This window comes from Alligator mississippiensis, chromosome 1 (assembly GCF_030867095.1).
Source record: "Alligator mississippiensis isolate rAllMis1 chromosome 1, rAllMis1, whole genome shotgun sequence".
In the NCBI taxonomy this organism is placed as follows: domain Eukaryota; kingdom Metazoa; phylum Chordata; order Crocodylia; family Alligatoridae; genus Alligator; species Alligator mississippiensis.
In genome coordinates this window covers 73441155-73585333 of record NC_081824.1, presented here as the reverse complement: position 1 = coordinate 73585333, position 144179 = coordinate 73441155, and the positions used below count along the sequence as shown (strand labels likewise).

Below are 144179 nucleotides of genomic sequence, written 5' to 3'. Positions count from 1 at the left end.
TATATACTAGATTGCCCTACCAAAAATGTGTAGGTTGAGGCAACAACAACTATCAGGGTCTCATCAGGGCAATACCAGTGGATTTCATGTTCATCAAATTGCAAATAATAAAGAGTGCACTTGATTGCTTTAGATGACATTAAACAGCATTGTTTGGGATTTAGTGTAGAGATTCATGTAGCATTTGCTGTTCTGTCATTTTTGCAGTAGAATTTTCAAAAGTGCTTAAAGAAGCACTTGTGGAAAACTTTGGCACTGCTAAAGACATATACAGGGAAATCCTTGCTCCCTTGAGTGTTGTTACAGTGAAGGTAACATAGCTACAGCATATGCTAAACCTCAGAGAAACAAGGGGGTCATACCATATTCGGCAGAAAATTCAACAAAACATAAAATACATGCAAGGGTGCGTGTACAGGTGTTTTGCTTTTGTTTTGTTTTAATTAAACCCTCCTTTAAAACAAACATTTGTTAAGACAAGGTAGACAATTTCTTGTAGGCTAGCATTTGAACCTCTTAACATACTAGATCTTTTTTTTTTTCTTGGAGAGTTAGCAATTCCTAAATTTTGCAAAGTTTGACCAGTTCATTTCCCAAAAGTAGAAATAGGACGTTAGCATCTATCGGACTCTGAATCCCTGAACTACGCTAGGAACTTTCTTCCCTCTTGAAACATTCCATTTTAATGTCTCCTATAACCAGGTCTTTACCCAACTCAACATTTTTATCCTAATCTCCATCTTCTTGAGCTGGACTAATAAAATGGCATGTGGCACCTTATCAAGTGGTTTTACCGAAGTCCAGCCATCTTAGATCTACTGAAATTCCTTTTGTCTAGAGAATCTGTTATCTTATCAAAAATATGTATTAGATCAGCATGGCAGTACACCTTTGGTCCCTGCCACTTTAAGGGCAGTGAACAGGCTTCAGCCAGGTGCCTGATGAGGGCAGCCATTTTGGCCCAGTGATATAAACTGGGCTGCAGTGTGTTGTGGGAAGGAAGGAGGTAACATCAGGCTGAGAGGCTGCTCTGACTATAGTCAGGAGGTAAGGGAGGGGGCCATGGGATGGAGGTGACCCCTTGTCCTGGGCAAGACAAAACTGTACGCTGCCAGGGAAGGGTGGTCTGGTGGGGCTCCTAGTGGCATGGGGCCCCCCAAGAAATGCCAGGTCAGTTACCCCTCTGGTGCAAGGTGGGTTGGGGTGCCTTATAACCCCAGCCTCACATCCCTGGTGGTGTTCTAATGACCAGGGGGAGCCCAGGCTCATTAAGGAGCCCTGAGACAGAGCTCAGGCTAGATGAGGGACCTGGGGCTATGCCCACATGGCAATGGAAAGCCTGGGTGGTGCAAGAGATACCCTGAGTGAGAGGTGTGATGAGTAGAGTGTCCCCATGAGTGTGGGCAAGTGAGAAGACCCAGCGGAGGTATAGTGGCCCAGGAAGAGGCTAGAAGCGAAATAGGCCTATGCTTGTAGAATCGCCCAGTCAATGCTTAGGGGAGGGTAGCGGGAGACACCCAACAGACTGTGCCAGGGCTGATCGAGGCAAGGAGAGCTAAGCCTGAAGCCAGGTGAGGCCAGGCAGGATGAGTATGGCCCTGAGAGAGGGCAGTGTGAAAGAGGCTGGGTGAGAGGCAACGGAGTAAATGGGACCCCAGTGAGAGAGGGGTGGCATGTGAGTGGCCCTCCAGGGCTGTAGAGAAGAGCTACAACTGTGTAACCAGTTTGCTCTGGCTATAGGCTGGAGAAGTAACACCAGAGTAACATCTGCAAGGCATGGGACCCATGGAGGGGAGGTTGGAGTGGGTATTAGGCCCTTGTCACCAGGGCGAGTAATAGGTAGCCTTACACCTTAGTAACAACTCTCATTTTTTCTATCAAGGCATGGCAGGTGAGCAAAGCGGGCAGTTTCCCAAGGAGCAGGGCGGCCAGCAGAGACCTGACAAGGAGGCCACCCTGTTACAATCAGGTGACATGGTGTACCTTTGTTAAATCCATGTTACATGGTATCGTGGTTTTTTATTTGCATTCATGTACTCTTTCCTTCAAAATTTTTTCTAAAGCCTTGCCTACTTTTGAGAGTAAACTAGCAGGCCTGTAGTTACCCAGATCACCCTCTCCTTTTTTTAAAATATAGGTACTGTAATTTCTATTCACCAGTCAGAGACTATCATTCTGACTTGATAGATTTACCAGAATCACCACTGAACTACAACTTCACATACTATTTCATTCAGAATCCTGAGATGGAATTGGTCCTGCCAAACTGAGCTCTCTGCATTTTTGTTTTGATCTCAGAAATTGTAATTTCTGTTTCCATAACCCATTTGCCAGCCTGCCCTTGCCATATACTCAACAACCCTTTCCATGCTGAATACTAAAGCAAAACATAAAACGCAGTATTTGGGGTCATACTTGCATTATTTTTAATCGCTGTGCCATTTTCACCACATCGGTCTCATATTCTTTCTTTGTTCCTTTTATATATGTCTGGCTGAAGATCCTTCTACTAATTATTTTAATATCCTTGACAAGATCTAACTTAAATTGACAAAAGTCAGGCATCATTTTATCCTTCTTGACTTCAACACAGCTCTTTCTTCTGAGCAATCTTTTTTGCCATTAATAACAGCATAAAAATTGTCACTTACTGGATCAGACCATAGAACCATCTTGCCCAGTATACTGTGCACACAGGGGCAGGGAGTAGATGCTGAAAGGGAGAGTGAACTGCATGCGACCAGGATTTTTTCCCCACTGTTCCTCTCTCACTTGCAGCCTCCAGCATTTAAGACATAGGAATTTCTAATTCAGAGACTTGATCCCTAACTTGCATGCTCAATTGCTACTGAGGCACTTTCCTCCAATAATTTATCCAATCCCTTTTTGAATCTGACTGAACTGTCAGCTTCCACAACATCTGGTGGCAACCAGTTTCACATTTTCATTAAATGCTGTGGGGGGGAACAAACTTCCTTTTGTTAGTTTTAAACTTACTACCTACTAGCTTAATTTTGTGACCCCTAGTTTTTCTGTTGAGAGACAGTAAATATTAAATCCCTATTTACTTTCTCATCACCATTTAGTATTTTGTAACCCCGAATCATGTCTCCCCTCAAACCTTTCTGTTCTAAACTGCATAGACCTAGCCTTAGTCCCTACTCATGTAGAAGTCCCTCCATACCACTAATCATTCTTGTTGCCCTTCTTTGGACCTTCTCTAGTTCTTCTATATCCTTTTTGAGGTGAGGGGATCAGAACTGGGTGTAGTATTCAAGGTATAGATGCACATGGATTTGTGAAGGAGCATAATGATACTTTCAGTTTTGTTTAAAATTCCATTCTTAAAAATTCCTTTTAATAATAATCTTGTGTCATTGGCAAATTTGACCACCTTGTTACACACCCCCTCTTCTAGATCATTTATGAATATGTTAAACAGCACTGGTCGCTGAGGGATCTCCCTGACCATTTATACTCACTCTTTGCTTTCTATCTTGGAGCCAATTTCAAATTCACAAGTGGATGTTACCTGTAATCCTGTAACTACTTAACTTAGGTAAGAGCCTCTCATGGAGGACTTTGTTAAAGGTTTTCTGAAAGTCCATATATACTATACTAACTGGATCGCTCATATTCACCTGCTTACTGGTACCCTCAAAGAACTCCAGTAGGTCGATAGGACATGGTTTCCCTTTGACAAAGCTGTGTTGATTCTTCCGCAGCAAGTCATGTTCATCCATGTGCTGAACAATTCTTTGTTTTTATTATTGTTTTTACCAGATTTCCAGGAATAGAAGTTAGGCTCACTGGCCTATCGTTCCCTGTGTCCCCTGTAAAGCCTTTTAAATAGGGGAGTCATAATGGCAACCCTCCAGTCCTCATACCAAGGCTGATTTTAGTGATAGATTGCATACTACAGTTAAGAGATAGGCAATTTCCATTTTGGACTCCTTCAGGACCTTAGGGTGAATGTCATTAGGTCCTGGTGATTTGCTGCTGTTTAATTTATCAATTTCCTCTTTGACCTTATCTATTGTAGCCTCAATTTGGGTCAGGTCCACTGAATTGTCCCTAGAGATAAATGGATCTGGTGATGGAATATCCCTAACACAGTGAAGACAGGTGCAAAGAATGCATTTAGTTTCTTGGCTACAGCTCTGTCCTCCTTCAGCACCCCTTTTGCACCCTGATCATTCACAGGCCCAGCTGACTCCCTGGCAGGTCTTCGTCTTCTAATTCCAGGTAGATTCTTTGTTTATTCATAATTTCCTATTTAACTAAGTTATTTATCTTAGTTATGGAACCCTATCCCACGGAAAGGGAGAGAAGTTTGTAGGAAAGAAGTTCCAAGTAGGTTTTTGTACCTTCAGCTTCAAGTTTTTTCAAATCTCCACATTCAAGTCCCTGAGTTCTTTAGTCTAGTTGACATCACTAGGTAATTTCCTTAATTCCTCAAGGCTTGACCTTTGGAATTTAAAAATCTTAGTTACAGGACCTATCTCTTTCTATGCTTCCATTCATTTAAATGGAATCACCTTATTACCATGGACTTCAATGTTATTTTCCATCATAAATATGCAGTGCTACCCTATCACCTTTATCCTTATTTTTCCTTTTACATTAACTGTACACGCATTACACACATGTGTTCTAGTCATGACTATTGTACCATCACAATTCTATAATCACTATAATATGCAGTTTTATGTCCTACATGAGTAGTTCAAACTTTTCTATTTTGTTGCCCAGACTTGTTGCATTAGTGTACAAATACTGCAGTTATTTTTTTTTTTATTGACTCCCCTCAGTTTCCTCACTGCTTGAGGCATAGTCAGTTCATTATTTGTATCACCTAATTGCTGATCTCTCCTGTCTTCTGCCATTCTTCTGTCTTTCTAATGTTCTTTGTCCATTTCTCTATCTTTGTTTATCATTTACAAATTTATCCTTGTTTATCCTTTGTCTATCTGGATTTTTAAGACCTGACTAGACAAAGCCTTGGCTGGGATGATATTGTTGGGGATGATCCTGCTTTTGAGCAGGAGGTTGGACTAGATGACCTCCAGAAGTCTCTTCCAACCCTCATTTTCTATGATTCTATCTGTTTTTCCTGTTCCTGTATATCCAAGTGAAGTATGTAATTATATAGGTAATCTCAAACTCTTTTTTTTCCCCCTCATGTTTCATAGATTAAAACTCTTATCAGTTGTGACAGCTTTGGTCAACAGCCAGACATCCTCATCTTCCTCACTGTACCAATGCTTGAGCCAAGTGTTGGCCTTTATTGTCTTGTATTTTACTAGGGGCCTGAAGAACTCCACTGAAGAGACTTTATTGTTGAGAATTCTCCAACCTAGTCATCTTTGATCTGGCAGGAATCTGGCAGTATCACTTGTACCAGTGTGAAGGATCGTTAGGGCACTCTACTCTGCTCCCCTCGCAATCCTTTTTCTGTCTTGGGTCAATACTTCATCTCCAACCTCCTGGCAGCCAGTGCATCCTTGTGCTCTCTGCATATGTCCTGCTTATAAGTACATCAAGGCCATTAACCATCTTGACAAGGAGTCCCTTGTCACTTAGACCTGTCTCTTTTGGTGTTCATATAAATCTTATGTTTCATCCTTCTGTCTTCTTTCTCTCTGCAGATCATACTATCTTCTGTTCTCTCTCACAATATCCAGTATTATCTTCATTTTTCTAAGACCATCTCTTTCATCTTTCTCTCTTGTGGGATTAGCTTTGCTTTTCTTCCTTTTCTGAGCATCCTATCTTCATCTAACTATGGAAGCTCATCACTTCTTCTGTCTCATCATCAGGATCACATGTGTGGAAGGAGACCACTGGATGAGAAGGTTGACCCAAACTCTTTTGTGCAGTAGGTATCTGCAAATCTTGAGCCATCCATGCAGCCTGCTCTCTTCTTTCCTTCACTACATCTACAAATCCATGTACTAATTCCACCATTGTCTCTGGCTGCACTTTTTAGTCCTCAGATCTGTTCCATGCATTCTCTTCATACATAAATAGGTTTTCTGATACAATTATTCCAGGGGAATCTGCATTCTTCATCTTTGTTATTACCTCCTTTCTTCAGATCACCTCCATTGCTGTCTCAGCCTTTTGCCTCCTTTTCTTTTGTCTCAAATTTAAAGAAAGGAAAAAATTGCCAGCTTCTGCACCCCGCCCCCCTCCCCACCCCTGGCTCCCATCTGGTCAGTGGCTGAGTAAATGTTAAGCCATTTGCCTGGGTCAGTTCAGTCCCTTTATTTAGGCAGGACAGTTGGTGTCAGTTGGCCATGATCAAAGACAGGAAGGCTCACTCTTACAGTCAGCTACAAGGCCTCTGTTCCATGCGCAACACGTTATCCCACATTCTGCAAACTGTAACTAAAGCACTAAATAATAAGTACAATTTTATAACCATGGGATATGCGTCAACTTTGCCAAGAACAATTGCCTCTCTCTTCTTTTGCATCTCCCCCCTACATGCTCTGGATTGCTGGGCTCTTTTGGACACTGTCTCTTGCATGAGATGCAAAAGTGTGAGAGTATTAGATGCCCCACTCCCTGCTGTAGATATGTAACGACCCTCATCCAGCAAAAGCCTAGTAAAATCAACATCCATTAAAATCCTGTTCCATGAGAGAGTGCTGAGTCTCTGAAACCTAAGTAAACTTTGGTCTCAGAATCAAATTCAGTCCTGATAGGTGTGAGCATCACTATATTAACTTGAGTAAATTTTCACCAGCTCATGCCAGGGCTGAATTTGAGCCCCGGTGGTTACAGTCAGTTGGTTAGAATTTCTGACTAACCTCAGGGCCACTTTGCTGTCCCCAATACTTGGATGTGTGCAGACAATAGGACAGTGTAAGTAATTTTGCAGCCTCTTCTGTTTTCCTCTGAACTTGTATGTTAACAAGTAATATTCAGTTCTTTGTCTCAAGGTCAAATTGCATTAGCAGGTCATATTCTCAGTTAAACATGCAGACAGATGTTTTCTTCAGGGGGCAGATACGTAGGAGGAGGCATCTTTCTTTCCTCAGGTCTTTCAGTCAAACCAGACTCGTTATCCTCAGCTGTATAAATGCATCCAGACTGAGTTACATATGCTCCAGTTTTGACAAATATTTCACAGGAACATGGGTCCAAAAGGGACCGCTCAAGTCATCAAATTCAATCCCCTACAATTATACTAACCATGGGAAAATGTTAAATCTAGAATTGTCCACAAGATCATCCACTCCAAACCCTGCCCCACACACCACAAGCCACAAAACATGACAACACCCTCTAACAAGCAGGAGACCTTTTCATACAAAAGACCAAAAACCTCAAAAACTACAGTGTGCTGCAGAAAGCAGGAGAGACCACGGGCAGCATGGCCTGCAGTATCAGGCAACTTATTAGGATCATAGGAATGTAGGGCTGGAAGGGACTTTGAGAGCTCATCTAATCCAAGCTCCCTCCTCAAGCCAGGATAAAAGAAAAAAAGCAGAGACTTGACTATGAATTTCTCACATCCATGAATGACACATGCCCCCAGAGACTGTGGGGGCATGGTGACTGCCCACAGGTGGTGACAGCAGGGGCATAGCAGCGGGGAGCTCCCGCAGGTTTCGACAGCGGGCAGGGAGGGGGGTGGCGAGCGCTGACCAGCAATTGGTGACTGCCCACAGATGTGGGTGGGGGTGGCACTTCTCTCAGGGGGTGTACCACCAATCTCAGGGCGTGCAAATGCACCCATGTGCACCCCCTACATGTCACCAGTGTTTACATCCAAGGTAAATGCCCTAACCACTGAGCTATTGGCTTTTCTGTAGGTAAAATGTAGTCTAAAAGGATTCAGAGTTTTGTTATCACTTTGCCTTGTTCTGTGACACGAATCAGTAGAAATTTTGCTGCTGCCTTCCAAGAAAATGGTATATGGACCCCTGTCTCCTTAACCAAAATGTAGTCAGGAGTAAGGCATAGAAATATTCTACAATATCTGAATAGGCTTAGTATAATTATAAATCCTTTCTTCTGAAATAGATGTATTACACACTAAAAAACACCCAACATTTGCACAAAATAAGGATTCAAGTATCTCTCTCTAAGAATGTAGGGTTCTGTTTCCAGAGCAGAATTAAAATGTACCTAGGCCTATGGGCCTGGTTTTTGGACTCGTGATTAAGAAACAATGAAATCTGTGATGCTGAAGTATTGTTACTAGTCTTCACATTTGTAAAGAAAAGTTTGAAAACATGAACAATATTAATGGTGCAGTGCCCTCTTCAGATGCCCTAAATCAGCAGTACCAAGAGATGTTGACTGTCTTGCTTTGCTGAGCAGTTTAATTCTGAAGCAGATTGCTTGTGGGAGAAGGACAAGGAGGGGGGCGTTATTTGTAAGTGGGAAATAGACTTCCAGAGGGACAAACCTCAGTTTGTTGTTCAAGGCATGGAGGTTAGGAGTCTATCTAGCCAGCCTCCTGCTTGCTGGCATTCTTGGTGTTTAGGCTGCTTGAATCTGTGTGCTCTCAGAGGTCATTGTCTGGGTGCAAGAGCCTGGGTGCAACAGAGAAAAAACTACTTGAATTCATGTTCAGTGGTGAAATTTCAACTCGGTTTACTGTCTCCTAGGATCATAAACAAACTGGGCTGACAGCTATACAGACCCGCTAATCAAACCTGCCCAGACAATGGTACGTAATGCATTATGTGCAAATGACGCCTCCTAAGTCACTATGAAATGGTGAATCTCACAACTCCTGTATTTATAGCCTAGATGCCCCCACCAATTCTTATTTCTCTCTCTGTTACGATGTCCCTTTTTACTTGTCTCCTTGCTAAGTAGACACCTGCAGCTCATCCCTTGCCAGCTGCAGCTCCCTTCTGCAAAGTTCAGGCATCTAGAGTTCATTCCCTGTTAAGTCTGGGCTTCTCCAGCTCACTCCCTACTGTCTTCAGGTATCTCCAGCTTACCCCGTGCTGAGTACAGTTTGCCTCTTGACTGCTACTTTACTAGTGAGTTTTAACTTTTTACTCCTCAGTTTGTTCGGCTACTGTTTGTTTAGTTTTTTTCTTCAAATTGGGGTTTTTGCTCACTGCATCTTTTATTGAGTCATTCAGAGGTCAGCAAAGCCTACTACTTCCAAGGTCCTTTGTAGTGTCTTAGCTTAACTATAGCTTAGCATAACTGTAGCCTAGCATAACTGGGACTCCTACATAGTGGGCATGTCTACACATGCAGTGGACTGTGCACTTGTTACTGAGCAATCATTTAGTACTTGCTTAAGCAAGTACTAAATAACCGTGTGCCATTGGGACTGCGCAGTTACACTGGTTACTTCGCAGTTACACTGGTTACTGCGCAGTCACTTTTTAGCTGCTATTGCACAGTAGTAACTAGCTATCATGCAATAGCTCATTGCTACTGCCGTGTAGCATCCCATGTAGATGCGCTGAGTTAAGATGGGGGTTGATTCGGGGGACCCAAAAAGGAATCCTCTTGTGAACAAACCCTGTGTTATTGGCTCTCCACTCAAAGGAAAGGCAGAAATAGTGTATGGGGAAGAGGTTGGCCGCAATATGAAGGTTGGAGCAGGGCTTCTTTTTGGGTTGTGGGTTTTTTTGTTTGTTTGTTTTTTGGGTGGTTGGTTTTTTTTGGACTGGTCATGTCTGTTACATAATGTGGCATATGTTAATGTTAACACACACACACACACACACACACACACTTTTAAAACTCTAAATGTAAATGTCAGCAAAATCAGTTCATCCCTATCAAAGAATGAATGTAGAGGAAAAATGTTCTTTGATGAAGTTAAAGCTTCTTGTTGAAAAGCTCCAGTGCCCCTACACTTCGGAGCAGGGACTCAAAATTGATGAGGAGCCAGGGATCAGAGATGGCAGGGTTGAAATACTGCAGTGCCCGTGTATCTGGTAGAGCTTGCAGAGGCTTTATCTCGGAGAAAGGTGAAGTGCAGTAAAGATCCCAACTTGTTTGAGCGTGCTTAAGCCTCCCACAGCTTCTATACTTCACCAGACTGTACATGCACTATCCACACAGAGCAAATGTGGATGTTCCAAGGCTTTAAAGGAAGCTACCTGGGATTCTCCTAATAATTACTATTCCCTGGTGCTCTGGGCTTGCGTATCGCTGGGCACTGGCTCTGAAAGCAGAAAATCTTTCTTTCACCGCTCTCAGACACCACCTCCCTATAGACTGCTCACTACTGTATGCTCCACAGCCCTGGCTTCGAACCTAAGATTCTTGAACCTCATCATTCCTCTGCTCTCAGTAAATACCTGGGACATTCACTGGCAACTTCCTCCCATTTCCTGTTAACGAAAGTCACTATAGGAGATGTCAATCTAGTATTACTAGCCGTTACCTTGGCTAAAGCAACAGAGTTGTTGTTAGATAGATCCAAAAGGCTAATCTTATTGTAGAACCTTGTGGATCCCAGTATGAGGCCACATGCTGGCATTTCCACTTGCACCTTGGTTTTTTAAAAATGTAGGAAACCACACACAAATGCACACAAATTTGCAAAGTCAAGTGCTCAAATTAGGAAATAACGAAATTAATAAGGTTGTTCTGTAGGTTCTTTAGTGGGAGGACAGAGGAAGGGAGGGAAAGTGTGATCACGCATAGCATCATAATGCAGACATGCAAGGTGGGGAGCATGAAACTAAATATTATTTCTATAAGACTCTAAAAGCATATTATAACACGAATAAAGTATTTTATGTTTTTAGTGGGAAGACAATTATGTAAATTTATGTTGCAGCCAAAATGATGGTACACCCAAACTCTTAACATCATCTCCCAGCATTTTGAGGTGAGTTAGGCACTAGCTTAACTACAGGCTACTAAAACATTTTTTATTTCCCAGTGATTTGATATTATTTTGATATATATTTTGTTTGCTTAGAAATTTACAAAAATTTATAGGGGTTATTTTTAGACACAATACTTTACTGAGTTCAGTAAGAATAGAAATGTCTCTCTGAGTTAATCATTGGCTCATAATTTTCTGTTTTCAAAAGTGAGATGTATAGAAAGGGGAAAAGCTCCCATTTTTATGGGGCATAAAGATATGTGGCATCAAGAACTAGAACCATAGTCCACTGAAATCAATAGAAGTGTGTTTTCAAATCCTTCAAGCTTTGGATCAAGCCCCAAGTTTGCCATGGAAATTTTAACCCCTTTTCACTCTTATTTCAAGAAATTCCCCATGGTAATAGTTACAGTCTGGATGCCTCTTGGTGAACACTCTTAATTTAAGTTCATACTATTTCATCACAAACACTTAGTTTCAGGGATAACTTCTCAGGGCTTCAGTAGTATTTCTTTGGCTGTCAAAATAGAAAAAGGATTCTGTTTCTTAAAGTAAAACATTCTAAGAATGTTCTGACCATTTTTTTTGTCAAGCATCCTTTGGCAGTCGAACACTTCTGGATACAATACACCTGATAATCATCGGTAGGATTTTCAAAAGTGATTACTATTGAACTACCTGTTCCTGTGGAAAACCAGTAGGAGTTTTAGCACTGACTTCAGTGGGAACAGAGGTTAAACCAATGCTGAGCCCTTTGGAAAACCCATTCTCTGTCAGAATTTGAAAAGGGCTCAGTACTCTTACAACGCATTGTGTTTTCATTGGTGCTGAAGGGTTCTGAGCTATTTTGAAAATCTGGACCTGTTATACAAAGATTAGATATGGCCCAATACTGTTATGTTAAGGTCCAAAGTCTACCTTGACTTACCCCCAGTGAGTTTCCCTTGAAGTACCCATAAAAGAACAAAGGCAGACAAGGTTCCTTGGGTGAATTTGATATCTATTAGACCAACCCAAATGGTTGGAGAATAGTTATTAAGCAAGCTTTCGGGTTCAAAAACCCTTCGTCAGGCTAAGGAAGCTTCAGCAGTTGGTGTGTGCTCTTCCTGGATGGAATGAAAAGTAAAGAAGCCAGGGGCTGGGCTGGGCTGGGGAGTCAGTTGCCAGGCAGATTATAATGTATCAAAAATCCAATGTCTATGTTTAGTCCATGATCTCTAGTATCCAGCAGGTTGATGAAATGGAGCTCATAGGCTCGTCTCTGGGAAGTGTTGTGTAAGTTTCCCTTGAGGATCAGGACTGAGAGAGTGGCTCTCCTGTGAGAAATGTGCCCTCACTGGTAATTGAGGGTTTCTGTCTTTGATGGATTTCTGGTGTGCATTCATTCATGACCAACACGGCTACAACCCAAACCCCTGCAACATGGAAGATATAGAATTCAGCCATCTAAAATGGAAATTGTACAACATGAAAAAGAAAGAAGCCAAACTCAACAGCGACGACCAACACGGCTACAACCCAAACCCCCATAAAAGAACAAAGCATTTGCAAATAAAGATGATACTTCAATACATTTAAAGTAAGTGTTCAGCAAGTTAGGAAGTCAGCTCTTTAGCTACTCCCCTCAGTTTTCCAGTGCAATTCCTAGCGATTTGCTCGCTGGTGATGGGGTGTCAGAATGTGACTAAACGGCTCTTATGCTTAAAGGCATGCTGTCAGATGGAGCAAATGTGTGATTTTTATCCACACTGCCATTCTTTTTTTTTCTCTCATTTTTATTTGCAAAGGTAATTAAATTCTGTTTGGATCAAATCCAGAGGCCTTTCTCAGCCTCTACTTGAATAAAGTCTTACTGACATCATTGGGAGTTTTTTTTATGAAAGTCTAAGTGAAGTTCTTAGCTTTTTACTATTATTTTTAAAGTGCAGGCTATTTTGTAGTCTGTTTAGGGAAAGAGGATTCTTTAGAAATGTCAGTAGGGACTTGGCCGTAGTGCTTACTGAGAGGGATGCTTAAATTAATGTGGCTTTTTTTTTTTTTTTTAAATTGTGGGTTTGGCTCCTCTTAGGCACAAACTCTATGAGGTTCCATCCCAAACCCTATTGATTTTAATAGGAGTTCCAGGCCACGAAGGCTTGATCCAATAAATAAAAGCTACTCGCCAACAAACAGCCAGTCCCATGAATGTTCACTGAAAAGTAAATTAAAGGTCTGAAGATGATTGGTCAAATCACAAGACAGGTTAATAAATGCTTTTCTTCTCTACACTGTTCATTCAGCTCCATTGATGGGTTCTGGCAAAAGCAAGTGGCTTAATCTAGAGTGACTCTCTTCAGATCATTTAAGCTGCATAAACATTTCTATTCTGAGCCCAGATGAATGTCTTTCGGCCTTCATTTTGTGATCCAAAGTCCACGATAAGGAAAATGGTCTACTCATGGACTTGTTTTACTCCCAGGCCTGCCAAAGGAATGCCCTGTTGCCACTGCATTAATACAGGGGAGGTTAGCACAGGCAGAACCAGGCTCTACCACCCTTGCCCTCATTTGGTACCTTACCCCTGTTTAGTCAGTCTCCTGGCTTCTTCTGCACAGAAAATTCAGATGCATTAAACTGCAACCCCACATGCATCTGAATTTGTGCCTATCAGAAATAAATTAGTTCTGGATAGAGGCAATTCAGTCCAGGGCTGCTCCTGCCCTGCTCTGCCCCCCTGCCCCCCTTGCAACAGCCAAGGGGAGCTCCAGGCTCCTCCAAGTTCCAGCTCGGGGGTGTCAGGGGGCACAGGGGCTGGTCTTCAGTTCCATGGGGCAGGGAAGAGCTGCCAGGACAGCTCTCCCAGTTGTGGAGATCAGGAAGTGTCCCAATTTCTATGTGGCTGGTAGGCAGCATCCCACTGAGCCAGGACAGTTCTCCCCACCCACTGTGGCCTCCTGCTGCCTAGGCTGACTGGAAGCAATTTGATTCCAGTCAGCGTCTACACATGTGTTATCTAGACAGTGATGTTTTGCTACACAGTGTATTAGTCTAACGCACAGTAAAGCATTTTGTGTAGATGCACCTAGTGGGTGCATCTACACATGGAATTAATGTGCATGAATAAACTCCAGAGCTTATTGCTCCAGGGTTTATTATCCCTGGGAATGCCATGTGAACATGTACTTAGGAGCAATAAACTCTGGAGCAATAAGCTCTGGAGTTCATTCATGTGCAGCACGTTGAACCAGGTCAGAGCAACCCTGACTGGCAGGGGATCTAGGGGCTGCTCCCAAACAGCCCAGGGCTACTCCCCACAGCTCAATGTGCTGCAGAGGGGCTGGGTAGGGCATGAGAGTCTTTCAGTGTGGGGCTAACCAGCAGGCAGCCCCCACACTGAAGCAACCTTGTGCCCCAACCAGCCGGGGCAGCATCTATATATGCGCTCCTGCGGAGTTTTTTTACTTCGCAGCCAGCTAGTACTTGTTAATTAGTTTATTTGGCCTAATGGGGGCACATGTGTAGACATGCGGTATTTATTGCACAGCTAATTGGTCAACTGCACAGTAAATGTCTTGGGTTAGATGCACCCAGTATGAATCTGTAATAAAATCTGGCCCTCAGAAAAATTTGGACCTAAGCTTTAAAATGTGATGAATAATATAGGTTCATTTGGTTAGAATGAGTGGAAAGTTAGACTATGTGAAAATTACCATTATAGGTATCAACTAGAATGCCAGTATTTCCCTGGAAGGGTATAAAGAAGGGTGCAAAAATCTAATACAAGATGAAGAAAGTCTATGTTTGTGAAATTGTACTCAACTACAGCTGAGCTGTGAATAATCATTATGCCCTTGCTATCGCTATACAGGAAACTACCTTAACATTTGGGTTAGTACACAAATAGTAATAGACCTTCTGAAACTTAGAGATCTGATTCATTTTCCACCATCAAGGATTTTAACTGTATGTGCAGCTGTTTCTTGTAAACAAACATTTTCTGTCATCCTTGCCTGCAAGTGATAACTTTTTAGCAATTAATTGCTCCATTATACATAATTCTTTAAGGTTTATACTGAAGATCATGAATGGGAGATGCTCATCAAGCTACTTGTGTTAGTAAAATAAATGCCAAAGCCAGTGCTTTAGTGGCACCTATGATAAACATGCTGTATTCAGTGCTCTTCTTAAACATAGTTCCTCCTGTCACCCAGTAAAACTGTCCATTTGTGATCTTTTCTTGTTTTGCATATGATTGGTAGCGTACTTTTAAACTGCTGTAAGTAATAAAAATATATATGTGCAAGTTGGCTATAAGAAATGCCAAAGTTTCACCTAATAAAATTTTGGTATGCCTCAATTTTCAAAGTAAATTTGATTTATTTGAGCCACCAGCCATCTGATGACAGCCTTGTGTTTTTTATGAGTCATGTCCCAAGGGGTCTAGAATATGCCAATAGTGTACCTTGGATCGGATCCAGTGTCCGCAAACAGGTTTTCATTAGACTTTGATGCCAGTTGCATTTGGGAGCAGAGAGGCTGCTGAAAACCAGCTTTACTTTGGGATCATTTCTTTCTTTTAGAAAAAATAACAAAGATCTTTTTTAGAGAAGCTTTACGCCTCCACATTGTAGGTGTATGGCAATATTTTAGGGAACAGTAATCTGTTATTACAGGTGGCCATGCTTCAAGCACTTCCGTATTTTGAGAATAGATCAGACAAAGTGCAACAACTTTTATTGAAAAATTGCCGAATTTGTAAATTAGAAACACATTTGACTGTGGCTAAGATGAAGTTAGTGTGTATTACAGTCCCTAGAACTTCTCTGAAGCACAGAGGGGAATATAATTACATAGGTTATTCCACATGTCATGGGGCTGGGACCATGGACATACTTAAGAAATTTCTATCATGCTGTCCTACACTCATGTATTTAATTTCTGTGGAGATGCTATGGATTTTTTGAACTAAAATCCTGATAGGTTATAAAAGGAAATGTATACTTCCATTTTTTCCTAATACTAGGACCTCTTTTTCCTAGCTGACAGAGTGTGGAAAGACTGAAGGGACTGAATCCAATCTGTGGGAAGGAAATACTTCCCACTGTTCTTCAATGTTCACCCTAAGTAATATAGGGATATTATTCTTAGGCTGTAAATATTTTCGAGCCTGACCCTATACTGCCCAAAGAAGGCTTGTACAATTAGAAGCCTTGACTAGGACAGAGACTTATAGGGTGGTAGAGAAAATAAAGGACTTCTGTTGTAAAAGAGCCCTAAAATTATTAATGCATATTCTAACTTTATCTCAGTTTGACTGTTGTTTAATAAAGGATCAGTTTTTTAGTAATTTATGTATGAGAATACCGGACTTGAATGCAGAGCTATGGCAAAGTGAGTATACAGTTTTTGGTCTTTACCTTTGAAATTTATAACTGGAGGGAGATTAAAAAAAAAAAAGATTAGATTCAGTTATTATAAGCTTATTATTATGGACACTTTTGTCTAAAGTACCCATTACCATAGTGGTTAAACACAATGTGAAAAGAAAGTGGCATCTCTGGCTTGTTAGCTGTTTCATTATTTTATCAGGAGGTTTCCCTAGAATACTTTGGAGCCAAGTCCAGTAAAGGACATAAGGGTTTGGATTCCACTCCAAGTACCCATGTTGGGTGCCCAGATTCACCATTCAGTGAATGGGGACAAGAATCCACTTCCAAAATGTTATACCAGAAATCTAACATTCTGAGTGGGGAGCTGCCTAGCGCTAGCCAATGGGAAATACTAAGCATGGAGATGTGTCTTCAACCCTGCTCCTCTCTGGACCCTGGTATATGATCAGGGCTGTAGGCAGATATGGCTGGAACTAGAACCCCAGATCATCTCCCAAGGGTAAATGGCTATGCCCTTTCTTAAATGGATCAAAGGATATACCTTTCTTTTAAAACGATGATGCCAGTGCTGCTAACCTTTTATAGAAAAGCCTAGTAGTTAGAGCATTTCTCCAAGAGGTGGGAGATTTGGGTTTGGGGCCTTTCCTGTAAGCCTGATGTGTTTTAAAATTAAATCACAGTCTCCCAGGAGAGTACCCTAATTGCCTGGCTAGAGACTGTAGAGGTGAGGAGACCCAGCAATTTCCACATCTTTTATTTAAACCTAAACCAAAGACTCCCCTAACTAGTAGATTGCAGAATAATCTTCTCTCTCATATTTTCCCCCTTCTACCCTCTGTAGAGTGGCATAATTCAATAGCAAGGGTAGAAATTTCCCCATACAGAATCACTTCTATCCTGGTGGCTAGGGTTCTATGCTAGGAGGTAAGAGAGTATGGGTTTGAACCTTCTTGGACTGAGGAGGACCTAAACTCAGGTTTTCCACTTCCTGGGCAGTTTCCCTACTTACTAGGGGTTGCCAACTTCTGTGGCTAAGGGCTGCGCATTGTAGCAGCTGTAGACCATGGAGTCCCATGCTGCTCAAGCTGCTTTCCATGTGGGCAGCCTTCCCTTGCTTCCCCATCCACCACACAGATAGCCCAGCTCCCTGGGCCATGCTCCTCCGGCCATCACCCTGCTCCTGGCCTCACCCCATTCCTGGCTGACCACACTGTGCAGGCAGCTTCCCCTTCTACCACCATGTGCAGTATGGCCAGCATGGCCCTCTCCTACTATACCAACCCACCCCCAGGAGTGGGGGCAGGAAGCAGAAGTTGGGAAGGGAAGGGGAGCTCAGAGCCCCCAACCACCATTTCATCAAAACCAATGAGATGAGCAGTGCCTAGGCAGTAACCTGAGTGCCGCGTGTTAGCCCCTCATGGGCCACCAGTTGGACAGCCCTGTACTAGATTGTTACATGAAAGGTGGATCCACCACTGTCCCCTCTAGTTAAAAGAAAATGGCTTCAACTGCTTTTTGTGAAGGGTTCAATCATTTATGCATGTGTGTTTTGCCTGTTTTGAAAATGCCTGTCAGAATGTCCTCTTCAGGAGATCTAGTTAGAGAGATGCTTAGTTTCTGGATCCTGATCTGATTTAGGCATGAGATAGGCACCAACACACAGACAACAACCCCAGTTAAATTATATGCCCAGCTACAACTTTAGGTACCTACAGAATATTCATACTAAAGACCCACCACAGGCTAGGTGGTAGCTGGCAAGCTAGCAGAAGTTGTGGGGCATGGCGTAGAATTTGGGACCTTTTGGTCCTGCTGGCCACGGTCAGCAGCAGCAAGCTTGGCTCTCTGCCACTGCCTCTGGATGCCTCCTAACTCCCCACTCCTGGACTCTTTGCTGTCTCCAGACCCACTGCTGCCCCCTCACTGTCTCTGGACCTCTTGCTGCTGCTGCTGTTGCCATCACTGTGGGAGGCCACAGTGGCCACCCCCATAGCCCAGGGTGGATCCAACCCATAAAGAGATCTGCAGTCCAGATCTGGCCCAAAGCCCCAGGTGAATTTTACATCTCTGCTTTATTGAATTAAAAAAACTTCAGACTAAATCCCACTGAGAAGATTTTGAATGGAGAAAATAAGGCTATTTGGTGCACAGTTACTGGAATGGAAGAAAGTACAAATAAAATAATGATAAAAGAATACAATAGAAAAGTGTGTCTGTGGAGTTCTGGTAATTGGGAAGAATACAAAACGAGATAAGATTCAGTGAGGTGGCACTGTGCCATGCTTTGATGATAAGGACAAGTATGAATTTAAGGTGGTATAAAATGGAACATCAGCAACCTTTGCATAAAGTGGTAGAAGTAGAAGGAAAGCATGGTATATTTAAAATGGAAGCTATAAATTACTGGTTAGTCAAGGAATACCCCATTAATTGAAGATAGCACCTTGTGGTGTCCCTAGAAAGCATTGTTTTGTTTTTTCACTTTCATTCTACCTGGGCTGGCAAAGATTGAACTGTGGCCAGGGTGTTTCCAGTGCAGTAGGCCAGTAGCTAAGGAGCTGGTTTAGGACTGGGAAAATTGGGTTCAGTTTCCTGAATTGCTACAGACATCCTGGGTAAACCTAGACAAGTCTTTTGGGGCCAGATTCACAAAAGTATTTAGCACCTAATTTACTATTGACTTCAGTGGCAAGTTAGGTGTATAAACTGTCTTGTTACTCACCTGTCAAATGGAATGATAGTACTGTATTTACTCTAATGCAAAACAAGGTTTTTTCCTCCAAACAGCATGGGAGGGAAGCCCCTCGTCCTATAATCGCATACAAGGAAACCTCATTAAATACACTGTCTATCATTAAACTGCTGCCAAAACCAGTATTCACTCAGCAATTGAAACCAGCTATGAAGCTGATTAAATGCAGCCAACACTGAGCATGACTATAAAACATCTGGCCCATATGGGGCAAGCATACTGATGGGAACCTTTTGTGTGTGTATATGTGTGTGGCCCTTAAAAAAAACAGGTGGGTGTTCTCACTGCAGGGAACTGGCACTGGGCCTGGAGGTATTATAATACCAGACTGGCACCAGGAGGGCCAGAGCCAGCCCTGACACCCTCCCCTTAGTGCTAAATTTCATATGCTGAAGAGAACCTACCACAAGTCTAGATTATTATAGCCCAGCTGAATAAGATATATGGTAGTACCCATTGTATGCATTTCCCCTCAGCACTGACTCTTTTTCAAGTCATGGTAAGCCACTACATTGCATACATTTTGATTTCCTTTTCACTCTTATAGCTGAGCTGCACCTTTCTTTCCAATTTCCAATAATTTCTGTCTCTTCACTAGCCTTAAATGTCTGGCAAATGTCACCAAATGGGGCCCCAAACAGTTCACCCAGAATCCCATGTTGCCCCCACCCCACCCTGCTCCATCATGTATGATGCCCTGCATCTTATCTCCATATAAATTTTTTGAGGATCTCAGGACTCATGACAAGAACAGCTGGTTTCAGTCATGTTCAGTCATGAGTGGGGGACTAATTAGCATATGGTCCTTTGTGGTGGGTATCTGAAGTACACACACATACTGAGCAGTGCTAAGCTATGGGGTCACCGTGGCTTGAAATGCTGTTGACTCTGCTAGGGCCCAGCCTAATGAACTATATAGTAGATCATGGCTTTTAGCTCTTAAATTAATATCATGCATAGTTTGTACTACTGACCAATTTATCTTCTACTTCAGAAATGTCCTGTGGAAGACCAGGAACATGCTCATAAGCAGACACACAAACTTCTCAGTAAAGGGCTGTATTACAATGGGATTGAGTAAGATGTACTGGTGCTACGAGATGATGGTAGGAGATGATTGGCAAGAGTTGGTAAGCATCTTATGGAAGAGGGGCTGGCATAGACTGTTCAGAGACAAGCTCTCCAAAGAGAGCAACAAGGGCAACAGAGGTGACAATGAATACAATGCATAGTTTGTACTAGATATAAGTAGGTACAAAAATGCTGCTTAAAAGCATGTATATGGCATACCTGAGCTTAAATTTGCAGCCATTTCCAAAAAAGGTCAAATGCATCAGTTTCTGGATGAACTAAATCTATGGGTATCTGTAGTAATTTGCCTGTATGGTAAATTATGTTTATTTTGAGGTCAGTGCTTTCAAATTTGCCTCTCATTTCCACATGCTCGGGGAGGGCAAAGTCTGACAGTAAGGAGGGAGGGAAAGGACTGCAGGGGGAAGAAGATATGCAGGGGGCAAAGGGGCTACCTGATCCCTCCAGATTTATTTCCCCGCTGTAGCAGTGAGAAGGGGACAAATTCAAGGCAAACCTACAATAATTAGATTCTGTACCTGGAAAATTATAACAAATTTATAAATTTTCCATATCTAGAATCTGTGTACTGGGAGGATCATCTTCTATTCAGGGTCATCTAATATTTGAGTAAATACAGTACTTCCTATCTCAAGGGATGTTGGGAAAATGGACCATAAGCAGGGATCTGGGTTTTCCATTTCCTGCAAAAAATGGGAAAAAAAATGTGGATTTCCCTTTTTAACTGAGAAAAACATAAATTTTTCATTTTAACAGAGAAACACTTTTGCAAAGAACTCTCTGCAACCTAGCAGAGTTCTAGTGCTTGGGGCCCAGGGCCAGAATGCACAACCTCAGGCCCCAGTGGGGCATGGGATGGAGTCACCAGCAGTTCATCCAGGGAGTAGCAGGGTGGGGCTGGCTCCCTGTCTCTGCATGTGCTCCCAGATGGGCATGGGGGGTATGTACCTCCCAGATTTGTGTGTGGGGTGGGTGTGGGTTGCCTGCTATGGACTCAGGGTCCCTGTCCTGCTGCCTTCCCCCTGGGGCTCAGCGGGCAGGACCCAGTGCAACAAAGCAGAGTGGAGCCAGGCATGGACACTCCTTGCCACTGCAAGCCCTGCGCAGTCGTGGCGAGGTGCCCCCTGCCCACCTGGCAGCAATACAAAGTTGTGCCTCTTGCTGTTGCCAGGTGGGGAGGGGGTGCCTCACCATGGCAGCATGGAGCTCCCAGTGTTGGCAACAAGCTTTCCTGCCTGGCCCTGCTCTGTCCTACCACACCAGATCCCTCCTGCTGGGCCACAGAGGCCCTGGGGTGGGGGGGGAGGGGCAGCAGGCTGGGGAGCTTGAGCCTATAGTGGGCACCCTGCATCCACACACCCCCAATGGGCTCCGCTCCAGCTGTGCTGCCCATAGAGGAGGGGGAGCTGGGCTCTGGGATCCACTCTGCTGCAGCAGCTGCTGCAGAGCTGGCGGGGGTGGGGGCTCTGGTTGGGGAGTGAGGGGTGCCAGCAGGGCCAGGGGGCTGTTGGTGGGGAGTGATGGGCACCAGCAGGGCCGGGGCACTATTGGAAGGGAGTGAGGGTCACCAGCAGGGCTGGGGGGCTGTGGCATGGGAGTGAGGAGCCTGAACTTGCATCCTGGTGAGTGAAGGGGGCAGGGAGAGCTCTGATTTTCCATGATAAAAAGCCCACAATCAAATACCAAAATTTGTAGGTACTTAGAATTTATTTTATTATCGTGACTGAGGCACTGGTAGGCTTCCAAATTGCTTTAAAATGATGAATATATCAATAAAACATTGTGTTCATTTGATACCTATATATATATAGTGGTGTTTCATTTGAATCACAGATTTGGGGGGTTTTAATCAGAGAATTTGCAATTTTTTATCAGAGATTTTGTAATTTTTGAACAAAGAAAACCAGGATCCCTAATGACGAGGAACCTAGCTGCCATGAGGTCCATATATATAGTATAGAGAGAAATAAGTGCCTCACCATTGCTCCCCTGCAGTTCTCCAGGATCATGGCTTGTAACTTGGCACCCAGTAGGGTGTTACCAGATTTGCCCATTACTTTGGGGTGTGCTTATTTATTAGGGACACGTTTCTAGGGTCTTGGTAATTCTATCAATGTGCTGCTTGTGTTAGTTGTGTTTCTATATGGAGCTGTATCTCTCCCTTCTGCAAGTCCTCACCCCCAATGGAGCTATCTTGCAGGACTCAGTTTCAATGGGGCTGGGTTCCTCCAGTCACCAAGTCAGTCATATACACAAACACACACAGATCAACGTGACATGCCTGACCCGGCTGGGTTGATCAGCATGGACAGGCTGACACCCTCATATGCCAAGAATCAGTTCATCAGAGCAACAATAAACTGCAGTCAGACACAAGCGCACAGGTAAACAGAATACCTCTGAATCCAGCTGGGTGTCCAGCTGACACCCTCATGGGCCAGCATTCAGTTCATTAGAGTACAGCTGAGTCAAACTGGGACAATCAGCCTATACAAGCTGATCCTCTTATGTGTTTCAAACTCAGCACGTCCCAATCTTTGGCCTCTTGATGAGCAGACCCCACAGTATTTTTGGGCTTCACAGGGATCTTTAGCTTAGGTAAAAGAAACGTTGCTGCAGAGCAAGTGAGGAAGGAGAAGTAGAGAAGAAAAATGTACCCAGTTATTACCAGTTTGACTATAAGAGTTATTTATCGCTAAGTATATGAAATATATAATAGTACTAATAGTAATAGACATGCAAAGGAAAAACAAACACAAACAATTACAATACTACCCTGGTTTCACTAAGTATTTGGGGAAACTTAGTTCAAGCTTAACTAGTACAGTTCAGGTTCAGAAATTTATGCCTAGAGAGAAAAGAGAACGAGAGCGCTGGGATCTCACTAGTCCAAGGTACTCGGGTTGCAAAGCTGACAGGTAAAGTTCGTAGCACAATCCGTGAAGGGAGACAATATGTTTCCTCCAGCCTCTCGAGAAGAACAGTGGATGGTACCAGAGAGATTTTTTTCTTCTTGAAGCGCACACACTGCTGCTTTTTAATAGATTTTTATACCCTAAGTTCAGCTTCTTCAAAGCATTTTCAATAGTGTAAATCATTGTCTTTTCTACTGACAAGGGGTTATCTGGTTTGGAACATCTCAAGAAGCTGATTGATAATCAGGAAACACATAAGGTTAGGGAGTAACCAGATACTTGGGAGCCAGCTTCAAATTCCTATAGATTCATAGATTCATAGATGTTAGGGTCGGAAGAGACCTCAATAGATCATCGAGTCCGACCCCCTGCATAAGCAGGAAAGAGTGCTGGGTCTAGATGACCCCAGCTAGATACTCATCTAACCTCCTCTTGAAGACCCCCAGGGTAGGGGAGAGCACCACCTCCCTTGGGAGCCCGTTCCAGACCTTGGCCACTTGAACTGTGAAGAAGTTCTTCCTAATGTCCAATCTAAATCTGCTCTCTGCTAGCTTGTGGCCATTGTTTCTTGTAACCCCCGGGGGCGCCTTGGTGAATAAATACTCACCAATTCCCTTCTGTGCCCCCGTGATGAACTTAAAGGCAGCCACAAGGTCACCTCTCAACCTTCTCTTGCAGAGGCTGAAAAGGTCCAGTTTCTCTACTCTCTCCTCGTAGGGCTTGGTCTGCAGGCCCTTGACCATACGAGTTGCCCTTCTCTGGACCCTCTCCAGGTTATCCGCATCCTTTTTGAAGTGTGGCGCCCAGAATTGCACGCAGTACTCCAACTGCGGTCTGACCAGCGCCCTATAGAAGGGAAGTATCACCTCTTTGGACCTATTCGTCATGCATCTGCTGATGCACGATAAAGTGCCATTGGCTTTTTTGATGGCTTCGTCACACTGCCGGCTCATGTTCATCTTGGAGTCCACTAGGACTCCAAGATCCCTTTCCACCTCTGTGCCACCCAGCAGGTCATTCCCTAGGCTGTAGGTGTGCTGGACATTTTTCCTCCCTAGGTGCAGCACTTTGCATTTCTCCTTGTTGAACTGCATCCTGTTGTTTTCTGCCCACTTGTCCAACCTATCCAGGTCTGCCTGCAGCTGTTCCCTGCCCTCCGGCGTGTCCACTTCTCCCCATAGCTTTGTGTCATCTGCAAACTTGGACAGAGTACATTTGACTCCCTCGTCCAAGTCGCTGATGAAGACATTAAAGAGTATCGGTCCAAGGACCGAGCCCTGCTGGACCCCACTGCCCACACCCTTCCAGGTTGAGACCGACCCATCTACCACGACTCTTTGGGTGCGACCCTCTAGCCAATTCGCCACCCACCGGACTGTGCAGTCATCCACGTCACAGCCTCTTAACTTGTTCACCAGTATGGGGTGGGATACCGTATCGAAGGCCTTCCTGAAGTCTAAGTATACGACATCCACCCCTCCTCCTGTGTCCAGGCGTTTCGTAACCTGGTCATAGAAAGAGACTAGGTTGGTCAGGCACGATCTGCCCGCCACAAACCTGTGCTGGTTTCCCCTCAGCATAATCTGCCCTGCCGGGCTCTCACAAATGTGAGCCTTGATAATTTTTTCAAAGACTTTACCAAGGATGGAGGTGAGACTGACTGGCCTATAGTTGCCCGGGTCCTCCTTCCTCCCCTTTATGAAAATGGGGACCACGTTAGCCCTTTTCCAGTCCTCTGGGACTTGGCCCGTGCGCCACGAGCGTTCAAATATTCCCGCCAGTGGCTCTGCAATGATGTCAGCCAGTGCCTTCAGCACCCTCGGATGGAGCCCATCTGGGCCTGCCGATTTAAAGGCATCCAGTTCTTCCAAATGACTCTGCACCACCTCAGGATCTACGCATGGAAGTCTGGCGCCTTGCTGCTGCCTCCCTACAACCCCAGTGAGAGACTTGTCGTGCCCCTCACTTAGGAACACTGAGGCAAAGAACTCGTTGAGGAGTTCAGCCTTGTCCCCCCTATCTGTCACCAATTGTTTCTGCCCATTTAGCAGTGGTCCTATTCCTCCCTGGGCCTTCCTTTTACTCCCAATATATCTAAAAAACAATTTCTTGTTGTCTTTTACTTGGGTTGCCATCCTCAGCTCCATGGTAGCTTTGGCCCGCCTAACTGCCTCCCTACAAGCACGAGCAGAGGAGGTATATTCATCTTTAGTGATCTCTCCCTGTTTCCACTTTTTATGTGCTCCCCTTTTGTCCCTTAGGCTGCCCTGGATTTCTCTGGTCAGCCATGGAAGCCTTCTGGCCCCTTTCCCTTATTTGCCTCGCTCGGGGATCGTCTTGCTTTGTGCCCGAAGGATCGTTTCCTTTAGGCACAGCCACCCTTCTTGGGCTCCCATCCCTTCAAAACTCCTACTCTGCAGTGCTTCCTTGACTAATCGCCTGAGTGCATTGAGATCAGCTTTCCTAAAGTCTAGCACTTTCACCCTACTAGTTACCTTACCCACTTGCTGTCTTATGTTGAATTCTATTATAAGGTGATCACTGTCTCCCAAATGGCTACCGATCTGGAGGTCCCCTATCATGTCATCTCCTGTTGCCAATACCAGATCCAGTATGGCATTCCCCCTAGTGGGACCATGCAACTCCTGTGTCAGGTGGAGGTCCTGTATAGAGGTTAGAAACCTGCGTGAGCGATGGGACCTTGCTGTCTGCGTCTCCCAGCAGATGTCTGGGTAGTTTAGGTCCCCCATGACTACCGCCTCTTTAGTTTTTATGGTCTCCGAGAGTTGCCTCAGGAGCCCCGCATCTATTTCTTCCCCTTGTTGTGGGGGTCTGTAGCAGACCCCTACCACCAAATCCCTTTCTCCTTGCCCCCCATGTAGCCTAACCCACAATCCTTCTACTTCCTCAACCTCGGATTCTGTCTTGATGAGGGTTGATGTATATTGCTCACTGACATAAAGTGCAACCCCCCCCCTTTCTTCCCCGACCTGTCCTTTCTATACAATCTATAGCCCTCAATATGTACCGCCCAGTCATGGGATGAATCCCACCAGGTCTCTGTTAGCCCCACTAAGTCATAGGTGTTTAGTGCAAGCAGGAGCGCTAGTTCATCCTGCTTGTTCCCCATGCTCCTAGCATTAGTATATAGGCACTTGAGCCCTGCGACTGGTGCCTTTGCTGCCCCCCCCGCTCCCAGTCCCATGGGGCCCATTGTTTCTTACCTTCTTGTTCCTTACCTGTTCTATAGTGCTGGTCTCCCCATGGCTTTCAGGTTCCCAATGCTCTCTTTCTTCAGGCTGGGCTGTCCTTGTGGGTGCCACATCGTTTGGTGGTCCACAGCTTCCCCTGCCCTCGTACTCCCCTCCCCCCGACGAGCCTAGTTTAAAGCCCGCCGGAGGAGATCCGCCAACCTAGTAGAAAACACATGCTTACCTTTGGGGGACAGGTGAAGCCCATCCCAGCTGAGCATGTCCCTCGTCGTGATGTGTGGGTCATTGTCCAGGAAGCCGAAGCCTGCCTCAAGACACCACTGCCGAAGCCGCCAGTTGGTCTCTCGGATGCAGTTCTCCTGCCGTCTTCCTCGTCCGGTCACTGGTAGGATGGAAGAGAATACCACCTGTGCACCGAACTCCTTCAGCACGCCACCCAGAGCACTGTAGTCCGCCATCAGGTGATCGGGGGTTCTCCTGGCCGCATCATTAGTACCCACATGGACTAGGACCATGGGGTAATAATCGGTGGGCTTGATCCTGGCCTGGATTACCTCCGTCACATCCCGAATCTTTGCTCCAGGGAGGCAGCATACCTCTCATGCCGAGGGGTCCTGGCGACAGATGGGTCCTTCCGTACCTCTCAGGATGGAGTCGCCTATGACGAGCACTCGTCGCCTCCTCCTCTGGGTCCTCGTGGATCTCTTGTTCTGTTTGGAGTGTGAAGAACGTGGTGTTTCTTCTTGCCCAAGGGTTTCCTCCTCCCCTTCCATCTCCTGCAGGGTCGCCAGGGCCTCGTACCTGTTCACCAGTCGGACTGGAGAAGCTGGTACCGGTTCGCTGCGAGCTGCTCCGGTCCTGGCTGTGACCGTCTGCCACTCTGCTGTGGAGGGCATTCCCCGGACTGCTTCTTCCTTTGGTGCCTGGGCCTTCAGGGAAAGGAAATATCTGTCAATTTCATCCTCCGCCTCCCTGATCCCCCTCAGCCTGCTAACCTCCTCCCGGAGCTCCCTCACCTGAGCCTCCAGAGCCCTAAGATGGGCACCTGCCGGACAGGTGTGGGGGCCCCCAATCTCTGCCCCCCCTGGCCCTGCTGGGGATCCCCCAGAGGCCAGGAGGTAGGGGGACATCAGCTCCCCCATGGGCTCAGTCTGGGTGGAGGCCTCAGACCTGCCCCAGGTAGCCTTGCCCCCCTGGGCAGAGGCCCTAGCAGCACTCCTCGTAGACACCATTCTGTAAGCTGCTGTTTGTAGACCTGCGCAGTGTCTATGCCCTACCCTACAGGAGTCCCACTCCTGGCCCTCCTGGCCCGCCCTCCGGCGCAAACGCCTGCACAAACGCCGGCGTGCTCTTACAGAGCGCGCCTGTTTGCGCACTCTGTTCGCGCCGCGCGGCTCGGGAGTGCAGCTCCCTACTGGCTCAGCTATATGGGACCCGGGGGGCTTCCCCTCCAGATCCGGCTCAGCTGCGCCGGGTCCCTCCGCCCCACTTACCTTCGGGGGATCAGCTGCTGCTGCCCCCGCTGCCGATTCCTCTGTTGTTCCTGCTGCCGCCGCCTCCGGTCAGTCGGTTGGTAAAAGGGCACACGTGCGTGCGGGACACACGTGTGCTGCCTCCTCTCCTTCCCGCTGCTGGTTCCCGAGTGCTGGGAACTACGCCACCCTGCGGCTTTAAAGCCCGCGGTTTGAATTACCTGCCCCGCTCCAACGGCCAATCAGGTGCCCCGGTCTACCCGGAAGTGCCTGCCGGCAGCTCCACCCCTACGCTCCCCCGCTGGGGGGATCCGCTGCCACAGGAGCCTGCTCCCCCAAGGGTTAGCCCCGGGGGTGCCCCCTGGCCTGGGGGGACAGTCCCCTTCCTAGCCCTCCCTGTTTGCGCGCTCTGTTCGCGCCGCGCGGCTCGGATAGCAGATATACCGATGGGATATCTCATGGTTTCTTCAGAAACAATAGATAGCTTGCAGCATCAGAGTTTTGGATTTATACTTGTTGTGAACAAGCCTCAGCTTAGCATGACTTTTCCAGATCTTACTATAGTCTTTTAACAGACTTAAGGCAATTATTGGGGTGTTTATAACCTTTGGGCAGGAGGACTTCCACCAGTCATCCCGGGAAAAGTATGACAACACTTGTGGTCAGGGCTCCAATGGGCTGGATGCTATGATGAATCCCTTTACCATTGTTCAAATGTTGCCCATACCCACTCTGACTTGGTCTCTTGCCTCAGCATTCCCTAACCCGGCAACCGAGTTTTAGTCAATCAAGTTTAAATAGGCCTCCCATAGTGGGACCAGGGAATGTACGGCCTGAGATGCCTATTAAACTTAGAGGTGTGTGTGTGTCGGGGGGGGGAAAGTCCTTTGTAAATCCAGATTAGAACTGGTCTGATAAATGCTGAGCTGGGTGTGTGTAAACATGGGTTGATTAGCATTTGGAGCACAGATTCCCCATCATGCAGTGCTCCCCTGCTTCTCTGATCCCAGAATTCACTGCAATCTCTGCTTCAGGCTTTCTGTTCTCCATCTCTCATGTAAATGAATGGTCATCTGGTTCCATCTTGGATGCAAATGAGACCTAGGGCAGTTGTTTCACTCTTGTCACCCTTATCTGGAGGGTCTTAGGTGTATCTCTCACCACATTTTAATCAGTTTCGTTGGGGGGGTGGGATTCTTTGTGAGTCAGACAGACTGTGTCCTGTCCCAGGGTTCCCCAAGAACACACAGCTGAGAGGTAACAAGGGATAGTGTTGGTGGCACAAGAAGGTTCAGAATGCTGAAACATAGATAATGTCAAGGATGTGCATTATCTCCTTGTGGAAATACAAAGGAAGCTTTCTCACAGGATGGTTTGTCCCTGCACACTTTTGAATTATGAAAAGTACTTGTTTTACCTCATGTTAACTCTCCCTCTCGATAATAATTATTAGCTCTTATGTAGTACTTGGTACTCATGTAGCACTGTGCATGTTCAAAATACTTTATGAACATTAGTCCTCACAATAACCCTTGTGAAATAAATAAAGCACCATTCTTGTTCAATGGGCTGAGCAGTCATTAATAACTGCTGGGAAGTACCGAATCTGTGACTATTGGTTCTCCACCTACTCCCAGTCACTTGATCCTCTACAGAAACTTTCATTTATATTTGAGTTCTGTGCCACTTACATTTTTCCACCAAATGATCTTGTTTCACACACTTGATGCTTTACAACACAATCCTTGCAAATACCCAGCCCAATGCAATTATTAGTCATGGTTGGTTACCCTTTTCAACAGCCTTTCACTGTGAGCGCTGAAATTGGCCTTCTTTTCTTTTTAAGCCTGCAACTGCAAGCTGTTAAGGGGAGACTTCTTTCTTTCTCTCTCTTTTTAACTCTATTAGATTTTTACAGGCCAGGGGAAAGGAAGTATTTTTGTGAAATCACAGACATTTGCAGAGTGGAAAATGTCACCCAGTTTAATTGATTTGGACGTTCAAAATCAAATAGCAAATTTTAAACATGTTTCTGTGACTCTTCTATTTTGGCAAGTAAAACTTTCCTTTTGGTTGTGGCAAAAACCTATAAAAACTGCACTAGAGAAATATGATTTTTCCTCCACACTTCGCAAAACTGTCAAAACCTGGAAACTCCAGGTTTTTCTAACATGCAAGACTTTTCACACAAATCTAGGAACAACCCAGTTTTTGATACCTATCCAGTTGGATTTCCTTTATAGAGAAGGGTCCCTGTTCAAAGGTGAGATGTTAGCAGTGTAAACTAGACTCCCACCTATAACTCAACACTCCCAGAGGTTCAAACTTCTTTGCTTTTTTTATTCGTTAATAACGAGGATGTAAGTCAGTCTTGGGACTCTAAGCTGGCATAGCTTGTACAGTGTGAAACCAAAAGAAGGTGTCAATTAAATCACTCCCACCCCACTTCAACTTGCACGTACTTCCAACTCATCGGTATATAAAATATGCTTCTTTATACTGCTTGGTAGATTGGCAGACAGCACTTTAGTAGGTTCATGGTTGTAAGCTTATGTGTCTAATTCTAGTGTATGCTTGCACCACGCTATCGATTACTTCTGAATATGGCCCAGTATCTAATGATAAAGTTATTGGCTGACAAGCTGTTGAAGTCAATCGTACACACTGAATGTGACAAAGATGACCACAGCTGATCTGCCCACTTTCATTCCTTTCCCTCTTGTAAAGCATGTGTACATGTATGTGTACTAAGTTGTACAGTTTTGCTGTCTTTCTTCATCATGGCTACTTATGTAGCACATGCTGATCACAATTTCTTTCTTCCTTTTTCCATCAGTTTCACATTTTCATGCCTGTTGTCTCCCCCTACCTCCTGCCTCCTTTTTGTTTAAAACAGCAGTATTCAACCCCTGGCCCATGGGCCAAATGCAACCTGCAGAGCCATTGCATTTGGCCCATGGGAGGTCCCCATGGGGCAGGAAATTTGGTGGCAGGGAAGCGGTGGCCATTAATGTGGTCACCCTCCCCTTGCCAAATTCCCAAACCCCATGCCCCATATTGCTGGCTACAGTTGGCCATGCCCCCTCCCCTGTGCGTGGATCAGAGCCAGGCCACACCCCCCCCCCCAGGGTCAGGTTAGGGCCAAGCCACGTGCTCTTTCCCCCATGGGCTGTGTTGTGGCTTGGCTGCCCCATGCCCCCTCCTCATGGCCAGTAGCTGCCCACCCTGTTGGCCCTGGTGCCAGCTCAGGACCACTAGCAGGATCCAGCCCATTGCTGGACAGGGCACTACCTACCGCACCCCGAGGAAAAAAGGTTGAGCACCGCTAGTTTAAACGAGTTGGAATTCAACTATGAAACCCTATTGTCTTCCCAATATCCACCTCAAATTCTGAACACAACTAATACCAGCTGTTGATTAGTTACAGCTCTGCTGACTACTGCCAACCACAGGCAGCTATCTTCACCTTATATTGCAACACTTCCATTGTTGTAGCTGTATGCATTGTGTGATAGCTTTCTCTTGACACTTTCTCCATGGTGTACTCCAGCAAAATCCACCAGTTTTAATAATTCTTTTATTTTTTATAATATTCTCCATCTTTAGATTTTACTGTTAACTTAAAAATATAAACTTTCAGGTTGTTCTGTGAACTGGATTCTTGTTTCCCTTGGTTTTATTTGCTACTGAAAGTTTATGACCTATGTTAAAATGTAAAGACTAGTCTTGCAAAATTCTTCCTCTTTGCTTTTTTAAAATGAAATTTATTCCTGTATTTTATAGAGTGAAAGAAGTGCAATATTCTGCTTATACAAAATATTTTGAAGGGCATTTATGTCTAATGTCTAGGGCTGCAGAGAATCCTGATTCAAAATGCATGTGCTAAGCAACAGAAAGGCTAAGGGCTATTTGACGTGCCATCCCAAAATGGTGAGCCAGTCTTTAAAAATGATCAATCCAGTACTGTAGCAAATGCAGTGTCCATGGTGCACTGAAATTGAGCACCGTCACTGCCAAGGGCTGACCTGTGGGGAGGACGGCAATCAAAAGTGGCTGCTGACAGCAGCTATAATGTGATCACAGTTTTGATCACAATGGCAAATGGAAGCCACCACTGCCCGTATGCATCAGGTACCAGTTTTATCCATACACTGCTGAATCAGTCAAATGCAAACTAAAAAAAATAAACCAGCCTTTTATACTACCTGATCCCCTGCCTTCCCCTATACCAAGTCTTTTATTTTGTCCTTCACGTAGTTGAAATTATGCATTAGTGTACTCCTTCAGATAGATAGTAAATGGTTTTTAATAGAATTCTGTTAAACTAGTCATTCTGTGAGAGAAATTCTCCATGTAGGCCTGAGCTGCTGTACATCAAGGACAAACTTTTCAGAAATGCCTGCCATTCAGAGAATATTTACTATCAGGCCTCTCTAAATATTTTCAGGCTGGACATCCACAAACGCTGGCTTGCATCCATAGATGCTTCTCAAGCAAATCCCGGGACGTCATTCTCCCCCTGTACTCGGCCTTAGTGAGGCCGCAGCTTGAGTACTGTGTCCAGTTTTGGGCTCCACAATTCAAAAAGGATGTGGAGAAGCTTGAGAGAGCCCAGAGAAGAGCCACGCGCATGATCAGAGGTCAGGGAAGCAGACCCTATGATGACAGGCTGAGAGCCCTGGGGCTCTTTAGCCTGGAAAAGCACAGGCTCAGGGGTGATCTGATGGCCACCTACAAGTTTATCAGGGGTGACCACCAGTATCTGGGGGAACGTTTGTTCACCAGAGCGCCCCAAGGGATGACAAGGTCGAATGGTCACAAACTACTTCAAGATCATTTCAGGCTGGACATAAGGAAGAAATTCTTTACTGTCCGAGCCCCCAAGGTCTGGAACAGCCTGCCACCAGAGGTGGTTCAAGCGCCTTCACTGAACACCTTCAAGGTGAAACTAAATGCTTATCTTGCTGGGATCCTATGACCCCAGCTGACTTCCTGCCCTTTGGGCAGGGGGCTGGACTCGATGATCTTCCGAGGTCCCTTCCAGCCCTAATGTCTATGAAATCTATGAAATCAAGGTACCCAAAATCAACAATTATCTTAAAAAATCTTGGCCCAATATTTCTCCAGCGGCAGTTCCCAGTGAACTTACTAGGAAACCTTTCTCTAAGGCCAATAATTCAAGAGACATATTGCTAAACTAAGGGCCCTAAAAAAGAATTAGGAAAAAATTTAGGCATACGAGTCACAAATAGAATCCTGATCAACTGTGGTCCAGCCACAAAGCCCTTTAGGTGATTAAATTCGTCCAGTGCCTATATTTTGGCCAGAAAAGAACCTAAATCTTGAGGTTCTGAGTATGTGTACAAGCATTCCAGTAATGAGCACCAGGTACCTAATTCCTGCCTACTAGGCACATCTATACATGCATTAATGTGCCTTTTCTAATGCACATTTAAATTTAGTATCTCCAGACATTTATAGACATGTTGTGGGAGGTGGGGGGAAGTGGGGAGCAGGAGGCTGCTTTAATTAGCTCATCTCCAAGAGCCACACTAATTAAAAGTGCCTGGAGTGTCACATCAGCATCCCCACACTGAAAAATGGTGGCAGGGCACTTTGAACACTTGTTGAATGAGCCTTCATTTAAACCACCCCACCATCATTTTCAGTGCAGGGATCCTGATACATGTGATGCTGGAGTCTGCTGGAGCATGGTCATTTTCATGTTCCTGCAGACTCGATTCATCATGTCTGCTCCAGAGGCGCTAGAATTACAATGTTTTGGAGCAGCCTCCCTGCATGTGTGTAAGTGCCCTGCAATGTGAGGCACTAATTTAATGTACATTAGGCTGAGCTAATGCGCAGTAGTGCATTTGCACACTTTTTTAGTGACAATGTGCAGTAGACTTTTAGGCCGGGGACAGACATTACACATAAACCGGTTTAAGTGACCAGAAATTGGTTTAAGCCTGTAACAGAACAGAAATCCAGTGCACATAAACCAGTTTCAAAATGAACAAAACCGGTTTGAGATAAACCTGGTTGAATGTAGTATCAGACTTCACTGATTTGGCTCAAACTGGTTTATGCAATGTCTGTCCCAGACCCCTTGCTGGTTTAAGATAAACCAGACACCCACAGCATCCCAGCATGCTTTCTGGGCTGAACAAGGCTCTCTGCTCCAGCTGCAGGGCTGACCTGACCCCTCTGCTGTCTAGTCGGAGCAGGGACAGGCCCTAGCAGAGACACCAGCCAGCATGGCCCCATTAAGGCAGAGTGGGCAGGGGGGTGTTAATTCTTCCCTCCTTCCCCTCTTCACCCACTGCCGGGGAGCAGAGGGGAGGGGGCTGCAGCAGTGGCCTCTGGAGCTGGCAAATCCCAGCTGCAGGGAAGAGAGAGAGGGAGGAATTAACCCTTCTCCCTGCCCCCTTCACCTTTAATGGGGCCATGCTGGGTTGGTTGTCCCACAGGGTGGGGAGGTGGGTCTCTGTCAGGCACTGGATGGAAACTCTTGCTCCTCCTCCCCACATTGCTCTCAGCTGTCAGGAAGCCGCTGGGGCGGGTCTGCCAGGGCCTGGTCACACCCCCCTCCTCAGCTCAGCTTCCTGTGGAAGGGAGGGCTGCTCTAGTGCCCCTGGCCTTCTGGCTTGAGCTACTGCAGGCATGTGCTGAATGTCTATCCATTTGTGAACCAGTTTCCTATCTGCAGGTTAGACTAACCCACAAAGACTGAATCAATTCAGGCTCGGGCTTTTTGGATGTCTGTCCCTAGCCTTACTGCACATAAGCATAATGTCACAGTTTTTACATGACACTTTAATGCTCAATAAAATAGTCTACTGTGCATTAAAATGCATGTGTAGATGCGCCCAATTTCTGTCACAAGCCAGAATGGACTGTGTGAGGTACCAAAGGGATCTTGCCTCTCTGGGAACTGTAGTGCCTACAGAGCACCACCTTGAATTCAGGACAAAGCACAATGTCCAAAGCACATCTTACTCAAAAACACAAGAAATGCATAGGGCATGGTGTTCATCATTTGCATAATATTCTACTAAGAATAGTCATCTAAGGGGACCTTGGTCCTTAACCTGAGCAGATTCATACCCACATCACAGGAGTGTACCCTAAGCACAAGGCCATAGGCTGGGAGAGCTATTTTTGACAGTCATTGGATTAAAAAAAAAAACAGAACTAACCCTGGCAGTAGAGACTAGACCTTAGGACTACAACCTGCCAGCAAAGTTCCCTCATCACTAGATTAGATTCATGTTCACTCGTGCAGGCTCTCCTGGTCCCACGACTGTTGCAGTCTTGCCTGTCTAGTAGTGTAGCTTTCATCCTCCCAAAACTATTTCTTAGCTAGGTGGGCTGGGCCCACTCCTGGGAAATGGAGGATATTGATTTGAATCCTTTCAGGCAGAGGATGCATAGGATCCAGATCTCCTACTTCCTGGCCATGTCTACATAAGATGCTGACTGTACAAACAAGTACTAAATTATTGTGCAGTGACTGGACTTACTGCATAGTAGCACCATGAAGCGGCTTTTTCACGATGCTGACTTCACAGTAGCGTGAGACTACTGCTCAATATCATCACATCACACTTCCTGCCATGCAACACTACTGCGCAGTAGTCATGGGCTACTGCACAGTCAGTGTCTTGTGTAGACGCAGCCCTGAGGAGTTCTCTGAGCTCTTGATGTAGCCACCACCAGTAGTCAGTTGTATTCTCTGAGCTCTTGATGTAGCCACCACCAGTAGTCAGTTGTATACCTAGCCTCAGAGGAAGGCATTCTGCTTCCTCAGTAGACAGAGGCACCTAATGTGCAGCCCCAAGGCAGGCAACTAACTTGAAATAGGGCTAGGCAATCAGGTACAACCCTGTTTAGTGTTTCCTTGTGATTAGTTCTAGGTGCCTCCCTGCCCAGTACCTAGGCACTCTGAATCATATTTTGGAGGAGCCTAATTCTGCTTCCTCACTGTGTAGAGAACCTAGGCACTTACCACTATATGGATCACCTTCAGGGGGAAGGGGGGAGGGGAGGTCAGGGCAAGGCCCCAATTTTCTAGGAATTCTGTAACTTTTGAGGTTGATCCAGATCTGTCCATTGTTTAAGGCACTATCACAACCTGAGTTTATCATGAATTGAGCCCAAGAGTTCTGATCCACTTGATTTATGTTTCTCTGAAGTGAAAGTAAATGATTTCTCCAACTACATCTGAGTCATTCTTTTAAAGACAACAGCAGTTGTTCAGGGTGTGAAAAATATACAGATTTTTTCATACCTTATACAACAGTTATATAGGCACAAAAGGAGGATTCTGGGCCTAGATGTAAGCCATCTTATTTATCTAAACAAAACAACAAAACCATTTTTCCTTTGGATACCTGTGTGTTGCCCAGAAAAGAACTGTGAACAAGAGAAACTCTTCACCGTACAATATTTTTTTTCTTTTCTTATTAGAGAGCATGACTGAGGTAGTTGTTTAAAATAATCTCAAAATGACCACAACCTTGTTGATGTGTGGACTTGTTTAGAGCCTAGTAACTGCTGTAAGGTTTTGCTAGAAAGCTTTTCTTAGAAATCACTGAGGTTACTTCTCAGTGAACCTCAACTTCCTGCAGAAAATTTAAACAAAAGTAAGGAACTGGGTCAACAATCTTTGGAAACAAAGAGTTCTTAAATCTATAATATTTTAATTCCCAGTTTTATTTTTTTCTTTCATAAGTGAACACTGCTTCTGCAGAGTTTGAATTTTGTGTACAGTTGTGGTTGCCTACGTTCAGATGACTGGAATAGCTACAGAGAAGGACACTTAGCATGATTAGGGCACTGGAAACAAAATTAACAGAGCTTGGCTTGCTCAGCTCAGTGAAATGAAGGCTGAAAGATGATATGATTACTCATTTTAAGCATATTAGGGAGGGTAAAAAGCTATTTAAATCAAAGAATGATACTGGCACAGGATTAAATGTATACCAACTGGTCATGAGTGTGAGAGTGTTGAAGTGATGATGTAGCTGTGATGGTCAAGGAAATAAGAGAGAGGGCATGTCTACATGAGCATTTCAAAGTTTTTTTCTAATGTGCATTACATTTAGTACCTCCAGTACTAAATTACATTACATTTAGTACCTCCACTAAAGAGTCATGAACCAAAGATGGCAAAGCCATAAGGGAAATACAGAGTGCCTGAGCAGGGGACTAACATAAGAGGGATGGGGGTGAGAAGGGGAACACAACTAGGTTACAGAAAATACAATTTTAGCCAACTAAGCACAGGGGGAGGGGGAGGGGATGGGGAAAGGGGAGGGAGGGGGATCATGACCCTGAGAGAGAAAGAGGATAGATGTACACAAACCCATACAATGGTCTGCAATGGTGGAGGGGGTAGGTTGAAGAATTTACTCAGTCTATAGAGTCTTGTAGTGGAGGTCATCTTCGAGTGGAGTGGAGTGGTCCATCATTGAAAGATTCGTCTTGGAGTCCATCAGGTGCAGAGGGGGATTCAGGTGGTCCCCTCTGGGTCTGGTCCAGTGGCAGTCGATCTGGTGGGGTCAGTGCATTGGTGATGGCCCATGATGTGCTTGACGTAAATGTCATGGGACCAACAGATGGTGTCCGTTACATTTATCCCATGACTAGTTGTGCCTGTGTTTGTCCTGGAACAGAAGAGTTGAGGCACTGGTGTGTACACATATCACCCTTCCAATCAGAGTTTAGTAAGCAGCTGAATGCACTGTTACTTTCCTGCCATTGACCTAATAATGCCATTCCAGAACAACCATTCAAACACACTTCTCAGTGTCCCAGGACAAACTGTTAGCACTTCTTATCCCACAAACCTTTTTAGGGTTTGTCCCAGTCATGCATGTCTGAATGATTGCAGTTTGTCCCAGGAGAAAATGGGACAAATACAACTTCTGTTCATAGCCTACAGGTGCTAAAAACCTCTCAGGTACCTGTCTGGTGAAACTAGCCTTTGCACTTAGGGTAAAAAAGATCACCAAATCTTTTTGCCTTCTTTGGACCATGGGACATGGTCTTCTGCTTATGATTATCCAGACATCTTTAATCTAAGTAAATTTCCAGGCACTGCCAGGGCAAGATATCAATAGCGCCTTCATTTCTTACTCTTCACCTATAGCACGTTGCAGGGTTTTTATAGGATGCTCTGTGGCCGTGGTGCATGAAAGATGGCAAAGTAAACATTCTAATGGCCCTGTTGGGACTGGTTGCCTATGAATGCAGGGGACGAGACCAAGAGGCAACTGCCAGCAATTGTGATGTTGCCAGCTTGGATTCATGAGTATCATCCACACTTTTATGGTCTAGCTGTTGTTTCTACATACCCACAGTAGATCAAAAAGCACTTTTATTTTGGCCATTCATCTACAATTTACTTGCTTGCCTTCAAATGTAAATGTGAGGTTATTGTCCAGGTGCTTCACAAGATCCTCTTCCATTTTTTAAAATAGAATTAATCAGAGTAACCTCAGAACTGTCCCTATCTCTTTATGTTAGGTATTAACACCTAACCTCCTAACTATTAATTATTCTAGCACAATACAGAAACTAACAATGGTTACTGTCATTAGCTAGCCCTGCATGTACTGAGGCAACATTACTGTGTCCAGCTGACTACAAGAAACACCATTTCCAGCAGCACTGGATGGGCAGGCATGCCAGGAAAACTGTGAAAATGATATAGTAGGCCAAGAGATGGTTTAAAAGACTCCTGAGCTTCTTGTGCTTCATTTCCCTGGAACATTTGCACAAGTATGAGATCAGTGGAAGCCCATGGAAAATCATTGATTTTGAAGCCAAAAAGGGGTGGGGAGGGAGAAGGAATTTACATAAAAGACTACAATTTTTTAAAGTCTCATTTTAACAGCTTATTCTCTGCAAGACTATCCATCTCGGCTAATTAAAGAGAAGCATAGTGGAAGGAGCCCAACAAAGTAGAACTCTGACCATGGCTGTTCTACTTACATCTCCTGACCAACCATTCCTCAGAGGATAAAGAAAATGAAGGCAAAGATTAAGTCCCTAGTTCAAAAATCACACCTAGTCAGGAAAAAGTTGAAATTTGTACTGATGTCCTCTTGAGGTCAATAGGACTCATGCACATGATTGATGTTAAGTATGTGTGCAAGTGCTGCCCTCAATAGGAATCAAAACCTTGTCTAAATTAGATAGCAGTTGTGTAGGAAGGAATTCATCATTAATGACAATCATCTTTCTCCACTTGTACCCCATGGTTTGATTGTATAATAAATTTGTTTGACTTACTGTATAGCATTCAAACCATTCCTGGTGTGTATAGTTAAGCCCCTTCTCTGTGGTATCTGAAACTATTGCTCATCTATTTCTGGGAAGGAAGGCTATTTGTAATGGAGCCTTATAAGGCTGGACTTAACATGAGCTACAGTTCAATTTTGCAATTGATTTTAACAATAGCACTGAATATCATGTCCTCTTCAGAAAGGGACTGACACACAAAGGCCTATCTGATCATTGAGTCATCTCCTACCCCTTTCGATTCTGCTGCAAGAGAAATGGAACAACATTGATTCATCATCTCATAATAAATGCAAAACAGGTGACAACATTCTACCCAGCTCTAGTAGTGTAATACCACTAGTTTCTATGGAGTTACTTTGGGTTTTTGATTTATGCTAGTGTAAAAAAGAGCAGAGTTGTCTGAGGGTTTAATTCAACAACAGCAAAAGAAAAATCAGCTTATTTCTCATGTTCCCTTCACCCAAACAAAACACATTATTTCTTGGTTTTTCCAAGTTTTGGAGCAAGAGAGGGAGAACACACAAAATACCTTTCTGTCTCCAAGGAGATCTCATGAAAAATACAGCATTTAAAGCTCACAAAATGGGTGATATTTAACTCTCTAAACTATAATGAGAACTTTACAGCATTTACCAACATATTAACTGATTTTTATATCTCTTTATACAACTGCATAAATGTGATAAATAATGAAATAATATGTACAGAAATCATTTTATTATTCCAAATTTCCATTGGATCTGGTTCAGATCTTCTGCATTTGTAACATTTAGTAAAGCTCTTGAATTGCAAACCATTAAGCAGCCCTAATCCCAGTAGTGTCTCTTGTTGTCAGTATAGCATTAGGACTGAAAGTTTTCTGATTCACCTCGTAAACACAACTAAAGAAAGGCATTTTCAGTTATATTGTATAGACTTGAATACTGTGGGCCAAATACAGTGCTGATTCATGCCTGGGGAACTGGAAGGGGTCCTGAATTCAGAACTTTGGGTACAAAAAAACCCAGCAAATTCTCTCCCCATACTCTTTTCAAAGTAAATTGCAGAAGGATGAGGGTTTTTATGTGAAAGATGAATCACTCACATCTTCAGCCCATTTAATATAATAGAAATATTAAAGAAACGGTCCATTTAATAGTTTTGGTCACTTCTACAGAGAGATTTAAAAATTCAGTTGCTCTGAGTTGCAAAGCTCCAAGCTTGATATTCAACACAGAGTCAATATAAGGAAGTGAGCACTTCTGGCAGGCAGAGGTGCAGTGCTACATTCTGAACTATCTAGGGACTTTTTTAAGGCCAAGGGTTTCAGTTTTTTGTAATTGTAATGATCCAACTACAGTTTGAAAATACATCGATCATCAAGACAAGGTTTACAAGATTGGATGAGTCACCTTACCAGCTGTAGCTGTATCCTGTGAAGGGAGTGCACCAAGACTCCTTTGATGGAGAGTGGTGATGGTGACTGACACAATGACCCAGGTCCACAAAAGTATTTAGTTGTTAATTCCATTTAATTTCAATGAGAATTAAATGCCTAAATATCTCGATAGATCTGGAGCCAAGTTCTTTGAAATGCTTATCTCTGCACGCTGGAATCACCTGAGAGCAGCATTGAACTAGGTGATACTACTCATCCACAATGCTGCTAAGAGTGGTATTGTCAAACATTGACCGAATAATGGTTTTAGGAGGTGGATCTTATGGTAATCTCTGTAGCATAGAAGCAGCAGCAAAGAAGCTTTACCCACCAAAACAATGTCACAGAAAGATAATGTATATGTGAAAATGGCCGACATAACTTTCTGTGCAGAAAACAAGCTCTCGACTCTACACTCTCCAAATTAAGGGTAAGAATAAGGGTGTGGGTGGAAGGAGGGAAAACTCTGAATTAAGACAGGATGAAGTGCAGCAAGTTAATTAGAGGTTTCTCTTGTAGGTTTGCAGAACATGAATTAGAGATAAGCAATATGGTGAGGAGGAAACAGCATCATAGAATCATAGAAAATTAGGGTCCGAAGGGACCTCAAAAGGTCATCAAGTCCAACCCCCTGCTCAAAGCAGGACCATCCCCAACTAGATCTTCCCAGCCAAGACTTTGTCTAGTCAGATCTTAAAAACATCCAAGGATGAAGATTCCACCACGTCTCTAGGCAACCCATTCCAGTGCTTCACCAACCTCCTAGTGAGAGTTTTTTCCTTATATCCAACCAAAACTTCCATTGCTGCAAGTTGACACCATTGCTCCTGGTTCTGTCATCTGCCAGCACTGATAACAGTCTAGCTCCATCCTCTATGGAACTACCCTTCAGGTAATTGAAGGCTGCTATCAAATCCTCCCTCCGTCTTTTCTTCTCCAGACTACATAAACCCAGTTCTCTCAGCCTCTCCTCATAAGTCATGTGCTCCAGCCCCCTAACCATTTTTGTTGTCCTCTCTTCAACTTGTCCACATCCTTTCTGTAGTGGGGGACCCAAAACTGGGCACAGTACTCCAGAAGAGGCCTCACCAGTGTTGAATAGAGGGGAATAATTATTTCCCTCCATCTGCTGGCAGTGTTCCTACTAATGCAGCTCAGGATTTTGTTAGCTTTCTTGGCATCACAGGCAAACTGTTGACTCATATCCAGCTTATTGTCCACTTTAACCCACAGGTCCTTTTCTAAAGAGCTGCTGCTTAGCTAGTTGGTCCCAAGCCTGTAATGGTGCATGGGCTTCTTCCATCCTAAATTCAGGACTTTGCACTTGTCCTTGTTGAGCCCCAGAGGTAGGGACAATCTTGGGGATAACTTTGTCAGGCCTTCAGTCAGCACAGATGTAGTTAGGGATCTTCTGGAAGGGCTAGACATTTTTTAATTCACAGGTCCAGATGCCCTCCACCCAAGGGTGTTGAGGGAGCTGGCAGGGGTCATCACAAAGCCCTTGGCCTGGCTATCTGAGCATTCGTGGTCATTTGGCCAGGTGCCAGAGGATTGGAAACTGGCTAATGTGGTCCCAATTTCCAAGGAAGAGAGGAAGGAGGACCCAAGTAACTATAGGCCTGTAAGCCTCACCTCGGTGCTCAGGAAGATCTTGGAGAGAATCATCAAGGAGCACATCTGTGGGGGGCCAGGAGGGGAAATCATGCTCGGGGCAATCAGCACAGGTTCATCAAAGGCAGGTCCTGCCTGACCAACCTGGTTGCCTTTTATGACCAAGTAACTAAATCCTTGGATGATGGTGTCGTCATGGACATAGTCTTTCTAGACTTTAAGAAGGCCTTTGACACTGTCTCTCACCCCATCCTCATCAATAAATTAAGCGCCTGTGGCATTGATGCCTGCACAGTTGGATGAATAAAAAATTGGCTGATGGGGTGCTCCCAGAGAGTAGTGGTGGACGGGTTGCACTCAACCTGGTGAGATGTCAGCAGTGGGGTACCCCCGGGCTTGGTCCTTGAGCCCACACTGTTTAACATCTTCATCAGCGACTCGGACGAGGGGATGGAAAGCATGCTGTCCAAGTTTGCTGATGACACTAAGATGTGGGGCGAGGTGGACACACTTGAGGGGAGAGAATGGCTGCAACTAGATTTAGACAGACTACAAAAGTGGGCAGATGAGAATAGGATGAGGTTCAATGTAGATAAATGCAGGGTGCTGCACCTTGGGAGAAGGAATCCACAGCATACATACAGGCTGTGGAGTTCCCTTCTTGAAAGCACAGAGGCAGAAAGGGATCTTGGAGTCATTATTGACTCCAAGATGAACATGAGCTGCCAATGCCAGACCACAGCCAGCAAGGCCAGCCATACCTTGTCATGCATCCAAAGGTGCATCTCAAGCCAGTCCAGAGAGGTGATACTCCCCCTCTATGTGACTTTGGTCAGGCTGCAGTTGGAGTACTGCATCCAGTACTGGGCGCCGCACTTCAAAAGGGATGTGGCCAGCCTGGAGAGCGTTCAGAGAAGGGCCACTCACTTGGTGAGAGGGCAGCAGGACAGGCCCTATGAGGAGAGACTGAGGGACCTGAACCTGTTCAGCCTTGGCAAGAGGAGGCTGAGGGGGGACCTGGTGGCTGCCTACAAACTCATCAGGGGAGATCAACAGCAAATAGGTAGAGCCCTTTTCTCCCCAGCATCACTTGGGGTGACGAAGAACAATGGTAATAAGGTGATGGAGAGTAGGTTTAGGTTAGAGATCAGAAGGCAATATTTTACAGTTAGGGTGGCCAAAATCTGGAACCAACTTCCCAGGGAAGTGGTCCTCGCCCCTACTTTGGGCAAATTCAAGAGGAGGTTGGATGATCACCTGTCTGGGGTCTTGTGAACCCAGCATTCATTCCTGCCTGTGGCAGGGGGTCAGGCTAGATGATCTGTTCAGGTCCCTCCTGACCCTAGCTACTATGAAACTATGTAACTATGAGATTTCTTTTGGCCCAGTCCTCCAGTTGTCTAGATCACTGAATCCTAGCCCTACCCTAGAGCGTATCCACTACTAACCCCAGCTTAGTGTCATTCACGAACTTGCTGAGGGTGCCCATGCCATCTTTGAGATCATTAATGAAAATATTAAACAAAACTGGCCCCAGGACTGACCCCTGCATAAGGCTACTTTTTTTGGCATGTTATTAATCTTACTTAGCACATGATATATTAAAACAAAGAACACTTGTTAATAAAAATCAGCAAGCTACAACACACATTCTATAGCATATGAAACCACATAAGTTCTTTCTCTTAAGTAGGGGCTTAATTACCTAACTTTAAAAAACAACCTTGAAAATTTGAGCCTAAAGCTTTATATCCCAAAGGCTGGACTCTGAGTTAACAAATAGCAATGCATTTTCAGTTAAGAAACAAACCCCTTGATGTTCCTGTAGTTCTCATTAATTGTTTGCATTACTGGAATAATCCAGTTTACACACAGGTTAATGGAAGTTGAACTGGTCTTTGTTATCACCTGTAGCTTACTTTAGGGATCTTTTTAAAAAGATATTGTTTTGAAAAATATAAGAAAGTCTTTTCACCGTGTCAATGCCACTGTTAAATATAAACAAAAGAGATTCTATTTTTCTTTTGGAAAGATTTAACTTAGGCCCTTTGGCATAACATGCGTTTGTGGGAAACTAATCACAGATGCCTAGATTAAGGAGTTTACTTTTAGTTTGTGATAAATAGGCAGAGTAGGGTAAAATTAAGGTGGCCTCTATTATTAAAGTGTGTGCAGAATAGGGACAATTTTTCACTTCCTGTCTATAGCTGGAATAGGCCTGGAGGATCCATTATTAGTCTGTGTGTCTGAAAATCAGCTCTTCAGCACAAAGAGTGCCTCCAGCATAGTCATTTTGGACTAAGCGAGTCATACCTTACTTAAACACAGTCACATGAGCACCAAAGCAATGGATGCCAACCTAAAATTATTGAAGCATTTTTTGGAAAGTTTGCTCTGCTAGGGCACCTATACATGTTCCAGGCATCTGCTCCGATGAGTGTTCTAGCAGCCTCTTCATCACGTGTGTTCAGCATCCCCACATTTCAAAATGGTGGTAGGGTGGTCTAACTAAAGCTCATCAAATAAGCTTTAATTAAAGTGCCCCCATCACCATTTTGAAGCACAGGATGCTGAATACATGTGATGCTGTGGGCATTTTAATTAGAGCAGCTCCGAGATCCACTCTAATTAAAGCACCCCGTTCCCCACCCATCCCAGAGCATATGTAAAGATGCCCCTAGTGACTTAATGAAATTCAAATAACATTCCAATTGATATATTTACTGGAGACTAGAAAATTGTTGACCAATCTCCTAGTTAACTATTAAGCTTGTCAAGACCTGGAATCTTACCATAATAATCCTGTATATTTTATTCAGTGGACACTATTTTTCTTGCTCAGTTTTTTTTCCCCTCAAGCACCCTGTCACTTGAAGGTGTTGTACGGCTTCAGCCTTCTCTTCCTGGGTGTCTTGCCCGCGAGCGACGTCAGGGTGGGGTTCGAGCTCGGATGCCACCTTGGTGGTATAGGTGCTGCCCTTACTCACCTGCCACGACTTCAATGTTCTAGTTGGGGAGGCAGTTCCTGTCAAGTGGCTCCCCGCCAAGGATAAAGATGCTTCAGTCCCTGTTGCTGCTTCGTGGGGCTCCAAACCTCCCCTTTACCTCACCCTTACCACATCCACGGCCAGGATAGATATTATCTTCTGCCGGCATCCCCTTGGACGGCTTTTCCTCCTTGCCCAGGTTGCCCACCCCTAATTTAGGTCGGGTCTTCCTGGTGAGTCTGCCCTTCACTGTAGCCAGTTCTTTGGCTTCAGGCCAACTAGTGTATCTAAGCTGGCCCTGTCATGGGCTAGCCAGGGCCTTCAACAAAACTTAACACCCAGGTTTTCACTGGAGGGTACCCCCTGGGATCTTGCCTCCCAATGCCCTTTTCAGAATCCAAAGTAAAGGAAGAACTTAGAGGAGTGGATGAGGGACCCACGTGTCTCTGTGTCCTGAGTGACTTATGGGGGTGGACTGCCATTCCGTGTCCCACTCTGATCCAGCTCCTCAGTCTGGCTGTCACTGGCCCCCGGCTAACCTGGAGTCACTCCCAGTCTTCCCCAGCTTGGGAGAGTGCATGGTTCCCATGCTGGGTTGCTTGTGCCCCCCCCCCCCCCGCCATGCCCCCGTGTGGGGTACCTGCTTCTGCTGGTGTCTCCCACCTCCTGTGCCCGGGCCCTCAGCTTCCCCTCTCTTGCCTGCAACTGGGTAATCTTCCTTCTGGCTGCTTGTCTCTCCGGGTCACTGTCCATTCTTCCCTCCACTGGCGTCCCTGGATTGGTGCTCTCTTCTTCCTCCAGCAGTGTCTCTAGGTTGGCGTCCTTCTCTTCCTCCTTCCCCAGCATCTCTGGGTCAGTGTCCTCTTATCCCTTCATTCACTGCCCAACTGTTTTTCCGGCTGCCATTTAAGCAGCCCACGGTTTCCAGAGGCTGTGCCCCCTTCCCTCGCCGATCCGCAGCTGCAGGCAGCTCCAGAACTGCGAGGCCACAGCTTGCGCTTCCTCCGGGATCCCTAGGGTGAGTCCCAGGATGCATGGGGTGGGGGTCCAGGGCCCCTTAGAGAGGCTTTCATTGTCCCTCTCACACATCCCTAAGGCATTTTCTATCATACTGAATTGATTTAAAATTTATCTAAGAGCTGATTTTACTCTAAAACCTTGGCTTTAGCAATCCTTAGCTTTGATAAATCCTACTGTTTGTTTAGTATTTTCTGCACCAGCCTCTGAGTCACAGCACACTCTTTGCTTTGATTACTAATTTTTTTATTCCCTTGATTAAAAGCTATATGTTTTGAAAAAATTATAATAATCAAATCGGGGGCATCAATATCTTAGTAAAAATCTTTTTTAAAGCTATTCTGATTAATCCCAGTTTCTGTTAGGAAACTTATGAGGGTGTTTTTTTCTTTTGCCACTTGTGAACACTCAGAAAAGGCAAATTATACATCTTTTTATTTATTACCATCCCTTACCCAACAGGTAAGTATACAGTGTGAACAATATGAAGCCTATAAAAATGCAAAGTTTCATTTCACTGAAGCAAGGATGTGACACTCATACTTTATAAACAAAGGCAAAAACCACGTACCTCTCTCTCCACTCTTGGTAAAATGGTGGTCCTGTCAGCAAATGAACAGATACTTGCTATGTATAACTAAACTTTGAGTAGGAAAAAACATTCTCAAGCATACAGCCACTAGTGGTCAACTTGATACTGATTAACCATAGATGTCAATAAAATAATACAAGCTTTAAAGCTATTTAATTTAATGGGTTCAATTGCTACTCAGAGTGCTAAATTTCACTGACTTAGCACAAAAAAATTATTTAGCCACAAGAAGGAAAGTACTGTATGTGGATAAGTAATATCACTTAGTTCAAATATGGTTTTCACAGGCTTCACAAAAAATGGAGGAAATAATGAAAAAGTGGTGTGCATCATAGGGAATAATCATTGCTGTTCATCTACATAAAATGGCATTCTCTCTCCTTTTCTTTTTTACCCTTTTGGTATTGGCAGCATAAATGACTAATATATTTAGTGTTATGAGAACTCCACAAGGCAATGACATCACATTACTCAATTCGTCTCCTGTGTACTCCAGAAAGTCAAAGGTCTCATGTACAGTCAAAAGAAAATCAAGTGGCCTAGTCTGAAATGAAAGTGCTTTCCAATAAAAACAAACCTAAGAATTCAGGGATTTTTTGCAGTTATGACAAACTAATTTGAAACTTCAGAACACTTTGGCCCCACTTTTGTATTAGTGAATTAAAAAAAAAAAGAAGAAAAATGCCAAATACTGTCAGAGCATGAAACTTATTGGTATGAGATTTCTCTGTTAGATGATGTTTCCTACACTGATCTTAGGTTGCCAACAACTAAAATACCTTTTAATGATTTCTGGCATTTAAAGTAGAACACTGCTTGGGTTACATATGTTTACCATTATCCGTAGAATCATCAGTCCCCTTATGTTCAATGGAGGCAGTTGTGGAAGTGGGCCAAAATGTGCAGAAACGCAGTTCCGGTAGTGAAATTAGCAACTGGACAATATTCCCAGAGAAATAGTCCTGTTCATTTCTGGCAGAAAGCCCATTTCTGACAGAAAAAATATCCATAAAAAAGAAATTTTGCATGTGCATGTTTGCAGAAATGTGTGTGTATGTTGAAGTGCATGTGTGATATATACAGGTTTACACACATTGCTATTGGGGTCTTTTATGTCTAGATTTGAGACCTCTACGAAGTTGGGCAAGCATCCTTGCCTCCATTTTACAGATAGGAAAATGAGGTACACATATGATAAAAAATGGTCCAAAAGTTTCACAATGAGTTCGAATCATAGAAAGTTAGGGTTAGAAGGGACCTCCAGAGGTCATCTAGTCCAACCCCCTGCTCAAAGCAGGACCATCTACAACTAGATCATGCTAGCCAAAGCTTTGTCTAGCCAGGTTTTAAAAACCCCCAAGGATGGAGCTGGTATCAGGTTCTGCATTATTCCACTTATAATGCAGGAAAGGTGGTCAAAATAGCTGATAAATCAAAATAATTACACAGACTTGCAATTTACCATATGAATATCACCAGCATACGTGGGATAACTATGGCACATGGCTTTACATAAGGAAGGGATGCAAGAAACAGGTTTGGTAGACTTCAGAGTCCTCTCCAAAGTAACCAACCTGCTAAATGCAGCATCTCAGCAATATAATTGTATTAGCACTCATTGGCTCTCTTCAGTGTGGCTGGCATAAAAAGTTTTGGTATTCTGTCACCCCAATTGGATGCCAATAAAAGGGTAATTTTGGCCCCCCAGTGACCTTGAAACAATGGAGAAACAGGCATAGCATTCCTAATCACCCTTCTCTCGCTTAACCAGGGGTGGATCTGGGTGCACAGGTATGGGAGACAAAGGAGAGTGCAGTGGTGTGGTGTCACTCCCAACCCATTTGGCTGTGTTATAGTTACAGTGAGCTTTTTGAGCTCACTGGCATGTCAACTGAGGCTCCATCGAGAAGTGGGATGACCACCTTTTCATAAGGGTAAGGCGGGACATGTACCTGCTGCCTCACCCCATGGCACAGCTAAAGCAGAGCTGAGCAGAGGCCATGGGGAGCAGAGGAGGATGTAGGCTGCCCACTTTGGGCTCATGCTCCCTGCCCTGTTGCTTTCCCCCTGGAAGCCATGTGCCATGGTGAGGTGCCCCTGGCAGCCTGGCAGCAGCAGGGGGCATAACTCTGTGCTGCCGCTGCCACCCCTGCTGCTGCTGGGTGGGCAAAGGGTGCCTTGCCATGGTGGTATGGCCAGCTTGGGGCTCCTGGCAACAGCGGTGGCAGCACTAAGTCTGTCTGCCCTCTTGTGCTGGGTCCTGCCCACCCACAGACCCCCCGGGAGGAGGGCAGGAGGGCAGGGACCCCAAGCCCCCAGTAAGCAGCCCACATGTGCCCCCCTTACAAATCTGAGGGGGCTTATGCCCTCTTATGCCCCTCTTTCTGGGAGCGTGCACAGCACCAGGGAGATGCCCCCTCCCCCCATTACTCTCTGAACAAGCCAGCTATAGCTCTGTTCTGCTCCCCAGCCAGCCCCATGGCCACATATTCTGGCCCCGGGCCCTATCCACCACCCCATTTGGGCAACGGCCCCAGCCCCACTCCCTCCCTCACCATGGGGGCCTCACACATGCTCATGGTGCCCCCTGTGTCCCACTCCCCCCAGCCCCATGATGAACAAAAAAACAGATCCCAGCACATGATACTGGGAATCTGGGACAAATGCTGTCCCAGAATCATTCAGCTCAGAACTGGGACTTGTTGTTCACATTTGAGACTGCCCCGCCCAACTAGAGATGGGTGGTCACCCTACCCAGAAGCTTCACATTGCTAGGAGCTCTGAGTTCACCGTCTGATCAGCATGGGGTCCAGCTAGAGCCCCTGCTTTCATGCATCTCAGGAGCCCAAAGGGTGAGCGCCACTGCTGTTTGACCTTCCCCTCTCACCCCCACTCCACTGAATTCAATGACAGGTTAAAAGAAGGAATGAGAAAATGGCAGCAGTACTCACCCCCTAGGCTCTGGAGGTGTGTGAAAGCAGAGACTGAGCAATGCCACTGTTTGTCCCCTCTTTTCCTCTGCTGCTGAATTTGGGTTCTAAGAGTGGGCTAAGGGTGGACAGACAATTAATTATAATACACCGGCTGCTTCATAGTAAGTCCTAGAATCCTTTTAAAATGCTGCAGTTGGACCATTTGTTCACATCCTTATTGTGAGGAGCTGTACCTTTTTAAGTGGCCCTCATGAGAGCTATTTGGAGCCAGTTGCGCTGTACAGAGGCTCATGTAAAACAATGTTGATCAGTTAAAACTGGGACTGAGAATGAAACAGACTTCCATCACACTGAGTAATTTCTAAGTAGCAAACAGCTCAGGTGGGGCTTTCTGTCCCCTACATCCCACCACTCACATCTGTCTAGACCAGTGGTGTCCAACTTTTTTGAATGTGGGACCGGATCACGAACTTTTTATCACCTAGTGGGCCGGCGAGCCGTATTCAAAGACATCACAGGAAGTGGTATCATATCAGGAAGTGGTCACGTGACCTTTGATACCAATGAAGTTGCAGGGGTTGACATGGTGCTGGTTGACATGGCATGCATGCCTGGGTTGACATGGTGCTGCTGGAGCCACTTGACTACAACTGGGTTGACCTGGTACTACAGAAGCCACGGGGCCAGGCCGGGGTTAACCTGGAGCCCGCCCGGCCTGCCGGTGCCATGCCCGGCTTGACATGGTGCTGCAGGACCTGCCTGGGCAGAACCGGGTCAGCACCGGCCAGGAAAAGCAGCATGCAGCTGAAGCTGGCTTCCCATGTGCTGCTGGGTATGGGAGGAGGCCGGCCAGGTCTGCACCAGCCAGCAGAAGTGGTGGCGGAGCCGTGTGCTGCTCGGGACTGACCAGTGCAGGCTTGTCCTGTCCCGAGCAGCACATGGCTCTGCCGCCACTTCTGCTGGCTGGTGCAGACCTGGCCAGGCTCCTCCCATCCCAAGCAGCACATGAGAAGTGGCCCCCTCAGGGCCTCGCATGTGGGCGGCCGGGCCCCGAGAGCCTCAGTGCCCTGGGAGAGACTGGCCAGGGGAGCAGGCGCCGCCTTGCTGTGGGGTAGGGCAGGGCAGGGCAGGGCAGGGCAGTGGGGCTGGCTTGAAGTGGGCGGGTGAGGAGGCAGGTGAGGGCTGGCACTGCCAGTGGCCGCTGCTTGGCCTCCTGCACAGGGCCACTGCCCCAGGCCCCGCGGGGGTAAGCAGCTCCCCTCCCTTCGCTGCTGGCTGGGGCCCACGGGCTGGCCCTGCCCACGTTGCCGTGGCCCCGCTGGCACTGCAGCTCCACGCCCTGTGACTCCGCTCTGCCGCCACCACCACTGCGGCTCCACACCACCGCCAGCACCAGCATCGGCTCCAGTGCTGCCACGGGCCAGATAAAATGGCTTGGCGGGCCACATGGTGGCCCATGGGCTGTATGTTGGACAAGCCTGGTCTAGACATACACATATCGCTCCAGAATATGGAATCATCTTCTTTGTTCTGTCTTTAAAGGAGATGCTTTAGCCCAAACAGAAGTCTTGAGTATGGTGCCAGTGGTATGAAGGAAAGCCAAACTAGATAATCACAATAGATTCATTCTGGCCTCAAAAACTGTGAATCTCCTAAACATTTTTCATGGGTGAGAATGGTTAAAAAGCATGTTGGCCTGGCTACCTTTTATCCCTACTTTTTTTTTTCTCCTGGAAGGTATGGAAATAAGATAACTTGATTTGTTGCACTCTCTAATGTTGGGCATATCTACTGCAGTATGGGCAGCTATTGTGCCATGTATACATGACGCAGTACTAACAGCGCAGTACTAACGGTGCCGTACAGCAACATATAGACACTCTCAGTGACTTCTTTTGTGGCAATCTTACCTTTCTTCAAAGTGAGATACAATACAATCTATCAGAGTCTTTGTATAAGAATGAAATGCAATGCATTAGCTCTCACTACCTGATATATCACTGCTGCTGTCAGAAGACAACATTTAAGTACATATTGGGATTAAATCAAAATGCATATGGAAGCCTTTATAGATGATCCTGCAAGTCCTAGCATGGTGGACACTAAGGAAAACCAGGTTGTTTATGTTCTATGTAAGCATGAATGTAAGCCACTGACAGGATGCATGATTAAATACTGGGCATAATCCTTTGCATAAGGCAAAAGCAGGTGCTCTATTTCTTTTATTTTAAAGAGCACAATGTAAAAAGAGCTGGAATTATGTGAAGAATGGGTATATAAGAAGATAGGGATTTAAGCCTGGTCCTCAGACTAGAAAAGCGTAAATGCTCTGTGGCGTTTGTTCTTATTGTAACCAGGAGTAATCTGAGAGTGCTCAGTACAGCTACCATCAATGCAGAATTCACCTGCCTACCGTCACACACACACGCGCACACACACACACACACACACACACACACACAGAGGAATGGGCCACAATTTTGGGGGGCCTCCTGCAAGATATAGTTTTGGGGCCCCCTGATCCATTGAAAAATCAAAATAGCGGTTAATTGTGGTTAATTAATAATCTCACTGAAATAAAATAATCGGGGCCGGGCTGCATGCATGTGGGCTGCACTGCAGGGGCGCAGGTTGGGGGCAACAAGTGCTGGGGACACCTGGGTTCCCTCCCCGGGGCCGGGGCTGGGGCAGGAGCAGAGCTGTGAACTCCTCCCCCGCTCGGCTGGGAAGGGGCTCCCTGACTGCATCGAGCCCTTTAAACATGGTGCAGGCGGCCGGTGGTGAGCAGGGCAGGGCCCCTTGGCTGCGAAGCCCCCTGCAGGCACAGGTTCCACAGGATAGACAGACCGACCCTGCACACACATACACACACACCCCTGGGCAGGCTCAGCACCAATGTACTGCGAAAGAGCAGAAAGGGAAAATCTTTTTGGTTTTGGTGCTACTGTCAGGTGGATATAAAATGTGCATACTTTGCGCAGCCAAACCAGTCAAAAACTTATGCACAAATTTAGACAGTGGGTGAAGTGACAGAATTGAGCAAGACCTGAATCCCTGAGCACTTTCTTTGCTACTATTGTACGCAAAGAAGACGACACGTGTGAGACCTTTTGAGGTGATCCAAACGCTAACCAGACATTCCAGCTGTTTCTGAATGTTCTCAGCTGGGTGTGTCTGCTGGAAATGTGTTGTTTGGAATACAGCCACTTCTTTTTTTTCAGCTTTCAGGGACGCCAGTGTGTTTGCTTACTCATAGTGGTGGTGGTTCTTATATTAGACACAGAAATTGTGTTAGAAATAATCCCCTCAATTTCAAAATCTTACTCAGTCTGCTGGAAAAGGAAAGAAGTGTATTTTTTCTCTTTTTGTCCAAGCACTTTATCAACAATGGCATTACCATGAAATCATGTCTCTGAAACTATTATAAGATGAAAAATGTCTTCTTGGACAGCAAGGCATATAACAGAAGTCCCATTTATTTGGCTTCAGTGCGTTTACCAACGGATACAATAAAGCATGGCATGATTCACTGGACTTCTGATTAGTGCAGAACTAGTATCAGATGCTTTTTTTCTGGAAGAAGTCAATGTTGAGCTACACAGAAATGAACCTGGGTATGTTCTAGTGAAGCCAAAGGGGGGTTAAAATAATTAGAGGGTTTTAAACTTTTGGTTTGGTCCTTACTTTGGAGGTCAACAATGGAATAATGAGGGTGGATGACTATTGATAGAGCCACTAATCACATCTTATTGTAGATCTTATCAGGATATTTGCATTTGTATCTCATCTTGTCTATCATCAGTATCACTACTCCAATCACAGAGGATTCCATTACTCATGTGGGATTTGTTAGGGGTATGGTCCAGTACTGAGCCACATTGTGTCCTGTTTTGGGCCCCACACTTCAAGAAGGATGTGGACAATTAGATTTCATAGATTTCATTGATTTCTAGGGTCAGAAGCAACTTATTAGATCATCGAGTCTGACCCCCTGCTCTTGGCAGGAAAGAGTGCTGGGGCCAGGTAACCCCAGTCAGGTGTTTACCTAATCTCCTTTTGAACACCTCCAGGGTAGGGGAAAGCACCACCTCCCTTGGAAACCCATTCCATATTTTCACAACCGTCAATGTAAAGAATTTCTTCCTGATGTCCAATCTAAATCTACCCTCCTTCAGTTTATGGCCATTGTTTCTAGTAACCCCAAGGGGCACCCTGGTAAACAGACCATCCATCCCCTATTCCCTGCTAGCCCCGCTGATGGGTTTGTAGACAGCCACAAGATCACTTCTCAGCCTTCTCTTGTGGAGGCTGAAGAGGTTCAGGTCCCTCAATCTGTCTTCATAGGATCTTACCTGCAGGTCCTCAACCATACATGTAGCCCTCCTCTGAACCCTTTCCAGGTTATCCACATCCCTCCTGAAGTGTGGTGCCTAAAATTGGACGCACTACTCCATCTGCTGCCTCACCAATGCCACAAAGAAGGGAAATATCACCTCCCTAGACCTGCTCATGATGCACCTATTAATGCAAGAACGAGTGCAGTTAGCTTTACTTATTACTTCATCACATTGGCGACTCATATTCATGTTTGCGTCGACTATGACTCCAAGATCCCTTTCCACTGCTGTGCTACTTAGAATGGTACTTCCCAGTCTATAGGTGTTGTGGCAGTGCACTGGGTGTGCCTGCCACTTGCAACCGGTGGGTTGCGTGCGGGGTATGATGACCCCGGTCCCAGTGAGGGGGCGGCCCCAGTGAGAGGGGGCACTGGTTAGAGCAACCAGTGGGTTGCGTAGCCCCGGTGTGAGGGGGCGGTAGTGTGAGAGGCCCCAGTGTGAAGGGGGCCAGCGATGAGGAGCCCGAGAGGGGCCGTACATCAAGCCCGGTAGAAGGCCAGCACAATGATAGGCCTCAAGGGGGCAGGGTCCTGTGGTGGTCAGCCCGAAGGGGAGAGTACCCTCGACTGGCCCATGCTGGGGCCAGGACCACAAGGGTCAAAAGGGCCCACCGCGAGGGACGCCCAAGAGCCGGGGGCCTGGGGTCCTGACTGGCCTTGAGGTGGGCCAGGGCAAGAGGCCAAAGGTTCCGGGGGAACCACACCTGAGAGGGGAAAATAGCTTCGGGAGAAGGAACAGCAGGACAGTGAGCCCAGTTGAGAGGATAGCAGTGCATGGGGCCTAAAAGACTGGAGGCTCGAGAACATGGGGAGCCCCAGTGTGAGGGGGCGGCGATGAGGAGGCCCCAGCGAGGGGGCAGTGATGAGAGGCCCCAGCGAAGGGGCGGTGATGAGAGGCCCCAGAGAGGGGGCGGTTATGATTTAAGGAGGGGAGGAGTGTGGCAGAGCACAGGGTGTCTCTGCCACTTTAAGGGCCTGGAGCTGGCAGCCTCCAGGTGCCTGATTAGGGGAGCCATTTTGAGGCCTAGGCTGCCTTTATAAGCAGGGCAGTTTGACTACTGGAGGCCAGGCAGCAACATTGCCTGGCTGTAGGGTTGCTGTGAATGACCCGGAGGTAAGGGAGCGTTGCAAGGGGATGGTTAGGAGGCTCCTGGTCCTGGGCATGACCTGAAACTGCACCCTGCCAGGAGTGGGTGGCCTGGTGGGGCTCTCAGTGGCGTGGGAGCCCCCAGGAAATGCCAGGCCAGTTATCACCCCAGTGAAAGGCGGGTCGGGGTGCCTTAACCCCTAGCTCCCACCACCACTGGGTGGGTTACCCATGTGTTTGTTGGGGGGCCCAGAGTGGGCAGACCCTGAGAGTGGGAGTGATGTGGGCGTGGTGCTGCGGTTCCTCCTAGGAGGAAGGGAGTAGTGGCACGGTGAGGCCCGAGGATGAGAGAGAGGGGCTAGAGACCCAGCCTGAAGGGGATAGTACCCTCGACTGGCCCATGCTGGGGCCAGGACCAGAGAGGGTCAAAAGGGCCAGGGGCCCACCGCGAGGGATGCCCAAGAACTGGGGGCCTGGGGTCCCGACTGGCCTTGAGGTGGGCCAGGGCCAGGTAGCGGAATGTTCCGGGGGAACCACACCCGAGAGGGGAAGATAGCTTCGGGGGGGGGGCGAGGTAGCTCGGATGAAGGTGGAGTAGCCGCCTGATAGAAAGGATCAGAGAGGGGTCCTGTTAGGACGATTCTGAGGCCCAGTATGGGGCCGGTGATTATAGTAACACCATGATGCCATCTGCGAGGCTTGGGCTGCAATATTAGGGGAGGTCGGAGCTGCAGAGCGCCCCCTGGCATCGGGGCACTACAATGGGCAGCCTCCCACTTAATTGACATCGATATATGAATCAATTATCATCAAAGGCGTGGCGGGCGAGATAAGTGGGCAGTTGCCCAGAGACAGGTGGGCAGGCCACAAAGAGCTTGGCCCTGAGTAGGCCTCCTGTCACGGTGACAGGTGGGCAGGCCACAGAGTTCGGCCCCCAGGAGGCCCCCTGTCACAGGTGTGTTGGTGATTCTTTCTCCCCAGGTGCAGCACTTTGCACTTATCTTTGTTAAATTGTATCCTATTCTGATCTGCCCACTTCCCCAGTCTATCCAAATTAGCCTGAATTCACTCCCTACCCTCTAGTGTGTTTACTATACCCCATAGTTTTGTGTCATCTGTGAATTTGGATAGAGTGCTTTCTACACCCTCATCCAAATCCCTGATGATGATATTGAATAGTACTGGTCCAAGGACAGATCCTTGGGGGACACCGCTGCCTACATCTCTCCAGGTAGAAACTGACTCATCCGCTACCACTCTAGGTTCATCCCATAGGCCAGTTTTCTACCCACCTGACTGTGAAAAAATCCACGTCATAGATACTTAGTTTACTTGTAAGAATTGGGTGCGACACTGTGTCAAAAGTCTTTTTTAAAATCCAAGTAAATAACATCTACCTCTACTTCTGCATTTAAGCACTTTGTGACCTGGTCATAAAAAGAGACCAGGTTAGTCAGGCAGGATCTGCCTGCATAAACCCATGCTGGTTGTCCCTTAACATCGTTTTACCCACTAACCCCCCACAAATGTGATCCTGTATGATTTTTTTTCTAAGGTGAGCCTAACAGGCCTATAATTACCCAGGTCCTCCCCTTCTTGAAAATAGGGACCATGCTGGCCCTTTTCCAGTCCTCTGGGACCTGTCCTGAGTGCCACGAGCACTCAAACAGTTGCACCAGTAGTTTCGCTATGACACCAGCCAATTCCTTTAATACACTTGGGTGATCTTTGGGACCTGCTGACTTAAATTTGCCCAACCCCTCCAAGTGCCCCTTCACTAGGCTAGCACTAACCACTGGTGGATTGGTATCTCTCTCACGCCAGACTAAAGTCTCATTGGGAGGCGTATTTACATCCATGTCCAGGAACACAGATGCAAAGAAATCATTTAAGAGCTCAGCTTTGCCTATCCTGTTACAAGTTGCCCTAGTCCATCCAGTAGTGGCCCTATGTTACCCTGTGCCTTCTTCTTGCTCCCTATGTACTTAATGAAGGACTTTTAGTTACCCTTAAGCTTTGTTGCCAGCCTGAGTTCTGTTTCTGCTTTGGCCTTCCTCGTTGCTTCCCTGCAAGTGTGAGCCAAGCAGGTATACTACTGTTTGGTGGCTACCCCCTGCTTCCACTGCCTGTAAGCTTCTCTTTTCCCCTGTAGGCTCTCCTGGATTTTCCTGCTCAGCCAAGAGGGTTTCTTGACTCTTTTGCCTCCCTTTATGTGTACTAGGACAGTACCCCTCTGTGCCTGCAAGATCAATTCCTTGAGGAACTCCCACCCTTCCTGGACTCCCAACTCACCAGTGTTATTACCCCTCAGTCCCACTCTACTCTCCTGAGCTCGTTGAAATTGGCCTTCTGAAAGTCTAGAGCTTCTCCCCTTCTAGTTATCTTTCCCACCTTTCGCCAGATAGTGACCACCTGTTGACAGGATTCACTATCTCCTAGATTACCTTGTACCTGCAGATCCCCCACCAAGTCTTCCCCTGTGGCCAGCATCAAGTCAAGTAAGACGTTTCCCCTAGTGGGACTGCATGCTTCTTGTGTTAGGTGCAGGTCCTGCATGCAGGTTAGGAACCTACATGAATGGGCCAACCTGGCCGACTGTTCCCCCCAGCAGATGTCCGGGTAACTTAGGTCACCCATGACAACCAGGTCCTTTGAGTGTATTGCCTTTGAGAACTGTCTCAAAAATTCTAGGTCTAAGTCCTCTTTCTAGTGTGGGGGTCTGCACCCCTATCACCCCTACCCCCTTGTAATCTGACCCAGAGGATTTCAATCTGCCCTTCTTCTGTCACCATCCTTATTACAAAAGATGTATAATGATCTTTAACACATAGAGCAACACTCCCCACTCCTTGTCCCCCCCAGTCTATCCTGCCTGTATAACCTGTAGCCCTCAATGCCCACTGCCCAGTCGTGGGTAGGATCCCACCAGGTTTCTGTTAGCCCAACCAGGTCAAAATCAACCAGGTCAAAAATCTTTATCTGCAAGCAGGACTGCAAGTTCCTCCTGCTTATTCCCCATACTCCTAGCATTTGTATAGAGACACCTAAGCCCCCCAATAGGTGCCCTTAGTATTCCCCTATCCTGATGCTTAGTGGGCCCCCTAGTACTTACCTGGTCTATTCCAGTGTGTGGTTTGTCATTCCTGGTTTCATCCTGTCTTTGACATCCCTGTCCTCTGACGAAGCTAGTTTAAACCTCTATGTAGGAGGTCTGCCAACCTGTAAGAGAACAGACTCTTAGAGGCTGGCAGAGAAAAAGAGTTGGCAGAGAGAAAGAGTCTAGCCCAGCGGAACAAAAATGATTAAGAGTGTGGGAAGCAAGACTTGTAGGGAAATGCTGAAAAAGCTATGTTTATTTAATCTGAAGAAGCCTGTGGGGACAAGAACAAGGGAGACAAAGGTCTACAACAACTATAGGGGCAACACTCTCCTCAGTGTCACAGGCAAGGCTTTTGCCAAAGTCATCCTGAAATGCTTGCAACAACTTGCTGACTGCATCTACCTGGAATCACAGTGTGGATTCAGAGCAGGGAGATCAACAGTGGACACAATATTCTCCTTATACCAACACCAAGAAAAATGCAGAGAACAAAATAAGCTACTGTACCTGACAAAAGCCTTTAACACTGTCAGCACAGGAGGTTTGTTCAAGGTCTTGCTAAAGATTGGATGCCTCCCAACATTACTCGGTATGATATGCTCCTTCCATAAAAACATGCACACCACCATTCAGTTTGATGGATCAACCGCTGATAGGTTTGAGATGAACACAACCCGGAGAGAAGCACGGTTGTGTTCTGGCACCCACACTCTTCAGGATCTTCTTCTCTATGCTGCTGCACTATACTTTTGATGGCTTGGAGGAAGATATATACCTTTACATAAAATCAGATTACAAACTCTACAGTCTATCATATGTAAAGGCCAAAACACAAGTGAGGCACATACTCATTAAGGAGCTCTGTTTTGCTGACAACCTTGCACTCACTGCCCATGAAGAACACCAACTACAAATATTCATGAACCATCTCTCTCATGCTTGCAGGATGTTTGCCCTAACTATGAGCATCAAGAAGACTGATTCTGGAACAGGGTGTTTGCCAGTCACCATCTATCAGCCTTGACAACACATTTCTCAAGGCAGTGAACAAGTTCTGCTACCTTGAATTCACAGTGAGCAACAATTTATCACTGGATGAAGGGCTAAGTGTACACATTGGAAAGGCTGCTACCACTTTCAGTTAGGTCTCCGTAAGCAGTGGAAGGCCAGGGCTAATAGGGCTTAGCCCCCCAAAATATGGGGCAGCAGTGGCAGGGCAGAGGGCCACAGGGCAGCCCAGGCATGGGCTCCAGGTGGCTGCAGCAGCGGGGGAGGGGTGTGCATGGACACAGACATGCAGCCAGGGCCTGCAACAGCCCAATGGTGTGTGAAGCACTGCCCACTGCAGCAGGTAAATCTGTCATGGGGAAGGGGCATGGGTGGCCAAATTGAGGCCCCCCATGGTGAGGGAGGGACTGGGGCAGATACAGGGGCAGGGGCTGGGGTGAATGGGGCTCTAGGGCTGGGGGGGTTGTGGGACACTCAGAGCCCGGGCAGCTTGTCCAGGGGCACAGAGGGAACTCCTACCACTGTGCACACTCTGGTGGAGGCTCAGGAGGCACGTGGCCCCTGGATCTCGTCTGGGGTGTGCACAGCAGTAGGAGCCCCCACTGGATAAGCCACCCAGGCTCCAAGTGTCCCATGACTCCTCCCCCTCCTCAGCCCCAGGGCCCCATTCACCCCTGCCTCTGCCTCTCCCCCACTCCTTCCCCGCCATGGGGACCTCAATCTGGCACCCCACATCCCTTGCCCATGACAGACTTACCTGCTGGGGTGGGGATTGTGTGTGTGTGTGTGTGTGTGTGTATGCACGCACATGTGCAAGCACACACATGCTCAGCCCCCCCCAAATAATATTTTGTCCCCCCCACCTATGAGACCAGTGCAGCATTGGCAGGGCACACAGCTGGGCAGGGAGGTGCTCAAGAGCTAGCCTCTTGTGGCTGCGACAGCATGGTCCAGAGCTGAGGCAGAGCTGCAATCCACTGCCTGCACACCCTGGAGAGGGTGTACAAGCAGCAGATCATGGCTCTGCCTCAGCTCCAGACCACACTGTCACTGCCACAATATCCCAGCAGTTCCTCACCCAGCTCCATGCCCTGCAAGTGCTGCTGGGGCTGGTCTTCATGGGAACCGTAGCCCCACACTGTCACAGTGCCACCACTACTGTGATCTCCATGGAAACTAGTCACAGTGATGTGGGCAGGAGCTGCTGGGAAATGGAGTCTGGCTACCAGCCAGATCTGCCATTTTGTACACCCCTGTGTTAGCAGGAGATGGGACAAAGTGGCACTCCCGCCTCAATCACAGAGTCCAACATCACAACAAGAAATGGTTACTTACATTACAATAGAAACATGACCAAAGGAAACAGCCTGTCAGTACAGTAGCCCCTAACGCTATTTACACCTGTGACCACTGGCAGGACCTGTAAGTCTAACACTGGTCTCCACAGCCACAAGAGAAAATGCACTACCAGTCAGTGGAATAGCTGCAGTATCCTCCATCACTCACTGATAAACGCATGTCATAAAAATTTAGGCCAAGGATGTCATTTGGTGATATTAGTTGATGCTGAGGAATATTAGATAATTTATTGTGACCATCACATTGAGACTAGTTTGTACATATAAAGATGAATACATAGAGTGGGATGGCAAATAACATCAGAATAAGAAGGAAGGTTGAGTAAATAAGGAAAGCAGAATCCAAAACATGACAACTTTTGTGAGGTTTAAGAATTACATTCTTAAAAAATTACCAATTTGCCACCTACTAAATCTTATTTCAAATCCCACAACTCCCTCAGAGAAAGCCAGTGTAATCTCTATTTGTTACAAACATATTTGGGGGAACATATACATTATTATATGATTGATATTTGGGTTATGTTCGCTGTATAAGTAAGTTGTCTTACAAACCTCAAAATATGTCTAATAACCTCCTAAAGAGCTAAGGATTTAAACAAGGGCATCAAGGAAATGAAAAATGGCTGTTGACTGGCCAAAGGGAAAAAACAGACTTCAGACACTTTATAATACTAAGTCCTTTGATTTTTTTAAATGAATGGGTTGAAGAACATTCCTAGAAAAGTGATATTTCCCAGCACTTAATTAAGTGTGCTCATTCTTTAAAGTTACCATTTAAATTATTTAATGAGGGCCTTGAGTTCTCCAGTGTATTTTATACAAATCAAGCATTCCTTGGAAATGTATTTGTTTATGCAGAGATGACCGTGTGTTTGCTGTAGTATGGCATGAATATGTGGTTTATAATACAAGCAAGCAAATAAAACCGCATACATAGGGCAAACTGTAATCAAGAGATGGAAACATTACATGGTGATACATATGGGCTTGTGGAAGTAAGAATAAAAATAATGGGATACTATAGAGTGGAACAAGGCTGATGCTTTCATGGAAGAAGCATTAGGAAAAAATGTGTAGAGTATCAGTTATAGGAGCAGAGTGGTAGATGACCTCTAACAAATACAACATGAGTAGTAGAATCCTAGGGAAGTATTGAACTCTCCACCACAGCAGATGTTCAAGAAGAAGTTGGACAGGCACTGGTCAGGGACAATTAAGGCATAGTTATGCCTATATTGTACTACTAGCCAATTGCCCATCAAGAATGATGGGGGGCGAGGAGTGGGTGGGGATGGAGCCCCGGGCCCCCCTGACATCCAGGCCACTCGCCTTTCCCTCCTGCTGCTTGGGGTCTGGGCCTGCTTGCCAGGTTGCTGTGGTGGTGGGGGGGAGCAGTGAGCCCAGGCCGACCCGGTGGCAGCAGGAGGACAGGAGGAGTGGCCTCGGGGCCGACGCAGGAAAGCAAGGCTGCGGGAGGAGTGAGCCTGGGCCCAATGGAGGGAGGAGGCTTGCTTCTCCCCTCCCCCTGCAGCTGCCATGTTAGGCTGGGCTGGGACGGGAGGGGCCTGGCCTGCTGTCCCCGCTACCCCCACTCACCATCGACACCACGGCACTTCTGCTCCCCCCCACCCCCACGTTGGGCCAGCTTGGGGACAGGAGGAGTGGGCTTGGGACCAATGCAGGGGAGGAGGGTAGGGAAGGAGTGGGCCTGAGCCTGAGGAGGGGAGGAGGCCCGCTCCTTCTCTCCCCCACCCTGCCATGGTGAGCCAGCTTTTCCCCCACTCAGGCCCACTTCTCTCCCCATGTTGGGTCTGGACCTGCTCCCCACCCCACGTTGGGCCCAGGCCCACTCCCACCCTGCATTACCTGCAGGGAGCAGGGGGGAGTGGGGGTGAGGCCTCGCCACCCACCTTCCATCCGCTCTGTTGCTGCCACCTCCAAGGAGCATCCCCCTCCCCCCCCGCCCCCGGCTCCATCCCCTGTGTCTCTACCATTACAGCGATGGGCTGCTTTCTGTAAGAATGCTTCTTCATGCTCTGATTGCAATCAGAGAGCAAAAGCATTATGGACAAACAGACAGACAGACAAAACTTAGGCTTTTATAATATTTATAATATTAGAACGGGTATTTCCATGCTTTTGGGCTTTGCTGGTTGCTACAAGGGGCCAAAAGAAAATTCTGCCCTCCCCCAACCCTGGCTAGATGTATCGGGGGGGGGGGGGAGGTTTAAGCCTTCCTCAGAGACACTGAGTGTCAGATATAGCCAAGGCTGGGGATTTGACTGGGGTGTACAATGCTCCTGCTAGGACTTCAAGCCAGAGGTTCCTGGCTAGAGGATCTTTCCTTTCCACTCAGTGTCAGAGCAATTGCCAGTTTTGGGCTCAGGAAGGAATTTTTCCCATGGTCAGATTGATATGGATTGTAGCGTTTTTTTGTCTTCATCTGGTCCTATTCCTGGGGTCTCTTAAGCACATATTTACTATCCTTACAGCAGCAGGATGTTGGTTGCCATGATCCCCCTGCTTTACCTGTGGCAGGGTGTTGTATCTTGTGTTATGTCAGGGCTGACTGTGTAGTTTTGCTAAGAGGTTGAATAATAGATTTGTGTATGATAGTTTGGATAGGGATGGTCCCACCTCGGGCAGGGTGTTGGACTAGGTAACCTGGAGGTCACTTCCAGCCCTGGTTCTCTGATTCTGTGACTGATTCTATGATTCTACATGCAGTTCAGATATGGGGAAGGCAAGGACAAGAAATAAAATATGACAGTTAACTGGAAGGCAACAGTTGATGAGTGGATGTTTGCAGAGGAGAGCAAGACCAGACTAAAACTTGAATGTAGTGAAAAAAAATAGGTAAAAATGACTCAAGGACATTTGAGGAGGGAGTTTACATCCTTAAACTGCTTACATTTGTGGCAGCATTTTTCAATGAGAGGAAAGTGCATGAAATCAAAGTCACTAAAGCCTGGGAGAAGAGGACCAGATCCTCGGCAAGGTGTTTATCTCCATTAAATAGCATGTTGTTTGGTCATATGAGCATGTGGAGGGCAGCGTGCTCAATCTTGCTCTTCTCAAAATTCGTGAAGGAAGAGGGTGAACAGGAGAATTTATTCACAGCCTCTAGGACTAGTAGGACCCATCAGACCATCCAACCCAACCTCCCTCTTTCCAGTTTACATCTGCAGGTATAAGGACTTTTTCCAGAAACAGGATTAAAGCATTTCTTTTAAAAAGATACCTCACCTTGACATAATTTAAGTAATTGATGAGCCCACCAGTTCTTCAAGTAAACTGTTCCAGTGTTTAATTACCCTCAGAGCTAGGAAATTACATCTTATTTAGACCAGTTTGAATTTGTTTAACTTTAACTTGCAGCCATTGGATCTTGTTACACCATTTCATCAAGTCTGGAAAGTCCCTAGTCCCAGTGGAGTACAGCTGTCACTGTGGTTTATAGGTCAGAACCTGGTCTTTGATGTAGCTGGGACTGGAGCCATTAACTGAGTCAAAAATTCGAGTTGAGGCCTTGAACTACCCTCAGAAGTTGAGTGGGAGCTAGTGGATGGATTTGAACACAGTTTTGGTGGACTCATGGTGGTCTGAGCCATGAAGAAGGTGACAGCCAAATCCTGTATATTAGAAGCCTGTGCATAGTCTTCAGGTTTAGCTTCAGATACAAGTTGCAGCATAATGGATCTAGGATTTTGGAAAAGGGGCTGCAGGTGTTATCATCCCTTAACACAATTCATATTTTTCTCCAATTAAGAAAAAGTAGAAGCTTTACTAATATATTAGGGATCAAGGGGCTATATTATTCAGTTTATGATCCAAGTAAAAACAAATATAACTGGATCAGGGGGCAGGGAAGGATGTGCTAACTGCCAGGTCCTGGGGTGGGCACCTGGTGCTGGTGGGTACCACTACAAAGACAACTGCTCCCTGCACCCACACACAAGTTCCTCCAAACACTATGGCTCCAAAATGTCCCTCATTGCCTTTATGCATTGCCCCTTACTCCTCACAGCCCCATGAATCCACTGCACCCTGCACAGACTGGACATTAGGAGGAACTTCTTCACAGTTCTAGTGGCCAGGGTCTGGAACGGGCTCCCAAGGGAGGTGGTGCTCTCCCCTACCCTGGGGGTCTTCACGAGGAGGTTAGATGAGCATCTAGCTGGGGTCATCTAGACCCAGCACTCTTTCCTGCTTATGCAGGGGGTCGGACTCGATGATCTATTGAGGTCCCCTCCGACCCTAACATCTATGAATCTATGACTCACCTGCAACATGCCTCAGCCCCCCTGATTCTTCATCACCCCCCTCACATCCTGCTACGGCCCTGACTCTCTCAGCATTCAAACCTCACTGCAGCTTCTCACACGCCCTGGCCCACTCATCCATAATCCCTCTTGCTCCCAACCTCCTCACTCCTCCCCACCCCTGCAAAACCCCAGACCCTTCCCACAGGCTTCCCTCCCCCAAAATTCCCAACCCCTCATGGCCCCCAGGAGCTCCTTCCCCTCAAAATCCCTTCCAAACTCTTCACCCAACCCATCATGGTGTTGACCATGGGACAGGTGGGGGACACGGATGTAACTGCCTGCCGCTGCTCCCTCCCACCCTTACAGCATGCCCATAGTTTGTCTCCAATGCCCTCCACCATCGACATACAGAAACAAACACTTGGGAGAGGGGAAGGACTCACTTCAGCCATTGATAGCACTCCTGCCGAGGAAGACCAACCCCTCTCATCCACCCATGCTCAGCTTTGTGCCACCTTGGTTGTGCCATTGGTTCAGCCTCCATCATCTGTATCAATGAATAACCCAGGAAAGGGTCCCTACAGTCACTTTCCTCTTCACTTTACCTTTGCAACTCCTTCTTGCCTCTGACTACTGCACCACTGTGCAGCTCAGGCAACTCTTAGTTCTGTCCATCCTCACCCTGTCTCTGATTTGTTGTGGGTTCAAATCCCTTAGGCACAAAGCCACCCAGTACAGGTTCCTAGGCAGCAGTACACCTTTACTGAAGAGAAGCATTATCAGGAGTAGGTAGTAGACAAAATAATTGTAGAAGAAAGTCTAGCTGGATTAGAAGAACACTGATGGAGTGAAGAGATGAGCAGAAATAAAGTAGAAAATAATGTGCCATTAATTCATTTGATTATCTCAGCTTCACCTGAATAGAAATGTGGCTGTCCTTGCCAAGCAGTTTGTTTTAAACTTTCAGTGGAGCAGGAATCACTAGTGGGGGTGGGGAGGGGAGCATGGCAGGGCATGGAGTGCACCCTCAACCTCTGCATTCACTGGATCCACCTCTGGGTTGCAGTAATCCAGCCTGGAGGGGAGGAATATATGAATTATAGTAGCCATGAAGGCATCTTCATCTAGGAAAAAGGAATGACATTTCTTAGCAAGCTGAAGGTGAAAGAAGACACTTTTGGAAACTGTCATCTAATCTTAGCAAAGAGCCAATTGTCATTCCAAGGGTTTACATGACTGTGACAAGTATTTTTATTGGAGGGTGAAGACAATGCCTTTTGGACAAGTATGTCTTTACTCTGGCCTAGATGTAGCATGAGTCTGTTGTTCTCCATCCAGAAGCTAAATTCTGGTGGCCATTCTGACATTTTAGAAATAGTGCTAACTATACCAACTGGCATCCGAGCTTCATGCATGAAGTCTCTGACAGAGCAAATAAATGTCCCTGAGTCTCCAGGCTAGCACCCTAACCTTCCACCAGGCTGAGTTTGTTAATAAAAGGTAATTCAGAAGGAAACAGCAGCAAAACAAGTAGAGAGTTACAAATGAACTGAACTGAAAAGGATCAGGGTGGAGAGAGACTTGTGAGGTTTCAGTACAGAGGCAGCAACTAAAGATATGTAACTATTAAGAAATAATGTGAAAAAAAAATTGGCCTTTAGAGGAACACTTAGGGGCATCAGCCAAGTGAAATAGGAATAGGGAAACCACAAAAACATTCTGAAGCTCAGCAAGGGCCTCTGGATGCCCAGAAATTCTGGAAAATCTAGCAATCCACTTAGATGCCTACATGTGGATTTCAGAGTTTAACTTTCAGTTCTCATTTATTTCTTAATCTTGGCCTCATGAGGTATGAGCTTGAATCCAAAGAGCAGGGGGATCAGGCTCATCCCTAGCTCCAGATGTGCATGGCTGTTTATTCAACGTACTGAAAAACTAGTCCAAAAAAGCCACCTTTGATTCAGGTATGTGTGATATACAGAGCACTGGTGATGGTGACTTTCAAGACTGGCAGAGATGCACAACTGAACTCTGTTTTAAAAATGTCTTCAGGAAAAAACAAAACAACCCCCCTACATATTTTAACTAGGAAAAGAGGAAAAGTTTACGCAAATAATTTCTCATAATAAAAGCAGATAAGGGACTGCTTGGAATGTAACTATATATACAGTTCATCTTTGTACATGAGATTCATGGTGAATTGCTGAACTTGTTTGGTAATTCCCTTTCTGTAGCACTGGTAACTTATTTTTGGAGTCATGGAAAACTGGGGAGGTATGGGAAAACTGGGGGAAAAGAACAAATATTGTAGAAGTCTTCTAAAAAGGAAAAGTGATCCTGGTCATTAGTGTCCCATGGGAAAAAGTATTTTAAATGCCTGAAGATAATCAACTTACAAATAATAATGGTATTTGTTTGTGAAGAACAGTTCTTGCCAGACATGTTTGATTGCTGGATGAAGGAAAATCAGAAGTCATATTTTAGGAGATTGGATTTTAGTAGAGCTCTTGCTCTAGAGTTTTGCAGAATAATAAATTTGATCCAGATGCAATGTTTTTCCTAAGGACTGAAATAGGGCGAAGGGCTGACAATAGGCATAAAGTAAATGGCAAGGGTTCAAGCAGAGGAAGGTGGCTAAGTTACTGCCACAGTGAGCTGTGTTAGGTCCAGTCCTACTGAATATTTTCACTAGTAACATAGAACAGAGTTTCCCAAACTTTGTCTTATTGCATACCTCCTTCCAGATTTACCAGCTCTTCATGTACCCCTACCAGCATATGTTTTGACATTTATAATGTCAGTTATTATTATAATGAAAATTAAATCCACCATTACACAATTTCTCCTGCATACTCCCCAGAGATGACTTGAGTATCCCTAGGGGTATGTATGCCACAGTTTGGGAACACCTGATGTAGAAGAAAGCTAGATAGACCTTGCAACAGTGAGATGCAAACATTTCATAACATTTCATTTTGCACCTGTAAACAAGACATGAGTGCTGAGCCAGCCCCCAAATAAGGATGGAAACTGAATGAGGGAACAGACAAAACATCTGGAGAAGAGACTTAAAGAGAATCAGATCTCTGAAGAAGCAGTCACCATGCAGGGAAGAATGAGCTTCCTTTTGTGACCTCTGCCTTATTGCTCCATTATCATCAAAGAGCTGTCTTGTGTAGTCATTATTTGCCATTGGGAGTTTGACTGACCCCTAATCTCTGTTTCAAAGTGGATGCTTCTGCCATACTGAGATCTTTGTGTTATCCTTTCAAATTATTATTAATGTGCACCCTTAAATGGCTTCAGATTTTTTGTTTATGCCTTAGTTTCTCTCTCCCCAGGTTAAAGCATTATGTGTGGAGGTCTTTTTTTCTAAGATACTCTTAATCAGCTGTAGTGAGTTTAGAGCCAAGCCACTGAGTGTTTTTGCTCCTAGTTATATAACACTATCTATATCCATATTGGTTTCATGGTATTGAACATCAGCCCTAATAGGAAGCCACTCTAACATGTTTCCTTTGACATATTCTAGCTGCAAATTCAGTAGAGCTTTGTATTTTACTACTTTTTTATCATCAGTATCCTGTTAGTTACAGGCTCCCTTTTATCTTATCACCATAGGCAGAGAACATGGTTGGCCTTTTTCAGTGTACAAAATCTTTGTTGGTAGAAATGAGCAAAATGGTGTGGAGGTTGAAAGGCAAACCGTCATTGATCATTCGTTGTCTTTGCAAAATATCAAAAACAAAATGAAGGGTTACCTGGATATACCTGTGATTTTAAATGGATGCAAAATGGGTGGGCAGTTTGAGTAAAATGCTGTGGATTCTGGTGAATCTCTTTAGGGAAAGGGGGTAGAAATAAGATTTTATTTTTTTATACAAAGAAACCTAACCTTTTAGCCTAAATGAATTTTAATGGCAAAAGAAATAAGAATAAAAGTAAAGTCTATATGACAGAACTCAACAGATGCAGACAGAAGTGACAATTTTCACCCTGTATGTCCCCTGAAAGTGCTCTGCAGTCATGACCAAACAGAACTGCATGGCTACAGAGTGATTTAAAAGAGCCTGATCCCACAAAAATCTGAAGATGCTCCAAAATGGAGTGACTTCATTAACCTGTGTCTTCACTACCTCCCAGACCCAGCACTGTTTTCAGAATGGGAGGGGGGAAAGGAAGCAGAGGGTGTTTGGTCTGAGGTTTTTTCAGTTGGGGCTGGAGGGTGGAGCTGGTGTAATGGAGCACGCCCCCCTCCCCGAGTTTCCTCCAATTTTCTTAGCACCACAGCCTCCCCTCTTCTCTCCTCTTGTACTCTATTCCCAGAGCCCTTAACCTTCTTGGTGGCTTCACCCTAATTTTACTAGTCATCAGTTGTAGCTGACTCCCAGCCTTCTAGCCAGGCAGGCTCTTAACCACTAACCACCTGTCACTGAATTTCAGCCCTTCTAAAGGCTGAGTACCTCCTTATACTTCTCAATACTATGAAGCATCAGTTCTGCCTTACAAAAATGGTTATTTAACTCAGCAGACATCTGTCTCTTAGAAAGTAGTATAACTGACCATTACTGCAATAGATAATCCAAAATTAACAAAACAATTCACTTTATAGATGATCAAAGGTCATTGCCTTTGTCTAATGCTGAACATGTTTTTAAAAGTCACTGTAAAATATATGGCTTATAAAATTGAAGTACATTTTTCTCGGTGTTATTCTAGTAGCCTGGAAGTATAAAACTGTATCCCTAAAAATGGAGATTGGGAAGAACTAGATTTTTTTTCTTTTTTTGTGTTGCAGCCATACAACTGACTTTGTTTTTTGCTGATGGGTGCTTGAACATGTTAAAAAAAACAAAAAAGGTGTAAAGTAGTGCAGAGCCCTGCACATGCTCAGAAGAGGCAGCACTTTACTTCAATCCTGGCCACTGGGGACGACCTGGTGAGGGGACTGCAGGTCCTTGACCACCTGGGTGACAGTGATCATCGCCTACTGGAATTCACCATCTAGCACAGGGTGTTGAGGGCTTATACCAAGACTAAAGACCCTGACTTCAGAAGGGCCAACTTCAACGAATTTAGGAGATTAGTGGGGGAGGCACTGAGGGCCCAAAAGGTAGAGGAGGTGGGAATCCACGAGGGATGGTCGTACCTTAAGGGAACGATCCTCCAGGCTCAGAGTGTGACAATCCCTGAGAGAAAGAAGGGGGGTAAGAGTGCTCTGAAGCCCCCATGGCTCAGCAAAGGCATTCAAGAATGCCTGAGGGCCAAAAGGGAGGTGTACATCCAGCGGAAGAGAGGGGCTATCACCAAAGAGGAACACTCTTCCTTGGCCTGTGAGTGTAGGAGGGCCATTAGAAAGGCCAAGGCGGGGGTGAAGCTCAGGCTAGCGACCAGGATTAAGGACAACAAAAAGTACTTCTTCAAATACATTGGGAGTAAGAAGCGGGCACCGGGTAATGTAGGGCCCCTGTTAGACTCAAATGGTAATCTTGTGGCTACGCCAGATGAGAGCGCCAAAATCTTTAACAAGTTATTTGCCTCTCTTTTCTTGGACAGGGAACAGGACAGCTCTCCCACCACAGGTAGGGGCAATCTTGAGGATAGCACTGCCAGGCCTTGGGTCTGTGCAGAAGTAGTTAGGGATCTTCTAGAAGGGCTGGATGTTTTCAAATCTGCGAGCCCTGATGCCCTCCACCCACGGGTGTTGAGGGAGCTGGTGGGGGTCATTGTTGTGCGAGTGATTGTGGTCCACGGGCCAGGTGCCCAGAGATTGGAAACTAGCTAATGTGGTCCCCATCTATAAGAAAGGGAGGAAGGAGGACCCAGGAAACTATAGGCCCATAAGTCTCACATCGGTCTTGGGGAAAATCCTTGAAAAAATCATTAAGGAGCACATCTGTGAAGGGCCAGCAGGGGAGATCATGCCCAGGGAAATCATGGGTTCATCAAAGGCAGGTCCTGCCAGACCAACCTGATGGCCTTTTATGACCAGGTAACTAGATCCCTGGATGATGGTGTTGCCGCAGATGTAGTCTTTCTGGACTTTAAGAAGGCCTTTGACACTGTCTCTCACCCCATTCTCATTAATAAACTCAGCGACTGTGGCATTAATGCCTACACAGTTGTATGGGTCAAAAATTGGCTGATGGGGCGCACCCAGAGAGTGGTGGTGGACGGGTCGTACTCAACCTGGAGGGATGTGAACAGTGAGGTCCCCCAGGGCTCGGTCCTGGGGCCTATACTGTTCAACATCTTCATCGGTGACTTGGACAAGGGGGTGGAAAACACATTGTCTAAGTTTGCTGATGACACCAAGATGTGGGGAGAGGTAGGCATGCTCGAAGGGAGAGAGAGGCTGCAATTAGACTTAGACAGACTACAGAAGTGGGCAGATGGTAATAGGATGGGGTTCAATGTAGATAAATGCAGGGTGCTGCACCTGGGGAGAAGGAATCCACAGCATACATACAAGCTGGGGAGCTCCCCCGTTGTGAGCACAGAGGCAGAAAGGGATCTTGGAGTCATTTCATAGATTTCATAGATTTCATAGACATTAGGGCTGGAAGGGACCTCGGAAGATCATCGAGTCCAGCCCCCTGCCCAAAAGGCAGGAAGTCAGCTGGGGTCATAGGATCCCAGCAAGATGAGCATCCAGTTTGCTCTTGAAGGTGTTCAATGTAGGCGCTTGAACCACCTCCGGTGGCAGGCTGTTCCAAACCTTGGGGGCTCAGACAGTAAAGAAATTCTTCCTTCTGTCCAGCCTGAAATGGTCTTGTAGTCGTTTATGACCATTCGACCTAGTCGTCATCCCTTGGGGCACTCTGGTGAACAAACGTTCCCCCAGATACTGGTGGTCACCCCTGATAAACTTATAGGTGGCCATCAGATCACCCCTGAGCCTGCGCTTTTCCAGGCTAAAGAGCCCCAGGGCTCTCAGCCTGTCATCGTAGGGTCTGCTTCCCTGACCTCTGATCATGCGCGTGGCTCTTCCCTGGACTCTCTCAAGCTTCTCCACATCCTTTTTGAATTGTGGAGCCCAAAACTGGACGCAGTACTCCAGCTGCGGCCTCACTAAGGCCGAGTACAAGGGGAGAATGACATCCCAGGATTTGCTTGAGAAGCATCTATGGATGCAAGCCAGCGTTTTGGTCGCTTTACTAGCCACAGCATCGCATTGCAGGCTCATGTTCATCTTGTGGTCAATGATGACCCCCAAGTCTCTTTCTTGCATAGTGCTAACCAACATAGCACTGCCGAGCCTATAAGGATGCTGCGGGTTTTTCTTCCCAAGGTGGAGAACCTTGCATTTATCGGCGTTGAACACCATCAGATTCTTGTCCGCTGACTTGCTGAGCCTGTCCAGGTCAGCCTGGATCACCCGCCTGTCTTCTGGTGTGGATGCTTTGCCCCAAAGTTTGGTGTCATCAGCGAACTTGGCCAGTCTGCTTCTGACTCCAGTGTCCACATCATTAATGAAGATGTTGAACAGTATGGGTCCAAGGACAGAGCCTTGGGGGACCCCACTGGTCACAGGACACCACGATGAGTGACTTCCATCAATTACTACCCTCTGGGTCAGACCCCAGAGCCAGTTTTCCAGCCAGTGGATCATGGAGGACCCAAGGTGACAATTGGCCAGTTTCTCTAAGAGGTGATTATGGGAAACCAGGTCAAAGGCTTTTTTGAAGTCAAGATATATGACATCAATCTCTTCTCCCTTGTCCAGGTGATAGGTCACCTGGTCGTAGAAGGAAATGAGATTGGTCAAGCAAGACCTACCCGCAACAAACCCGTGCTGGCTATCCCTTAAGATGTTGGCGTCGGCCAGTCCATTAAGGATGGCCTCTTTAATAAACTTTTCTAAGATCTTCCCTGGGATAGAAATCAGGCTAATGGGCCTGTAGTTAGCCGGATCCACTTTCCTCCCTTTCTTGAAGATAGGCACCACATTGGCCTTCTTCCAGTCTTCGGCACTACACCAGAGCACCAAGAGTTTTCAAAGATCCACGCTAGAGGCTGGGCTATGATGCTCGCCAGCTCCTTGAGTACCCTGGGGTGAAGATTGTCAGGGCCAGCTGACTTGAAGGTATCCAGCTTCTTAAGATGTTCCTTCATGAAGTCACCATCAATGGAGGGCAGGGGATCACCCTCACCCAGACTTCCCTGTCCCGTAGCGGGCATGGGTGTCCCATGGGACTGATGAAAGTCCGACGCAAAGTACCTATTTAATAGGTTGGCTTTTTCCTGGGCGTCAGTTGTCAGTTGCCCCATCTGGTTCAGCAGGGGTCCAGTGTTGCCCCTGCTTTTCCTCCAGCTCCCCACATATCTGAAAAAGGACTTTTTATTGTCCTTGATGCTCAAAGCTAGTTGGAGTTCAGTTGCAGCCTTGGCTTTCCTGGTCTGCTCCCTACAGGACTGGACCAGTGCAGAATAATCCTCCTTGGAGGTGACTCCCATCCTCCATCCTTTGTAGGCCTTTCTTTTTAGCCTCAGGAGGTCTGCTAGGTCCCTGGAGAGCCAGGGGGGCTGCTGTGCCCTCTTGCTGCCTTTCCTCTGAGATGGAATAGACTTAGTTTGTGCATTGAGGATCGCTTCCTTGAGGAGCAACCACTCTTCTTGAACTCCCCTCTCCCTGGGGTCATGGTCCCTTAGGGCCTTGCTGACAAGCCTCCTGAGCTTGTCAAAGTCGGCTTTCCTGAAGTCAAGGACTTCCGTGTTGCTGACTGACTTGCCAGCTTTTTGGTGGATGGTGAAGGTGATCAGCTCGTGGTCGCTGTCACCCAGCTTCCCATCAATCACTAGGTCGCTGACTAGGTCATCCCCAGTAGCCAGCACCAGGTCGAGCAGCGCTTTGCCTCTCGTTGGCCCATAGACTTCTTGAGTCAGGTAGAGGTCATCCACGCACGAGACGAAGCTTTGTGACCGCTCAGATTTTGCTGAGCAATCCTCCCACGAGATGTCTGGGTAATTGAAGTCACCCATGACAAACATGGTCCTGGAGCATGCGGCCTCAGCCAGTTCCCGGGCAAACTCCTGGTCAAGCTCAGGACTTTGGGTGGGAGGTCTGTAGTAGACTCCCACCATTGTGTCCCCTGTGCTGTGTTCCCCACGGATTTTAACCCAGAGGGTCTCCAGCCATCCACCCTGGTCACCAATATCAGCTTGCAGGGATGTGTAGCTTTCCTTAACATAGAGAGCTACACCCCCACCCCTTTTCTCTACACGATCCCTCCTATACAGGGTATAGCCATCTATACCCGTGGTCCAGTCATGGGTGGAGTCCCACCAGGTCTCCGTTATCCCTATGACATCATAATTATTTGCATTGAGCAGGAGGATGAGTTCCTCCTACTTATTCCCCAAGCTCATGTCATTTGTGTACAGGCAGGCAAGTGCCCCCTGGGGGACTCCTTCCTTGCCCACAGATTTTGCCAGGGCTGGGGCAGGGGTGGGCTCCCTTAAGTGCCTTGACCTGCTGGCTTTGCAAGGATTGCTCAGCGGGCCAGCAGTGGCGGTAGTGCCCCCGTCCCCCAGCGGGCTTAGTTTAAAGCCTGGTGGAGCAGGTCAGCCAGTCTGGCTGAGAAGAGCCTCCTCCCTAGGGGAGAGAGGTGGAGGCCATCTCTTCCCAGCAGCTAGCTGCCTCTCTCGCCAAAGAGCGGGCTGTGGTCATGAAAGCCAAAGCCTTCCCGTCGACACCAGCAACTCAGTCTTTGGTTGACCACGTGGATCCTCCTTTCCCTCCTTGGCCCATAGCCTGAGACTGGGAGGATCAATGAGAACACCACCTGTGCCCCCAGACACTTTAGCCCCACTCCCAAATCCCTGTAGCGCCTCATGACCTGGCTGGGAGCGCTCCGAGCCGTGTCATTGGTGCCCACATGAATTAGGAGCATGGGATAGTGGTCTGTGGGTTGGAGGAGCTCTGGGATCCTCTCCGCAATGTCCCGGATGTGGGCCCCCAGGAAGCAGCAGACTTCCCGGGCTAAGGGGTCGGAGCGGCAGATTGCCCCCTCAGTCCCCCTCAGGAGAGAGTCTCCCACAACAAACACCCTACGTTTTGTCTTGGGGAGAGCAGGGGTGGGAGCTGCAGTTGCCTGTGGGAGTAGGCAACTCAGCAGGCTCTGCTGGAGCAGCAAGAGGTGCATACCTGTTGCTCAGCTCCGGTGGGGCAGGGGCCTTGGTGCGGCGGGCCTTAGGGCCCTTGACCACCGTGGTCCATGCCCCTGGCTGGACAGAGCAGGAGGTCCCAGAGTCCTCCTTTGGCATGGAGGGAGACTGGTCTACCCTCCGCCTCCTGGGGGAGAAGGGCCTGGCAGTAGGAGTCTATCTCCTGCTCGCAGTCCCTGATGGCGCACAGTCTCTGGACTGTGGCCTGGAGCTCCTCCAGTTGGCGCACCAGAGACCCCAAAAGGGAGCAGACCCCACAAGGGGAGGTCACCATGCTCCCAGGTCCCAGAGCCTGAAAAAGGGACAGGCAGCCCCTGCAGCTGAGAGCCAGGGGCTCCGTCTGCGTGTAGCCTGGAACCAGGGGCTCTGTCTGGGTGGCCGTCTCTGAGGTGCTGGGGGGGGGGCTGCGGAGCCTGAGGGGACCCTTGGGGTGCGGCGCATGCCCATCCGTGTCATGCCTCTGGAGGCTGGCTACGGCTGGGACTGTCTACCCTGGGGGGGGCGCTGGCAGGGTCCTGGGCCCTCCTGTGCACCCTCCCGTGTGAACTCCGCGCTAACTCACGCGCCGGCAGAGAAGCGCGCCTGTTTGCACAGCCTGTTCACGCGGCTCCAGTCGCGTGGCTCTCTGGGGGGCTGGGCGAAGTGGGGGCCTGGGTGGGGCTTGACCCGGCCCGGCTCCACTCAGCCGCCTCCTCCCACACACACACTAAGGGGTTAGCCCCCTCTCTCCATGGGCCTTGCTTACTTCCAGTTGTGCTGGGGGTCGGCGGGTGGCTCCACGGCTGCTGGAGGGTCTCTGGGGGGCTTTGGGGGAGCGGGGGCGCAGCAGGCTTTCACCCGCGCGTCTCTCGCCGCTCCCGCGTCTAACTGGGGCTTTTTCCCTGTTGACGGGCCCTTTTAAACTGCGCGCATGCGCAGTGGGCCTGCCATCGGGGAAGCTGCTCTTGGGCAAAAGGGGGCCCTGCCCAGGATTGGGGGACCCTGCCCTACTGGAGGGGGACAAGTGAGTACCCCCCCTACCCCTCTCTCTCCCTGGGGGGCTGCCAAGTAGGGGCCTGGGCGAGGCTTGACCCAGTCTGGCTCCACTCAGCCGCCTCCTCCCACACACACACTAAGGGGTTAGCCCCCTCTCTCCATGGGCCCTGCTTACCTCCGGCTGTGCTGGGGGTCAGCGGGGGGCTCTGCGGCTGCTGGAGGGTCTCTGGGGGGCTTCGGGGGAGCGGGGACGCAGCAGGCTTTCACCCGCGCGTCTCTCGCTGCTCCCGCGTCTAACTGGGCATTATTGACTCCAAGCTGAACATGAGCCACCAATGCCAGACCACAGCCAGCAAAGCCAACCACACCTTGTCGTGCATCTAAAGATGCATCTCAAGCCAGCCCAGAAAGGTGATACGCCCCCTCAACGCGACATTGTTCTGGCCTCAACTGGAGTACTGCATCCAGTTCTGGGCACCACACTTTAAGAAGGATGTGGCCTGCCTTGAGAGGATTCAGAGGAGGGCCACCCGCTTGGTTGAAGGGCAAAAGGGCAGGCCCTATAAGGAGAGGCTGAGGGACCTGAACCTATTCAGCCTCAGCAAGCGGAGGCTGAGGCAGGATTTGGTGGCTGCTTACAAACTCATTAGGGGAGATCAGCAGAAAATAGGAAGAGCCCTTTTCTCCCCAGCAGCACCTGGGGTGACGAGGAACAATGGCCAGAAGCTGCTAGAGAATAGGTTCAGGTTAGAGATTAGGAGGCACTATTTCACTGTTAGGGTAGCTAGGATCTGGAACCAACTTCCTAGGGAAGTGGTCCTCACTCCTACCTTGGGTAAATTCAAAAAGAGGTTGGATGAACACCTGTCTGGGGTCATGTGATCCCAGCATGTGCTTCAACCAGTGGCGGGTGGGTTAGACTAGATGATCTATTCAGGTCTCTTCTGACCCCTTACTACTATGAAACTATGAAACCCGGCTCTGCAGCATCTGTAAAAATCATTTGCTTTAATGGAGTTTAGTGGGACTTTTTATCTAATAGCTGATTGAATCAGCTTTAGCTAAAGTGCCAAAAAGCCTCACTGAAGCACCCAATCTACACAGATGCTGTAGAGCCAGGTTGAAGTAATGTGGTGCTGATTCCAGTAAAGTTTTTTTTTATTCTTGTTTGCTTCTTTTTTAATGTCTGCAAGCAGTTACATGGGTGCTGAGTACCCACTATTTTTTTTTCAGTGGGTGCTTGAGCCCCAGAGCAGCCACAGAGTCAGCGCCTGATTGCAGCTATACATAAAGCTGTCAGAGAAAGTCTAAAGGATCCTTGGGTCTATATTAAATATGAGACGAGCATACTGTTTAATTGTGGGGGGGGGGAGAGAAAAATTAGAGGACATTGAGGCAGCATGTGGGATTCCTCAGAAACAGCAGAAGATGAGAAACAATATACCAACTAAGAAAACTAGAAAGCTGAAGAGAATACACTGAGTTCCAAGCCATTGAAGAAAACAGAAAGTTGTTTCCAAGTCAGGAAGCTAGTCTGCCTAAATTTGTCCCAGAGATCTAGAATTAAGCTAAAATGAAAAAATATGAGTCACTGTTAAGGGCAGGACTAGATTAATGAAATGAGATTTTTGTTCTGGAAAAGAGTGAAACAGTTTAAAACAAACATTGTGGAAAAGAATTTGGTGTCCAAATGCAAAGAAATTAGTGGTCCGCTAAGAATTTAAAATATTCTACAAACTGCTGTAAACCAAGGTTGATACATAAAAAAAAATGGCAAATGAAAAATGTGAAACTTAGAGTGAGTATACTGAGGGAAGAGCAGGGGAACTGCACAAGAATGCAAACAGGAGAAGGTGTTGGTAGAGAATAGGAGACCCAAACTGCTATATCCTACAGTCTGGATTGGTCCATTAAATGAAAGAAACATCAAGGCTGTCTATACACATGCTGGTTTACATTCTAATTAGAATGCTCCAGTGTAGCCTCATCATCATGAGTATAAGCCCCTGCAGGTTTACAAATGATCGCTGGGACAGTTTATCTAAACTTCATTGAATGAGGTTTAGATAAAGCACGCCACAGCCACTTTTAAACCCATGGAGGCTTAATACACATGACAGTGAGGTGTTTTAATTAGAGCAGCTCTCCAGAAACTACTCTCATTAAAATGCTCCCTCCCACCTCTGAACCACTCTAATTAAAAAGTCCCTCAACCCCTGAGCACATACATAGGCATGCCAAATTTATATTTTTTTTCATTTGATTCATATCTTAAAAGAATGCAAGAGATGTTGCATTTATCCCAGGATAAACCATTTTATCTTGGGACAAAGTGCAGTCATACAGACTTCTATATCTTTTGTCCCAGGATAAATCCTCTTATTCAGGAATATTTTTAAGGTAGTAACAGTTTATCCTGGAATATTGCAAAGTATGTCTGTACAGTTATCTTGGAATTGCATCATTCAATAAATGGCAGAAAAGGGTATTGCATTCAGCCACTCTTTAAACCTTCATTAGAAGGTGATATGTGTACATGCCAATCCTGAGATATTTTTGTTCTGGTACAAACACAAGCACACCTTGTCCAGTGACAAATGCAATGTCTGTTTGTAGCCTTTGAGGATCCCAAGTAAAATTACATCCAGTTATAGACAGGATGCAAAGGTCTCAAAAGAATGCACTGTCCTCCAACCTCAGTGCACCAGACCCCACACTAAGACAACTAAGAAGATGAGGGATGGGAACTAGAGCTAGTGAAAAGCGATCTTTTTATACATCATGGATTAAGCTTGGCAGAATTTGATTTTTATCTTTTAATAATTTTGATGGGTAATGTTAATTTTTTAGCATTTTAGCATTTTTATCAATTTAAATTTTCAGGATTGTTTGAAATTAAGGGTGTGAGGGGCAAAGAATTTATTAATGACAGTATACAAATTATTAATGACAACTCCCTTGCCTGCTTTGTCACTTCCTCTTCCTGTGTTCCCAGTCCTTTGGGGTTTGTGGCAGTTGCAGTCCATACTAGTCAGCACAGTTCTGTAAGTCTGCTCCCCCTGTCCTCACACACTCCATCAGTCATCATTTTTCTTATGTCCCCTTTCTATGAATTTCAATTATTAATGGTGGAAATATATTTTCACTGGCCTGCAAGTGTGAGATGAAATTGGCATTTATTAATGTTTACCAATAAAAATTGAATCCTGTGAAACCTAACTATGATTCAAGGAGATACCAGGAGACAATCTGCTATCCAGTAAAGTTGAGCCTCAAGCTGCTCTAAATTACACCAAGCCACAATGTCCAGCATGAAGTTCTTCTACAGCCAAGGACTGTCAGAAATTTAACACAGTGTAATGGCTGCACTGGTCTTTTTTCTAGCATGAGCCTACTGAGAGGGGAATTTGATCTATAAATCTTTAAATTTTGAGGATTTTTTTTTACAACTAAGATCATATCTGTGAAGATCATCACCCCCTAACTGTGTAAATTTAGGAAGCTGAAAGTTTGAAACTGTTTGAAAATTACATTTAACTGCTTTCATTTCTATATCTCATTTCCAATGCTGGTTCTAACAGACTGAGGCAGGTCACTGGCCCAGGCTGGTGCCTGCAGTTTGCAAGTGTAAAAATAACAGCATTAGTATGAATAATCAGGAGACAGTAGGGTGAAGAAGAGCCAAGTTTTGCTGAGTGAGATGAGTCATGCATTTTAGGCTCTTCTTGATGCTTCAGTTAAAAGTGACTTTGAAAGCAAATACATTGTTAACTTGTTCCCTATGGGATTCACAGAAGAAGTGACTCTTGTGAATGATTTAAATAAAGAGAATGTCTGATTAATTTGGACTGTGAGTGGATTTCCAGCCTTCAGCCCCCTTTCAATAATAAAGCAATATAAAGGCACTAGCCACCTTTCACCTGAAAGAAAACCACCAAAGCTGAACTCATACAGATTTAATAGTACAGTTGTATCTTTTTTAAAAAGTCATTGTTTGGGACAGGGGTCCTAGATAGTGGCAGTGAATGAAGCAGAAATGCTATTAGATTCAGTGAATGACATAAAATATGATTAGAGAGACCAGTTAGTCTCTAATGTGCCACCCTGCCCCACCTTCTACATAAAATATGATGAAATGGCAAATACTTTTTTGCTGTTAAATGAAATATTTGGATTTCCACTGTGAGGTCAACTACCTTGTCTGTTATTTAAGCTCTCACAAGGTGAAGACTTCTGCTATAAATTAGATAAAGAAACAAATGTCAAACTTGATGTGGTCAGACTATGCAAGCTAGGTACAGGGTGGCTTACCTCTTCTTCATTAAGAACTATAAGCCTTGCCAGATATAGCTAGACCGAACAAAACCAACACTTTTCACTTTTTTCAGGCAGAATGGTGTGTCTCCTAAGCAAAACTTTGTCCTTGATTGCCAAACGATATATGACTGTTTCTGTTGTAGATAACATTCCAGTGGGGACTACTCTAAAATCCCTAAAAATTCATATTATGGAAGACCTCTGGCTGAACTTCAGCTCTGTGCTTAATAGTGGAAGACTGGTGCTATATTCACTAAAGCCACCCGGTCCACATCAAATAGTATAATTTTAATTGCACACTTAGCTAACAAAAAATTGACCTAATCAAATTAAATAAGCAGTAAATTTCCTGCTACATATATAACAAATTCAATCTTTTGGATTTGTGCAGTTGATTATTCAAGGCATTTTGTATAGGTAATAATGGCATAAAGGGACAAAGTGACCATACATAATTTGATACCTTCTTAGTAGCTTTTGGCTTTGTCTACAACAGATGTTTCCCTTTGTTGGTCTGTTGTATCATATAGGCTATAAAATAAAGACAGAAGGCTTAACAAATGATTGGCACACTCCCAAAGCTTAAATCAGCCTTGAGCAGTATATGAAATGATGTTGCATTGACGGCAACAATAAGGAAAAACAGTTTTGGTATACTGTACCTGTTCCAGATTGGCTGATTGCTGTTTGAACTCCCCCTGCTTACAAGTACGTTAGGGGTATATATTTCAGAAAAACTTAGTATAGCATTATTAAGCACTTTTCTTAGACTTATTCTAAGTGTTCTAAGTTATGTCACAAATGAGTTTCTGATTTCTTTCTTTTTTAAATGTGCATTGCTAAAAAATGTGAGATATTCTAACTATTACATTTTCAGTGCCAGTCTGAAGTTCAATAACATTTTCATTAAGTAGTGAAGAAGTCAGGGTTTTACAGAAACATGTAACGGCTGGTTGCTGATACAAAATAGGTCACATTTTTTTTGTTCACAAGGCCTACTAAGTCTCTCTTTTCCTGGAGCTGTTTGGCCAGAGCCTGCCAGTGGCAGATTTGCCATGAAACAAACTGTGCAATGGCACAGGGCCCCCAATGACAGGGGGCCCTGCTGCCGCTGGAGAGCCTCCCACATTTTGTTTGTGGCCCTCCCTCCCACTCAGGGGGTTGTGGACTTCTTCAGCCATTTGGGCCAGAAATTCTGGTCACTGCCTCTCCCCTGCAGCCGGCGTGGCACACTAATTCCCCCATGGACATGCCAAGGTGGGGCCCTGCACCCTGCTTGGATCACAGGGCCCCACTAACCATAAATCTGCTACTGGAGCCTGCTCCTTCTGTACAACTGTTAAGGCAAAATTAGCAAACCTGTAACTTTAGGAGATTCAGATAATGATAGTAATGATGAAGGTAATTCACTGTATGCCAGTACTTCCACCATCTTACAGTCAGCTTTGTTGCTCTTCACATGCAGAAGTGAACAGGTCCTAGCTATATTAGAGACTTGAGCCACATAATTAACCTTTAAGGTACGTAAACAGGACTTCTGCCCAAACTCTTTTGCAATTCAGATCAGTACAGAGAAGCTGAGCAAACATAAAAATGTGGTGGTAGTGAGGCTGTCATAGAATTAATAGCTTAGTGATAAGAGAACTTTCAAAGTGATTGGGTGGCTTGGGTCCTAGGTCCATCTCACACTAAGAGAATCCAAACCAACATCTCCCATGTCCTAGGAGAGCACTATAATCACCAAATTATGAGCTATGCTGAATTGGCTTACCCAACCCTTCTGTTGAAGTTGGCCTGGCGGATAGCCAAACATATAAGAGTCATGAGACCAAAAGGAGAATAAGTAAGAGGAAGCAGAAGCCTGACTTTATAGCCTAATAGTTGTGGTACTACCATGAGATGGGGAAGTCCTGGCTTCCTCAGTGGGCCTCAGAATCATATTCCCTCTTGCATGCTTTCCTGACTTCATATACTGTGGCTGCCCAGTTGGTAAGCTTCAACAGAGGGTCTTTCCACCCTCAGCCTGAGGTTGGCAAAGAACTCAAGTCTCCCTCTTCTTGACAAGTGCTCTTACTTTTAGGTTATTGGACAATAGGAGGACACCAGCAATGGTGAAGACAGTACTCAAGAGTGAATTGAGGGTGCTGTGCTTTATACAGAACTCTATGCTGCTGTCTTCGGTTCAGGCCATCATCCACTTTCTGAGAAATCTGAATCGCAACATGACAGAAGGTGTTCCCTTTCTGCCATGCATCAGACAGGTAGCCATGCCTGTGTTCAGAGTTCCTACCAGTTTCTTATAGGTGTCTTCTGATAGGGAGATCTGGCTTGCCTGGGACAGTGACGAAAGTATTTCCATTCTCCTTATTCTCTTTCCATTCTCACCATGCTTTTTTAACTTCTTCCTCTAGCAACTTGTTCCTTGAGCAATGATACCTTAGAGAATGTCACAGGAACTGTATCAGCTGGTGGGTGGAAGATCAATAACCTGTGCTTCACTGATTACATCAATCTTATAGCAAGGACATCTGAAGAGCTTCAAGAACTCACAGAAACAATAGATAAAACTGTAAAGAGCTACAGAATGGAAATAAGTACTGAGAAAATCAAAATGATGACAACCTCCAAGATCTTTGACAGCCTTGCTGATATGAAGATCAACAATAAAAATCTAGAAAGAGTAACAAGTTTTAAGTATCAGGGAGCCACCATAACAGAAAACTGAACTTCTGAAAAGGAAGTCAAGACCAGAATAGTCATTGCCAGCAGCCAACCAACAAAGCTAACAAAAATCTGGACAAGCAGCAATATTACACTGAAGGTAAAGTTACATCTGCTGCATGCGGTAGTCATCTCTACAGTGCTTTATGGCTGTAAGGCATGGAGGCTTAACAAGAAGTTAGAGAAGAAATGAGGCATTTGAAATGTACTGCTTTAGGAGACTGCTGAGTGTCTTGTACACTGAGCACCAGACCCATGAGTCTGTCAAGCAGCAAATCAGTCAAGAAATTGGAACTGATGACCCGCTGTTGAAGGTTGTGTGACAAAGGAAGCTGCAGTGGTTTGGACACATCACAAGAAGGCCAGACACCCTTTGCCAACACCATAATGCAGGATCAGTGGAGGGAAAGAGAAAAAGGGGTAGACCCAAGAAGAGCTGGGGAACCAATATTAAAGGATGGGGCTTTGACTGACAGAATGCACAAAACTAGCCCAACACAGGGGACAGTGAAGGAGGGTTGTTATAGCATCTAAGGTTCCCCAGCAGTTGAAGTGGCCTCAGAACTGACTTGACTTGACTATGAAGCCTAGCTGCAAAAACCTAACCCTGTAGATTTTGGATCACCCTCCTGGGGAACAGCCACCCAAATTTTGGGCACTACAGCATCTAAGCAGAGACATCTTACAGATCAGTTATAATCTGTCCCTAATCTCCATTCATGAACCACAGAGACAACAAAACAACTGAGTTAAAGCAGCTCCCAAAGCCTGCATAACTTAGAAAAGTTAATGCTTACTTAGCCCCTGTGTCTTCTAGGTCAAGGGCTTCAGCTATGGAACAAAATACAAGTAGAGGGGAAACAAATCCAGAGTCTGACCTTCACCTTTGAAAATTTGCAACTTCCAGAATAACAGAAGGTAAGTACAGAAAGTAGGAGGGGACAAGCCCATAGGTCAACCAGGACCTCCTCCTGGAACAACAAAAAGCAGAAGGTTCTATGAAGCCCAGTAGGGACTTCCCCTTGTTGCTGAAATTTCTCTAAGAAGCATGAGGACAGTAGGTGCCAGGCTTTTTGGCAGGTGTACCACAGGGTAAGTCTCACCCCCTCCCTGAGTGCCACTTCAGTCCCCTTCCCCTGCTTATCCATTGCTCTGCAGTCTCTTCCTTACCTTATCTGCACTCTCCTTCCTGCTATATCTGCTGTCGTTCTCTCTGCTCCTCGATAAATCTGCCACATGCTATAGAAAACATCTGTGCCTGCCACTTGTAGCATGTATGCCTCAGGTTGGCCACCCCTGCACTAGGAGATGGATATAAATGACTTAAAAAGTAGTTATGTGAAATAGGTGCATCTTTTTCTGCACTGATGTACCAGCAGTTTGGGTCTTTCTATTCTGAAGAGTGAAAACAAAAGATCTTTTGTCTTTCCTTCCTAGACGTACACTTTCCCCCCTCATAGAACAGAGCCACAAATCTTCCCAATGTCTTTGAACCTGGCAGAATGCCAAGATAGATAAAAACCTTATGGCTGGGCCAATCTACTAATGGGGAAAAGTTCTTTGTGACAGAAAATGGTAAGCAACAAGACTCTGTATCTGAGGAGAGAGCCACTCATGCTTTCTGTAATACTTGCAGTGAACTGCACACTCTGTAGAAGTTAGTCACAAAATTCCCATAGGCATAAGTAGGACCAGGATTTCATCCCTAGCATTTACTTGTTTCTGTATCCTAAGGCTTCAAAACAGTCTCAAACATACCTAGAGCCACTGAAAGCAAACCTGAACAAGGGAGGCCAATGCAAAAAATCTGGTGATCAATAGAAAAGCAAGTTTTCCATTTACTAAATTGTCTTGCATGCAATACTTCTTATTGACTTCTGATAGCTGACCAACAATTGTAGTATTCTGTAGGGCTGTGTGAAACAGCAGTGTTCCACTTCTACTTCCATTTCAATGGAACAGCGTTTTATTTCGAGTTTTGTTTCATTTCAAAAGCACTGTTCTGTTCCATTTTGCCAAAAAGGTTTCGCTGTTTCAATGCTGTTTCGACGCTGTTTCAACATTTCTCCCATAGGCTATAATGGGGAAGCATGAAACAGCCTATAACTTGAATGATGAAACTTGCAGGGATGGTAGCCCCTTCTGAGGGAATGAAGCCTGCCAAGATTCAAGGAGATTGGTGCAAGAGTTTCTAGGAAACTGCTGACAAGCAGGAGCCAGGGAGTAGGAGAAGGAGCAGCATCCTGTGATCCGGTAGGCAGATCTGGGGCCTGCACCCCTGGGAGGAGTCTGGCAGAGCCCCTACAGCCCTCCTAGGGGTGCAGGCAGGCCCACGATCTGTCTGCTGGATCACAGGTCACTGCTTCTGCCACTGGGGAACTGAACCCAGCTGGGGGAAGCGCCTCCCACTGCTGGGCTCAGTTCCCAGCAGCTCATAGCACTGGAGAACTGAGCCCAGCTAGGGGAAGTACCACTTCCAGCCGGACTGAGTTCCCAGCCCCTTGCAGCGTTGGACGCTTCCCCCAGCCCAGCTGAATTTCCCAGCACTGCAAGGAGCTGGGAACTCAGCCCGGATGGAGGAGGTGCTATACCCAGCCTTCCTGAGTTCCCCAGCGCTGTGAGGGGCTGGGAACTCAGCCCAGCTGGAGGAGGTGCTTCCCCAACCTGGGCTGAGTTCCCCAGTACTGTTAGCCACTGGGAACTGACCCGGGTGGCAGGAGGCTCTTCTCCCAGCTGGGCTCAGTTCCCAGTGGCTCGCAGCCCTGGGGAACTGATCCCAGCAGAGGGAAGCACCTCTGGCCACTGGGCTCAGCTCCCAGCAGCTCGCAGCTCTGTGGAACTCAGCCCAGTGGTGGGAGGCACCAGCTCTGCCTAACTTCTGCCACTGGGCTGAGCTCCATGGGGCTGGCAGAGCTGATCAGAGTGCAGCCTGGTGGCAGGAGGTGGGCAGCACTGGTGCTGCAGTCTGATCAGCTCTGCCAGCCCCACGAAGTGCAGCCCGGCAGCAGGAGGCGGGGAGAGCCAGGGCTGCACTCCCTGCCAGGCTGAGTCACATGAGGCTGCGGAGCCGCTGGGAGCTCAGCCCTGGCTCTCCCCTGTCTCCTACCACCTGGCTGGCTGCTTCGAAATTCAAAACATTTAAAAACTTTTGAAACATTTTGACTGGTCTTATTTTGTTTCAAGGCTGTTTCGAAGCCTGTTGTTTCATTTCGATTTTGCTGTTTCAAGCTCGAAACAAGTCAAAACAGCGTCAAAATGAAACAGCTAGTGAAGCTTTGCACAGCCCTGGTACTTTGGCCTCCACTATGATGATGTGCCTCCACTATTGTCTATCATGAGCTATCTCTTCCCAATCCTGTCCTGAATTAAGTACCATCAGGCAATGTTCCCTCTAAAGAGTAGCTGTCCGTGAGCACGCTGCTTCAGTCCCGCCTCCCCCTTTTGGTGCAGCGTGGGACACTTACCGAAGGTACGCTCCTCACTCCTCACCCAGGGCAGGCAGCGGGGCTGGGAGGCTGGGGTCCTGGGGGCTGGGATGGGCTCCACCAGGGGCCTGGTGTCTAGGGCCTGGGGGCTAGGACCTGGGAGCCTGGGGTGGGCTCCAGGGAACTGCTCTGCTCCTTCGCATCACTATCAGGGAGCAAGGAGGCATGTGGCATCAGGGCTGGGGCGTGGAGCACTTCCCCAGAGCTGGCAAAGCCCGCAGAGCAGTTCCCCAGAGCCGGCAGAACTTCACTCAGGGCAGGCAGCAGCTCCTCCCCAAGGTGAGGCAAGGCAGGGATGGAGGCTGGGGCGGGGGGTTGGCATGGACTCTTCTGGCTCTGGGGAACTGCTCCGTGGGCTCTGCCGGCTCTGTGGAAGTGCTCCACTCCCCAGATCTGATGCCATGTGCCTCCTCACTCCCAGAGGTGATGCGGGAGAGCAGAGCAGTTCCCCAGAGCCAGCGGAGCCCGTGCCAGCCCCTGCCTCCGCGTCACCTTGTGGAGGAGCTTACTTTCAATAAATGTCCCACGCCACAGCCCAGCTCCTCTCCCAGCAGGTGCATGGCCTTAAAAAGTTGGTGCGCAGCCAGACTTTTACTTGTGCACAGCTGTGCATATGCGCACCTTAGAGGGAACCTTGCCTTCAGGTTTCTTCTTATATTGCACATCAGCTGTTGGGGAGACCTACCCTAAAGACATCATCCTATCAGTTGATGCTTTCAGTTCATTGCCACTGCCTCTGCTTGCACCTGTGAGGTTTCTGTCCAGGCAGAGCCACTCACCATCAAGGCTTCCACGCAGGTCCAGGTCTGGTGCTGTGGGGACTGTGGCTTACAGGTCCCTTCTGGTGATGGGCCAGGTGGGGGAGTGCCTGCAGTGTGAGCGGTGTCTCCTGGTGTTGTCTCTCGAAACAGGCAAGAGAACTACAGAAGGAGGTGCTAAGGCTCCAACGCATCCTCCACCATGAGGAGTTCATTGATTTAATACTGAAGGAGACCTCCAGAACTGTGGAGCAAGAACTGCCAGAGGCACCGCTAGAGAAGAGAGAAGACACGGACTCCCAGAAAAGTGGAAGCTGGAAGCTTGTGACCTCTAGTAGCAAGCAGAAATCTTCATCTTCACCTGCAGCAGTTTGTCTGGAGAATAGATATGGAGCCTGAGCAACAGAGGGCAAGAAGCACGTTCCATTGCTGAAGGAGGATAGACCAGGCCTCCCCCAGTGGGAAGGATCAAGACCACCACCAACAAAAAGAAGCAACAGATGGTGGTGATTGGAGACTCCCTTCTACAGGGGACAGAAGTATCCATCTCCTGACCTGACCTGTTGTCCCAGGAAGTCTGCTGCTTGCCCAGAGCCCAGATCCAAGATATCACAGAGGTATTACTGAGACTCATCTGGTTCTTTGACTACTACTAAGTGGAAACAGGGTGAGATCACTAAAGATGAATATACCTCCTCTGCTCGTGCTTGTAGGGAGGCAGTTAGGCAGGCCAAAGCTACCATGGAGCTGAGGACGGCAACTCAAGTAAAAGACAACAAGAAATTGTTTTTTAGATATATTGGGAGTAAAAGGAAGGCCCAGGGAGGAATAGGACCCCTGCTAAATGGGCAGAAACAATTGGTGACAGACAGGGGGGACAAGGCTGAACTCCTCAACGAGTTCTTTGCCTCAGTGTTCCTAAGTGAGGGACACGACAAGTCTCTCACTGGGGTTGTAGAGAGGCAGCAGCAAGGCGCCAGACTTCCATACGTAGATCCTGAGGTGGTGCAGAGTCACTTGGAAGAACTGGATGCCTTTAAGTCGGCAGGCCCGGATGAGCTCCATCCGAGGGTGCTGAAGGCACTGGCCGACATCATTGCAGAGCCACTGGCGGGGATATTCGAACGCTCGTGGCGCACGGGCCAAGTCCCAGAGGACTGGAAAAGGGCTAATGTGGTCCCCATTTTCAAAAAGGGGAGGAAGGGGGACCCGGGCAACTATAGGCCAGTCAGTCTCACCTCCATCCTTGGTAAAGTCTTTGAAAAAATTATCAAGGCTCACATTTGTGAGAGCCCAGCAGGACAAATTATGCTGAGGGGAAACCAGCACGGGTTTGTGGCGGGTAGATCGTGACTGACCAATCTAGTCTCTTTCTATGACCAGGTTACAAAACGCCTGGACACAGAAGGAGGGGTGGATGTCGTATACTTAGACTTCAGGAAGGCCTTCGATACGGTATCCCACCCCATACTGGTGAACAAGTTAAGAGGCTGTGATGTGGATGACTACACAGTCCAGTGGGTGGCGAATTGGCTAGAGGGTCGCACCCAAAGAGTCGTGGTGGATGGGTCGGTGTCGACCTGGAAGGGTGTGGGCAGTGGGGTCCAGCAGGGCTCGGTCCTTGGACCGATACTCTTTAATGTCTTCATCAGTGACTTGGACGAGGGAGTCAAATGTACTCTGTCCAAGTTTGCAGATGACACAAAGCTATGGGGAGAAGTGGACACGCCGGAGGGCAGGGAACAGCTGCAGGCAGACCTGGATAGGTTGGACAAGTGGGCAGAAAACAACAGGATGCAGTTCAACAAGGAGAAATGCAAAGTGCTGCACCTAGGGAGGAAAAATGTCCAGCACACCTACAGCCTAGGGAATGACCTGCTGGGTGGCACAGAGGTGGAAAGGGATCTTGGAGTCCTAGTGGACTCCAAGATGAACATGAGTCGGCAGTGTGACGAAGCCATCAGAAAAGCCAATGGCACTTTATAGTGCATCAGCAGATGCATGACGAATAGGTCCAGGGAGGTGATACTTCCCCTCTATAGGGCGCTGGTCAAACCGCAGTTGGAGTACTGCGTGCAATTCTGGGCGCCACACTTCAAGAAGGATGCAGATAACCTGGAGAGGGTCCAGAGAAGGGCAACTCGTATGGTCAAGGGCCTGCAGACCAAGCCCTACGAGGAGAGAGTAGAGAAACTGGACCTTTTCAGCCTCCGCAAGAGAAGGTTGAGAGGCGACCTTGTGGCTGCCTTTAAGTTCATCACGGGGGCACAGAAGGGAATTGATGAGTATTTATTCACCAAGGCGCCCCCGGGGGTTACAAGAAACAATGGCCACAAGCTAGCAGAGAGCAGATTTAGATTGGACATTAGGAAGAACTTCTTCACAGTTCGAGTGGCCAAGGTCTGGAACGGGCTCCCAAGGGAGGTGGTGCTCTCCCCTACCCTGGGGGTCTTCAAGAGGAGGTTAGATGAGTATCTAGCTGGGGTCATCTAGACCCAGCACTCTTTCCTGCTTATGCAGGGGGTCGGACTCGATGATCTATTGAGGTCCCTTCCAACCCTAACATCTATGAATCTGCCCCATGCTGCTCATCATGTGGGCACCAATGATACTGCCAGGGAAAACCCTGAGCAGATCAAAAGTGACTACAGGGCTCTGGGTGCAAGGTAAAAGGGAACAGGGGCTCAGGTGGTGTTCTCTTTGATCCTTCTAGTTAAGGGAAAAGGCCAGGGCAGGAGTGGGTGCACCCTACAGATCAATGCCTGTCTGCACAGGTAGTGTCACCAGCAGGGATTTGGCTTCTTCAACCATGGGCTGTTGTTCCAAGAAGGAGTGCTGGGAAGAGATGGGATCCATCTGGCTAAGAGAGGGAAGAGCATCTTCACAGACAGGCTTGCTAACCTAGTAAGGAGGGCTTTAAACTAGGTTCACCAGGAGTTTAGAGTCCAAAGCCCTGAGGTAAGTGGGGAAGTGGGTGACATGGAGAAAGAACAAGCAGGAGGATAAACAGGGGAAGCATTCTCATTCTTCCTGAGAAATCAGGGCAATCGATTAGTTACCTTAGGTGCCTGTACATGAGTGCACATCAGATCTGCATCCCTGCATGTCTACAGACACCCTGAGTGACCACCATTCTGAGCTGCAGCAAATGTTGACACCTCACTATAATTCTACAAGTTTTTATAAATCACTGATTCCTGGGTGGTAGGCCCAGGAATCTGTTACTACGCTGAACTATTGTTACTACGCTGGAGTCTGTTCTCCTGCCTAGCAGCAGATGTGGAATTTCAGCTGTGTAGTTAAAAGTCAGTGGGAGTGTCTACACAAGATGGTTAATGTGCAGTAGCTTAATAACACTGTGCAGTAGCGTGCTGGGCAAAAACCATGCTAATATGCTACTGCGCAGTAATATTAGGCTACTTAGCAGTAAGCATCACTAAAAACCCATGCACCAGCACTACTGTGCAGTAACTGTAGTTATTGCACATTTAGTTAGTACTTCATTAAGCAAGTACTAAATTAAATGCACAGTAACTACTGTGCATTATTGAACCTATAGATGCACTGTGTGACCATCTAAATGAAAGGGATAATTGAATGGGATAGTAGCATAGCTTTCACAAAGGCATTGATAGCTTCTTGGTGCCAAAGCAGTAAAATGGTGTTAAGAGTAAATACTGGTCTGTAATGCTGCCAAGGTGTTTTAAATAACAATTATGTGGAAATCATTTGACTACCTACCATTCACTTTTTGTTGAAGACCACAGTCAGTATCTACCCTTTATTACAGTTAAGTCGTTACAGTTAAGCAGTTAAGGCATCTTGCTCTGAGGTGTGAATTTTCAGCCTTGGTCTGGACTCTTGCCAGTGACCACCCACAGCTTTAAATGGGTATTGCTCATTTGGGTTGGGAATTCAAAGGAAGTCAGGAATGGTGCTGGTCACATCACTCTTTTGTATGTTGTTGGCTACAAAAACTTAATGTACTTTATCCACGTTAGCACTATGGACTGCCAGGCTCCCTCCAGTGCACCATCAAGGTATTTGAAAAGTTTATGACTGTTTCCAACTACAGTTGTTTTCACTCTTATTTTCTGATGTAAAGAAGAAATATGTTTTATTTGTTTAAAGAAATAAGTGCTTTTATTAATAAACCAAAATCCACCCCTTTTCAGCACATTACTCTTCTTAAAATTATTCTGTCCCCCTGCTTCTTAGGTATGTTAATGGAATGTATATTATGTATGTGCAAGTGTCTAGGGAAAGAGGAGTTAATGTATCATGAAAAATAACTTTATGTGAAAGACATTTATTTTATGAATCTGGCTGTAAGAGTCTCCAGTTTTAAGATTACTATCACAGCCAGATTGTGCATCAAAAAGATCCCTTTTAGCAGAATATATGATATGAGAATACCTGTTAGATTGTTCATACAGCCCACTTTGAGGAATAACTTTTCACAGATGGAAAGCTATAAAAATGGTGTTCTGCTAACTTGTAGCCTGAACAATCTCCGAACATATGAAATATTGATATTGAATCAAGCTGTACCTGGTTCCCCCTGAATGAATTCTTTCAAGTTCTTGACCTCTGTTCCAGGCCTGTTTCATTTTAGGCTGGCGTCCAATGGAAAAAAAAATCTTTGTCCACTAGGCAAGGCAAAATCAAGAATGACGTACTGTTTCCTAATCCACCTGGTAGGATATTTTATTCAGCTTTGAGGAAAATCAGTATAATAAAGTATAATGACAAACGGTCACACACATGAACATTTCTTTAGCGTGAACTGTTTTCACTGCTCTCCCATACTGATGTATCTAGAGAAAAAGAGACGACACAGAAAGCTCCGCTGACATTTTTAGGTGAAAGCATAATGCAAATAAACTGTGGTTACTGCAAAATATTCTGGAGAAGATTCAAAATAGACACTACAGTTTGTAATGATAATATACATGCCATTGGCCTATACTACTCACTGACATCATCAGCAAGCTCTCTCTTGCAAGCAATTTGATATACGGATAAGGAAACTTGTAAAGAATTTTCTCCTTAGGAAACCTATTGGGCCAAATTCATCCCTTTTGCAGTTTCACTGAGTTTCAGTAAGAACAATGTTGGCGTGTTATCATTATTACAAAGGTAATGTTTCAAATTCTTTCAGCTTATGTAACTAGTTGAAGCCAAGACCATACCATTCTTTACAGGAGTCCCCAGTTTTTATAGATGGCAGTACCAGACCTTGCAAGATACAGCACTGCCTCTGAAGTACTAACTGTTCAGGCAATTTAACAGCTCACAGGAGGCTTCCAGCACTTTGTCCTAAAACCTCTATATAACATTCTCTGTCTTCTGCTGTCTTCCATTCAGTTGAATGCAACCTGATTATACAGTGAATCTTTGGCTGATCTAAAGCCAAGTCTTATGACTGCTGTCTTCATCTGTTGGTATTCTAACCCATAATGTCTTGAGCCACAGTGTCAACATTCATACACTGAGCTCAGGGCATGTCTCCATGGTCAACTTAACATGTCTGGCCTTGGCTCCCTCAAGCTCACTCTGCCAATCTCCACAGGCTCCATCTTAAACCTGCAGCAGTGTAGATTGTCCACCTACTATTTTGGGTAGGTTACTCAGTGTGACCTAATTAGCTTAGCAACATCACCATGCAGATATAACAAGACTGTTGCAGGTTTAGAAGGCCACCTGTGAAGAACAGAGCAGTGGGCTTGCTGGCACTGCTGCTGGGCATTCAGCACTTTACCATGTAGACCTGGTTGTAGAGCAGAGGTGTCAAACTCACCTTATGTGCGAGACTGGATCCAGACTGAAGGGCTTCTTGCAGGCTAGATCCAGCCTGGGACACAAGGCAGGAGTAGTGGTGGCAGCAGCAGAAGCTTCAGCTCCAGCATAGGACATGAAGCAGCAGTAGCAGCTCTGGCTCCTGGTGTATGCCCCTTGCTGGAGCCAGAGCTGCTGCTGCTGCCACATGCCCTGTGCTGCAGAGGAGGTAGGGCCGCAGAGGCGGTGATGGGCAAAGTGGCCAGAAGGCGACCAAGGTTGAATCACCTCTCGCCTACCCTCATGTGCTTGATTGCCATGTCCACTGTGGCCCAAGGGCCCTGGAGTATGCAGCAGGCCACTCCCCCAGGGCCACAACCTTCAATTTCTGGTTACCTGCTAGTAGCCTGGATGACTGAACAAATCCAGTCCCCAGGCACTATATTTGATAGCCCTGCCTTTGAATAACAGTAACATATCCTGAATTACCAGTGATTTGAAACTGCTGCTGTTTGCAATGGTTCTTATATGTGATTATGTGATTATTATTCTTTGCTCATATGGAGTTACTTGTCCTAGTCAAGATACCTTTCAGTCAGCTGAGCGTAGCAGAACATTTGCAGGTGTATTACCTTGATTTTCCATTCCTTTCTTTTGTATATATTTATTATACCTCACCCAATAAATCTTTTATCAGGTTATATCTTAAGCTTGGTTTGATTTAGAAAAAAGGTTGCGGTGAGTTTTACAGCTGTACATCTCAAAAGTGGTATTTTATCACTACTGGATTTTCCAAATCACTGGTGATACACCTTGGTTTCTTTCTGTGTGATAGAATAAGAGAGAAAAAGTACCCTTTGAAGACATTATGGCTCTTTCTTCCAACACATTCCATTCTTTGTCTATGTTGGGACTCGGTGGTCTGAGAACTTGAAAGTAGCTTAGAAAACCTAGATGCTAAAACTGACACTAAAAGCTGTTTTTAAGAAAGTGTGCCTTTGATAGATTGTACTCCAGTGACTTTTAACAGCATCAAAAAGAGAGGTTATGGTAGTATACCCCTCAAACTCAGATTTAGTCAATGAACATCTGGGAGCCAAAGGAATAATTATGGCTAACTTTCCATTTGCGACTCAACTTCTGCCGCTTTTGTAATTCAGGTTTAGGCTGAGTTTTAGAAGCAAGTGGGCAAATTTAACAAGTCATCTGAGGAAGCTGAAGGGTATTTTCATGAGGTAAAAATGGACACAGAAGGATATATATAAAATTGAAATGATAGTGTTACTTTGCTGTTGGCCACATGAGCCGGGCTTTTATAAAACAGAATCAGATCATCAGCCTAAACTGCCTGGATTAGAATTAAAATAAATACAGTAGTAAAATATTCTTACTGGTGGCTTTGGCTTTCATTAAGAGAAAGTAGCTTTGTGTATATAGCTTTGGATAGAATGTTAGAAGAAGCACAAAATCGTGGCCAGTCTGTGCTGCTCAAGGTAACTGTTAGATTAGAGGAAAACATGCTGAACGCTCAGATCTGAATCCAAGGTACCTGGATCAACAGCTTTGCTGTGGGGACGATCCTATAAAATCAAAGAAACATAGAATCGTAGAATCATAGAACATTAGTGTTGGAAAGAAACTCAGGAGGTCATCTAGTCCAACCGCCAGCTCAAAGCAGGACCATCCTCAACTATATTATTCCAGCCAAGGCTTTGTCTAGATGGGGCTTAAAAACCTTCAAGGATGGAACTTCCTCTCTGGGTAACCTGTTCCAGTGCTTTACTACCCTCCTAGTGAGAAAGTTTTTCTTAATATCCAACCTAAACCTGCTTTGCTGTAGCTTGAACCTATTACTCCTTGTTCTGCCATCTACTATCACTGAGAATAGTCTAGTTCCATCCTCTTTGTAACCACCCTTCAGGAAGTTGAAGGCTGCTGTTAAATCCTTTCTCAGTCTTCCCTTGTCTAGTCTAAATATGCCCAGTTCCCTCAGCCTCTCCTCATAAGTCATGTGCCCTAGCTAGCTAAACGTTTTTGTTGCCCTCTGCTGGACTGTCTCCAATTTATCCACATTTTTTCTGTAGTGAAGGGCCCAAAACTGGACACAGTACTCCAGATGTGGCCTTACCAGTGCAGAATAGAAGGAAAGAATCACTTCCCTCAATCTGCTGGCAACATTACTAAAGCCCAGTATGTCATTAGCCTTCTTCACAACAAGGGTACACCACTGGCTTATATTCAGCTTATTGTCCATTGTAACCCCCAGGTCCTTTTCTTCAGGGCTGCTGCTGCTTAGGTAGTAGATTCCCAGCCTGTACCGGTGCATGGAATTACTCCAGCCTAAGTGCAGAACTTTGCACCTCTCCTTATTGAACCTCATGAGATTTCTTTTGATCCAACCCTCCAATTTGTCTAGGTCACTCTGGGCATATCTACATGAGATATGTTAATGCACATTAGCCTAATGTACTGTGCAGTATGCGCACGTGTCTACATGTGCGTGCCCTTACTGCGCAGTAGAAACGGATAATTGTGACTAAATTTGATACCTGCAAATTCAGGTATCAAATTTAGTCACGATTAGTTAATGTGCAGTAGACCATGTGTAGATGTGACCCAGCACTAAGTATAGTGTCAGGTCTGCCCAGCCACTAGGAGGCTGGCCTGAGCCCAGCCCCAAGGCTCCTGGCTGGGAGCCTCTCTTTCCCTAGGGCTGGGCTGCCTCTGTGGCATCCCCTAGCTGCACGCTATAAAAGCCTTCAGGCATTTTGTGCCCTGGGGCGCACACACAAGGAGCCTGAAGAAACCTGTTCACTTCCCAGGAGCACTGCAAGCCCCATGTGCCCCCCAGACAGGATACAAGCTACCTCTGCCCACCTTATCTGGGAACTAGATCTGCTGCCTGGGCACTGCAGGGCCACACAGCTGCAGGGCACCTCCATCAAGCCAGGTGGGTTGAAAAGGGCTGCAGCCTGCTGTACCCCTTGGCCAGCCCTGACAGCTCCTCAGGGCTGCTTGCTGGCTGTCTCTGGCAGCAGAGCCAGCACCAGCTCCTTGCTGCTCACCACCAGCAGCCTGCCCTGTGCCTGCAGGTGCTGTGGGGCATAGCCTCTACCACACAGCTCCCAGTCCTTTGCTGTGCTCCTGAGCTGGGCACTACTGGCAGCTGCCCAGGGCCAGCAACACAGGGGCAGCTGCGCCAGGGCCCAGAAAGCCAGTGCAGGACAACATGTCATCTGTATCTTCCCCATCAAGGCCCAGTCCCACCCATGTGTGCATACCCATGCCATCCAGCTGGAACCCCAACTGGAGCCAGGAGGAGATGGGGAACCTCGTGGTGCTTGGGAGCAATGCAGAAGTACAGAGGCAAGTTGCATGGGGCAGGCACTTGAACACCCACATTTATGAGGCCATATTGGGCAGGAAGTGAGGACACTTCCAGCCAGCATGGTAGTGCTACAGAAAGATCAAGGTCTTGTGGGCACAGTGGGTGGCCGTGACTGACCATAATCATCAGTCCAGTCGTGCCCACAAGACCCCGCCCTTTATGTGGCAGCTAACCAACATTTTGGCACCCCGTGACCCAGGCCACAACCCTGCAGTTTTTACCAGCAGGGGCAGCCTGCCTGAGCCCCTGCCCTGCCCTGCCCTGACCCCTACAGTGACATGTCACCAGAGGAGAGGCCCTCTGGCACCCAGCACCCTGCCCCACCCAGCTCCCCTGCTGCTATATCCACTAGCAAGTTCGGGGAGCCCTGGCCAGAAGCTGCCTCAGCCCCTGCTTAGCCCCAGACCCTGCCATAAGGAGCAGCCAGCAATGTCACCAACAGCTGCCTGCACTGTCAGCTTCTCCCTGGGGTGGATGGGTCCTTGGCAGCTGCCAGCCCACCTTACACTGTGGGCTGCGGATACCAGGTGCAGCTAGATGCCATCTCCAATGGGGAGGCCTGTGCCAAGCCTCTAGCCATGCCAGCTCTGGCAACATGGTAATTCCCACACTGGGGGGAGGGCCCTTCCAGTCCCCGCCACTGCCCAAGTCCCCAGTCCCAGCCCCTGCCCCTGCCCCTGGGCCCAGCCCCTGCACCCACTGCCTGCCTGGTCCACCTGCACTCCCCTGGCCCCAGGTTTCCCCCACTAAAGCACACAGAGTGGTAGGACAGAGTTCAGAACTTTATTCAGCAGCCCATGTCCCCACAGCTGGGTGGGCATGGGACTCTCACACCCCAAGAAGGGGAGGATCAGGCACATGACAGTGTCCTGGTACTCCAGGTGAGGCCAGGTGAGGCCAGAGCTGGTGAAGCAGGTTGGCAAAGGTGGCCTGGGTCACATGAAAGGCATTGACCCACTGCTTATCATCCCAGTCGTGTTGCACCAGGTGCTGCCTCCAGTCCCAGCCGATGCAGCGGGCCCAAAGGCAGTGGGGATGAAGGACCCAGAGGGCAACTGCAGCCTCAGTGATGGCCTCCTAGATCCGATCAGCAGTGTGACAGGTGGCAGTAGCTGTGTGGCAGCAGAAGCCCTGGGAGGATGTACAGTAGGTGGACAGTAGGGCTATGCAAAATTTCGGCAGCTGTTTTGTTTCAGAGGTGTTTCGGGCCATTTCAGCACCCAAAATGCCAAATCCGAATCGAAATGGAAGGCTCCGAAACATTTACAAAACGAAAAGAGGCATCTGAAAAGTTTTGAAAATGTTTTGGAAAATTTTGGAGTTTTGGAGCCAGGCTTGCAGGGAACAGCTGTACGCTGCTGTATGCTGTACAGCTATTCCCTGCTGCCCTGTATGCTGTACGCTGTATGCTGCTGTCCTGCCACACGACTCGGCTCTGCAGGGAGCAGAGATTCTCACTGGGAGTTTCCTCACTGATGCTGCCCACCCCACACTACCCTGGTGCCGTGGGGCTGCATGGGACGGGCAGCAGTGCAGAGGAGACCCCAGCATGGATCTCTGTTCCCTGCAGAGCCAGGTTGCGCAGCAGGAACTAGCACTGCCCTGCCTCATGACCTGGCTCTGCAGGGAGCACAGATCCATGCTGGGGTCTCTTTGCCACTTCTGCCCACCCCGTACTGCCCCAGATCTCTGCTCCCTGTGGAGCCAGGTCACACGGGAGGGCCCAGCACTGCCCTGCTGCATAACCTGACTCTGGAGGGAGCAGAGATCTGCGCTGGAGATCTCGCTGCCACTGCCCATCCTGTGCAGCCCCGGATCTCTGCTCCCTGCAGAGCCAGGTCGTGTGGCAGGGACCAGCACTGCCCTGCCACATGACCTTGCTCCACAGGGAACAGAGATCTACACTGGGAGTCTCCTCACTGCCGTTGTCCCCAAGCATTGAGTATTTCAGCCTTTTCCACATCATCTGCCACTGGGTTGTCTCCCCCATTCAGTAAGGGATCCACCCTGTCCCTGATCTTCTTGTTACTGATGTACTTGTTGAAACCCTTCTTGTTACCCTTCACGTCCCTTTCTAGCTGCAACTTCAGTTGTGCTTGTGGTATGTATACGAGGGGGTGATTGATTAACCCCTGGTTCCGAGCAGGCCGGGGACGAAAGGGTTTGGAATCTCGTTTCCCTTTTCCTTTACTCTTCCCGCCCAAGAAGAATCCAAAGGCAATATAACAAATGAATACTTTACTCACACTACTGAAGTACACGGACTTGCGCTGTCGATGTACAGAGTGTAGGCACCTTCAGTAAGAGTTACACCATGGAGCACATAAATGCTCCGTTCACAATTCCGCGCCGGCAGTTCCCTTTTACAATAACTTCCAAAAAACAAAACAAACCATAGGGAACCCGAGAGCTCTTCTCGCATCCAAAAGATGCAATTAACCGATATGGGGGCGTCCAGGAGGGGGAAAGGAGCCATGGACACAGGACCTCAGTGAGGGTGATCAAGCCTCTCCGATGTTGTGTAGGTCCCGCCCTTTTTTTCACGGGGTTTGCCTTTTATACTGCCCCAATAGCAATGGGATCAGGTCTTTTTTCGCGCGCTCAATGGGCTGCATAAGCCAGGGATTTTGCTGCATGCATCGATCTCGTGGCTATTAGGCTGCACCCCACTGCTTCCCCCACGCCGTGAGCATAACTTGCTCTCATGTCTGGCATTTGGTCACCTTTTCTTTATCACAGTGCTATGGCCTTCCTGATTTCATCCCTGCATGCCTAAGCACTCCTCCCTAGTTGTTTGTCCAAGTGTGCTTAAACAGATTTGCAACACCAATGCAGAGACCAGAGGCAACATTTTCAAAAGTGCTTAAGTCCCACATCTAAAGTAACTTTAGACAATGAGGAGCCAAAGTCTCATTGACTTTCATTGAGACCTAAGCTCTTAAGTTATTTTGGTGCTTTAAGAAATTTTGCCCTAAGTCTCAGCTGGAGTAACTCAGAGGCAAAAGGTGGTGGTCTACAATGTCCTCTTGTTAATATTACCAGAAAAGTGAAGAGGAGAGAAGAAAGATCAGAAGCAAAAATTACCATGTTAATTCTTTACTAGCAGAACTCTGATACAGGATGTCTAGATAGGACAAAATTTACCACAAAACAGAATTTTAAAAAATTCAGTTTTAAACGTTTTTGTTTTGGATTTTGGAAATATTTTTGCAACAGTATCATTTTAGGTTTTTTGACATAATGTACTAGATGAAAATAATTTTATTTTTATTTTAAAAAGCATTAAGAACAAAGTATCAACTGTTTCATTACAACGTTAAACAGACAAACTTTGATCTAAAAAAGAAGATAAAATGTTTCAATTTCTACTAATATCTGTGCTTAGCCTATTTTTATTTTTAATTATTATTTCAATATTATGTTCTATTATATTAAGTATTATATCCTGGTCAAGTATTATTTTCAAGTCAGGTCAGAGCAGGCCAGGTCTGCTACCATAATGACAGTAAATAGTATTACCTGCAGCTGTCAATGCTGTGAGCTGGGCAGCAGGAAACAGTCTAGCAACGTCTAGGATGGTGCCAACAGCTTTGGGTAGAGGAGCAGCCTAGAGAGGGGTAATAGTCCTTACCCATGGTGGAGGAAAAGACATGAAAAGGCAGATGCCATGGCAGGGTGGACTGGGTTCTCTAGCCTTGCTCGGTAACCAGTCTAGGAGTGGAGTACCAAAAGGTGGACGGATTGAAGATCTTCTTCATAACGTCAGCTCATGCAGCCAAGCTGTCTCCAAATGTACTGGCTTCTGCCTTTCCCTTGGGATCAACCAGCTAGGCCAAGAGGGGACATTGATATATGGGCAACTCAAGCATCTCCATATCAACTGCCCAGGCCATTGTAGCCAAAACTGAATAGAGAGGACACTCCATCTTTGCTACTTGCATGGGCACAACATGGAAGGGGGCAGTCACAGGTTATAAGCTCAACTCAATTTCATAGATTTCATAGGGAAGGGACCTTGTAAGATCATCAGGTCCAGCCCCCTGCCCACGGGGCAGGAAGTCAGTAGGGTCAGAGGATCCCAGCAAGATAAGCATCCAAACATTTCTTTAAAATGTCCAGAATAGGTGCTTGCACCACCTCTGGGGAAAGACTGTTCCAGAAGTTTTTCCTTATGTCTAGCCTAATATGGTCTTGCAGGAGTTTGTGACCATTGGACCTTGTCATCCCTTGGGGTGCTCTGGTAAACAGGCGTTCCCCCAGATCCTGATGCACACCCCTTATGTACTTATAGGATGCCACCAAGTCACCCCTGAGCCTGCACTTTTCCAGGCTGAAGAGTCCCATAGCTCACATCCTCTCTTCATAAGGCCTGTTCTCTTGCTCTCTGCTCATGCGTGTGGCTCTCCTCTGAAGTCATTCAAACTTCTCCATGTCCTTCCTAAACCGTGGAGACCAGAATTGGATGCAGTACTCCAGCCGTGGCCTCACCAAGGCCAAGTACAGAGGGAGGATGATATCCTGGGTCTTGCTCGAGATGTATTGGTAGATGCAAGCCAGAGTTCTGTTCGCTTTCCCAGCTGCGGTATCATATTGGTGGCTCATGTTCATCTTGTGGTCAATCATGACCCCCAAGTCTCTTTTGGTCTTGGTGCTAGCAAGTGTAGCAATGCCAAGCCTATAAGTGTGATGTGAGGTTTTTTTTATCCCCGAGTTGGAGCACCTTGCATTTCTCCATGTTGAATGCGATCAGGTTTTCATCCACCCACCTTACAAGCCTATCAAGGTTGGCCTGGATCACCAGCCTATCCTCAAGTGCGAACACTCTTCCCCAAAGTTTGGTGTTGTCAGCAAAATTAGCCAGTTCACTTCTAACACTAGTGTCCAAATCGTTTATGAAGACATTAAAGAGTACAGGTCCAAGAACAGCGCCTTGGGGGACACTACTAGTCACTGAGTGCCATGTTGATTCAGTTCTGTCAACTACCACTCTCTGTGTCTGACCTCAGAGCCAGGTCCCCAGCCATCCAACTATGGAGTAGTCGAGGCCGCAGTTGCCCAATTTTTCCATGAGGATGTCATGGGACACCAGGTCAAAGGCTTTTTTAAAGTCCAAATATATTATATCAACCTCTTCCTTTTTGTCCAGGTGATATGTCACCTGGTCATAGAAGGAAATGAGATTGGTCAGGCAAAGCCTACCCACAACAAACCCATGCTGGCTATCACTCAGAATGTTGCCTTCTGTTAGCCTGTCAAGAATGGTTTCTTGATAATTTTTTCCAAAATCTTCCCAGGGATTGAGGTCAAACTGTTTGGCCTGCAGTTTCCTGACTCTTCTTTCCTCCCATTCTTGAAGATGGGCACCACATTGGCCCTCCTTCAGTCTTCAGGTACTTTGCCTGAGCACCACAAGTTCTTGAATATCCTTGCCAGTGGCAGCGCTATGATGTCTGCCAGTTCCTTTAGCACTCTTGGGTGCAATCTATCCGGGCCACCTGATTTGTGGGGGTCTAGCCTCTCAAGATCCTCCCTCAGAAAACGCACAATCAAAACTAAGCTGCTTGTGTACAAAGCCTGTGTCCTCAGTGTCCTTATGCATAGCAGTGAGACATGGTTAGCATATGAATATCAACAAAATAAGCTGAACAGCTTCCATCTGCACTGTTTACAGTGCATCTTGAAATCAAGTAGCAAGACAGAATCACCAACACAGAGGTCATCACCAAAGCCAACTTGCTAACCATCACTGCAGTATTCAAAAAGCGACACCTGGCTTGGCCATCTTTGCAGGATGGAAGATGGGCGCATCTCGAAGGACATTCTGTATGGGGAAATTGCAAATGGGGAGAGAAGAATAGGACTCCCAAAACTGCACTTCAAAGATGTCTGGAAGCAAGATATCAAATCTTTTGGCATTAACCCAAACCTTTGGGAGGCCTTAGTAGGAGACAGGACAAAGTGGCACTCCCTTCTCAAACACAGAGTCCACTGTCACGATGAGAAATGGTCACTCAAATTACAACAGAAATGTGACTGAAGGAAAGAGCTCATCAATACAGTAACCCCTAATGGCATTTACACCTGTGACTATTATGACAGGATCTGCAAGTCTTTACAGCCACAAGAGAAAATGAACCACCAGTTAGTAGAATAGCTGCAATATACACCATCCTTCACTGATGAATGAATGCCAGCACCATATCCTAGTATGATATTATTACAAAATCTTTTCTTGAACTAAATGTATAGTTAGGAGGGCTGAGAATAAGACTTGATGCCCAGAAGCTTGTCTAAAAGCTCTGTCAAATTTACAGTTTGGCCAGTAAAAATGTCAAGAAATCTTTGCTTCTTATTCCCTGGACCATCATGGCTACAACAACACTGCAACCCTGTTATTGTTATAATACTGAATTGTCATGAAATAATGTATAATATACACACAAAACCCCCATAAAATTAAGTTAAAAAAGAAATGTCAGCATTTTTTAAGATTTTTTATCAAATCTATTCTGTTTCAAAAAATCAGTTGTGTTGAAATATCACGGTCCAGTAAGAAATTGTTTTGATTATATTTTCCAACAAGTTCCAGAGTAAATATTGTAGGTCATGCATTTGGGACTCTGCCCAGTGGGTGTAGAAATTGATGTTCCTGTGATTTCATAAGAAATCTATTTCTTCCTTCTCCCTCCCAATACCTCTGTGTATTATTATAGTGATTGGATGTATTGCCTAGAGAGGTTGTAGAATCTCCATCAATGGAAATCTTTGACTGCAGGTTAGGTAAACATTTGTCTGGGATAATTTAGACAAGGATGACTGCCTTGAACAGGAAGCTGAACTAGATGACCTCCTGAGGTCCCTTATAAGCCTGTTTTCTATGATTCTATGATTCTTCCCTGCATATGTGCTACTTTTATCCTAAAGTTAGGAAAGCTGAACCACATTCTGTCATATCTCCATTAACATCATTCCTCATTAACCAACAGGTATACCATGTCAGTGTCACAAACCCACTCAAATTGATGGGATCCCTAATGGGAAGTTTGCTCATCATGTACAGATTATTTTAACTGAGTTTAGTAACATCTCTTGCCAATACAAAACTAGGAGCTGCTGCAGTCTTTTCTATGCTACAACTCCCACCAGAGCTACTAGTAAGAGTCAGAATCCAGGGACCATTAGCTATACATATCAATAGCTTTCTTAAGCCTATGATTTTATGAACAGTATGATGTATTCTGATCCATTGATTGCTGTCTTTACATTGGCTATAAAACAAGAGCTTCCACTTGTGTAGCTGACCTAGTGGTAGCACTAGTAAGGAACCTTTCCTCTGTTAAAATTCCCCAGTGTAGACACACCTACAGTGAACTCTGATAGGCACTTTACTTTTGTTCTTTCTTGTTTTGTTTCCATTAATCTAAACTAAGTTATTCAAACTGAGAGCATATTGTTGCTCTTTGTATGTGGAAAAACATAACATAGCAACTTGTCTTGACTTTCTAATAGTTTCAGGATGTTCTTTTAAACAATGTCAAACTTATTCAAGACTCGTGACAGTTGAAGTTGGCAAACAAATCACTGTTTATTTTTTTCAAAAGCACATCTTAAAAATAATAAAACACTTGCATTTATTTCAAAGGAAAATATTTGTTTCTATTTTTTATATAAAGAGCTGTATATGCAGATTTTTTTTCATTTTGCATGTAGGTTGCAGTGCTCAACATTTTAATTGCCACTTCCTCAATAAAACTATTGGAAATCTTCCATCTTGCCATTAGCACTTACAAAATAACTGTTAACAATATGCTATCCAGACACAGAAACTTTATAATTAATGTTGGAATAGTCTTCAAAGTTTAGTGACTAAAATACATCCTATAAAATTACTGGACTTCATTCAATACTGTTCTGCTGTTCTAATGTTCAATAAATGTGTTGAGGGGAGATATTTGGCAACATAAGATAGTCTTTCTGGCAAAGAGAGTGACTACAATAGAGTTAGTTTTCTGCTGTATGGCAAAAGTGTTGATACTGTACTGGGCTACGATGCAAACACTGAAAGTTTGATGGTGGTGTGAAATAACGTAACTCCCAGATGCACTGCTGTGCAATCCTTCAAGTCCACCCTCCTGCCTTGTCAACTGATGAGGAATTGGACAGTTTTCACATAAAGCAATAAAACACAACAGGCAGTGTATTTCTGGATGATTATAATATAACTTTGGTGGTGTCAGAAGTCATAAGGCTAAAAGCTAAGTGCCTTAACTACAGGAGATAGTCAAGATTGGCTCTTATTGCTATCTTGAAATTGAATTTCTGCAGTATATTAAATAAAGAGAAATACTTAAACCTTTGCATGTAACGCAGACGTGGCCATGACACTACTGACAGACAAGTCAAATGTATTACAGCCAGAGTTCTCTAAAACTATCTTATAAACTGGCCTAATAGACTGATAACTTTTGAAAGGATACTATAAATATCATAATGGGCAGTGCCAATAGTATATATATATTGAGGACAAGATTCAAAGGATTGGAATATTCCAACTTTGTTATTTAAATAAGAATAGTAAGACATGGTTAAACTTGATATAAAAATGAGTTTAGCAGGACCAAGACCATTTTATACGATATCACTAGAGAATCTGGATATGCTGTGGTTATGGGAGAGGAAACATCTGAGCTAGATTGTCTGTATGACTTCTAATAATAATAAAAGATAGTTGCAAGATTATCCAAATAAATGTCAGTGTTGGAAATTATTTTTACTATAGTAGTGCTTTGAGTAGAGCTAACAGTCTTAGTAATTCTCAACCAGGATGGTACTGGGGTGCCTTAAGATACTTCCAGGGTCAACATGCATTGTTAGCTCTGCTGGGTATGTAAACATGATTTACAAGATAAACCAGAAATTGAAATTAGGAATCCATAGTGTAAATACATTTTGGTATGTTGTGATTTTTTCTTGCAACAGAAGAATTGCTCTTTTATTTTCCTGTAGTCAAAAAACAAATAAAACCTAAGAGCTGGCATTTTCTGTCTCTTCAGTCTAAAAATGTTGAGAAACACCGATATAGTCCATGGATATGTAAATAAGTAGTCCCTGCTGCAAAGAATGCTGAATCCTTCACATATGCCACATATTTCTTGTATCAACCGAAATATATGTGCAAAAGCCTCCTATGTCAATAGTCACCTAGCTGCCCTCAAATTTAAACACTTAGCAAGAAAATTCAAAGATCCAGATGCAAAATCCACAAGCTAGGGAATTCATGTGGAGTTGTGGTGTTCTTTGGCATAGTAAATGGATACATGAGTATAATTTATTTACTTAAGGACTTTATATGAAGTCAAATAAGTGTGCTTTAGTTAAAACACAATCCAAATATATTTCGGTACAGATCTTTAGGTGTTTTTTCTTGAGAAAATTTTGTAGGACTGACTGATGAAAAGGCATTTGTGTTCAAAGCCCTTATTTTCAGGCATTTATAAATTTTCAGAAGTATTCCACTTACCGCTGAATTTTGTGATGGTTTTTTATATCCTGGGCAAATTTGTTTGAAATTCTTGACAATATTTTATTGAGGTTCGATTATGAGTTTTCGGGTTATCAGAATATGAAATGGGTGTATTTTCCTGTATAGGATTTAGATGCTTTAAATTTTTATAACCAGAGAAATGTTAAATTCTGAGTACCCAAGTTACCAGCATTTAGTGGAGGTTTTGAAAAAGGTTCTTCTTGTTCCCGAGAGCTCCTTTAGTGTTAGAAGAGGCAAATCTGCTAGAAGCTTTAAAATCTTTGAAGCCAGCAGACCCTTTAAATGCACCAGGATCACATCATCCTCACTGAAGTTGGATTTCTTATATTTGGCAAACTGTCTGTGAAGTAAAATAGATCACAGTTGTCACTGTCATGTACTTTTATCATTCAGTTTTCAAGGGGTGAACTCATCTATCTACAGACCCTTCCTCATCAGGGTCTTACACTACCTATATTTTCCCCTGGAGCATACCTTGCAGCCTGGTAATTTTTAAAAAAATCTTTTGCTTAATCAACCATGGATGAATTTTCTACTTTCCATATGGAGAACTATGTACATACCAGTCTGAAAACTAGAGACTTCCTTCAAATTGTTGACTTCAAGGGGGTTACATAGGCTGAAATCAGGGCGGAAGGTTTACCAAGAAGTGTATTTCTATGTGTAATCATTACAGCCTGAGATATCACTTTAAAACACATCTTTCTTTTATTTTTATGAAGAAGTACATTTAAATGCACAGATCCCAGTTACTGTTGGTTTTATAGTTGAGATTTCATACACTCATAAAGAAAGATAAGGTGGCAGAGAAATCCTGTGCAGAAAGAAATTTCTGATTTTACATTCAAAAATGGTTTTCTTTTTTAAAAAAAAGTTTAATTCATTATGTGTTCTGATTGCAGCTGGGATTGCGAATGAAATTGAAGGGAGGTAAGTTCCAGCTGCCACTGAAATTCAGTTGAATTTTAGAGCTCAATTCCATGCCCTCCAAGGATGATGCAAAAATGCATGAGCTAGAATCAAAGAACATATAGCTGAAAGGGACATGAGAGGCAATCTAGTCCATCATCCTGCCCCAAGCCAGGATCATCTACACCTAAACTATTCCTGACAGATATTCATCTAAATTGCTCTTAAAAACTCCAGTGATAGAGATTCAACAACTTTCCTAGATCATAAGATCATAGGAAAGTAGGGCTGGAAGGGACCTTACAAGGATACCTACTCCAGCCCCTTGTTCAAGACAGGACTAGCAGGTGGCGTTTTTTACACCATTTTTTTGACACTGCTAAAAAAAGCGGCATGGCACACATGGGAGCAGTGTGTGCTGCCAGAGCCTGGACCAGAGCCCCGCTCTGGCTGCTAGCCAGGCTCCAAGCAGCCAGCTGCTGCCCCAGGAGGCCCTCAGGACCCCAGGTAAGGGCCCAGCCTCCCCTACTCCACTCAGGTCCCTTTGCAGAATGCCAGAGCACCCGTGCAAGGGCATGCTGGGGGACATATAGCAGCAGCACAAATATGTGCCACTGCTCTTTGTCCCACAAGAAACACGTGCCCCTGCACATGCACACTCATGGGGACACTCCCCTACAGTCACAAATAAAAGCTCAACTCCATCCTCTCTATAATCACCCTTTAGGTATTTGAAAATTGTTACCAAATACCCACTCAGTCTTCTCTTCTCCAGACTAAATAACCCTAGTTTTTTCAGCTTTTATTCATAAGTCTTGCATCCCCTGCCTCTAATCATGTTTGTTGCTCTGCGCTGGATTTTTTCCAAACTGTCTACATCCTTCTTGAAGTGGGGGGGGGCCAAAACTGGACATGAGGTCTCATCAGTGCGGAATAGAGTGGAAGAATTATTTCCCTTGATTTGCAAGTGACAATTCTGTTAATGCAATCCATTACAATGCTTTACAATTAATGTTGCTATTGGTAGAAACATTCTGAATGCCCCTTTCTTCAGTCTAAACCTTGTAGGATTAGGTGCCTAATCTAATTTTTTGTTCTGCCCTCTTTTGACAGGAATAGTTAAAAATATTTGTTTCTGGCATATCTAAAGACCACTGTATTGGCTCATCATAAATCTCTTCTAAACTAGATAAACTTTTTTTTTTTTTCAACCTTTCCTCATGAGGCATGTTTTCTAGACCTCTGATCAACTTTTTTGTTCTCCTTCGGACTTTTTTAAGTTGGTCTACATCTTTCCTGAAGTTTGGTACCTAAAACTAGGCATAATATTCCAGCTAAAGCTTTGCCAATGCTAAGGATTACATCACATATGTTACAGTTGATGCTTCTGTTTATATATCCTAGTAAGATGTTTCCTATTTTGCAAGAGTGATATTGTTGAATGCTGTTGAGTTTGTGAACCACAATAACCCCCAGAACCTTTTCTGCAGAACTGCTGCCTAGCCTATCTTTTCCCATATTGCATTTGTGCAGTTGATTATTCCTATCTAAGTTTAACACTTGCAATTAAACTTATTGAATGGAATCCTATTTATTTAAAATAATTTCTCCAATTTGATAAGATAATTTTGAATTCTAACCCTGGCCTTCAAAGTACTTGCAAGCTCTCCCAGCTTCATATCAAGACACCAGGTGACAGGAAAAATATAATCTACTGGAAGCAATGAAGGCGAACTCTTATCAGGATCTTTTTATGCTCTTCCCTTTCTCCTTTTACGGGCCTGCAAGCCTGCTGTAAGGGTCCCAGTGTAGCCAAGTGCACTGGAGAAAGTCTTCAATCTTCTGTGTGTACTGGACAAATGTAAATTTCCTTCCTGTCAACAACTGCACCACCTAGTCAGATCAACTGTTTCCAAATGATTCACCAGTGCGTAAACACATACACTCTCCTTGAAATATGTGATTACATGCCTCACAGATAACAAGAGATCCTGCAGAAAGTTACACAGGCTTCTTAGGTGGCCTTAAAATTGAAGGCTTCTACTGGGACAAAACATATGTAACTTATTTTTCATATATTGTATTAGTGGAGTGAGTCTGAACAATCCCCAATAACCAGAGATTATAAATTCTGGGTTACAATTAAGATCATTTAAAAAAATGGGGTAGAAGAGACCATTATGAAGTCAACGGGGTTACACTAGAATAAAACTGGCTTAATTTCTATTGAAATTTTTTAAAAGAAATGGGGGAAAATGTATTTTCATCATTCACTAGTGATCATTCAGGTTGAGTGTGTGTAATAGATTCTCGGGAGGTCTTAAGCCAAGAAGCTTGAGAGGAAAGAATAGAGAAGTGAGAAGTTTTCCAGACTTTTGTCAGCACAGTGAAGATGCATTCAGAAAAAATCCACCTCTGTCCCTTCTTCAGTGAGACCATGACTCCATCTGACCTAGAAAAGAAAAGAAATTGAGACTGCTGTATACAGGACCTGTACTCCTACTAGGGTAGCTTATGCATCTTACATTAAGCAGGCATTGCAGAAAGAGAGAAAGAATGAACAAACCCTGGACACAGAAACCAAAACAGAGGATTCCCACCTTTCACCTGAGTACTCACATTACTGTGCTATAGATTGTGGCTCCTTTGCTCTTACTTTTTCTGGCTCTATCAGTTTTGTAATCCTCTCTGCACAGTAGTCAAGCTTCAGCACACGTGGTGGAAGGTGCCATGTTAAAGAAACTGAAAATGTTTCTTAATGTGACTGAGCCCTATGCAGTTAGGCATCCCCCTTCCCCTGCACTACCCCTCTCTCCCCCCCCCCCCCAAAAAAAAAAGGGGTTCTATGCTCTGGATCCTGAATAGAGTAAGGCATTTATATGCAACCTTGAATCCAACACCTAAGCTTCAAAAAAAGACAGAAGTTCTGATACACCTCATTTCCTATTGGCTATTCATTCCTATGTTGTTCCTGCCCTGCACCTAGGCTCCTAGAATTGCCTTGTAGAGATACCAAACTCTCACTGTAACTCTATGGAAATCCTACTTCTTTGATCCTCCTGTGACCAAGCACCTAATTATTAGGCATCACAATGCTTAGGTTAGCAAATCTGAGGGCAGAAATGAGATTGGTCCTTTGGTGCCTCCAAGTCCTATTGCATTTCATTAGGACTTAAGCCATTTCTACCATTTCATGGTAAAGTTACATTCCTCCACAGTGACATACACAAGCACACAAAGTTCCTCCCGATAGTCTGCCTCCAACACTGGAAGCAATGCAGTGACATCCATGCAGCATCATAGATGAGCTAATTAGTACTGGTACTATCATAGAATGGCATTAATTAGACTGCTTCAAGAGCTGTAAAGATTCAACTACACTACTTCTGTTTTGGAAAGCAACCTACCCAGAGCAGCAAAATGTACTCAACACTGCCATTCTCACTTAGAGTGCTATGTACACATGCCATCAGACTCCTGAGTGCCCAAATGAAAGTACAATTGTAATTTGGTAGAACATGGGCTTTTAAGTGCCTAAGTAACTCTTGAAATTGGGACTTAAATTCTTAGGGCACCTATACATGAGATGGTGTTCTGCTCCCATGCGTGCTAATTAGCACATGTTGGGGTAGACTCAAGTAATCAAGTCTGCTGGAGCATGCTAATTACAGTGCTCCAGCAGCCTTCGCATCATGTGTATTCAGTGTCCCCACATTTCAAAATGGTGGCAGGAGTGCTTTAACTAAAGCTCGTCAAATGAGCTTTAGTTATAGCATCCCCACTGCATTTTGAAGTGTGAGACACTAAGTACACATGATGCTGCTGGTGCTTTAATTAGAGAGGCATTCAGAGCTGCTCTTATTAAAGTGCCCCCCCTCCACCCCATCCCAGAGCACATGTATAGCTGTCCTTAGTTGCCAGGATGCTGTTGAAAATTTTACTGCCACACACAACTAGGAGAAATTCATCCAATTATTTGTTGCACATTATTTACCCAGCACTAAGTATAACCAAGTTATTTCATTTAGAAAGGGGTTTTCTCATCCTGAATACAAAATCTTTATTCCCCCCAAGGAAAATCTCATAATGGCTAGTGTAAGCAGGGTTACAGTAGTACATATGGTTAGCAGCTGCTTTAACATGATATGGCATAACAACTGTCTGGAAGTCATTATCCTAACTTTTTTTAGTACTTGGATAATTAGGTAATAGACAGAAACACTGCAGCCTATCAGATAATTTATACATTTTGTTATATTATTTACAGAATCAATATTCATATTTAGCTGTGTAATAAATGTAGTTTTAAAATACCCTGAGTTTATGAATAGAAGATCCTAAATACCATAAGTCTCAATACACATTTACCCAAAAAACTAAAAACATCCCCAGCCTTCATGAAAGATTTTTCTATGAGGAAATGAAAACAAAAATAAGTCTTCTTATTAAACCTCTAAAAACTAGCAAAAGCCAGGAATATATATATAAACCCCATTAAATATATTAAATGATAAAGCAGGGGTTCTTACAGACATTCATAATGTGGAGCACACGTTATATAGCTTAACACACAGATTGTCTAATGCCTCCCTTCTCTCACAATTGCTTGAACCACCCTTCCTCTCTCCTGTCTTTCTATGAGATTCATGTGGGAATGACAGCTCTTGTTTAACTTGAACTGAATCAGAAAGGTATTTAATGTAGTTTTAGCTGTCTTTCAATGTGACCCACAGCTGGAAACAAGGACTTTCAGCACCAAATATTGGGGAAAAATAACCTTTGTATTTTAAGCAAGCTCCTTGTGCTAATGCTGATCAGCAATGGCCTTTCTGCCATTTGTCTGTCACCTGCAAGTATGCATAAGCACAAATTGAAAGTCAAGCAGTTATGAAATAGAATTTTAAAAACAGAATAACCTAGCCAGCTGAATAATTAAAGGGACTGACAATATTCTTGATATGGAAATTATGTTAGGTATTTACATAAATACTTAACTGTAGACAAGAATTTAACAAAATCCTTTGCACTTTATCATGAGAATATGGTTAAATGCAAATGTTTTACATTTGGAATGTAGATAAGTGATGGTCAACTAATGCTTAACATTCTAGATCACCTCCTTTGGTGTGGCCAAAATGCCCAGAGTACACATCATTGGGTGCTATGCAGGATGCCCTATCCTCTCCTTTCTGCTCCTCCTATGCAAGTATTCCCTTCTGCTAAAGGCAGCTCTGATTTTAAAACCCACTAGGGGCTAAAATGCATCGTGGTTGAGGAACAGATCAAGCCCATCTCCATTTCTGTATGACTCCATTTCTGTATCCAAATCTGTTTTTCTTAATAAGATACCCCTGCTTAGGCTCCCTCTGCAGGCTTACAAAATATGGATTTGCTGAGAGACATTATATATTGGCTGTATGAAATGTGCTAGTGCAACTATATTGTTTCTAGTTTGGGAGTTCATGCATGTGGTGGGCCAGTAGGTGGTGCTCCTGCACTGAGCCACCCAGCTCACTGTGCCCAAACACCTTCCAGGCTCTGAGTGCCTCCCTGGGGGTGCCTCATGTTTGGCTGACCCCCTTCCTGAAGCACACCCGCAAGCCTGGGGGTAATACTGCCACCGCCCAGGGTCTGGACTGACCTTGACCCTGTGCCCCCCGGAAACACAGACCTAGTAGTCCTTGAGGGTACTCAACCCAGTGCAAGAACTTCAGGTGCTTCCCTTAGTCTGAACCACAAATGGTGGTCTCCTTTGGGGTTCTCTTGGTCCGGCTGCCTAAGGCATAATCTAGACCCTCTCCCAATAAGTCTCCCACACTAGGTACAGAGGAGAACTTTATTACTTACAAGGAGTAGGTTTGTAATAGGGTACAGGGTAGAGCAATATTAGAGAAATCCCTTAAAGCAAACAGTGGCATGGTAGCCTTTGATTATGTACCTGAGTTACTGCAAGCTATCTATCTAGTTAGATCTCATGTAGCTTACTCACAAGTATCATCCAGAGGCAGGTGGAGATTCCCTTTGGAGGCAAGCAGTTCATTGAACATGAGTTTCAAGAGAGAGAGAGCGAGTTTCAGATGGTCCAGCTTCTTTGAGAGTCCTCATCATGGCTGCTGCCCCTCCTCCCGGGCAGTCTTTAACTTATATAGACCTTATGACCTCATTTACCTAATCCAATGAAGGCCAGCAGTTGTTGGCTGCCAGCCAACCAGTTTGAAATGCATCACTAGTTGCTGGGTAAACTGGCAGGGTCTCTAGCCCCCTCCCAGTCATGATGGCATTGCTTAGAACAATAAGGAGTTTAAGTCCCACCACCCAGGAGTCTTACCTGGTGGCCTGGAGCAGCAGGGGCACAGGCTGAGCAGCATGGAGGCCTGGCCAGCAGCCAGAGCATTGCTCTGGATGGCCCAGGCTGTATGTGAGCCAGTGCACACTTGTTTTGCATGCATTGCACTGCTTTTTGCTGCAGGTTTTTTGTTTGTTTGTTTTGCTACCAGGAAATCCCAGTAGCAAATTTTGGCCCTGTACTGCAAATTTGCAGTGTGAGGCACATTGTAATGTTCACCACATGTGGTTTGTGGCACTACAAAGATGTTTGTGATGCCACAAACTGCACACCCCTGCATATCTAGACGTGACCTATAAGACCACACAATAGGTTCTTCAGCAGTAAGTTACTTGTATTCAGAGGGCAGGTCCCTAACCCAACCAAGGGGCATGTGACATAGTCCCTAAAATATTTATATTTTTCATCTTAAGTCAGGAGTGAACATATCTATAAAACTGTTATAAAATCCAGTGAACAAATTCTCAGCCAGTGTAAAGCAGAGTAAATCCATTCAAGTTTATGAGATCTTTTTTCCCTTAATAACAGTTCATCTAAATGATACCTGCAACTGTTCTAAACTTGAAAAAGACTACTTGATTGTTTAGAGAGGTAATTGGCCATGTTAGTATGAAGTCAGGCAGAAAGCAGGGAAGAGATGCACCTTATAGACTACCTGAATCAGAGATGCCCAAGCTTTTGTGAGTTATCCATGGCAGACACTGTTTTGCTATCTAGATACCGTTGGAGTTTAACATACAGTAATGGAATGAACAAAGAGTTATTTGGAAGCAAATCCACTGAAACAGTATTATAGCTATGGGTGAAAATGTGACCATTCTAAAAATTGATGGACCACACATCTGTACTTTTTGTTAGACACGTTAATAACACAAGTGGATACAATGAGATACATTAGAGAGGCTGTCAGAAGTAAAGATGAAGACTTCATTGTAATAGTGCCATAGAAGGTAGTTGATTTCTCTGTGTACATTTTTAAAAGCCTTTACAAATCAGTGGATATATTCCCTGACTTTAGGAAGCACATCTGAAAATGCAGTAGTAAATGTTGATCTTGAAGCAGATACATGGTTCTAGTTAATAGACGGCTTCCATCTCAACAGTAACTAATTAACAGGGAATAAAAAATTCCACTCTGTCTCACTCTGTTATATAGTTCTTAGACTAATATATTATCACAGCATACAAACCACAGCTTATTAAAAATAAACTGCTTTTTCCACAAGCCAAACATCAATAATAAATGAGGGCAGAATGTTAATGAAGGCAGCATGCTTCCTAAAATAAAGAAGAATGTATCCCTTAATTGCATGGGATTCAGTACTAATCATGCTGTACAAAATGAGGTATTAACCACCAAAGTGCCTATCTGCAATTCCATGGGTCAGTCTATTCATGAGAGACATGTGGGGACACCTGTTGTGCACTTGGCTGTTATGAGAAAAGCCTATGATTCCTGTGACACTGCAAAGTATATACAGCCAAGAGATTCTAATTAGGTTATCACACCATGGAACAGAAAGCTACACATTAAACCCAGAAACTTGCAATTTGTGGATAGTTTCAAATTTGAATCTGCTCCTAATGTTTTATTTCAAATGAGACTATGAGCTGAGAGGTGCCTATTTTCTAGGACTCATTTAAGATCAGCTCTTATTGCAAGATTTCAAGATGACAGAAACCTCTCGAGATCTCTCAATCTTTCTAATAGGTAAAGGGCTTAAATTTCATAAGAACAGCTCATTAGATGTTGTCATCATAGAATCTGACACTGAATGCCAGCACTGATTTGACCTCAAACCTTAACTTTTCTCCCAAAACTAGAGCCAGTTACCCATTACCTTGAATACTGTATAGTCTTTTACACCAACTATAAATTCCTGCTATTCTGATTTGGTTGTATTTTACACCAGCTGTACACAGCTGATGAAGAATGCCTTGCATTTGGAAGCTTATCTAACTTTATTCCAACGATACAGTTGGTCCAATAAAAGATATCACCCAAAAAAAAATCTTTGCTTCTTGCCTAATTCCTGAACCATCAGGACTCCAACATTACTCCAACGTTATAAAAATATGGCAAATTGTGTTGAAGTAAGGCTGAAACATGGACATTTATACACATGCTCCAGAGGTGGGGGGGAGGGGCTTTAATTAGAGCAGCTCTGAAAGCCGCTCTAATTAAAGTGCCCAGAGCATCATGTGTACCAGTGTCAAATGAGCTTTAGTTAAAGCACCCCTGCTGCCATTTTTCTGTGCAGAGACACTGATGCATGTGACACTGGAATCTGCTCCAATGTGCCAAAATTACAGTGCATCAGAACAGCTTTGCTGCACATATATAGGCACCCTATGTTTGTGTAATCAGCCTGTTCTTCTTATACAGTATTATTTATTAAATAAGATTCGTGATATTTCTATCAGAGTGGGACAAAACTAATTCTTGTTTGGCACACTATCACTTCATGTTTAAAGTAGAAAAATGAGACTGAATTCTCTTTCCTCTACTACTCCTACCAACAACCAAAAAAAAATGTATTAAAAAAAATGGCTAGGTCTTCCTAAACCTATTAATTTCATGTGCCACTCAGAAATCTTCTTCTACAATAATAACGTTTGATTCCTAACACACACAATCAAATAATTAAAATAAAATTAAATATTAAAAAGTATGAAATAATATTCACCCTAATTGTGGCAAAGTGGGAACTCCCTGAGCAGCCACAGTGCTTGTCTCCTACCTGCCTCTGGACACGCCGCCCACCTTTCTCTTCTGCCATGCCTTGCTGTTCAAAAATTAAGGTCTTAATTAGGCAGGAGGCTGCCCTTCAGATGCCCTGTTCTCCTGGGCCTAGGTATGCAGCTCCAACTACCACTATACTGCATCCCAAGCCTTGCAGATGTCCCTAACAGCTGACCTCTGCTCCAGCTTGAGGCCAGGCTCAACTCATCCCAGTGTTAGGCCTCTCGCTTTCCGCCCTATTACAAGCCACACTCATACTGCCTTCCTCTCACTGAGGCCTCTCATTCCACCACCTCTCACACAGTCTCTCTCATACTGCCCGTTTACAGGGCCACTCTCATACTGCACCTCCTTTTCCTGGGGCCACACTCACCCTGTCCTCGGCCAGAGGGTCCTGGAGCTTGTTTCCCTGAACTCCCCAGCCAGCAAGCATGAGGCGTCTTGGGCCTCTCCTGCGACCCTCATCCAAGTGAGCACTGGGTGGTTGGCAGAACACTGGAGTGACTCTGCCTCTAGTCCCTCACCAGTCAGTCACCTAGCTGCTCTGAATTAGGGACTCCTGACTCAACCTACTGTTTACACACAGCATTTCCTCAGCCACCCCACCCAATCGGCCTCCGGCCCACCTGTGGCATCAGGCACCCTAAGGCTCACCTGGACCTAATTCACCCCCGCCCATGTTAGTGGACCTACCCACAAGCCCCCTGCTCACCGGGGTCCCTTTTGCGCCCCTTCCTCCCAGGGCCTCATCTCAGGCCCCCTGTGCACAGGGCCTCACTACTCGCCCCTCTCAGCATCCACATATTGTAACCATATCCTGGCCTCTAACTCCATCCTCTCTCATTGGGCTCCTTGCCCCGCACACACAGTCGGGGCTCCTTGCCTCTGGGCTTCTTGTCTCTTTACTAGGCTCCATGCTCCTTGCTAGGCTCTCCAGGCCTCCTAACTGCCACTCTGGTGCAGGCTGTTAGGTGCCCCACTGCACCCTGCTCTACACCTCTGCCTCCACTGAGGCACATACTCCACACCCCCTACGCTGGGGCTTGGGGTCAAACACACACCCTGCAGGCTCAGGTGGCCGCAGCCGTGCCTGGCCCCACTCTCCACTCTCCAGCATCTTGCACCCCACATGGGCCCAGGCGGCCGCAGCCATGCCTGGCCCCCAACTGCCTCTGATGTTAAATGACCCACCCAAAGGTGGGGGCTGGGGCACCCCTACTTGCCTTCCACTGGGGTGGTAACTGGCCTGGCATTTCTGGGGGGCTGTTCCGCCATGAACAACCCCACCAGGCCATCCATCCCTGGCAGGATACAGTTTTAGGTCATGCCCAGGACCAAGAGCCTCCTAACCATGCGCACTTGCCCTTGCCTCCTAGTATTACCAGAGCAGCAGCTCCACTGGGAGATGTTGTTTCCTCGGTGCCAGGCAGCCAGCTGCTCACTCCAGCTCTGCTGGCCTGAATATTAAAATGGCCGCTCATCAGAGCTGGGCTGCACCTGTCGGTTGCCTCTTCAGGCTCTTAAAGTGACAGACACCAGAGGTGCTCTGCCACACTATTAATAAATCTGATGACCATTACAACACTCACCATTGCAAATATTTAAACACAAAACATAAAAAATGACAAAGTAACAGTGACAGTGTAAAAAATGTTAATAATAAATATTTCTTCTATGTAATAATTACAGCAATAACAATCAGATTAGATATTAAATAAAATCAGAAAAGGGTATGATGGGAAACTTCCCAAGAATTAAGAAATGTTATCATTTAAATATCCCAAACAAAATATCCAAAAAGTTTAAAAATATACCATCCATATATTAAAATGTTGTTCAATATAATCTATTTCCCATTTCTCAGAATTCAGTTTTTGCATAAAGTTTCTTTTGAATGGTCTTTGTAAGCCAGAGAGAATGAATACCTTTCTATTTATTTATCACATATCTTTCGTCTTATGTTCTGGGAGTGTGGAAAACTGACAATGAAGAGTAAATGATGATACCAGGACTAAGAGAAAAACAGTTATTTAGTATTATATTCCTGGTAATCTCATTTCTTGTAGTATCATAAGGAATGACTCTTCCAGTGTTAAAAAATGGGAAATAACACATTATAGTTCCTGGAAGCTATTAAAGCTAGATCATACCAGTCCACATTCAAAGAGTGCCAGCAATTTTTTAAAGGACTGCTGCCAAAGAATACATGGGCTTTAAGAAACAGAATTTGTTTCTGAAAAGTTTTTCCAAGAAAGGGGAGAATATTGCTCCTCATCTTTACCATTTTTTGAAAACCAATTTAATCCATGATCTAATTGATTTATTTTGGCAGGGCAACTGTTCATTTTTTTCCTGTGAAAAAAGCAAGTTATCAGAACAGCTTTTAAAAATGTGAAGATCTGTTTAATATATTCCTTGGAGTGTACTCAGAGACACAGATGTTTCTTATAATTGTTAGTTATAACTTAAGGTAAAACAATGCTGGCAAATTACAAGTCTGAGTTTTATACTGGGTACCTATTAAACCTCTTTTCTGTGGGTGTTTTTATAACCAGCATTATCCAGCTAATGTATTATTCCAATACACACATAAAATATAACACACATATGTAGCTAGATAGTTGGATGGCATATAAATAACAATAAACATTTCCACTCTCCTTCCATAGAGAAAATGTTTACTTCTGTAACTTAGAGTATTCATTCATTTAATATTAAAAAGTTCATCTGACGCAAGAAAGGCATTTTTTGTTGCACAGAAAACATGTAAAATCCCTGTGGATTTTTCCCCCATAATGTTTCACAGAGATGTTGTATGACTCAGACCTCTGTTTGCAGGAAGAGGAAAGCCCCTCCTAGGTATACTGAAGAATTAGTCAGTGTCATAATTTAGTTTAGATACTGATTGGCTATTGTTATTGTATTGAGGTAGCTTTAAAAGCCTCAATTAAGGCCCAGTGAACAAGGCCCAGTGTTCAGTCACTTTCCATCCCTACAACGAAAGGCCTATTCCCACTGTGAAGAGCACACAGTTTAAACACTGTCATTTCTTTGGCCAAAGGTATTGCCTTCTTTACAATGCTGGAGGCATGCAGAAGTAACCCACAACCTGCAGGTGCAGTCTCATCACTGAAAAAAACATGGAAATCCCTGTGCTGAGAACCAAGGGATGGATGCCTTTTCTCTCTGGAGGGTTTACTGCCTATATGCCTGTCTTACTGTGTCCACAAGTGCTGCTCTGTGGTTCCCTTGCTTTTCCTCCTTTTTCATTCCCTTTTGAATCCATTACTTTTTCCTCCCACAACTTATTGAGCCATCAGGGTTTTAAATTTAGCTTCAACAGAAGTCAGAGGGTCTACTTCTATTCCTGTTCATGCAGGTGGTAGTCTGACTTCATGGAACATACTTCCAAGTTATACCAGCATTAGTAGGAGGAAAATTAGGCCCAGTGAGTTTCTCATGTCCTCCAGCATCTGATGCTGCAGTGCCAAGTGTTTTAATAAAGTACTTTTGGCTCTATTGAACAGCTCTCTCTTTAAGAAGGCAGCTCTACTGAGCATAAGACTGAAGAGTGCGGAGCAAAGCAGCAGAGGCATAACAAGCAGGGTTTAGGTGTGGACGAAACCCAGAGCTGGTGCAGGGGAGAGGGGAAGATGCTGCTGAGTACTAGAAAGATGGGGGTTGCAAAAGCAGGTTAGGGGACACGCAGGAGTCTTACCTATGCCATGGACTCAAAAATAGCCCCCTGCAGCTGCTGCCACTGGAGCATGATTTTCCTGCCCTGGCTGTTGCTCTTAAAGCAGCAATGTGATGTCTAGACACCTGGCTGCTACTTCAAGAGCAAGGGCTGCTTTTGCTGCTGGGGTGCAGACTCAGCACAAGTGGGAGGCAATTCTGATCCCCCTCCTAAATTGGCATCTGGAGCTAGTGCCCCTCTCACCCACCCCCTAGTTACACTACTGCAAAGAAGCCCACTTTGTTACACTTGCTGCACATGATATGAACTAGCTGATTTAAGTGGAGCAACGTTGGTTGCAGTGGAGCTATCCTGATTCACGTCATCTAAGGGTCTGGCCCCATTCTCGGCAGCCTCTATTGAAATTCAGCACAAGATTTCAGCCAAAAACTTCACATTTCCTTCCATTGCTGGCTGCTTTTCCAGGGCAGAGAACAGAGCTCTCATAAAATATGTCCTTTTCTTATTACAGTACAGTAATACTAATATTATAATACAACCCAGAGGCCTTGATAGGGGTCTTGTTGCACTAAAACCTGAAACAACCTAGACATAGTCCAAGAAGTTTGCACACCAGGCTCAGTTCCCCCAGAACAGAGATACTTATTGCTCAGCAGGTTCAATGGCACATACTTGTAAATTATCACAATTAAAGTTAGTTATCAGTGAGAGTTAGGGTCCAATGAAAATTAGGGTCTTTTATAGCTCTGAAAATCTACCTCCTGATAGCATGTTTCTTGTCTTCATGATTCAGAGAAATCTGTTGGCAAAACAAAAACAAAAACCACAACCCACGTGTTGAATTACTTATTTTTTGTAAAATAGTCATTAAAAAGATGGGGGCAACAGAGGAAATATTTTGTCTGCGTTTTGACAAGAACTCTCATTTGTTTATTCTTAATGGGAAACTCTCCTTCAGGGGGGCTCTTTATAGATCCCCAGAAATATTTATCTCTATATCATTTGGAAGACGTAGAGTCACTACAGTCTTAAACCAGTTGTGGTTTAGCATAATTTACATTCCTTTGGTTGTGATCAGTGTTTATATTATAGGATTTTTTTTTTAATTGTTATTATTTGTTTTAGTTTTGTAGTACTGCAACTCTCACCACGGAAAACGAAGGCAAAGAAACTGGACAAACTACCAAATGCACTATATCTCACAGGGTCTTTTTCATCTTTTACTACATAATCTCCCTTTTGAATCTAGGAAGACAGAGTTTTTATCATAAGATGTAAAAAAATACCTAAGTTTAGTTTTCTTTTATTTTCTCCCCAGACATTAATTCAGATAGATTGAAAGTAATCTAAGTATTGTATCATACACCGTGGCTTCTCAGAACATCTCTAGATGTTCTTTTACAGGTACTTTAAATGTTTCTTGTGCAAAATCTCAGCCAGTCTTGTGTTATTACTACTTACTGTTTTTATTGTGGTAATGCCTCAATTAGACTCTACCATTGTACTAGACACTTCAAAAATATAAGAGGTTATGGTCCCCAGTCTGGAGTTCATAATCTACAATGGAGTCTACAGTCTCTGGACTAGATCTGATATTGGTTTAGATTGGCAGAACTGTGTTGACTTCAGTGGTAGTCTGCTAATTTGCACAAAATGAAGATTTGGATCAGTATTTCATCTCTTTTTTTGAAGGATGGATAGATTTGGTTTATTTTTAAAAGCTGGCTGCTGAGCACAAATGTGTGAAATAACTTTTTTGTTGCATAAATATTTTGAAACAGTATTTTCAAGGATTTTGCAATGAATTACATGAGGCTGGCAAAGTTCTCATACCTCTTCCTCCTGTGCAAACAGAATTATGTAAGGACTGAGCCCTTGGGGTATTAACATGCTCAAACTAAAAGAACCTTAAAAAAGAACTCTCAACGAATAACCTAGCTCTCCCTTGAACTGTCAGTCTACCATCCAGGGATTTTACCTGATTTATCCTGGCCACCTCTGATTAAATTATTTTATACTCCTGGCTGAACCAACAGGCTAACTTATTGCTTGAGTTTGCCATCCTTACAGTCAATAATTAATGTCATGCTGTGGGTCCCTAGGTCTATAAGCCTATCCCAAATTCAATTAAATTTTTAAGCGTAGGCAAAAAGCCATATGAAAGTTGTTTTTTCTTTCAGATTTAATAGGGTTTGGCCTAGAAGACTAGTCCTTTGGTAGTTTCTGCCACAAAATGAAAGTTTTTTTTATTCTTCAATTCATAGTTACTCTTAAGATCTCAGCTATATGTGCTCCTTAGTTATACACACACATTTAATTCTGCAATCACATAATGTCTTAATGTAATAACACTTCTGAATATTTCTAAGAACAGACAAAAATATTCAAGACTGAAGAGCTCAAGGTTTTTACATTGCTTTTAACTTTTTGAAGTAAAAATATAGCCATTGAATGTCTAGTTCTAAATTTAAAAGCCAAGGAATAAATTTAAATACAAAAGACCCCAAAGACTAGAGTTTGCTATCTGGTTGTCCCATGTGGACTGCACACCTTCCACAGTTTTCTGTTCTCTGGCATTCCTTTTTGGCAGGCTTTCTATCTATCCCAGTCTCTCACTCAAGTCCCAAGCTTCTTTCCCCAGCTGAGGTCCTCCTTTCTAATCATCAGCTTTTTTCAATTAGACCCTCTCTCTGAAAGACTTGCTATGTTCTCTTCTTATGCTGAAGTAATTCCCTTCCTCACCTCTAACCAAATCCATTCCAAGCTACAACCTCTACCTCCATCTTGGCAACCCTAAACATTAAAAACTCATGAATAAGACCAGAAAAATGTCATGATATTGGTCCAAAAATCATATATGAGAGAGAGAGAAGGAGAGATTATGGCATAGCTTTTGCAGAAGTGTGCTTTCTTCAGAATCTCAGGGGTTCCTCATTCCCCTTTAATGGTGCAGGAAAAAGAGTGGGAAGGAAAGCAACAAAGCAAGTTATCCATTTTTCATAAGAGGGGCAACAGAGCCACCCAAAATGATTGGCTCTTTCTGCTCTTTTTCAAAGTCCCATTATGTAAAAATGGAGTCTTCCTAGGAAGAGGACTTTGACTCATCCTGCATAAGCTCTGATTGGTTGTGTGGCAGAGCACCTTCAGTGCCTACCACTTTAAGGACTTAGAGCAAGGAGCAGTGCAGCCTGCAGGTGGCAGCACTCCCTAATCAGGGGTCACATGGCCATCAGGAGGCCACCTGATTATGGAAGAGGGCTCAGATGCTGGTAGTAAGAGCAGGCCTGAGCAGGAGAGCCAGCAGTTTGCTGGTTACAGTTGTGCATTGCCCAACTGGAGCTGCTGCTCACAACACCTTGGAAGTAAGGACAGGAGCTATGGGGATGGCAGGAGGCTCCTGATCCTGGGGAATGACTGAAAACTACACCCTGTGTGGTGGGAAAAACCTCCCTAAGGTCCGTTGTCTAGCTGTAATTTGATTGACAGACAACGCGGGTAAAGAAAGACAGCTGTTTATTTGCTCGAGCAAAGACCATAAAGCCAGCAAAAGGCAAAATGGCCCCCACCTCAAGGGTGAGGCGATCTTTTATACTTCTTACAACAAAGCAAGACTATATGGTTAACAAAAAGCAATACTTGGGGCGGTGCTCTACAAATCTTTGTAACAGCATATTTCTATTAAGCTGAACTAGCACTTTTTAAAAGCTAAAAGTTAAGTAACAGTAACATTATGTCAGCAAAACCTTACACAGTAGAAGATACTTCTCAAGGACACAACCAGTAAGCTCAAACAATGGTTTCTCTGTCTTATCTTACTTCTAGCTGTAGCTGATTTTTTTTAGCACACAGACACAGATTCACTTTTTAACTCAGAAAATGCTTGTTGCAGTTAAAATGATTACTTGACACAAGCAAAGGCCTAGCTATCATTCTGCCTTGTGGTCAGCTGCATTACTAGGCCACAGGTCATGCCTTGTATTCAGCTGTAAAGCTAATACTTCTTAAAAATCCAAATTATTGTAAACCTAACAGTATGCTTTCAGAAAACTATTCTATTTCAGGGTAATGACAAACCTGCGCACTACAACTCCCCACTTTGTTCCAATTTTTCAGAGGAAATTTTGGAACACACTTTTAGGTATTCAACTTCTTGTGGGGTTAGGTTTTGATGATTGATGCTGGATATTTGTACAAACTGACCATACATTTTTACTTGCCTTTGCATAAACTGTTGTCCTAGAGAGCATAGACACTGAAAACAGCACAACAGGCAGATTATAGTTATAACAATTCCAATTAAGCTTAATACAAAAGGTCTAAGCCATCCTGTAAGGGAAGGTAACCAATTTGTGAGCCAACTAAGAGATGTATCTTTGGGGATTTTTGCTATATCTTCGGCTTTTTGGATATGGACAGCTGCATCATTGAGGTGGGTTTGTACTATTGTAAAAGAACTGTTAACCCAAACGCAACATTCTGGTCCGATAACTGCGCAAGCTCCCCCTTGAGCAGCGAGGAGAAAATCAAGGGCTATACGGTTTTGAATTACCATTTGTCTGAGTTCTTCTTGGGTGTCAGCCAAGGCAGCAACGGCCTTCGAGAGTTCCTTGTGACCTTCACTGAATTCATGAGCCATGATTTCTATCACAGCTTGTAGGCGAAGTGTAAATCTTCCAAGACAAGCAGTGCCTACTCTTGGGAGTATACCTGCTAAAGAACACCCGACTAACACTCCTTTGGTAAGCGGAGTTTTTTGATATTTATCTACTATATCACGGCTTTTTTGCAAATCCCTCTTGTTTTGCCACCTGCCCCGTGGAAGGTGTGTGGCAAAGGACGTAGAGGGTTTTAGCATCACCGGATAGCAGATACCTTTTCCTTTGGCAGGGATTTTATGGTAGGCGTGGGAGCCACAGACCCAGTATTGTTCTTTTAAAGCAGCGAGGTTTGAATACTTAGGAGGTATTCGGCCCCCGTTTCCTAACCCTAGCACCCCGCGTTCACTCTTTGATTTAAAGGAAGGATTTGCAGTTCCATTGAAGAAGCATTGTCCCCGGGAGGTATCAGTGTACAAACAATACCACAAGGTATTATTTAAAGAGGAGATGGGGGTGCAGATAGGATTAGTGCCCTTGGTTAATTTTTTGCTGCTGTAGAAATCATTGTAAGAGCTGCAATAGGTAGGAGTTGCTGTGTTATTATTACGCCAGTCTCCTCCACTAGAACTAGTAAAATAGTGGTGACATATGTTTGTGCCTAAATTAATGCAGTCTGATACTGAGCAGTTTACATAGAAACACCAATCTCCAACAAGAGGCTTTACTAAAAGGAACTCTTGTTGACTTTGGTCCCAAGCTTGGTTATTAGAGGGGTTTAAAAGTGACTCGATGGGGCCCAAGGGGATGGGAGTCATAGGAATGCCTCCTTGAGTGTGGAGAGGAAAATGACTGCACACCCAACAATCACTTTGGTTTTCTGCTTTAGCAGCTCTCTCAATGTATTGGAGGTACATATTATTATCAGAGATGTGGGCAACATTAGGTTTAAGAGTAATCTTAGCCTGAGGAGACTCTACAAATTGTCTGAAAACTGGGTGGCTAGGCTTCACACAATATTCTGTTCCATAAGTAAATACCCGAACTTCTGCTGAACTACAGCAATGTGAGGGAGGATACCAACGGGCAATGTTGACCTTCCCGTCTATATCAGAGAGTTCGATTGAATCGCTTATCCAGACAGGAAAACCTCGGGCACCAGGATTAGCACATCTGCAGCAACTGGCAGCTATAGCCGACCCCTGTGAAAGACTTATTTCTCCAGCAAAGAGAAAGATTAGAAATAACATAGTTATAAAAACCATATTATAACCAAAATCAGCACAAACAGTATGCACAACCCTGCAGCTCCAATAACTGATCTTCTGGGATATGTTACAGTCTCAAAGTGCTCGGTTTCAGCTGATCCAAAAGTGTCTAGAGGATGCAGTACTTGGAGTTCGGTGTTCTCTGGGCTGGGCAGGACCCCAAAAGGGTGACAGTTCATTAGTGGACCTTGGTTAGTTTGAGTTTTATATTATCTAACGGGCTGCAGGTCCCGGAGGTGTTTGTTTTTATTTTTTCATCTGCTTCTGGCTCACCCTTGTCGCAGTCAGGTGGGTGTGCGGTGCTCCCACGAAGTCCGCAGTCGTCTTCTTCTGGCTTCCCCTTTTCCAGGTCAGGGAAGCTCACGTTGGAGCTGATCCTGAGCTCTGGTGAAACTTCTGTCTTCTTTGTACGAGTATAATGAATCCAGTTGTCCTTCTCTGCTATTTTTACGGCGGTGTGGGAGGTGAGGAGGACTTGATACGGTCATTGTCACTTAGGTTCAAGGGGAGACCGTTTCCAAGTTTTTACATACACCCAGTCTCCAGGCTGGATGCGATGTGCTGGGACATCGGCAGGGAGGGGTTGGCTTAAAGCAGCATACCTATGGAGAGATTTTAACTGAGACTGTAGAGATAAAATATAGGAGGTGAGTCCTTCATCGCCTAAAAGAGAAGAAGCGTGAGTCGGTAATAAGGGGAAATGTTGGGGAACAGGGTGTCCAAACAGCAGCTCGTAAGGGCTGAGCTTTAGTTTTCTCCTGGGGGTAGTTCTGATGGACATAAGGGCCAGTGGGAGAATCTTAGTCCATTTTAACCCGCTCTCAGCACATAGCTTTCCAATTTTTTGTTTCAGGGTCTGATTCATTCTCTCTACTTGTCCTGAGCTTTCTGGGTGCCAAGGGGTATGGAATTTCCATTCTATTCCTAGGCAGCTGGCCAGTGTTTTGTTTATGTCAGCAGTAAAATGTGATCCTTGATCGCTTTCAATGATACGTGGAGGACCAAACCTGGGTATAATTTCATTAAGGAGTATTTTTACTACTTGTTGTGCTGTAGCTCTTCTGGTGGGGAAAGCTTCTACCCACCCCGTGAGTTGGTCAACAATTACTAGGAGGTTTTTGTACCCATTGTCTTTAGGCATATCAGCAAAATCTATTTGTAGTCTTTTAAAGGGAGTATAAGCCCAGGGGTGGGCCCCAGGGGGTCCTGATGTTTCTCCCTTGATATTAAACTTTTTTGCATATACTGCAGTGTTCTAAAAGCCTTTTTGCTTCCTGGTAGACTCCGGGTGCGTAAAACAGCCTGTTAGTGATAGTGGCAAGTTTTTCACAACCTAAATGCTCGCTTTGATGGAGTTGTTGCAGATAGGGTCTAAGAGCTGCTTTAGGTAACACTATCCTTTCATCTGGCAATTGCCATATTTCGTCTTTTTCACAGGTGTCTCCTGCCGCTTTCCATCTCTGTTGTTCTAAAGGTGGTGCAGACTCGTACATTTTTGGCTCTAGCAATATTCCCAAATATGCCTTTGACTGGGGAATTTGAGCTTGGAAGGCTAGGGCGGATAGTGGTTGTAAGGCTGCTGTTTGAGCTGCAGCATCGGCCAGGGCATTGCCTTTTGAGACTTGATCTCCCTTTTTGGTATGAGCTGGGCAATGCATTACCGCTAATGTTTTTGGCAACATTATAGCTTGTAGGAGATCATTGACTTGTTTAGCATTTGATATTTTAGTTCCAGAAGCTGTCATAAATCCTCTCTGTTTCCACAATTGTCCAATGGCATGACAGATTCCAAAGGCATACTTAGAATCAGTCCAAATATTTACAGAGTGGCCCGATGCTAATTGACAAGCTCGTGTAAGGGCAGTAAGTTCAGCCGCCTGTGAGCTCAACTGCCCAGGCAGTGGTTCAGCTTCAAGTACTTCAAATGGAGTTACTACTGCATAACCCGTTTTTCTAACTCCATTTACTAATTTTGAAGAGCCATCTACAAAAAAAATCAAGTCAGGGTTGTCTAAGGGTAAGTCACTAAGATCTACCCTGGGTTTGTCTGAAAATGCTGCAACTTGAAGGCAATCGTGGGAGTCTGGTTCCCCGTCGCTGGGTAGAGGTAATAGAGTAGCCGGATTCAGGGTACTGCATCTCTCTATGACCAGGTTTGTAGCCATTAAAAGTGTGGTTTCATACTTGTTTATTCTCTGATGAGAAAAATGTTGAGTATTTTTCTGGAGTAGAAGTAGGGCAACTGCATGTGGAGCCTTGAGGATAAAGGGATATCCGAGGACTAATTCCTGGGCTTTCTCGACTATGATTGCAGCTGCTGCCACTGCACGAAGGCAGCCTACTCCCCCCTTTGCCACTGGATCTAATTGTGCAGAGAAGTAAGCTGCGGGCAGCTTTATGATCTCAAAAGACTGGCTCTTCTGCATCTTTTGTTTTTTTTCTTCCTTTTTTCTTTTTTTTCTATTAAAAGTTTTAGTAGCAATGGCTAAGATTTCTGCCATGGATTTGCCCTCAACACCCTCAATGTTATGTTGAAGCTTTTTTTTTTTTTTTTTAATATCTTCGCTAGCCTGACTTATGAACACAAGTCTTAACACAGGCAAAGTGGCAGGTGTCTCGGGGTCTATGTTTCCATACTGACGTATAGCTTTACAGAGTCTTTCAAAATAGTCTGAAGGGTGTTCCTCGGGACCCTGAACAGTAGCTGTCACTTTGGACCAGTTTGTAGTTTTATCTCCTGCTTTTTTTAATCCTTCTAAAATGCTGTCTTTCAGCATTCGTATTGAATTTTGCCCCCTTTCCTGATTGTAATTCCAATTCGGATTTTGCCTGGGCATGCCATTAGGCATGGGGTGGTTTTCATGGGGCTGATCGGCTAGAAATTGGTCAGCATGGCGTAGTACTTGAGTCTTCTCGTCCATAGTTAAGAGGCTTTCGAGAAGCTGCATGACATCTGACCAGGAGGGGTTATGAGTCATGAAAATGGTTTTGAAGCATCTTAGAACTACTTCGGGATCATCTCTGAGCCTGGGGGTGTTTTCTTGCCAGTTTAAGAGGTCTGTGGTGGAGAACGGAGCATGTGTCCAGTGATTGATAACTTCTCCACCCTCGCCAGGCACAGGGTATTCTAATAGAGGTAACTGAAGTGCAGGCTTAGACAATTTTTGACGAGTGCGATTTGAAATCGGAGTGGAACTGGAATCTGGAGAGGGATCTCTTGACCCATCTCCAGATCCGGGACTTGGGGATTCCGAGAGAGACAATCGAGGTGATGCCTCCCGAAGACTTCCCAGTCCCTCGGCCGGCCCAGGGGCAATGTTTTGGGGTTCAAACATTTGGGGTGGTATCAATGGTAGGTTAGGGGGCCTAGGCATGGGTCTGTAATCATCTTCTGAATATGACGGTGGTGCAGCAGGTTTTGGATATAGAAGGGGAGCTAACAGATTTGGAAAAGGTGCAGGGGTCTGGGAAGCTAAAGGTTTTAGTTGCTTGCTAGAAACATTGTCCCATAAATACCAATAACTAATTTGACCAGGGCGGAGGTCCTCCAAGATCTTTCGTAAGGCAGCCAGACGATTTAGGTCAAATGATCCATTTTCTGGCCATTGTCTTCCCAAATCTAACTGAGACGTATGAGACGTCTAATTAATTAAACAGAGTTCTGCCATACGAGACTTGGACAGTTCCGCCCGTCCCTCCAAATGTTTCTAATTCTTAATCATAAAATCAAGGGGTGAATCAGGAATAACTTTCCCTAGACCGGAACCCATGATTATATCCAAGCACAAGCAGTCTTATTTCCCTAAGTTCTACCTGCCTAGGAGCTGTTTCGTCCACGTACAACAACCGGTGTTCTCGGACCCCACTGGCTTTCTCCGTGAGGAGGGGCGTCTTGAGTCCGAGACCCTAGTCATTGGCTGTTATAACAGCATTTCTACCTTATATCTGTGTCTTTTGCCTTTCGGCGAGGCTGCTGGCTCTATCAGCGTTTAGATCAGCAGACAGATACCCTCAAAGACTGCTTCCAGAGACCTCTAGAGGTAAAACCAGAAAACCAGAAACCAGATAGAAACCAAAAACATACCTGACCTGAGGTACTCGCCGGTACCGTTCCTTTACCTGACTTGAGGATCCCGCCTTATTGGTCCTGAGGGGACCATCCACCTCCCGAGACTGACCCAATAGGTGAACTCACCTGGTGAGCGCTGGGGTGTCGGGGGATGGAGGTCTCCAAAGGCGTCAAGCTAGACGGGTCCCATCTGGGGTGCCAAATTGTGGTGGGAGAAACCTCCCTAAGGTCCATTGTCTAGCTATAATTTGATTGACAGACAACGCGGGTAAAGAAAGACAGCTGTTTATTTGCTCGAGCAAAGACCATAAAGCCAGCAAAAGGCAAAATGGCCCCCCCTCAAGGGTGAGGCGATCTTTTATACTTCTTACAACAAAGCAAGACTATATGGTTAACAAAAAGCAATACTTGGGGCGGTGCTCTACAAATCTTTGTAACAGCATATTTCTATTAAGCTGAACTAGCACTTTTTAAAAGCTAAAAGTTAAGTAACAGTAACATTATGTCAGCAAAACCTTACACAGTAGAAGATACTTCTCAAGGACACAACCAGTAAGCTCAAACAATGGTTTCTCTGTCTTATCTTACTTCTAGCTGTAGCTGATTTTTTTTAGCACACAGACACAGATTCACTTTTTAACTCAGAAAATGCTTGTTGCAGTTAAAATGATTACTTGACACAAGCAAAGGCCTAGCTATCATTCTGCCTTGTGGTCAGCTGCATTACTAGGCCACAGGTCATGCCTTGTATTCAGCTGTAAAGCTAATACTTCTTAAAAATCCAAATTATTGTAAACCTAACAGTATGCTTTCAGAAAACTATTCTATTTCAGGGTAATGACAAACCTGCGCACTACACCTGCTAGGGTAGGATGGTGTGGTGGGCTGGCCTGTGGTGGGGTAGTCCCCAGGAAATGCCACACCAGTTGCCTCCCTAGTGAAAGGCGAGTATGGGGTACCTTATAGCCCCAGCCCCTACAACCTGGTGGGTAACCCAGATGTAGGGACAGGCATGAGGACCAGGTACACCTAGGGAGAAGCACCTGAGTCTCATGGGATGTAAGACCCTGGTGACCTCAGTGAGGGGGGCAGTAGAGTGGCCCCAGTGAGGGGGCAAAAGTAGAGGCCTGCGCAGAGTAGGGTTCCTGGTAGTGGCTGGAAGGACTGTGCATGAGGGTGCAGAGTAGGGTCTGCTGAGGTGGACCTGAAGGGCTGCACAGGGGGCACACACACTAGAGTTGCAGGGGTGACCTAAAGGGCTGTGCATGGGCCAGCCCCACAAGAATGTTAACATAAATAGGAGGCCCTAGTGAGAGGGCATAAGTGGGAGGCCTTTGTATGAGGGCATCAACTGAAGCCCCAGGGAGGGGGCAGAATGGCCAAGGTAAGTCTATGGATGCCTGAGGCTGCAGTTGGGCCAGAGGCTGAGTGTTATGGCTCAGTAAGGGAGCCGAGTGTAGTAAATAGTGGCTAGTTTGGGCCAATGGAGCCTAATATTTTGGACGCCGTCTGTGAGGCATGGGGCATGGTATAGAGAAGGTCATAGCCATGTATAACACCCTAGGCATGAGCGCATTTAATGAGCAGCCTCCCTCATTTTACATCAGACAGTAGACTGCCCTAGGCAGGTGGGCAAGCCGACATTGAGACCTGGCCTAGAGCAGGCCCCCTTGTCACAGGTTGCTCGTCTCAGAGGTGAACAGAAGTGACAATCAGTGAGTCCAAAGCATTCACCAGCACTACATCTCAGCAAGCGGGGTAAATTTGCAACTGGTCTAGAATTTCTCCCTTCATAGGTAGACTGAATCCAGGCCCAAAATAGTGATACCACTGACAAGAGTGGGCAGGACTGCCACTTCTATTTTAAGCAATCTCCCAACTTTTTACCTCTAACAGCCTAACTGCCTCCACCCCATCCTCTGCTTCTCAAAGTACTAACTAGTTTCAGAGTTTCATAGTTGGTAGGGTCAGAAGGGACCTGAGCAGATCATCAAGTCTGACCCCCTGTCATAGCAGGAAAGAGTACTGGGGTCAAACGGCCCTGGCAAGGTGTTCATCCATCTTCCTCTTAAAGACCCCCAGGGTAGGAGCCAGCACCACTTCTCTTGGAAGTTGGTTCCAGATCCTAGTCGCCCTGACAGTGAAGTAGTGCCTCCTGATGTCTAGCCTGAAACTACCCTCTGCCAGCTTGTGACCGTTATTTCTAGTCACTCCTGGTAGTGCTCGGAGGAGCAGGGACTCTCCCAATGCCTGCTGGTCCCCTCTGACTAGTTTGTAACAGGCCACTAGATCCCCCCTCAGCCTTCTCTTGTGGAGACTGAACAGGTTCAGGTCCCTTAGCCTCTCCTCGTAGGGCCTGCCCTGCTGGCCCCTGATCATGCGAGTGGCCCTCCTCTAGACCCGTTCCAAGTTGTCCACATCCCTCCTGAAATGCACCGCCCAGAACTGGATGCAGTACTCCAACTGCAGCCTAACCAGTGCCGCATAGAGGGGGAGGATCAGCTCCTTGGACCTGCTTGAGATGCATCTGTGGATGCATGACAAGGTATTGTTGGCCTTCCTGACCACGTCCCCACACTGCCGGCCCATGTTCATTTTGGCATCAATAATGACTCCAAGATCCTTTTCTGCCTCTGCACTGATGAGAAGGGAGTTCCCCAGCCTGTAGGTATGCTGCTGGTTCTTCCTCCCCAGGTGCAGCACCTTGCACTTGTCAGTGTTGAAACCCATCCTGTTCTCATCAGCCCACCCCTGTAACCTATCTGGGTCTGATTACATCCTATTCCTCCCTTCTAGCATGCCCACTTCCCCCCACATCTTAGTATCATCTGCGAATTTGAACAGGGTGCTTTTTACCTCATCCAAGTCACTGATGGAGATGTTGAACAGTGCGGGCCCCAGGACCGAGCCCTGCGGAACCCCACTGCCCACATCCCTCCAGGTTGAAAATGACCCATCCACCACCACTCTCTGGGTGCGCCCCTCCAGCCAACTAGTGACCCATTTGACAGTGTAGGTGCCAACGCCACAGTTCCCTAGTTTTTTAATGAAAATGGGGTGAGAGACAGTGTCAAAGGCCATCCTAAAGTCCAGAAAGACTACGTCCACTGCTACCCCTGCGTCTAAGGATTTTGTGACCTGGTCATAGAAGGCTACCAGGCTGGTCTGACAGGACCTGCCTTTAATGAACCCGTGCTGGTTGCCCCTAAGCATAATCTCCCCTGCTGGCCCCTCACAGACATGCGCCAGGATAACTCTTAAAAGGCTTACCCAGGACCAAAGTAAGACTGACTGGCCTGCAGTTTCCTGGGTCCTCCTTCCTCCCTTTTTTGAAAATGGGAACCACACTGGCCCTTTTCCAGTCCTCTGGCACCACACCAGAGCACCACGAGTGCATGTAAAGCCGTTGACTAGCACTACTCCCTATAACTTCAGACAGAAGAGCTAACAGAGCCATGGTCATGGTGCCCTTACTGCCCCCATTATTCTGCTCTGTGGGGGAGAAAAAAATGCATGAAAGTTTTTAATTTTTTTTTGTTTCTCACAGAGCTTTGAATAGAGCCATAATATATTTTATTATGATTTTACAGATCAAAATATTTGTAGCTAAAACTTGGTTATAAAAAATTACAATTACTTTTTCAAATTAAAAATGATTTTTTGTGATCTTTTCAATGTCATAAAGCTGCTCATTTTTTATTTTGATTGACCTATATCAGGTCAGTGAAGTAATTTGAATGTCTACTTTCCATTTCACACACAAGTCTTAATACTAATGAAAGTTATGCACTTGTACCCAAGAAAGAAAAGATGACTAGACAAAATTTTCAAAGGCTTTCAAAGCACCAAGGAGATCAGGTCCTGATTCTCAAAGGTATTTAGGTGCCTATTTCTCATTGATTGGGTTGGAAATTACATACCTATTTACATTGAGAATCTTGGACTTTAATCCCTTTGGCTTTCAATCACTAACTGTCAATGGGACTTAAGTTCCTAGGTCATGAAGATGCTTTTAAAGCTGTTAGCCACTGTCTCAGTTTGCATAATTGGAAACCATAAGTCTATAAGAGCTAGCCCTGACACTTCCATTGCATCCTATGAGGCCTCAGGCAAGTCCCATCCCTCCTGAGTTTGTTTTACCATCTGTAAAATGGGGATAGGAATACTTAACACCCTTATGAGGTAGATTTTTATAAGCATTAATCAGCTTGTGTTTGTACATTGCTTTGAAGATATAAGGTGCTGTGAAAGTGCTAAGTGTTGTTGTTGCTAACTGTGAATACTCATAGCTAATTTTGTTGTCAGTTATTATTAAAAGTGAGAATTTGTGGTCTAATTTAATTTTACACTGAAAAGCTTTAGAATCTTTCACAGCCTGTAAATAACTTAGCTGTGTTTGTCTGATTCAGAAATGCTAATAGCAAACAGATTTTAAAATTGGTATAAAAAGAACTGTGTGGATATTTGAACAATAAAACTTTCTTGAATTTAAACCTGATAAATCAGTTTTGGACTGCAAGGCAAATCAGTATTTGCTCTGAAGAAGATATTTTAAAATGAAGTGACATAAATGAATTTCCTAATTGAAATATAAACATCTGGGATAAGTTTCCAGACTTCCTTTCATTCTAAGCCTAATAGGCACATGTCAGTGCATTAATGAACATTTGGCAAGAAGCTATAAAGGGACTTGTTCATACATTTCAAAAACAATTACATGAACTTGTACCCAGTACCTTTTGACACTTAACGGCAAAGAGCAATATGTAGACTAAAATTACTAGTGTTTTTGTACTGCGTTGGACTTTGGGGTAGATGTCAAATGATTACCAAAAATAGCCATCTTGTTTAACATGCGGTATCTATATTCATTTAAAATGTTGTACAAGGAAAATTAAATGGACTTCAGTAAAAACTTTTGATGAGATCACACCATCCCACGGGAGATGACTAAGGAGTATGAAAGCAATGCAGTGAATCCTGTTTCTCTCATCTCATTCCTTTTTCCAGGATCCACAGGAGACCAGGACCATAGACTCTGGCTCTGTGTCTCCAGCCTCAACCATGCCTTTCATCCCCACACCTGGCATTAAGGCCCCACTGAAGTCTTACTAACAGGAGCACCTCTCCTTGGGGTTGATGGGTGTTCACCATAGAAAATGCACCACAGGCAGGGACCCATATCCTTTTTCCATGGAATCTTCTCACAGAGTGTTTTTGGGTTGTCCCCATATCTCTCCCAACCCTCAATGTACTCCTCTCCTTACCCCAAATGAATTTCAGTCCGTATAGCTTGGTGCCACAACATGTAGTTATCCATCTCATTTTTACATGTGAAGCCAGGATTCAATCTTTGGACTATCCCTTTATATGAAGAATTCAGTGTTTGTTGTTCTTTTTATGTTGGCATCCACTTAAGCTTCATAAAAATTCTTGATATTTCCTAATTAGCTTTTTTCCTAACTGCAAGAGCAAAACTTAGTAGGTTGTTTAAATTAAAATACATACTAAATCTCATTATAATGTCAGCAGAGGGCAGCATAAAAAGGTAATTATAATGGATTTATTATAGCTGGTAGTGGATCCCAAAGTATATGAATCTTGAATGGAATCTTGGACCTCAGTAGTGTTAAACAAAGTATACATTTCTCAAACAAGAGTTGAAAGGAGGTAAAATATTAGCCTTCCAGTATTTCTAAGTAGCCAGTTACTTGGAATTCATTACAGGTGTATCTTATTAACTGACAGGTTACTTACTAAACCATACAGATTACTGCACACTCACTCAGTAAAAATGGTAGATAAACTAGATATATAAAAGAGTGAGGAAGTTTTTCTGCTGTCCTAACCATGAAGAAAAAAATGTTTGTTGTTTTTAACAAGGAATACAGCAAGGGGAAATGAGTATTAAAAAAACAAAAATCCCAAAACTAGAGCTTGCAATTCCAAAGCTTAACATACCACATGTGCCTATAAAATACAGGAAATGGGTACAAATGTGAAGCTGCACACATAATTAGAGGCACATGAGCACACTTTAAAGCAGGTGGAACTGGTGTCAACTGTAGATGAACAACTACTGTGTCATGTGAAACAAGCCAGAAAGTAATTGTAGGGTCTACAATCACAGTGACTCCTTTATATATCATATTTTCTTGTGTATAATATGCCCCAAGTATAACATGCATCCTATATTTGGAATGTCCCAAGAAGGCAAAAAAGTCTTCCCTTAGAGTACAAGTAAGTACTGCATGTCTGAGGTGTCCAGCACTGGGGACCAGGTGTCAGGGCTGGATGTGGGAGGCTGGGTGCTGTAGCTGGGGGACACATGCTGGGGCTGGCCCATTTCAGCACACTGTGTGGCAGGGCCTAACCTGGCATGCTAGCACTGGGGCCATGCAGTGGAGTGGAACACAATCTGGTAGACTAATGCTGGGGCTGTGTGCTTGGTGAGGTCCAATCCAGAATACAAGATCTATGTCTAACCCTATGCATTGCCTCTGCGGGGCATGCACTGTCCCTGTCTCAGACTGCTCGATAGCTCTGGAGCTACATGCTGAGTCTGAAACCATGTTCTGGGTCAGACCTGGTGCACTGAGTCCAGCCACAGGCCAACCACATGTGCAGTCCTGATCAGCACACAGTTGGGAAGGTGGCTCCCCACAGGTCCAGAACTTTGGTGGTGGGGTCAGGGAGGAGGGAGGGAAGCAGTGGCAGTATTAATTGCCATGGTTCCTAGAACCACAGCAATGAAAGCTGCCACCACTCCACTCCTCCTCCCCCAAATTTCTGGACCTGTGGGGTGCCCTTTCCCACACATATAATGTGCTCTCCAATTTTCCCCATCTGGTTTTGTGGGGGAAAGGTGCAGGCTTTACACTAGAAAATATAGTAACTTGCAATGAAAATTATAAGAATGACCTATATCCATCATCCCCAGGTAAATTTACATAAATGAAAACCCAGATAAGTAACTTTGATGGAGACCCTTCCTGTCTCTTTTAAAGCAAGAAAGCCTCTCTACCTTCATTTCAGTTGTTAAACCTTCCAAAGTTAAAAACATACTTTTTCAAAAAAATAGAGCAGTAGAGAACATCACAAAGACTGATTTTCTCATTATATGGCATTACAAACAAACATGCAAAGCCAAGACATGACAACATGTCATTAAGAGACTTGTGGCTTGGTGTTACATTATCCCAGAATGATCATATCATGCATTAGAATAATGCTGTAATACTAACAATATAAACAGTCAGGCTGACTACCTGATATACATAGCCCTGCAAGATTTGTACTTAACAGGAGATCACTGTATACAGGACTCCACCCTTCTATCTAGAAAGGGAACTGCTTCCTCCTCACCCCAAAAAAGGAAATCTCATTCATTTGCCCTCTCATCCATCTACTGGTATTTTGGGGGATTTAGGAACTGTCTGAGTAGATGCTGGTGAGGTTATATGGAAATCACAATATACCTCTCCCTCTAGCCTTGCAAAAGAAAGGTTAAAAAGGGACCGTACTGTCTGTACCCTAGACACAAACCTCCTTCTACACTCTACAGGGACCCTGGGAATGGCATGGCCAGCAAAGCCAAGGAACTAGACAAAGGGATCAGAGCTCATATAGAATCACAGGGCAGGCATGCTTCTGACCCCTGTGGATCCTGTCAGATCTCATCAGTCAGAAACATCTAAAGTGTCCCGTGTCCTTTCTACCAAAATCTCATGTAAGTTCATAGTACAGATCCAAGATAAACAGGCCTTTCTCCATCTTACTATGGATAATCAAATGGAAAAAGCCCTCAGTGTCCATAGATTAAAAGCAAGGGGAAAAATAGAATCCTTTGGGTATGAAGAGACTCCTGTTTCCAAACATACAAAATGTGAATGATTTCAGAGTCTGGAATCTTTTAGCTAATGCTGTTCAAAAGCAGCCATGGCCCAGGATCTAAACCTTCATTAGAAAGGGAAACCAAGCAAACTTTTCCTGGTTTCTGAAGACATCATATACTTGATTCAGTAGCAATTAAATACTACAGGACCAGATCAAAAATTAAGGACCTAGGCACCTGAAACAGAGACTTAGTTGGACTTCAGGGAATAAGTACAAAATTGCAATAAAGAAGCACTGCTTGATGGGTGTTTATCCCTAATGGCACCTACAACTTTTCCAGTACCGGTGCATCTACATGAGATGCTTTACTGCACAGTAGAACAAATTACTGCATGGTAAGCACTACTGTCTGCATGTGCAGACCCTTGCTGAGCAGTAATTTTCTCTACTTGGCACTTAATCTGCTACCTAAATGCAAGTAGCAAATTAACTGCCAAGTAATTACTGTGCAGTAAGGTACATGTAGATGGCCTACAGGGAGCAAATTTGCTCCCAGTCAGCAGGACAGCAGGAGGTGGGAGATTGCTCCCTGCCCCTGCCAGCTGCCTGCTGCCAGTGTGGGCTCTGCCACCAGAGTCCAGGCAGGAAGAATGTCTCCCTGCTCCCGCAGCAGGGAGCTCCTGGCCCTAGCTCTGTGATCACAATTGTGGAGTGGGGGCTGGTACACTGCACCCTGCCCCTGGAAGCTGCCTGCTGCCAGGGCAGGCTCTGGTGGTGCAGCCCAGGGAAGACAATGCCCCCCTGTCCCAGCAGCAGGGAGCTCCAAGCCCCTGCTCTGCAATTGTAATAACAGGATTTCCTGCCCAGGCAGGGGCTGTCTCCTAGCTGCCCTGCTGGTGGATTGGGGGAGGGGGCTGGGACCTGCCCCTTCCCCACAGCTCTTTTCAATCCCCCTGACCCTGATTGGGAAACCAGGGCCCTGCTCCTGGGGCAGGGAGACATTGTCTCCCCCGGGCTCTGCCATCAGAGCCCGCCCCAGCAGCAGGTAGCTCCTGGGAGCAGTAAGCAATCTCCCAGCCCCTGCCAGGAGACAGCTATGCTCCCTCCCAGCCTCTGGGCTTGCACCCTGGGGAGCCTAGATCTCCCCCTGGCCGCTGCAAGGTAGCAGAGCAGAGTGGGAGCAGCCCTTTCTAGGCTGCTCTCAGTCACATCCAGATGAGTGCAGCCATGCAGTATGTGGCACCACAGACCCATCACACACCACACATTCAGGCATTTCTCACACTTCTACCTTGTAGCATGGGGGGTGGGGAGGGGCTGACCCAAGGAGATCCCAGGGTCAAAAAAACCCGTACAGGAAAAAAGTGGGGTAGCACACATGGATGCAGCACATGCCACCCAAAACTAGAGCCTGGCTAGCTGAAGCCACACTCCAACTGCCAGTCAGACTCCCAGCTGCATGAGTGCTATGGTTGCAGCTTCCCCAGTCCCCAGTACCCCAAGTAAAGATACTGGGGTCAGCATAGTTGCTGGCCCCAGCCTTCCTTACCCCACCCAGGGTAACCTGCTGCACACCAGAGACTGCATGGCAAGGGTGTTCCCTGGTGACAACTAGCAGCAACATAAAGTGGGCTGCTGCTAGTTGTCCCCGGGGAACCAAATGTCTATACTCATCTGGACGTGGCCACTGGGAGCAAATCTGCTCCCAAATGTGCACACATGTAGATGCCTGCCCAGAGTGGTATTACTCCAGAGTAAATTATTCTGGAGTAAATCCATCCAACAGTATTCGCACATGTAGACACACCCCCTGAATAACTGGGCATGTAGCTTCCACTTAAGTGCCACTAGAAGCCAGAGCATAGGTAGAGTGACATCTAAATGCTTTGAGGTCCCAGTCCAGTCTTGTGAGATGCCTAACACACATCAACAGGACTAGATTCTTCATTGTAAGCGATCCCTCTTCTTGTGATGTTTGCCAGCTCAATCATTTACTGAGAATGGCAAATGGCACTCCCCCCAACTGGCACTCCCCCCAACTGGCACTCCCCCCAACTGGTTCTCACTACCTTGTCACCTCTCCATCATTTTTTTTGCCTGTCACAGTAAGATGTCACTGATAAAGAAAGGGGAAGCAGATGTCTTCTGCAGTTGAAGTTCATGGTGTACATGTGGGGCTTCTCCCCTACACCCCAGTCTGTCACACAGCCATTTAGATCTTAGTCAGCAGATTGTAAGCCTGAGGGTCTTGTCTGGTACCCTTTGTCTTGGTTCTCACCTGGGTTTAGTCTACTAGTTGCCTACAGGTCCATCACATCTTCATCTCCTTGGAAGTCTGACGGTAGCAAGGTTCCCCTTCAGTCAGGTTTTGATTCCCTAGGCTTGGCCTCTTTTGGCCCCTTGACTGGTGAGGTCACACACAGTCACTGATCAATTTATCTCTTAATTGCCTTGACACAATTCAATTATCAACTGATTCTCTCAACGTAATTGATTCTTCCTTGATTAATTCAACACAACTCAAATTAGCAATTAGTCCTTTCTTTGTAATTGATTTTATCCCATTGGACCTCAATTAATCTATAGTCTTAATTTATATGGTCCACCCTCATCATCAGTTAACTTCTGTCTCCATTTTGGATCCTGTCCCTTTAAGTTTACTTTAGCTTCTGGAACCTGCTAACCTTCTGAGCAGGCAAGGGTACCCTCCTGGGTACAACTCTTCCTTCCTTAGGGCTAATATAAGCCCCGTATCCATCAAGATCTTGACCTGGATGACCACCCTGGCATCATTCTCTCTTTTTTGGGGCCGGACCCTTCTCCCAGTCTTTGCTCCCAGTTCATGCCTCTGCACAAGCAGCAAGGCACCTGTACTCCCCTTTAAAGAGAACCAAAACTCCTGGGGTCCTATGGGAGCCAGCTCCATCTGCATTTGACCACTGCGTGTCCGAGTTCAACCTTTTGACACTGGACTGGGCTTCCTCCACAGCTCTGGGCATGGTGGCATCAGCACTCCCCAGCCAGATTCCTTGCAGGGAGTATGTGTAACAGGGCCCGGGATTGGCACCCTGTTACATTCACAAAATGCAGTTGTAGCTACTTTATTTTTAACATACAGAGTTGGGTGTTTTCTACCCTATTGAAGATGAGCTACTAGATAATCCTAGAAAATAATCTAGGAATTTAGGATAATATAATTTAAAGAGCCAGTATCCCAGCACATAGGAAGCTGATCTGTAGCCCAGTGGTTTGGGCACTCATCTGACAAGGAGTAGTCCTCAGATCTAGCCCCTACACCTGGGATTATTTCTGGATTTTATGATTGATGCAAAATACATGACCAGTGATGGGAGCAGGGTTGCCAGCACTACTATCCCACAGTTACACTAATAGCTTACTCATAAGGAACCTCTCCTGGAAGGAGGCAGTTATGGATTTGAGCCCCTTCCTGCTGAGGAAGGTATTTAATCCAGGCTTCTTTCTGAGCAAGTGCTCTAACCAGCAGACTATTGTATAACAAGGTATGTCCCACCACCACTACCTGTTCTGGAAACTCTTTTGAAAGGCCAGCTGTATGCAGCACTCAGTTCTTTGAAAGAACAGTTGTAGGTGTCTCCCCTCAAGAGAGGGTTGTAAACTCTGGTTTCTAAGGGGATGGGAATCACCTGCCTTGATCTCTGCTCAGAGCCTGAGCTCTGGAGATTGATACTTCTATTGGCTAGCTCTAGTCAGCTCTTCCCTCAGCCTGGGGATTTTTTGGATCACCGTTCTGAGGTCCTCACTCACCTCCTCCCCTATTTAGGGAGCATGGGTGCCTGACTAGGAGGGCTGGAGTTCCTTCCAGGAGCCTGAATCCTGAAAGTTTAGCACTGTACCCCTTTTTATTTTAACCTCAGCCCCCCCAAGTAACCCAGAAAGGTGGATTTTGCACAGAGAAGGACACCTTAGGCTGAAGCCCACTTCTTTCTGCCTCCAAACTTGATTCTCCCTTGAGATTCCCATAAAACAAAACAAAATACACTCAAAATATTTCTCTTTCTGATCTACTGATGGCTGATGGTTTGCTGGATTGGCTTGGGGCACTGTGGTCTCTGTGAAACTGATAGATCTAAATAGAAATAAACTTGCCTTTTGTCGAAGGAGAGAGTGGGAAGCACAAAGGCTCTGCAGAGCCTGCCAGTAATAGCCTCATCTGCCAGCACAGGGACTGCTTCTACTGAAAATGGAGAAAAACAAACCCATTCACCTGCCACATGCCTATTTTGATGCAAGTTGAAACCCAAGATAATCAGCCCCAGATCAAACCAATCATATGTTTTTCGCTTCTGCAGCGATCTACCCTTCCTATAGCAGGGGCTGACCATACTCTGTTCCTCTAATTTGTCTTGAAAAGCAAAGTAAAACAACATGCTAGCAAGTAAATTTCAGGGCCGGACAAGCTCTCCTACTTAGAGCCCAATCCTACCCAGGAAAACTCCTTCTGACTGTGACCTGCCTGTGGATCAAATGCAAGGTGCTACTCAAGTGCTTCCTGAACTTTGTCTCAGCATGACCCCATTTATGGCCCCATTTCCTCAGCATAGCCCCTCACTCCCAAGCCACCACCCCCCACCCCTGCAATCCCATTTACTGGTCTTAGTCCCTCTTCTCAGTGTCAAACCAATCACTGTATTTGGGATCAGAAGAATGTAACCCAATGGTCAGATTGGAATGCACTATGTCAGTGCTTCTCAAACTATCTGATGTGGTGGACCAGCAATTTTTTTTCCAGTGGGCCAGGGACCAGTGTCTGGTTCAACCAATGGCAGCAAGTGCATGTAACAGCGCTACACAAATGCATGACCCGCTGTTTCTTTCTCTTTCCTCACCTCGCACGATGTGACGTCACCTGGAGTGTTGGAACATACGAACTGTGGCGCTATGACATATCAATGATATGCTTCTGAAAATATATTTCTTTCTTTCCTGGCAACTCACTGCAGACCGGCAAATATGTTTCTTTCTTTCCTGGCAACTTGCTGCGGACCGGTGACCAGTGGCTCGCAGACCAGCACTGGTCCGCGGACCACCACTTTGAGAAGCACTGCACTATGTGATTTTTGCTTTCTTCTATAGCCAGGGTGTGACCCCCTTCCTTGGATTTCTCAAGCATGTCTTAACAACCTTTGCAGCAGCAGGATATGGCTGTCCCCTCCCCCCCCACCCCCTTCCACTTTACCCATGGCAGATTAGGGCATTATGTCTTGTGGCGGTGTTAGGGTTGACTGTGTAGCTTTGTTAATAGGTTAGAGAGTGGTTTGGATAGGGATGATCCTGCCTCAGGCAGGGGGTTAATCAGCGTTTCTCAACCCAAGGGGCACAACAACCCAAAATGGGTCACAAGAATATATGAAAGGGTCGTGAACAAACTTTAAAAATTGATTCTTCTTTAAAGGAGAAAAACGTAGGAAACTGGCTTTTCCCTGGTAGGCTGGCAGAGTTCCAGCCTGCAAGGGGTTGCTTGGGGCCCCCCTTCCCCACACAGGGTCCCCAATGTACCACACCCCCACCTCCACACACCCACCCGCTGCCCCACACACACGGCGGGGCTGGTGCCTGAGGGTGGGTGGCAGTGGGTTGGGAGTGAGGACAGGCCATTGATGTTCACAATTGATAGCCAGTCAGTTTGTAAACACTGATTTGTAAACATGACCAGTTTACAAATCAATACCTGGTACAGAAAAGGTTGAGAACCACTGGTATAGATGACCTACGGAGATCTCTTCCAGCCATACTTCGCTATGATTCTATGATTCTCTGTGATTCAACTATAATGCAGATTCAGATGGTGCTGCGAAATAATCTGCCCAGGGTTTGACTCACACTAAAATAGGTGGGGGGCAGTGGTTTATACACACAGCTTGAATGGCAAGTAACTGGAAATAGACCTGCCCTCCCCCAGGTGTTAATTTGGGTACTTCTCTGGTATTTAAGTTGAGACACTAGGCTTGTTATTCTGTAGGATCCCAGGATAAAAGGCATGGGACACATCCAACCTGTTTTTTAGCCTAGGGAAGGAGAAAGAAATTGAGTTTTGTGTCCTTTGGGTCAAAAGAGAAAAAAGATATTCCACACTCCTGTCCGCCCTGGGGTGGTATTGCCTAACCTTACATATCACACAAAGAATAGTGTGTGGGGCTAAAAACAGACTGATTTAATCCTGGGCTGATTGTCCAGGGTTTTGACTCCCATCAGAACAGGCTGAGGAGAATCACTGACACATAGCAACTTGAATGGCAATAACCTCAAGTTAGCCTTGATTGTCCACAGGGCAACGTGTTAATTCAGATAGGTCACAGATACTTAAGGTGAGACAAGGTGCATGTTGGTCTGTAGCCTGCCCCAAGTCATGAATGTGACCCTCTACCCAAACTACCATCCAGGGAAAGACACTGAAAGAAATCAAGCACTTTCCTCACTTCCATAGCTATCTCTTTTAGATAATGAACTTTGATGAGAAAATCCAGCACAGGATCCAGTGCACAGTGCCTCCTTTGGGAAATTGCTTCAGCATGTCTTTAACTCATCCCCATCTCAGGAAAGACATCAAAATTCAGATCTACTTCATCACCACTCTCCTTTATGGATGTGAAATGTGGGTGACTTACTGTCATCATCTCAAGACCCTGGAGTAGGGATGCTAGCCCTCCAGGATTGCCCTGGAGTCTCCAGGAATTAGAGACAGATCTCCAGGAAACTGCTAGGAGTCACTTGGGAGATAAATGATAGGGAACTCATTAAAATAAATATTAAATGTTGAATCTGATTTATACTGTTGTCCAGTGGGTTTTCAAAATGTAATAGTAATGTGAATTTGCCT

General features: G+C 45.5%; 2 long non-coding RNA genes across 2 annotated transcripts; both read right to left on the bottom strand.

The window, feature by feature from the left end:
- Nucleotides 1–26295: 26295 nt before the first annotated feature.
- Nucleotides 26296–27064, bottom strand: LOC132249971 (uncharacterized). The gene is made up of 3 exons (XR_009461520.1): nt 26970–27064; nt 26765–26878; nt 26296–26550 (listed from the first exon to the last, which is right to left on the bottom strand). It is a non-coding gene; the product is annotated as an uncharacterized LOC132249971 (long non-coding RNA).
- Nucleotides 27065–36337: 9273 nt separating this feature from the next.
- LOC109285534 (uncharacterized) lies at nt 36338–75763 on the bottom strand. The gene is made up of 3 exons (XR_002093283.2): nt 75637–75763; nt 58103–58209; nt 36338–37308 (listed from the first exon to the last, which is right to left on the bottom strand). It is a non-coding gene; the product is annotated as an uncharacterized LOC109285534 (long non-coding RNA).
- Between the last annotated feature and the right edge of the window lie 68416 nt (nt 75764–144179).